The 144179-nt window shown below is 46.2% G+C and overlaps 5 protein-coding genes and 1 long non-coding RNA gene across 12 annotated transcripts in view; 3 read left to right on the top strand and 3 right to left on the bottom strand.

Moving 5' to 3' along the window:
- adcyap1r1b (adenylate cyclase activating polypeptide 1b (pituitary) receptor type I) overlaps nt 1-13875 on the top strand; it is a 19333-nt gene extending 5458 nt beyond the window's left edge. The window contains exons 2-14 of one of the 2 annotated variants that reach the window (XM_086144379.1): nt 14-147; nt 4706-4808; nt 5627-5740; nt 6298-6401; nt 6480-6577; nt 7416-7548; nt 7786-7939; nt 8779-8839; nt 8949-9018; nt 9111-9202; nt 10965-11094; nt 11317-11358; nt 12282-13875. In XM_086144379.1, the coding sequence (XP_086000505.1) occupies nt 82-147; nt 4706-4808; nt 5627-5740; nt 6298-6401; nt 6480-6577; nt 7416-7548; nt 7786-7939; nt 8779-8839; nt 8949-9018; nt 9111-9202; nt 10965-11094; nt 11317-11358; nt 12282-12470 (1356 nt within the window). In that variant the 5' untranslated portion in view covers nt 14-81 and the 3' untranslated portion in view covers nt 12471-13875. Of the gene's footprint in view, nt 1-13; nt 148-4705; nt 4809-5626; nt 5741-6297; nt 6402-6479; nt 6578-7415; nt 7549-7785; nt 7940-8778; nt 8840-8948; nt 9019-9110; nt 9203-10964; nt 11095-11316; nt 11359-12268 lie in introns of both variants that reach the window. The other variant, XM_086144372.1, reaches the window with a different exon arrangement.
- A 7319-nt stretch (nt 13876-21194) lies between these two features.
- Nucleotides 21195-50170, bottom strand: ghrhrb (growth hormone releasing hormone receptor b). Its single transcript, XM_086165759.1, has 13 exons — nt 50042-50170; nt 44123-44246; nt 33188-33292; nt 30482-30582; nt 27983-28080; nt 27778-27910; nt 26729-26882; nt 26593-26653; nt 25925-25994; nt 25089-25180; nt 23227-23356; nt 23096-23137; nt 21195-22657 (listed from the first exon to the last, which is right to left on the bottom strand). The coding sequence occupies exons 1-13, from the start codon at nt 50168-50170 to the stop codon at nt 22451-22453; spliced, it is 1446 nt and encodes a 481-aa protein (XP_086021885.1). The 3' UTR covers nt 21195-22450.
- Nucleotides 50171-58940: 8770 nt separating this feature from the next.
- Nucleotides 58941-68006, bottom strand: cyldl (cylindromatosis (turban tumor syndrome), like). 4 transcript variants are annotated; one of them, XM_086144298.1, is made up of 15 exons: nt 67889-68006; nt 65973-66401; nt 64635-64922; nt 64357-64435; nt 64070-64245; nt 63669-63825; nt 63421-63589; nt 62752-62862; nt 61989-62080; nt 61818-61881; nt 61553-61685; nt 61192-61300; nt 60016-60134; nt 59628-59856; nt 58941-59529 (listed from the first exon to the last, which is right to left on the bottom strand). In XM_086144298.1, the coding sequence occupies exons 1-15, from the start codon at nt 68003-68005 to the stop codon at nt 59345-59347; spliced, it is 2457 nt and encodes an 818-aa protein (XP_086000424.1). In that variant the 5' UTR covers nt 68006; the 3' UTR covers nt 58941-59344. The 4 variants fall into 4 exon arrangements, with proteins under 4 accessions (XP_086000424.1, XP_086000433.1, XP_086000448.1 ...); XM_086144307.1 differs by having other exon boundaries at nt 63421-63562; XM_086144322.1 differs by lacking the exon at nt 67889-68006 and adding an exon at nt 67695-67808.
- A 1125-nt stretch (nt 68007-69131) lies between these two features.
- On the top strand, nt 69132-116636 carry zc3h3 (zinc finger CCCH-type containing 3). Its single transcript, XM_086144349.1, has 13 exons — nt 69132-69207; nt 70125-71325; nt 71417-71515; nt 71666-71820; nt 94528-94672; nt 102422-102573; nt 103210-103285; nt 103583-103738; nt 104982-105051; nt 108089-108220; nt 113165-113301; nt 113376-113518; nt 116322-116636. The coding sequence occupies exons 1-13, from the start codon at nt 69162-69164 to the stop codon at nt 116351-116353; spliced, it is 2544 nt and encodes an 847-aa protein (XP_086000475.1). The 5' UTR covers nt 69132-69161; the 3' UTR covers nt 116354-116636.
- Nucleotides 74766-89226, bottom strand: LOC147237122 (uncharacterized). 3 transcript variants are annotated; one of them, XR_015105964.1, is made up of 4 exons: nt 88978-89226; nt 83561-83771; nt 82033-82150; nt 81557-81870 (listed from the first exon to the last, which is right to left on the bottom strand). It is a non-coding gene; the product is annotated as an uncharacterized LOC147237122 (long non-coding RNA). The 3 variants fall into 3 exon arrangements; XR_015105965.1 differs by lacking the exons at nt 81557-81870; nt 82033-82150 and adding an exon at nt 74766-74942; XR_015105962.1 differs by lacking the exon at nt 81557-81870 and having other exon boundaries at nt 81920-82150.
- Nucleotides 116637-123823: 7187 nt separating the features above from the next.
- Nucleotides 123824-127726, top strand: mafaa (MAF bZIP transcription factor Aa). The gene has a single exon (XM_086144335.1). It carries the CDS (start codon nt 124802-124804, stop codon nt 125831-125833), a length of 1032 nt encoding a protein of 343 aa, XP_086000461.1. The 5' UTR covers nt 123824-124801; the 3' UTR covers nt 125834-127726.
- The last annotated feature ends 16453 nt before the right edge of the window (nt 127727-144179 follow it).

Raw genomic sequence — 144179 nt, 5'->3', positions numbered from 1 at the left:
TTGTGTTGTTCAGATGTCCTGAGGAGAGACGTCTCAGACCAGACGCCGCCGCTCAGGAAGTTCCCGACCCGAGGAGCCAAAATGGCCGCCCTTCACGCTCGCCCGCCGAACGCCGCCGTCATCCTCCTCCTCCTCCTCCTGCCCTCGGTAAGGTTGCCCGGGGCAACCGGCGTGACAAATTAATCATTTAGGTTGTAATTAATTAATCAATCAATTCATTCATTAAACACAAATTAATAGAATTAATGGGATGTAGAAAATGATTTAAATTAACTGATCGAGTTGATAAATGTAGTAATTTAATTTACTTATTTAATTAAAATTGCCATAAATTTCTCTAATAAATGGACTAATTTATCGATTAGGGAATTTTACAGGAATCTTTTGAAATTCTATAAATGGATGAAATGAGTCAAATCCAGGGTCCTCGTTTGAGGACGTAAGCTGGAACAAGCAATATCTTCCTTGTGTGTGTGTGTCTGTGTGTGTGTGCACGTGCAGGTTTGTGTGAGTGTGTGTGTGTGTGTGTGAGTGTGTGAGTGTGTGTGTGTAAACAGACTCAACAGGTGCACCTTGGCCTGAATAAATGCAGCGGGGATCGAAGGCCACTTGTCGTCCATTAATAATTCACCCACTCGCAGGAGGTCGTCTCATCTTTTGTTGACTTATTAATCGTCAACATTATTGGTAAATCTTTGAGGACTGAAACGCTTTGGGGATTAGATTAGATTAGATTAGATTAGATTAGATGAGATGATGTTAGATTAGACAGATGATTGAGTTGTTGGAGCCAGAATAATTTATTACATTTATATTTTAATTATAAATGAAAAATAATAAAATGATAATAATAATAATAATAATAATAATAATGTATTATTATTTTGCATTAAATAGTATTTATTGGCCTTATTTGTTTATTAGATATGTTAAATGTATATTCAATTATAAATTAATAATAAAATCATGATAATAAGCTTATGAATTATTTATTGCATATATCTATTCAAGTAATATTTTAATGTAATTTACTAATAAGATGATGATAATAGATGTTTTTTAATTGTGTTTATTACATTTATTTCTTAAATGTATTATTTTTTATTTTAATTATAAATGAATAATAATAATAATGTGTAATGAATTATTATATTATATTATGTTTTATCATGTTCATTGTTTTATATTATGATTAATAAATATATTTTTTGAAAAGGAAATTTATAGAATATATGAGATATTCAATATGATATAATATACAAGAATTCCCCATGACCTGCAGGACTGAGAAGCTCTACAGACGTCTAGAATATACTATTTATTTACTATGTTGACTGCGTCCAAACAGATGATTTGTAACAGATGGGATTAAAAACCTCACCAAAGAGGCACAGAAAAGTCGAGCAATGTGATCCAGATAAGGCCAATGGATTTGTTCCGGGAGCCGATGCTGAAAAAAAAAGAACAAAAAAAAAACAAAACAATTTGGGCATCGACAACTCAGCCGATGTTGTTTGTGTATTGATTACAACTGTGTAATTAAGTACGGGGGCGTGAAACATCAAAACGGGTAATTAGTCATTTATGCTGCAATACAAGACGGCACCAGAATAAAGATGGTCCACATTTATTCTGAGTTTAAAGCCCTTATTATTCAAATCAATGTCGGCAAGGTGTTGAATCTAATGAACAGACGGGCGTTTTGTTAGCATTAGCATGCTAGATTGACAGTAGCGGGACTCATTAGTGGAAATGAAAGGCTCACCGTTAATTTGCAGTGATTGTTCTGTTTGTTTTAGATGGATTCGGGGTCATGTGATCATGAAGTCATCATCACACACACACACACACGCACGGAGTCTGACCCATTTTATACACGGCTAGACGATGTAGGACAGGTGTGATATAATTAGTCACAGGAGGTTCCTCGGCAGAGAATTAATTGCCGGATCCTCGTGCGTAAACTGGCGTGGCGTCTGGCACCGGCGCCCTGGCGGCCCAGCAAAACCCCACACATCATAACCGCTTCACGTCTGACCGGGTGGAGTTTTTTTTTTAATTCAGCCGGAAACGACATCACCCTCCTCGGACCTGGAGCCAGGTTCACTTTCACTTTCACTTTCACTTTCTACTCAATAACAAATAACTGTTATAACTAGCAAGCAATCAGTGAGGACGCAAAAAAAAACACAACAGATAATAAGGTTTCATCCCTTCATCTTCAAGCAGACCAATCAGGAAAAGCCCTCTTTTAAAAATCAGCACCTTTGCGAATTAGCTTAGCATAAAGAAGAGGAGTCTGTTGGCATATGTAGCTTCCCAACGTCAAAGGTCATGTTCCATTAAACCGATCAGGAAAAGGTTGAAAAAAGTGACCCTGTAACTCACCAGGAAGGGAGGATCCCTGAAACAAGATAAGAAGATAGATGCTTTTCTCTTTCAAAAATTAGCACCCTTGCTAATTAGCTTAGCATAACGAATAGTTGTCATTGGAATTGTAGCTTCCTTCCATCAAGGGTCATGTTCAATCAGACCCATCAGGAAAAGGTTTGAAAAAAACAAATGTTCCCACCGGGAAAGGAGGCTCCGGACGATGAGGGATGAGAAGATAGATGCTCCTCTGCTAGTTAGCTTAGCATAGGAAGCGATAGTCTACAGATGATATCCTCCTTCCATCAAAAGTCATCAAATGCAAAAACTCCAGGACTTCAGCCATGATGCTGGAACCCAAACAGAATAATTATCTAAAATTATAATATAATATTAATTATAGTATCAGATAATCAGATATTATCTGATAATAATTTGAACTTTTTCCACTGAATACTGTGACTGTGTCTAATGTATGTCACGCTTGCACTTACTGTGTAAATATTAATTCATTCGTTCATAATATATACTAGTAATCCTGGTTATCGGGTCCCCGCGGGAGGCGGGGCTTAACCTCGACCTGTCAATCACAGGGCCGCACACCTTATTTTTAATTTAGAATTTATCTCGTAGCGGGAGAAGAAGGAAATCCTCCCGGATTGTTTCTCCTCATTGGCGCAGAAGGAAATATGAGAAGAAAATAAGGCAGATGTACTAAAATGGAGAGACGGGTGGATGGGGTGTGGCTTCGATCCCGCCTTGAATATTTCACGTGTTTACGCGAACCTCCTCCCGCCGGCCTCGACGACACGCCGCTAAATTATTGAACCCGGACTTGAACTTAATCCGCATCCGTTATTTACGTTCTCCCGTGGCGTCGGAGGCAGCGGGAAGATAAATATGGTGGAAGGCGGGCGGTGGGCTGGAGGGAGGGTGAACACGCCAGACGTTTGCTTCGGAGATGTTCCCTCGACGCCCAAAATCGGCGCCGGTTTGGCAGAAATCGGTAGAGACGAGCGCCCCCTAGTGGCCATACCTCCGAACAGCATGAATGCTTTTGCTCGTTCGTTTTGATCGATTTCTTCCGTCCGATAAAGTTCTGTGATTCCAGAGGAGATTAACCCCAACAATGGAGGAAGGTTTTAGTGCTGTCCTGCACAGAAGCCCCGCCTCTGACGCCACGTCCTGGTTATATGAGATGCATCACTGGCCCGTTTTGCTTTTTTTTTTTTCCGGCCCGCTAATCTATTTTCTTTGAATATTCTAATAAGTATTTTCAATCAATATTGAATTTAGAAACTCCTTTTTTTTTTTTTTTCCTTTTGTTTCATTTTATATGGATGATTAATTGAAATAATGTTGGTACATTTATGTGATCATTAATGATTTTCAAGTTAAATAAATGCCAATATTGAAATTGCGATTTTCATTTTGTTCTATGTACATGATATAGTGTTGGCCCACACATAAAAATAATATGAGAAATGCCAGCCAAAATAATTGCCCACTCTTGCACTGGGGTTTCATTAGCCGTTAGCTAATGACTTCAGTTTTTTTTTAATCCCAATTCTATTTTAGTCCGTTTCCTCATCCTATCTGAAAAAAAAAAAAAAAAAAAATCGATCAACTTTAGATCAACTCGCGATCTATTTCTGTTGCAGTCCCAGTTATGACCACTAGAGGGCGCTGGATCCCCCTAAACCCAGGAAAACAAAAATAATTTCTATCTATTTCACCCTCTCTTTCTCTGTCTCGGTAAATCAATGAATGTGTCACCGTTCTCCCGCTGCTTCATTCCTCACGAAATACTTCCTGCCAGGTCGTCGCAAATCACCCCGGGGGGGGAAATAAGGGCCCCCGAGCCCCGTCTCCATCCCGCCGCTAAATCTTCGTCGCTGACGTCGGACACTGAAAGTCCCTCCATAAAGCCGTGACGTGGCGTCTCGCCAGCGCGGGGTCCTTATTATTTTTTATTTTTTCTTCCCCCTGTCAGGCGCCTGCCTCCGTCACCGGTGGCCTGGGGCGCATCCCTCGGGTGGGGGGGACGGTTGGCGGGGGGGGGGGGGGGTGACCTCAGTGTCTCCATTGAAATAACAGGAGAGTCTGAGGGACTCATGGTCAGAAAGAGCCTTGTTTTCTTTCATATATTCCCCTTACACACACACACACACACACACACACACATACACACACACACCAGCAGGGGTACCGGTGGCTCGGTGTGTTTAATTGGCAGGGAGTGGAAATGAACCACTTTTCATTTCATCGTTGATTCTTTTCAGCTGCTTGACTCTCTCTTCTATGTGTGTGTGTGTGTGTGTGTGTGTGTGTGTAGCTCTCTAGCCAGCAGGCCCTGTCCAACTGCGTGATCAAGAGGGAGGAGGAGAAATGCATGGAAATGATGGAAACTCACAACGCCGAGGAGGATCTGGAGCTCGGTAGCTTTTTCTTTATTTAGCAAGTTTCTTCTTCTTTGGTGTTTTCTTTTTTTCCTCCAGCAGCCGGCTAATTAAAAAATAATAAGACTCAAACCAAGAGATTAACGCCGGCATCTTCGGCGCTCCAGACTAATGAGCGTGTTCTCCAGATGGCGGAGAAACAAAACAAAAGCCCACGTTTCTCACTCGCTCGCTATTTCTGGAGCCGGCGAGCGCCGCGGCCCCCGCGGACGGCGGGCCCCGGCGACAGCCGTGACCCCGGAGGACAAAATTAAAACAAAACACAGCGTTGATTAGCGAGGTGTTGAGTAACAGGCGGGTAAAAATAGAATCTGAGGCGGCGGCGGCGGCGGCGGCGGCGGCGGCGGCGGCGGGTGAGGACGGGCGTTCTCTCTCCCACAGGAACCCTCGTTCTCGCCCCATGTGGAGAGAGGCTGGTTGGTTGTCTCCGTGTGATTGACAGCCGACACAGAGTTAAACCCCGCCCCCTGGTCTCTAGCGCCAACCGTGATTGGCCGCGGCCCCTCCGAGTGGGCAGAATGAGTGAACGGAAATAAAAATCGCACTTAAAAAAAATACTTCGAAAAAGCTCGGCGTCTGCGGCCCCACCTGCTGGCCGATCCCTGTATTTTGGGAAATCAGACATTAAAAAAAAGCTAAAAAAAAACATGGCTCCCGGCGGGGGCTCCTCTCCAGCACCGTTCCTATATTGGACAGATGGACTGTTTTTTTTTTTTCCTTAATCCAAAAACACACACCGACATATGGCTCTGTGGAGTGAAACACTGACACTCTGTGTGTGTGTGTGTGTGTTGCAGTTTGTCCGTGGATGTGGGACAACCTGACGTGTTGGCATCCGGCCAGGCTGGGCGAGGTCGTCGAGGTCAACTGCCCCGAGCTCTTCTCGCAGTTCATCAGCGAGGAGGATTACGGTATAATTAGCATTTGTGCTAGCACACGGCTAGCTGGCGTCACATAAACAAAAGCGCTAACGCCACCGCCCATTTTATTTCAAGTATGTCTGCACGTACATCCCACTGCTGCCATGAACTCGCTAATTTAGCCGCTATAGCCTCGCTATCAGTTGAGAAACTGGGCTAATGCGCTAGTGTTAGCGTCACCTCATCTGGTCAGATAATCTAACATAACAGATGGTAAACACAAACTGTAAAGAAACTTTAAATTTCTAGTTAGTTAAGATACACAGAAAATGGCTAGCTGCTAACTACTACTGCTAGTGTCAACATTTTGGTCGGATCTACGACAAGTCAGTATTAGCTTTGCAAAGAGTCGTGATCCTGATATCGTCTCTAACATTCAGAGGAGAGGGCTAGCGGTTAGCAGTTGTTGGGAAACCTAAGAATCCATAACAAAAACAATGTCAGGATGCTATAAGCTACTTGTTAGCTGCAAAGATAAGCCTTAATGGGAGGAACGCTTGTTTTTTTTTAAAAAACTCAGCACGATCTGTTGTGTCTCGGCCCTCCAGAGGTGGGGAAGGTGAGTCGCAACTGCACGGAGCTGGGCTGGTCGGAAACCTTCCCCCATTACGTGGACGCTTGTCTGTACGAGGAGGGGAACAGCAGCCACCCGGTGGGTGCGGCGCTCTCTGCTCGGGACTTCAACCCGACCCCTCCAACATCCTTAATTCTGATTGGTTGCGTTCCCCAGGGGATGTACTACGTGTCGGTCAAGGCGCTCTACACCGTGGGCTACAGCACGTCTCTGGTGTCGCTCACCACCGCCATGGTCATCCTGTGCAGGTTCAGGTAAATACGAGGTGGAGCTTTCCGGTCCAGTCAAAATACAGACGTATATATGGACATGTAAGAATGTAAAAGAAAGAATAAAAATAAAAGTAACAAAAAATGTAATCAAATTATAAATATATATAATAATAATAATAATAATACATACGATTTGTATAGCGCTTTTCACGGTACACAAAGACGCTTATATATATTTATATATATATATAATATATATAAATTATAAATATATATATATTTATTATATAAATTAAATTAATTAATTATAATTATATATTTACTTATTTATTTAATTAATTAAATAAATTATAATTAAATTATAAATATATATATATATATATAAAATATATAAAAAATATGATATATATATATATGTATATAATATAAAATATATAATATAAAAAAATATATAAAAAATATACATATATTATCATATATTATTATATTATATATATATATATATATATATATATATTTATTATAACTAGTTAATTAAATTTCCATTAATACCATCGTTGCTCATTTAGAGCAATTAATTTAAAAAAAAAAAAAAAATGCTGAATATTTTCCAATATTTTTTTGGAAATATTTCCAGATGAAATTGTGCTTTATTAGATAATAATTTTGGTCTTGACATTTTTCGACACGGACCTCACACGTGCGCGCACACACACACTCACACAAAATAACATACATATAAATATCAATTATTTTGTGCATCGGCGTGAATGCTTGGATGACTGATTGACCCCGCCTCTCGCCCGTTGTGATTGGCTATCGATGACACTCCGTTTCCCGTGCCGGGCCGTGATTGGCTGGCTCGCCCTTCGTGTCCCAGGAAGCTTCACTGCACCAGGAACTTCATCCACATGAACCTGTTCGTGTCCTTCATCCTGAGGGCCATCTCCGTCTTCATCAAGGACGGCGTTCTGTACGCCAAGGAGGACAGCGAGCACTGCTTCATCCACACTGTGAGACACACACACACACACACACACACACACACACACACACACACACACATACACACACACACACTGGCTCATCCACACTGCCAGACAGACACAAACACACACACTCATAAACTCAGTGAATATGGGTTGTTGTAACACCCTCACACCTCCCGTCGGTGTGTGTGTGTGTGTGTGTGTGTGTGTGTGTGTGTGTGTGTGTGTGTGTGTGTGTGTGTGTGTGTGTGTGTCCTGCAGCTGGAATGCCGGGCCGTCATGATCTTCTTCCACTACTGCGTCCTCTCCAATTACTTCTGGCTCTTCATTGAGGGCCTGTATCTCTTCACCCTGCTGGTGGAGACCTTCTTTCCCGAGAAGAGGTACTTCTACTGGTACATCATCATCGGCTGGGGTGAGGCCACACACACACACACACACACACACACACACACACACACACACACACACACTCACACGGGAAGTTACGCAGTCTATTTCTTGAGAGATCTGATAACGACCGATCAGATTCGGACACTCTGGTTTCAGAAGTGACACATTTTAGTTTCCTGGGTATTTTTTTTAATCTTTTTTTTAATAATTTCTTTCTATCTGCTGCCTTTCCACTGAATTACCGCGTAATGTCTGATAAAATGTCCAATCAATGTGTGATAAACACGCAATAACTGTATGATTAATATGTAATAGGTGTGTAATAACATACTACTTGTAATATGTTTTATTTAAGGCGGCTTATGGTACAGACACACATATGTACACAACATAAAAGATTTAAAAGAAGCAATAAAAATGAAAAAAAATTAAAGTGGCAAAGTGGTAAAAGTAATAAATAAAAAAGTAAAATAAAAAAAATCAATTCATTCCACAGTTGAAATCATTAGTAAGTAAATTAAATCTAAAAATTGCTGAATATTTTCTATCTATGTTTTTTTTTTTTTTTTGGGGGGGGGGTATTTTCAGATACTTGGACAATACTGAATAATTTATCAGTAATATTCCAAATTACTTTGTTCATTTGTTTACTAAACAATAAAAATAAAAACAGGAAACTGACGAAATAAATAAAAATGACTGAGCAGCTGCCTTCAAATGGCATAGACGTGTAATAGACGTGTAATAGACGTGTAATAGACGTGTAATAATGTGTAATTAAGGATTAAAGATTTTGTACACTTTGAACATTGTAAAATATTTGTAAATGTGAATTATGTGTGTGTGTGTGTGTGTGTCCAGGGACCCCCACGGTGTGTGTGACCATCTGGGCGGTGCTGAGGTTTCACTTCGATGACGTCGGGTAGGAGATGGAGAGCAGAGGTTTGGAGGAGAGACGGAGGAGACGTTCATCTTCAACCATCTCTCTCTCTCTTTCTCTCTTTCTCTCCCTCCTCCCTCTCTCCATCCAGCTGCTGGGACATGAACGACAGCACCGCCATCTGGTGGGTGATCAAGGGACCCGTCCTGGCCTCCATCATGGTGGGTTTCCTGTGCAATGTAATTAGAGTAGCGTTACATTACAAAGTAATCCGATTACCCCGACCCTTCACACCCTCTGCGTGTCCCTGCAGGTCAACTTTGTGCTCTTCATCGGCATCATCGTCATCCTCGTCCAGAAGCTCCAGTCTCCTGACATCGGCGGGAACGAGTCGAGTATTTACCTGTGAGTCAAGGTTGTTTCCATGGCAACCACCCCTATTTTATTTCATTATTTTTCTTTGAAATTGCCACTTAGGAAGTGATACTTAAACACTTAATAGCGGATATATTATATTATGTTATATGATATGATATTTTATGATATATTATATTATATCATATTATATTATATCATATTATATTATATTATATTATATTATATTATATTATATTATATTATATTATATTGTCTTGTCTTGTCAAAATCTTTTCTTGGCAACTAGACTTGAGTTTCTTCCCTTGATATTTATATTGTATTATATGATATTATATTATATTGCTTTGCATTACATTATACATTATGCATAATTTATATTATATAATATTGTATTATTATATTATATTATTTCATATTATATCGTCAAAATCTTCTTGTGGCAACTAGACTTGAGTTTCTTCCCCTTGAAATATATATTGTATTCTATTATATTATTATAATATTGTATTACATGACATTACAATACATTATGTTATTATATTATTATATTATAATTTATTATATTACTATAATATTGTATTGCATTACATGACAATACATTATGTTATATCATGTTATACTGTTTTTATGTTATTTTATGTTTTCTTCCCTGACCGTTCAAACTAATTTCATAGATCTAAGCAGCCACTTGTTGATTTTTTTACATATTTATATAATGGCAATTTTGATTTTTTTTTTGTATATATAATTTGGTGATTTCCTACTTTGTTGTTTTTTAATTTTGTATTTTTTTGTATGTGTGATTTTCGTTTTTTTTTTTCTTGTCCGGCATTTTTTCCCCACTGCAGGACTGACGCCCTGGCAATTAAAAAAGCCTGTGAATTAATTAGCTTAACAAATCATCTTTATCGCAGCGGGAGTGAAAGAATAAAAAAAACAAACAAATTAAAAGCCGTGAAAGCGTGAAATGAGAATCGAGCGTCGGAAGAAGGAATGAAATGAAACGGCGTCTTTTATTAGTTGTGGAAAAAAAAGTGATTAAATGACAAAGTTTAATAAGGCGGCAGGAAAATATCAATGATTCGCTCAATAAAATAAAACCATATTTGATTTTATTAGGTTTTTATTTCACTAATGAAATGTTATTTTATTTTTAATGCTCTTTATCCCCTTCACTCCCTTCATAGGGACGACATGTGTTTATTTGACCAATCAGGAATCTCTAATGATCTGTGTGTGTGTGTGTGTGTGTGTGTGTGAGTGTGTGTGCCCATATATGTGGAAATATGTGTCTGTGTTTGTGTGTGTATTTTGCTGTTTGTGTGTGTCTATATCTCTGTTTGTGCATGTATTCAACTGTGTGTGTGTGTTCCTGTGTTTTCGTGTGTTTTTTATGTGTTTGTGTGTGTTTGTGTGTTTATTTGGCTGTGTCTGTGTTTTCCTGTGTGTGTATTTGGCTGTGTGTGTTCCTGGTTGTGTGTTATTCTGTGTTTGTGTGTCTTAATGCGCTGTATATATGTGTTTGTGTATCCCTGTGTGTGTTTGTTTTTGTGCACGTCTCTAAATGTGTGTGTGTGTGTTTGTGTATATATCTACGTATATGTTTGATTTAATGTGTCTATTTGTGTGTGTATTGCTGTGTGCGTGTTTGTGTGAATGATCATTTAAATGTGTGTGTGATGTTCATGTGTATCTGTGTGATTGTGGGTGTGTGTCTGTATTTGTGTGGATGCATTTTTTTCTGTATTACTCACTTTGCGTGTGTGTGTGTGTGTGTGTGTGTGTTCAGGAGGCTGGCCCGCTCCACCCTGCTCCTGATCCCTCTTTTCGGGATCCACTACACCGTCTTCGCCTTTTCCCCGGAGAACGTCAGCAAGCGTGAGCGGCTGGTGTTCGAGCTCGGCCTGGGATCCTTCCAGGTGACGCATCGCCATGGAAACCAGACTAGCGTGCAGACGTTGTGTCAAAGAACCGATAAAAATTATCTTGATAACAGTCAAAAAGCAAAACAAAACAAAGTTGTTTGGTTAAGTTAACTTGCAAAAACAACTCTGAAGAAGTGATGTTGTCGTGTGTGTGTGTGTGTGTGTGTGTGTGTGTGTGTGTGTGTGTGTGTGTGTCTGTGCATGTTTGTCTACCAGGGTTTCGTGGTGGCCGTCCTCTACTGCTTCCTGAATGGAGAGGTAAACCCTCCTCCACGTTGCATCACACACACTTACACACACACACACACACACACACTCACACACACACACACGCACACACTCACACACACACACCTGATGTACAACGATGCAGAACAGTGACAGCCGAGGCTCGTTGTTTTCTGATTTCTTTGACTTAAAATTGTAACAATCGAATCAAACGTAACCACGGCAACGGTTTTTGTGGAACCGAACCAGGAAAGGTCTTGCTGTGAAAGTGGAAGCTCCAACAACTCAGCTACTGCGCCACCAGTCTTTCACATTTTAAATCCTGTCAAGTTGTTCTGGTCTTTCGTTTCCCCCTGCTGGGGTGGGCTACAGATACCTTAGGCAACTGTCATTATGCTAAGCTAACTAGCGGAGGGAGGGCTAATAGCAGTGAGAAGAGACCATTGGGATTCTAACCAACGGGTCTGCTTTCAAGAACATTTGGTGGCAGTCTTGGTGGAAGTCAGGGGATGGGCGAGGCCAAAAGCCCGTCAGAGCAGCATACAACTCCAGTCCCAATTTTTTTGGGGGGGGGACCCAACCCTTCACAACCCATGGTGACTTTGGGGAAATAAGGGAAATATTGTTTTTAATTGTCCCAAATGATTCGGCATCTTTTGGGGACGACCAAAATAATGAATTCATTTTATTCTCGTGTTGTCCAAGTCCTTGCTAGGACTCCAAATTGGAATTTAGCATCTGGAACCTCTCGGCAAAGGCGCAGAGGTACCAAGCTGCGTCAGGGTGAGGGTCTTGTCTTGCATTATTGCGCGAATCGGACATTTTGGAAGCGACCATTGGAAACGGCGAGCCTCGGGCGCGGGGAGACAGACAGACGTAGACTGACGGACAGCCAGCTGGTGTCCTTTCAGCGAGGTCCATTAATAATGACCTTGTGAAGTATATCCCTCAAGGTGCAATCGGAGATCAAGAGGAAATGGCGCAGCTGGACGGTGAACCGGTACTTTGCTGTGGACCTGAAGCACCGGCATCCTTCGCTGGCGAGCAGTGGCGTGAACGGGGGGACGCAACTGTCCATCCTCAGCAAGAGCAGCTCGCAGATCCGCATGTCCAGCCTACAGGCCGAGAACCCGGCCACCTGAGCGCCGCCGCCGCCGCCGCCGCCAACGCCGCTGGGAACGCCTCGTCCGCCGGACCTGACGCTGCCAACCCCCCCTCGCCCACCCTCCTCCCGATGACCAGCCTCACCAACCCCTTCTTCAACCCGTACCCAAACCCCTACCCGGACGAGACTACGATGGAGACCCAGCTTCACTGCAGTGACCCGGAGCAGCCTCTTGTCTGACCGGCCCCTCTCTGGACCAGCCCTTCTCAGATTCCAATGGACCCGCCTTCTCCTGGACCCTGACCCGCCCCACCTAGGATGCCAACAAACCAGTCTCCTCCTGGACCCCAACTTGCCCCTCCCTGCACCTTGGTCCAACACTCCTTGGACACTGACCTCCCTTCTCCTGGGCCTCTTCCTGCACCCAGACTGACCTCCTCTCTGAACCCTACCTGTGCCAAAGTGCCTCTCCCTGCACTTTGAGCCCTCCCTTCTTGGAGTCAGATTTGCCTCCTTTTGAACCCCAACTCTCTTCATCCTGGACCCCCAAAACCCGGTTGGTTTCTCCTGGTTCTCCCAGGAATCAACTATGTAATCTAATCCCCTGTAAATAATGAATCTGCCCCCCTTTTAGGACACATTTCCCGTGACAGTCTTTCTAAGCCCCCTGAAGCTTACATCGCCGGCTTTGTATCTCAATGATTCATCCATTTGCAAAACCGGCGTGGAATTTAGCTCCTCCCCCCTTTCCCCATTCGAACATGGCATTTGCCGGCATTTGAAAATCTGGAAAACAAACAACAGAACCGTGGAACCGACCGACCAGAGAGCCTGGCGAACGTCAGAGTCACATTTCCGTGGCAACGAAGGCCAGCGAGTGTTGGAATAACAAAAATGTGAAGTCGCCACTTTCTCTCAATTTTGGTTTCGGGTTGTCACGGGTGGAGAAGGTTCTCCAACCTATCTCGGCGGATGTTCTCAAAGGAACCGCTGGCAGCAGACCTTCTGGATTAAACTGTAAATACTGTAAAAGCTGATTTTACCGATGGGCCGAAACAATGGAACTACAAATATGGGGTCACGTCATCAGGCCCGCAGGAAGTTTGGGAGTCCAGACACTAAAAGTCCAGAAGAGACCAGAGATTGGACGATAGCGTCTTGCCCGTTAGCTAAACAGGAAGTTAGCGGAGGAAGGCTCTAGATCCACGAACCAGAAGGCTGGTTCAGGATCATGTGACTCTGCGGCGTCCCTCATGGGAATGATCGTAGGACCCGACTGTATATTTCACTCAGAAACCAATGTGAAGACAAACGGTCAAAGAAGTAGAACCTACCGGAACAGAGAAGTAGTTTCCTCCTTGGTACCGTCCAAACATTTTCTAGAGAACGTCAAATATAATTGGACTTCAAACTCCAAGTAGAGATTTAAAAAAAAAGAAAAACGTTCACGTTCTTACAGATGGTTCTCCGACGGCTCTGGAGAACTTGGACAAAAAATGTCAGAGAACCCGAGAACGGCCTCGGACTACGTGAAAGAGCCTTTCCGATCCACGTGGTTCTGTTTACAGTTCTACTTTATTTATTTCTTCTTCTTCTCATGTTATTCTTCTGTGGAAAATCAGAGTTAAGCATCTTCATCGGTGTGGAGCAACGGAGGCTACCACGATAACATTAATCATTTTTTTTGAGGCAACAGTGTCCCCTGTCGGCCTGTGACAGATTACGACAGATCTTTGTTTTTTTAATTTTTTTTTTTTTTTTTAATTTAATTTTTAATCACATTTTTTTTTTTTTTTTAACATTTAAATAATTTTCTTGGCGAGATGAGGACAGAGGCCGTTTTAAAATTGGGAAGGTGAGAATAGGAAGGTATCAGAATGTGAACAAAAATAAAACACATTTAAAATTGAAAGTTAAAATTTAAAAAAACAAGTTTTTATTTGATTTCTTTAATATGTTTAATGAAGAAAGTTTGATCCATCGGCATGCAAAGCAAAGAAAAAAAATTATAAATAAAATTTAAATTTAAGACACACTTCCTGCTAACTAATCAATTAATTCTTATCAAAGATGAAAATCAAGTCATTATGAATCATAGTCATCTGACTTGAATCAGATTAATCAGAAATAGTAAAACTTGAAAAAACACAATGTTAAATGGAATTACATTGTAATTATTTGTGAAATATTTAAAATATAGTTTCTGCTCCCGCTTCATTATATTTTTATTATGTTTTGAAGTCGTCTTTTCCTTTTTAAATCCAGGTTTCTTTCGTCAAGGCCAATGACTCGCTTCTCACTTCCTGTTTCTGAATTCCTGGATATTCCCTCGAGCCCTTCTTTGACCTTTGACCCTTGACCCCTTTCTCTCTGCGCCTTCTGAAGTGCCTTCAAGCACAAAACAGCTGGTCCACTTTTTATTTTATTTTATTTAAGAATAAGACATATGGATGGACCTGCAGAGGATAGAAAAGTTTTTTTTAAGTCTTGCACAACAAACACAAACACACATAAACAACACAAACCAATCAATATGTAAAAAAAAAAAAAAGATAGTAAATGAAAAGGTCACAACATGGTGTGACTTCTCAACTGCACAATATTAAATTTAATCTCTTTAAATGTAGATTTTTTTTTTTTTCATTGATTTTATTTAATTACAAAAACAAGTAAAGAATCTGACAGCACTGCAAACTGGTCTAAAAACTGGAAAACATCCAGGCGGGTAAAATGCTTTTATATATAAATATAAATATAAATATATATATACATATACATATATTTGTAAATATATGTGTATAAAATAGAAAGGATTTTTCTCTGGAATATTTCCTGGATTATTAATCTGGATATTTATAAGTGTTGTTGTTTAAAATGCTGAAATTATGATTTAATTTGCTTTTTTTTTCCTGCTTGTTGGAAGTTTGAAGCTCGACTGATGGGTCTGGGAAACGCCGGACCTGGATTCTAGATGCTTCCGGGTCTTAATTTATTTATCTATTTATTTGTTAATCGATTCCATAACATCAGTTCTTTTTTTTTTTTTTTTTTTGTTTAAACAGTGCTGTGACTTTCTTTTTTAATATCTACCGGGAAAATAAGGGAAAAGGGAAATAAACAATTTCATTTTCTGATATTCTTTTTGTTAGAGGCAAGCTCATTTTGTAAATCAAGCTAATTTATTGCATGTATTTTCTATGTATATTACATCAAATCTTCAAGGTTCTGACCTTTTTAATGATATATTTGTTTTTAAGTAAAGTCAACATATTTTCCAGGATAAGTGAAAGTATCAAAATGTGATCACTGGATATTAAAATATATTTATTGATTTTATTTTATTGTCATGAGTTTATTATGCATTGGAATTTGGACATTTTTTTATTATATTAGACACAATTTTATCTTAAAAATGAATCTGTATGAAAGTATGAAATTGAAATAAAAAATAGATGACATTTACCAGACCAATTAAGAGATGAAAATTAAGAAAATACACAACTGAAACAAAAATTCTAAATCATTTTTACTTCAATAAGATTGTTACATTTATTTCATAAATAACCCCAAAAAATTGTAAGCTAAAATAAATCCAAGATTACATAATTAAATGAATGAATTATTTACAACATAAAAATTCGATTAGATGTATAAAATAATTACATTAAAATTTCAATTTTAATTTGAAAGATGAATAGAAATCATATGTAACGTCATCATTTCATGTATTTTCTTTGACTTACATTTAAGTTTAATTCAATAGGTTCAAAATATGGCTTATAATTATATGTTGTTGTTTTTTTTATTTTTTATTTTATCTTTAAACAAGATGAATCAAATAAATGAATAAGTAAATAAATCGTGCATATATCGGCCGAGTCGGAATCCCGGCCCGGGCGTCCGGTCCCTGCAGTACCAGCAGCAACCACAGGATGGCGCTATCTCACATCTCAAAGTCCGGAAGTGGCCGCGCTCCGACCGGAAATGCGTCCTCTCCCGTCTAACACCGGACGTGACGTACCACGCGAAAGGGAACGAAAATAAGACTTTCTTTCTGTGACTTTTATTGTTGAAACAACACAAACTGTAATTTCCGGTGTGATTTGAAAAACAAGTGAATTGTGTCAAAAAAAACTTGCGCTGTGATGAGTTTTATATCTGACTTTTCTGACGGTGTCTGTGTTTTCCGGAGACCCTGAACGCCTCTCCCGTGTTCCGATGCATGAGTGTTGTTACTGTTTACATCCAGCAGGTGAGGATAAAACCCTGGATACTGGGCCGAGCCTCCACCCGAGGTGGGACAAAGTTAAAATGGAATTTTATTTTATTTTATATTTTATTGTCAGTTGTATGTTTTTATTTTATTTTTATTTTTTTTGTTATTTGCATTGTGTTATATTTTATTATGATCGAATTTGTTTTATCTTATTAATTTCATTTTATTTTTAATGTTTTTTGAATTCATCTCATTTTGTTTTTAATTTTGTATTTTCATTTTACTTTATTTTGCTTTGCATTCATTTTGCGTTTATTTATTTTGATCATTTTTTCTAATTTGTTTTATTTTCATTTGTTTTTTTTTATTAATTTTATTTTATTTTCAGTTTCTTGAGTTATTATTATTTTTATTTAATTTAGTTTAATTTTTTATTTTATGTTTTTAATTCTGTATTTTGCTTTGCATTTATTTTATTTTGATCGTAAATTTATTGTTTTATTTTCATTTCGTTTTATTTTCTTTAATTTCATTTGATACTTTAGTTACATTTTAATTTTTTTTCTTTTTTAATTGTATTTTAATTAATTTAATTTTAAGGTATTTTTCAATTTACCTTCATGGCAGGTGTCGCTTTCCAATTTAAAATAATACAATTCATTAAATACAAGGCATACTTGAACAATTTCAATCATATTCTTATTGATTTCATTAGCTTATGACATATTTCAAAGTATGACACGTTTTGAATATTTACTTTTAATGAAATGTTATTTTAATTATATCCATTTTAACTTGTTCTTCTCCCTCTGTGGGTACGAAGCCCGAAAACTGCTCATTTATATTTTTTTAATGTTTTTTTCTGCTTTGCATGAAAAAGATAGAGAAGAAAAGAAAAGAAAAAAAAAAAAGATGGATGTTAGGTTTCCTGACCTGCTCCGTTGCTTCAACATCCGGCTGAAAAAACAAACAAACAACGATAAACAAACATGGCTGACGGCTGAATGTAACCCTCCCCCAGCTTCTTCCCTCCGTCTCCTCCATCGCTTCGTCTCCCAAGAGACTTATTTTCTCTCTCTCCTTTTTTTTGTACGTCACTGAAGTGGAAATAAATGTATGGGACTTTGTGGCTCGATGGTGTTTTTAAGCTTGCCGCCCTCTCTAGGCCTGGAGAGGCAGCGGTCAAATTAGCTAGCGCTTCCTTGTGATAGCTAGAAATAAATATTTATGTTTTATATTTATGGTCACATTTATTTACAGTTTTACATTTTCAAAGCAGCTGTAAAAAAACTTATTTAAAAATGTGAAAATAATTATTTTAATTTGCAAAATACTGTAAAATGCTATTACTAGCATTACTAGCATTTTTTTTCCAATTAAAATAAAATCCCAAATTAGATTGATAGCAGAGAGATAATAATTTCCAACCTTTTATTCCCCTGTCATTTATTACCACTATTTCTACGTGATACCCCGACTCGGAGAACCGAGTAGCCCGTCGACGGAAACGTTTCACTGCATGACACTTCAACTCAGCTTAGCCTTTTTAATGTGACAGGAAACAGGAAACGCCCCTTTTAAAAACACGAGAGCGCACAAAGGAAAACAGAACAGGGTCTTTGCCTTGGTTTGCGAGAGGGGAACCACTTAAGCCGAGATCGATATCTTGTAAAGAAGCAAAATCTGCGGTCAGAAACAGCGGATGGCGCAAAATGCGCAATAGTTCGCTAGTTTCAAGAACTGCGGAGCGGTTAAAGGCACTGCGACGGTCGAGGGTAAAGTCCAGTTGTCCACTTCCACGGACAAAACTCTGGAATACGAGTACACGTATAGCGCAGAAGCTACCAGGCAAGTCGTACGGGGATACGAAAACATAGAAAAATAGCTCCTCTGCTCTAGAAAATTGATCCTGAATTAGCAATAGCAATAGCAATAGCGTTAGCGCGGCTTCCTGTTTTTTCCGCCAGAATATTTCAACCCGAGCGTCTTGGAGAAAAAAAATGACATCCCAATGCCAGGTGTAGCCTGTTAGCGTTAGCCACTTGGCTAACATTGCAGAGAGAAAGCTAATGTTGTCGCTCTTTGAACGGCTTCTTCAAAAGATGTTTCTTTTTTTTTTTGATTTTGTTGAAATTGGATGAGATTTTTGTAAATTTTCAAGACAATATTATTTGCGATTTAAAGGTACTGTTAGGATTTCACCACATTGAGGAAAGGAGCGGTACTTGAGCTAGCATGACGTTTGTTGTGGGGCTTTGCAGGTTTAAAAAAATGGTGATAAAAAAAAAAGATTTACAAAAATAGGTAAATCTAACTAGCAAAAACTGTTAGCATAAAAAAAAATATATAATGAGCTCAATGGGCTCGGCAGTTAGTTGTGAGGATTACTATAAACTAAGCTTTAAGATGGAAAACAAAAACTACTGGCTGCCCCAGGTCATGTGACCCCACCTACTCCTCTTGGCCCCGCCCCCTCACATAAAGGGGCGGGGCCAGGAGTCACATAGTCACTTACCACTCTGAGCTGGAAGTGATGAAGCTCTTCAGGAATGAAGGTTAATGAAAGGTTACTTGTTGAAAAATGAAATATCAAAATATAAAATACAATGATTACAAATTCAATCATTACAAATTCAATAAACAGTTATGGCAAAATGCATCAAACAATGATAAAGCATTTGATATATTGTTCTGAATAATTGTGCAATTTAATGACTAATTCTTATTCAGATTATTATCATTACTGTTATTATTAATAGTACTGTTGTTATTGTTACTACAAAAAATATCATTTGCTGACAATCTGCACATAATGCTCAAGTGAAAAAAGAAAAAAAAGCAAAGGTACAACTCTTACTTCTACTTCTACCACTCCTGATACTAATATAATAAAATAAAAGAAGTGAGAAAATTGGGTTTAGAAAAATCACTCCAAAAATTTCAAAGAAATAATTAACAAAAAATGTAATTGCATGCTAATGATGAGGATTATATGATGAGGATAATAATAATAATAATAATAATAATAATGATAATAATAATAACAAAGTGACTCTTTATGATAATAATAATAACAAAGTGACTCTTATGGATGGGATATTTATGGTGAGTTCCTCAAAGACTCCCCCTGATTGGTCACCTGACTGGTCACCTGACCCCCTGCAGTCTTTTCTCTTTCAAAAACTTCCCAATAAAAAAAGTCCGACACAAGAGCAACCGACACATTTCAGCGGATTTTTACAGCATGTCAGGATTACAAAAGAAAACAACAACAACAAAACAATATAAACGACGGCTAACTTAAAACACCGTCGTCGGGTTTTTCGTTTACGGGTTCTGGAATCGTAGCACTGCTTCTATCTACATTCACACAAACAAACCAAAATCGGACAAATAAATAGCGTTTACAGTCGAGTGCTCCAGTTGTGTGCTAGCGCACTGTGCAACATGTCGCAAAGCAGAACCTCCGCTGATGTGGGCACGTTCGCAGGACGAGGGCAAAGTCGAACCCTCTCCGAAGTAGAAAGAAAAAAAAAAAAAAAAAGCAAAATGGCAGAAGAGGAAAGTCCGCATTTGGAACCGAGCGGCTCGGAGAACGGCCACGGAACCGAGCGAAGGGGCAAATGGAGCAAGTTGATAATTGTCTGCGGACGTTCCAAATCCGATTAGCCCCGAGCGCTTCCACCCAATGGCCTCCCTCCGCTCCCTCATCATGGGTTCCTGTCTCTGGTGTAATCAGTTTACTTCCATCTGCTCGTTCCGTCTTTGTCAGGTCCACTCGCCTGTTCTCCACTTCTATGATTCTCATCTGGGTAAAATTGCAATGTTTCGGAATCACCGCCTCCCTTTCCAGGGCAGGGGGGCACCGCCAGCGGAGTCTCGTTTCTCACTTGTTCATTCATTAATGGCTTTTCTGGTCCTCGCGGGTTTCCCTGGATGACGTGTTCCCCGAAGCCCATGTTCCCTCAAAGAACTTTGACCCGAAACGTTGGGATAAAGGCCCGACGGAACAGCTAGGACAGGGGTGAAGGAACATACCTTTCGGGGAACATAGAATTTGGAACCTGGGCATGAGGGAACCAAGGGATCAAGTCCTGAGGGGAACTCGGGGTTTGAGAAAAACTAGTCCTGAGGGAACATAGGTTTAGGAAACTTGAGTCCTGGGGTTACGTGGCCAATGGGGAACTTCGATCTAATGGAACTTTAGATTTAGGGAGCCTAGCCTAAAGGAAACATTGGGTTCCAACATTGCTCCTAAAAGAATGTAGGTTAAGGGAACTGAGTCCTTAAGGGAACGGAGTCCTGAAGGGAACGTAGCCTCTAGGGTACATAGTTCTAAGGGAGCCTAGGGTTTTGGGGAACCTAGCCTGAGGGAACACAGGATTGAGAAAACTAAATCCTGAGGGAACACAGGCTTTTGGTAACTGAGACCTGGGAGAACATTGCCTCAGAAAACATAGTTCTAAGGGAACTTAGGGTTTAGGGAACCTAACCCTGAGGGAATACAGGGTTGAGGAAAAGTACCCCTGAAGATACATAGGTTTAGGGAACTTCAGTCCTGGGGAAATATGTCCAACAGCGAACATTGGTCTGGTGGAACTTTGGGTTCGGGAAGCCTAACCTTGAGGGAAGATTGGGTTGAGGAACTGTTCCAAAGATAACTTAGGTTTAGGGAACTGAGTCCTGAAGCGGGAACATTGCCTCAGAGAACATAGCTCTGAGGGAACCTCGGATTTAGGGAACCCAACCTCAAGGGGAGCATAGGGTCCAGGAAAACTAGTCATGAGGGGACAACAGATTAAGGGTCCTGAAGGGAACATGGCCTTGAGAAAACAGAGTTAATGAAAAGTAGTCCTGAGGGGACAGATTTAGGGAACTTGAGTCATGGGGAGCATTGCTTTGAGAGAACATAGGTCTGGTGGAACCTGGGGGAACCTAGACTTGGGGGGACCACAGTGTTTAGGGAACCGAACCCTGAGGGGATAATAGGGTTGAAGAAAACCACTCCTGAGGGACCATATGTTTAGGGAACTGAGTGCCATGGTCTACAAGGAACATAAGTCTAATGGAAATTTGGGTTTAGGGCACCTAACATTGAGGGAACATGGGGTTGAGAAAACTGGTTCCAAGGGAACATTCGTTTTGGGAACCTAGCCCCCAGGGGACATAAGGTTTAGGGAAACTAGTCTCGAGGGGACATCGAGTTTGGGGAACTGAGTCCTGAAAGGAACACAGCCTCGGGCAATCATTGGGAACCCAGGGTTTATCGCACATAGCTGGAGGGGAACATAAGGTTGAGGAAAACTAGTCCAGAGGGGACATCAGGTTTAGGAAAGAGAGTCCTTGGGGGAACTTTGCCTCAAGAGAACATTGGTTGGAGACAACCTATGGTTGAGGGAACCTGGTCATGGATGAACATCAGTTCAAAGAAACACAGGGCTGAGAACGAAAGGTTGGGGGATCAGTCAGGCTCATTAATATGATTTCAGAACAGTTCTGTAAACGTGCCACGGAAGATGGAGAACATTTTCACCAAAATGAAAACAATGAAGTGAAGTCCCCTCAGCCAGGCGTGAACTAGGCTGGGTTTACTGGATTCCAAAATCAGCCCCCCCCGGGCCAAAATATGATAAACAAAATGACAGTAAGATGAAGACACCAACGACAACTGGACATCGAACCCAAGATGAAACATTCTGAGAGGTACCTTGAGACATTCAGTGGTAATCTGGCTCTACACGTCAGTCACCCGCTTAGGAAACTACATCCAAGGAGCAAGCGGTGAAGAGCCCGGGCGGCTTTCAGACGGCGGACATGGTGTTGGGCTTAAGGGCGTGCGCCGGTGCAAGCGTCTCCAGACCCTGCTGGTCTTTGGGACTGGATTTGTCCAAGACGGATATCTGGGTGACGGTGCTGCTCTCGGTGAACAGTGGGCGGCGCCGCTTGGTGTAGGTCAGGTAGCTCTGCATCTGCCACTTCCAGAACCTCTTCTTCAGCTCCGCCTGCACCTGAACACAGAACCTTAATAATCACGTTGCCTACCAGCAAGTAGGCTCTGAGTTCCTTGCATGGGTTCTCTTCAGGTTCCCCTACTTTCTACTGCAGTCCCAAAAAAATTAAGCAGTTTCTTTGAAGGGTCCAAATTGTCCGTAAGTGTAAGATGGGGACGGTTGCATGTCTCTATTTGTGATTGACAGTTGACCCTTCCATGTTAAACCCCGCCTCTCGCCCAATGACAGCTGATTGGCTCCAATAGATGGATGACTTTGCATGAATGTGTCATAAACAGACCAGTGGCATCTGACCAAAAGGCCACTGACTTCCTGCCTTGGGCACCGAGATACATCTTCAAAGAAACAAGAAGAAATAAACGATGCCCCCAACCTGGTAAGAACATTACATTCCCATATTTGCTTGACGTACGGGAGCGTCCGGCGTTCACTCACCTCCCCGTTGAGGAAGCAGTAGAGCAGCGCCACCACGAAGCCCTTCGAAGAACCAAACACAACCAGACGGTTTGAGTCCCGAAAATTCGGCGGCTCATATTCTCGCCGGTTCTGGGTGATGCCACCGTTACCTGGAAGGACCCCAAGCCCAGCTCAATGAAAATCCGGGCCTTCGCCCCAGTGTTCTCCGGCAGGAAGGCGAAGACCATGTAGTGCATCCCAAAGAGGGGGATGAGGAGCAATGTGGATTTGGCCAGTCTCCTGCAAGTGCACGTGCACACACACATATGTCAGGGAATCCTTACATTTGAAGGCTGGCTACCAAGAACCATCTAGATCAGGGGTCGGGAACCTATGGCTCTTTTGATGACTGCCTCTGGCTTAGAAAAATTAATCAATAATTTTACTAATAATGTTACTTTAGTGAAAAAAAATGACAGGAAAAGCCATCACAATAAAAAAAAAAAAAAATCCACACACATTTTAATCTTAAGATATTTTCACCCGCAACTTTTGGCGCCGGCACGCAACAAAGAGCCAATCCTTTCTGTACTCCGATACCCTAAAAGTCTAATTTTATTGGATAATTTACAACAGCCCGCGCACGTCACTTTGAGGCCAAGAAGTAATATTCCCTCGTTTTTGGTTAGCTTGTTTATGCAGAGTGAACCCTTCTAACCGAGAAGATGACGAAAAGAAAAAATAATGAGGATTACCGTACGTTTCAGCGGGAACGGACAGAAGAATTCGCCTTCGTGGAGAGAGCGGGTCGTGCAGTGTGTCTTTTATGCAATGATAAAATTTCATCGATGAAACGTTCAAATATAAAGCGACACTTTGACACACGCCGTGCCACATTTGCAGAGAAATATCCAGCGGGAGACGACAGAAAGAAGGCCTGTCGAGAACTAGTGTCCAGAGTGCAGCTAGTCAGCGGCAGCTCCGTGTCTGGGCCAAACAGCTTTGCTGGTTCTTTAACAATTGTGAGATTGTCGTTTACAGATGGCGAATACGCCGAATCATTCATGCTTGATGTGGCCGACGAGCTTTTTGACGACTTTAAGGATAAAGACAAGATAATCAAATTCTTCTCGGCAAGAACTGTACACCATCGTACCGTTGTGATGTCAAATCGAGTGGAGAAACAACAGGTGAATGACAGAAATGCAGCCAAGTATTTCAGTAGTTTTCGGACATGTGGGTAAATAAGCAGAGCTGGCAAGTAAACAAAAATGGACAGAAAAAAACTTCAGCCTGCAGACCAGCTGCTTGTTATAATGTTGACAATGGACAGTCGTTCTCGCACCTAGAAAACATTAAGACGAACCTGCGGTCACGTTTAGTAGCGTTATAATTAAGAAGCACTTTTCTTGTTATTGAGTTACTTTGTTATAGCAAAGTATGTTGTTCAAAATAAATTCAGTCTTATTGTACTCTAAAATTGTTGGTCTTTCTCTTCCATTTAGCTGTTTTTGGTATTAAAAATATACATATGGCTCTCTTAGGATCAGATTTTAAAATATGTGTTTTTTTTGGCTCTCTCTCTCAGTCAAAAAGGTTCCCGACCCCTGATCTAGATAGACATAGATAGAACCTTGACTTAAGAGTGCATCAACATACAAGTTCGTCGAGATCCAAGCTGTCGCCCATTTTTTTTTTTGGCTTTGTGATTGGAGCGCAGATCTGTGTCGGCGAGCGAGCGGGATGATCTTTTGACACCGAGGTGGCCGCACTTGTCCGTGAACTGGGGTTCAGATAACAGTCGGACAATCCGCCCGCCGCTAGCGAGCCCAGAGTAAAATCACAGGAAAGCATGCCTCCGAGGAGTCATTTTGACGGAAATTGAATTTGACATACGAGCATACTGAGTTACGAGCTCGGTCGCGGCACCAACTGAACTTGTATGTCAAGGTATTTCGGTATTTAATGAAGGGCAGAGTGCCGAATGAACCGCCGAAGTCTTAACTGAACGTAGCCAGGAAGTAGCCCTCACTTGAAGTGGCTGGTGTCGTTGCCCCCGACGCCAGGCGATCGCAGCTTCTGCACCAGGATGCGGATCACGTTGATGAAGATAATGAAGTTCACCTGAACGGAGGGGAAGCAAGGCTGATATCTTTGCCGGCTTATTTTATCTTATCTTAGCCTGGGTTGCTGTTTTCAGCAAAGGTTGCCATGCCGATGGGCCACGCTCGCACGTCCCCCTCTTATTTTGATTCAAACTGATTAAAAGTTTTGGTTCAGCGGAAAAAACACGGGTACGGAAATTGATCTTTAACAGTAGATTTGTGTCCTGCCATAGGTGGTTACCGTGGCAACACGTCCTGATGAAACTAGAAACGAGTTTTCGAATCTTCTCTGAATTTTCTCCTTTACGAGCAACATCAGATCTTAATCTGCTCCTGGTTACCATGGCGACGTGCACCGGCGAAGAAAGCGCCCAAACGTTACGATAATCTAATCTGACTTTTTCGCTGACATAACTTCTGTTCCAAAGTACCCGGTATCTTTTTTGAACCCCTTCAGCTCCATTTTAAAACCTGTTCTGTTGCAACGCTAATCCTCAATTTCCGTCAGCTGGGAAAAAAAAAAGAAGGAGTCCGGTTCCTTTTCCTCAGTCGGGTTGAAAATATTTCACATCATCAAAATAAATAAAACCGGGACTCCAAAATGGAGCCGAAAAAGAGACTAAACCACAGATTTTACCGGGTTGCAACGAGCAGATCCAAAAGCTGCTTCACAACAGGTCGCCATGGTGACATGTCTGTTCTTGACACCCCCCCTCCGGGCCCCCAGAAGGATTCCCGGTGCAGAACCGCCCCGTGTTCTCACCAGAAGCGACGCCGTTATGGGCGCCTTTATGATCCACCAGATGAAGGCCACATCTGTGTCGTCCCAGCAGCTGCGACCCGCCGACATGCAGTAACGAGATAAACAAGACCGTTAGCGTCCGCGGCGGGAGAACGGCGGCGGCGGCGGTGGGAGAGCCTTACGAGACGCTCCGAGCGCCTCCAGCGCCGACCGACCCCCCCCCCCCCCCCCCCGCCGGCGTTTCTCCTGAAATGGACGCATCAATCAAGCCCTTCACCGCACAGCACATTACATGATGTATTACGTATGCTAATCAAATGCTACGCTAATGGCCAAAATGAGTCCATTTGTGGGTTGCATAGATTACTCCCCCGTCCTCCTCCGTAGGAGGCGTAATCATGAATTAAAAGAAACGCAGTTTAACCGGCGATGTTTCAAACCGCCTAATTCCGTCCCCTGAACGTCGATAAACACACAATCGGCTTATTTCCCGGCCCGCCTTCCTTGGGATGACCTCGTTTTCTTCTCAAATTCCGCTTCCTCTCAGGAGCATTAATTCGGGGAAATTTGAATAACAGATAAAGGACTCGGGCGCGTCCGGTGGTTCGGCTACGCATATTTATACGGCGGAATAATTTAAAATAATGGAGGTCAGTTTTCAGAAACAGAGAGTGAGCGGCGGGTCTCACCCGCGGTCGTCGTAGAAGCTTCGCGTCAGGATCCACGCCGTGATGATGGTCGTCGGGAGACCTGGAGCAGGGAGATGGCGGCGATTATAGGGGGCCGAAGGAGGGACGGCGAGCGGCGGCGGCGTAGGTCACCCACCCCAGCCGATCAGGATGTACCACCAGAAGAACTTCTTCTGGAAGACGAAGGTGAGGGCCAGCAGCGTCTGCAGGTACATCCCCTCCACCAGCAGCCAGAAGTAGTTGGCCAGGATGCTGAACTGGAAAAAGGCCACGGCCGACTTGCAGGACGTCTGCCGACACAACCGTCCGCAAACCGACGTCAAAGAGGGTCGTCGTCCCGGCAACCGTGACGCTCAGGTAGATAGGTTTGTTATCGGACACGTGCTCGTCTGGCGGCGGCGAAAACAAAGTACGAGCCAACTCCCGGCTTCCGTGGTAATCATAATAATTAGCAATTAGCATCTATCAAAATATGCTGTTTAAAAAATATATATAAGGTTGCAATATATCAACTCAAAGCCGGTGAGAACGTCTGAAAAGGTCAGATTGTCTGGAAATAAATAAATCAAACGCGTGCATTGAACATAAACTACATCTCCCATAATTCATGCCGATCATGATCGCGGTGTTTCCACATCGATGCCATTTTCAACACATGGAGTTGAGAATTACAAATTATCCCAAAAAGATGGGAAGGCCGATACATGTTTGTGCTTCAAGGAGGAAAAAAAGCGGTATGTCTTTTGAGTTATGAGGCAGCGTCGGTTGTCAAAGAGGACAACCTACGTCAGCATTTAGACACCAAAGCTAAGTATGCCAAAGTTAGCCTTCCAGAAAAACAACAAATTGTCCAAGAATTAAAAAGCTGCAGCTGTGAAAGCTAGCTTTCAGAGCAACTGGTAAAAATAATTCCTTTTACATCTATGCAATGCATATGTACCATTTTGGAGTTGAATGAGTGATAAATTCTGAGTTATTTAACATTAAGGAGCAGCTGCATTTATTTTACATTACATTTATACTGTTACTGTTACATGTGGCCCCTTTATTTTTTTAATTTTCCTGCAGCTAGCAACCTTTGTAGCAGTTAGCTATTGGCTATGCAAGTTCAAGTGTATTAGCATCTGAGCGTTTGCGGTCTCAGGCGTCTCGACTCGGCGATAACGGCCGCCGCCACCGACTCACCGAGGACATGACGCAGTGGTCCAGGTCTTCGTCGGAGAAGAGGATCCCGTCCTTGATGAAGACGGCGCTCGCCCGCAGGATGAAGGAGAAGAACAGGTTGATGTGGATGTAGTTCCTGGTGCAGTGGAACTTCCTGTCGGGGGGACAAAGTAGCCTGTTGCCAAAGCTCTGGACGGAGGAGGCGTTCAAATGTGAGAGGCGTCACCTGAAGGCGGTGAAGACGAAGATGGCGGATATGAGGAGGATGAGCGAGGTGGCGTAACCTGCGGTGTAAACCTGCTTGAAGTTGGAGAAGTAGGTCGTCTGAGTGGCCGGAAAGGGGGAGGGAAAAAAAATAAAAACAAATCAGTGTTAGCGTTGCTGCTCGCCGCTAACTCGGCTAATATTAGCTACAAACATCAACCACAGTGCCTTGTGTCTTCTTATTAATCATGTTTAGTGGTCTATTTGACATGCTAACATGTTGTCGTCATGCTAATGTGTTGATTTTGACACAGTTGACGGCAATTCGGCAAAATGTCCTTCCTGTTTCAACGACCCCTTCGAGGTCTCGCTTAGCTTTCAGCACAAATGCTGCATTAGCATAACGGTTAGCACCGTTGCTTCACAGCAAGTTCTCTCTGGAGGCCCCTTCCTCATGTTCTCCTGCCTGGGTTCTCTCCAGGTTCAAAAAAAGTCAGGAGCTTCTTCGAAGAGTCAACGGTTGGACGTCTGTGATTGACAGCCGTCGCTTCAGGCTAAGCCCCGCCCCTCAAGCCTGAAAGACGCGTATTCCTAACATGAATTTGTTTTTCAGTAAATGTCAAACGCCGCAGGTCAATCAGGTGAATCTCTGCCAGCTTGGACATGGCTAATGTGGGTGTAGCTAACATAGACATGATGACATTTAAAAGAATGTCTCATTGGGGGCAAAGAGACTGGGATTTTCTTGTAAAAAAATCATCCAAATGCCCTAAAACGGTAACAAATAAACATAATAAAAACTAGTCGGGTATTTTTTTAAGCATCGGATTTGTCATGCTCTCCAGCCTTTTGACCCCTGGGAATCCATTTTAAGTTTGCGGTTGTCCTTTTTTGTTTTTTTTTCTTCTTTCCATTCGTGTCAGAGCCGTCGGGTCAAACCATTTGCGTACGATCAGGGGACATTCTCTGCCGTTTAGCAAGCAAGGGGAGAAGTAAGCCACCCCCACCCCACTCCAATAAAATACCCCTTTTCTTAAAACACATGTTTGTTGTGTTTCAAGAAAACAGTTTCTATCTTTGGGCCTCAGGGCCGCATCCCATCCATCTCCGGGACGACTCCAACTGCACATAAATGGAAAGTTATGTGGCTGATGGCTTCATCTGGCTCCTCTGGACGCTTAAGGAGCAGCGGGTCCACTCCAAGTACCTCCTTGATGACCAAGGGAGTCAGCGCCCTCGCCCAATCGTATCCTTGATCTGGTTCTTTGGGTCACTGCCCTCAGCTGGTGACCAGAGGTGAGGGTGGGAACGTAGCACTGCAGCTAAATCGAGAACTTTGCCTTTCAGCTCAGCTCCCTCTTCCCCACAACAGAGGTCTTCCTCAGTGCTGACGCCGGTCAACCTCCAACCCCATTCCCCCCTCACCCACGAAAAAGACCGCGAGATACTTGAACGAGATACTCCCCGACCCCGAAGAGGGGACTCACTACCTTCTCCCCAAGGTAAGGACCTTTGGAGGTGCTGGATGTCGTCCCAACCCCGGCTATGAAACCGTGATTGCAGCCGTGACGAAGCAGCAGAACAGCAGCGCATCATCTGCAAAAAGGCAGAGCCCCGAACCGGATCCCCTAAACGTCTCGGCTGAGTCTAGAATTTCTCACCAAGGAAAAGTACCAACGGGAAGTGTCCTAGAATACCCAAAGCACAATTAAACCTTGCCTTGACATACAAGTCTAATTGGTTCCGTGACCGAGCTTGTAACTCAATTTGCTCGTTTATCTAATTAAATTCCCCATTAATCTGCTTATGACAGTATGTTTGTTTTTATTTATTTATCAATATTTATCTGGACGCGCTGCGGACGGCACAGTGAGAATTTAATTGTATTGTCCGCGTGACAAAAAAGGCTTTAAATCTTGAACTTTGAAGATGAATTGAAACGCTGTTCATCCGCTCCGGCTACCCGGTTCTGTTACGTGTTTTCAAATAAGAAAAAATGTCTAAATACATAATAAATGAGGATGTACGGAAATATAACGGTTTTATTAAGCCGTTATATTTAAGCTGGGGGGCGTTTTTTGTTTGCTGCTTTATCGCTTAACTTAGCTTACGTAATGCTACAATGTGTTGCTAAATGTAACTAGCACACGCTGCTACACTTGATGGCTAAACTTCATTTATGAACAGAGTAAAGTCGCTCCTCTTTTTAAAACCATCGAATCGTCCCCGACCGGCTTCGAATGCCTCTTCCGACGCTTCGCCCGTCGACATTCCCGCCGTCCGCTGCACCAAATCTCCGTGAAAACGAGTCCACAACCTCGCTCATGTTGTTATATTGACTGATTTTAAACTCCGCTTCACGGACAGCGGCGCCTCTCTCTCTCCTAATTCGGATCCGGGCTCGTGTTACAAACGGCTCGGATCTCGGAAAAATCTTAGGTCGATGCGCTTGTAAGTTAAGGTTCGAGTGTAAATGATATCACAATAAAATAAAAAAAAACATTTCCCCGCCGCCCCGTACCTCCGGCTCCTCCTCCTTGTCTTCTAGAAACTGGCAGGCGTTGATGTAGAAGGGATAAGGCTCCGACCAGCCGGCCTCCGTGCAGTTCCTGTAGATGAAATCTTGGGGAAAAAAAAATATATCATTAAAAAAAACACCTCTGGTATTCTTTACGGGGGTAAACTTTCATAAATCCCAGTATATTCGAGAGCAGGGGTGTCAAACTCATTTTGGTGACATATGCTACATAACACTAAGTCCAAATGTTTCCTTTATTTTAGTGTAAAGGAGGTAAACAGGTAAATTATAAAAATCTTTATATGTAATGAACTGCTCCTCTAAAAAATTGATATTAAAAATTAATATTATAAAAGAATTGATGAATGACACCCTAAAAATATTGTTGGGTTAAGAGAAAAGCTTGTCACTGTGGGGAAAAAATGCTACATTAGCCTTGTAGTGTTTACAAGGCTAATGGTGGCTATTCGGGTTATTAAATCAATCTCTTTAATTTTGCCCGTTTTTTTTTTTTTGCTATGATTTTGTGTTTTTTAAGAAATAAGAAAAGATTGTTTTAACAATGTCACTAGACGTTTTTTCATCAAAAAATCATTTTGTTTTCGAATTTTGAAGCAAAAAATGCATTGCAAAGTTACTTTTTCATTTTTTTTCTTGCCTGTTTTTTTTTTTTTAAACCCACTGTAAACCCCAAAATGCATGTGAAAAAAAAATGAACGGGCCGCACTAACACAAAGATTTGATTTCAGGACGGCAGTCACGAAATATAAGTCTGAGACCCCTGTTCTAGAGAAATGAGGCACCTGAATATTTTTCAGTAAAGTGAAAAGTGAGTAAAGTTTTATCTAATATATATATATATATTTTAAGTCTTTTTAAGTTTCAATAATAAAAAAAAAAAAAAAAAAAAAGATAAAAACCTTTTTTTATGGAGCACGACATGAGCGGAAAAAGTCGAGTGGTGAGTCAAGAAGGAAAATGGTGATTTTTAAAAAAAAAAAAAAAAAAAAAATTAAAAAATAACTAAAAGAAGCTCGTGTCTGCGGGAGCCGCTTCGACGGAGACGTGGAGTTCGCCGCTGACGCCTCCCGACTGGAAAATGCAAATCCCTGCAGCAGAAGGAGCCGAGGAGGAGGCGCGTCTTTAGTTTTCCTTCCTGCCAGTTTATTAGCTCACTTAACTTCCCCCGCAATCCATTCCCACCTTCCACCAGATTGCGGCGTTCATTTATTTTATGGATCGGCTGGAGGGCCGCCGTGCAGGGGGGCGGTTTACAAACCACGAATAAACACAAGCGCGGCTATATTCTTCGTTCGGATTCAAGAGGCCGCGGCGAAAACTCCATTTGGCCTTCGACGATTCGAGCGGCTGGAGGCGCCTCCACGCCGCGGCCCGTTGATCGCGAGCCGAATTAAAGCGCGGCGGGAAGGATCGGCGCCGGCTTCCCGCCGTTTGAACCCGGCGGGGTGGGGGAAGAAAAAGCAGCGTCACGCCGTCGGTTTCTTTTTATTTTTCCCCTCCCGATCACGACTTCCTGTTTCTGGAGTTTGTCTTAAAACGGGTGCAGTTCCTCCGACCGCCACTAGGGGCAGACTTTTCAGCAATAACCTGCAGCTACAGGGGCGGAATTTTAACATTAAAAGACGAGACGACGGAATTTAAACGAAAACAGGAAGTCGATCGTCTTGATGCGACAAGCCTTCGAAATGGGGATCTGAACGTAGAACCCTGCAGATCCTACACGAGGCCACCGTGAGGCGTTTGAAGCCATTGGGGATGTTTTCTGAGAATGAGAAGGCGGGAAGATAATAATAACTGCGTAGCTTTTCGAGTGAGAACATGGCTGGTGGTCAGAGGAGCGGGAGGAGACGTGGGTGGAAATCCTGGCTCGGTTCTCGGCGGCGGCGGCGGGCGGTAGGCCGACGGCGCTCCCTCCTCGGTGCTCCGTCGAGTGAACTCTTTGATTTTCCAATACAGTACAAGCACCTCGGAGCAGCTCTTGACGGAGGAGGAACTCCGGTGGGAGCGAAGGGGAGTCCGGGAAACCGTTAACTGCAACCTCTGCCTCCCGTTCGCCGCCTCCGCGCAGAAAAAGACGTAAAATAAACGCTCATTTTGGCGAATTTTGATGGGAAAAGGCTCTGAATTGGGATTAATGAAGCGCAGATTGCTTAAATCCAGATGATCAAAACCAAAACATCCCCATATTCTGGATTGTTAAAAGGACTACCAATCAATCAGTAAAAAATACCATATTTTTCGCCGCTTAAAATCCTTTCTCAAAAACTGGCCATGCGTCCAACCAATTTTAATTTTTGATTTTATAATTATGCAGATCTGGAATACATCGCTGTTCCAACACAAGCGTCAGGTGTGCGCGACGAAAAACCAATCAGAACAGTACTTAGTACGCTTATATTTGTCGCTTTTTGTAATAGTGGTGCTTTATGCTCCGACAAGTAGAAAATCATAGCATATAATGAGAAATAAAAATGTCGTTGAGGCTCTCATTGTTTGAAACAAACATTTAAAGTCACATTAAATTTACATATTTTATCTATTCTGTTCAAGCCAGAGTAATGATGTTAAAAAAAAAACAAAAAAAAAAACTGGAAAAATACAGCTTTTTTTTTTTTTTTTTTTTTTTTTTTACAGGATAATTCAGAGTCAGTGACGTTCAAGGACGCGTCGGAGGTCAGAGTGCAATACCTTTGTTATTGAACAGCTGTGAGATGTTGGCGCAGGAGACGCTGACCACCTGGCCCACCTGGGCCCGGGTCCAGCACAGGATCTCGTCCCACACCGTCGGACAGCCTGCCGCACACACACACACACACACACACACAAATGCTGTCACAACACTTACCACATACTCTAACAGCTGAGAGGCGACCTGACGTGCTTTACGACTGGTTTATTACACCGTACTACTGATACAATATGGCGTATGAGGAATAAAATGTACTATAAAAAAAACCATATACAGCTGGGCGACTTTAAATGTATATATATTGTGCAAGTAGTTTACTCTGTTGTACTGTCGATATAATACAATGTCAGTCTTTTAGGGCTTATATTCTGCAGGACAGATATACAGTACTACTACAACGCAGTTTGCTATTAATATAATTATGAATACCTCGAATGTTACATATTAATACATAGTGCTACATATGTAATACATATATAGTACTTATAAATATATATGAAAAGACAGAAAAAATTGAGACGAAAAATATAAAATAACATCTATAAGAATAAATATGCAGAAAAAAAGGAAAAAAGTGAGTGTGAAAAAAAGTGTGAATAAAAAACAAAAAAAAAACAGTTGGCTTAGGGTTTATTGCACTGTACTGATGTGCAACTGATATGCAGAATTTTTAATATGATATAATGTACTACTAATTTATACACTCTACTACAATATACTTGTGATATTATGTTTTGATTTCTATCATTTTGGGGTTTAATCGCGTGGGTTTTTGTTTTGGCACATATCATATTACATAGAATCATTACAATAAAATAAAAAATAAAATAAAAAGAAAAAAAATAAATAAAATAAATATATTTAATAATTGAGTTAATTGATATATTCATGAAAAATTATTAAGAATTATTATTATGTAGAGAGAGAGAAGAGAGCAGGAGAAATAATTTCTTCTAATATTTGATTCAACGTTGTGTATTTTGACTACCTCCTCATGTTTTCATGGTTTAATTCAAACTCCTGGAAACCAAAAACCAAAACAAAAATGTCATTTTGGATTGTATGTGGGTAATAAAAAGTAAACCCTCTTTGGAGGGGGGGCTCGGGATATATATTCGGACCGACGCCCAGTTGTCGGCGGGCAGGTGGGAGTCGCCGAGTACGGCTACCAACGATCCCGATGATATTATCGATAAGACCTGCGATGTCGATAAGGCCAAAGAGGCCACCAATCTAACAACGCCAATGATACCGATGATTCCAACGATGCAAATAATACTAGTGATACTAACAGTACTGCCATAATAACAAGTCCAACGAAACCAGTAAAATAATTATACCAATGGGAAAAATGGGACCAGCAGACAAACAATATTGGCAATATCAATGGTAATAAGCATACTATTGATACCAATAATAAATACTGCTATACCGATGAGACTGATACCAACAATACGGCTTTAACCTGACCAATGACATCAATGATGGCAATAATATTAATGATACCAATGATGCGACGATAGCAACAGCACTGTCACCAACATTATCAAGAATCCCAATGATACCGATAATAAAAATACCAACAATACCAAAAATTTCTGCGATCTTTGTATTTGTTTACAGCTAAAACAAAAATTCTGCACGAGGACCGTCCAACCATGAGGTTCAATCAGGATCCAGGACACTTCGTTTTGTCTAAATTCCAATTATGCATCTGTTGTCTGCGTCCTCTAGAGCAGGGGTGTCAAACTCAAATACAAAGTGGGCTGCAATTCAAGACTGGGACAAAATCGCGTGGATATTTATTGAAAATAAATCTTCCTCCAGATCAACAATGAACCTTTTCATGTGGACCCAAACAAGTTTTGCTGAGAACCTGAATATAGCGTTGGTTTCATAGTGCCGTCTCCTTGGTTACAGCCACATCAGCTCCACATACAAGACAAACAGGTCCGTCTTTTACATACGGAAACAGATATTCTGCCTCCCACCTGTCAAGACAGCTCCTGTTTTCTGCCTTTCTTTTCGCCATTTTTCAGACGGGTGGCACGATGTTAGCATTAGCATAAGGTCGCTATGACTACAATCGACCAAATTTAGCCCACGGGCCGGAGTTTGACTCCTAAGTTCTAGAAAACGTGTCAAACTCAAGGCCCGCGGGCCAAAAGTAGCCCGCCTTGTCATTTTAAGTGGACCGTAAGAACGTCTTAAAAGGTCTTAAATTGACTGAAAATAAATAAGTCAATCACGTGCATTGATTATAAACTGCATTTCCCACGATTCATGTCGATCATGTTCCGCGTGAAGTGACACATCAATGCCATTCTCAACATATGGATTAAAGAAATAAAAATAATCCCTAAATGGCCAGGAACAGAAACGTCAATGCAGATGGAAGGCTGTTTTAAGAAAGATAGAAATGCACGTGTACTATTTTGGATGTGAATAAGTAATAAATTCAAAGTTTTGCTTTTTTATCCGGCGTGCCAAACAATTTTCTTTGAATTTTGAATTAAGAAAATCATTATTTTCCCTCCTTTGTTTAATATTGTACGGATTATTACATATAAAATAATGTCGGTACATTTATATGATCATTCATAATTTTAAAGTTGAAATAAAAATGCATAAAAAAATGAAATATAAAAAATGGAAATTTTCAGTTTGTTCGATTTACATAAAAATGCGCGTAAAAATGAAATAAGAAATGTGGCCCGCCAGCCAAAATAATCTCCCCCCCCCTGCATTAAGGAGTAGTTACATTTATTTTACATTATATTTATACCGCTACATGTGGCTCTTTGAGGGCAACCATTATGCTGACGTGGAGTCTTCAACGACCCTGCCGTGTTTGGATTATTTGGAGGAACGGCGAGAACGTGGAAAAAAAACCCCAAGCTGGAAGGGGGAGAAAACAGCTGGAATGGAACCAGGAACCTTCATTCCCCGAATTCCCTCCTCCTCTTCCCCCCTGCCCTTTTTCAAGCCCCATTTGCCATTTTCAGTCCAAATTAATATTAACCCGGGGTGTTTCCCTGACCTTTTTCAGGGCAATTATGGCTTTTGACAGGGTTCTGGACGGCACGCACGATCGCGTGCTGCGGCCGAGCGCCACCGACGACAGGAAACAGACGCGCGACCAACACGGGGGGGGGAAGTTACGCGCCGTCAAATCGGAAGTCGTCCGATTTCTTCATCGGCGCATTTGCAAATGAGGATTATTGGATCTTCACCAAACCGGGCCGTCGCCTCCGATCTTCTTCACCCGTTACTCACCAGCCGCTAATCCACGGACCGGTGACCTCGTTGCGTCTCGCCCGGAGCCTCTCGCCCCGGATTGTTCATCATTTGAATCGAGCCGACGCTCGTCAGAGGCGCTCGTCCTCCGCCGAAAAAAAAAAAAAATCACCCTAACAAGGGATTGAGATTCAGCGTCCGTCGACTCGCCCACGCGCGGGGAGGTCGGCTAAAGTTTCTCGGCCGGCGAAGGGAGGAAAAAAAAAAAAAATAAAGAAAAAACGCCCCCGGGGGGCTTTTCACCGGAGAAGAGAAGGTTCTCGACCTTGAAAACCAAAGAGAATGGCGTCTCCTCCGCCCAGACGTTATAAAACGAACCTAAAGAAAGGCCGAACGCCCCGCCGTGGCAACCGAGCCCCGAAAGCATCACGGCTCCCCGTCGTCGCCGGCGACGAAAATGTCGGGGACGTCAAACTCCGATCTCGGTTTGAGCGTTTGACGGGTTTGCATTTGCGGTGGGATTTCAGGGGAAGGCTTCCTATCCGATCCTATCCGTCCTCTAGACGTCACCATAGCAACGGATATGTCGCAGCGTCTGCCGTTTGTTAGCTTTAGCCTAGCTCAGGGGTCCCCAAACTTTTTCCTACGAGGGCCAAATAACTTTTCCCTTCTCAGTTTGTGACAAAAAATGTGAGATTTATTGTTTTCCAGCTCAAAAATGAGCCCATTCTGGGATCTTGAGAGGAAAAAAAAATCTGAAAACAAATAAGAACATTATTAATGAATAATGTCGTGGTCTCATCTCTTGACAGACGAGACAAACAGACATTTCTTTGAATTTAACAAAAATTAATCGTTTGTCCACTGCTGGTTAAATACCCTGCATTCTGTATTTATTTTCTTATACCTAATCTTTTCGCCAGTGTTATTTGACAGGGGCGTATCCAGGATTTTTTATTTTGAGGGAGGGCTTTCAGATAAGGCACAGACTGTAGGAGGGTGGATTAGAATGTCACCTTCTATGCATGTACAAGTCACGATTACGTGAATTAATAAAAAAATCATAATGCATCTCTGGTGTTGTTCAGGGGCCGGGAAAAATATGGAGGCGTGCCGAATTCGGCCCTCGGGCCGTAGTTTGGGGATCACCGGCCTAGCTTGTCAAAGAGCTGAAGAGAATGGGACTAACCAGGAAGGGACGCCCTCAGGGGACGGAGGCTGCAGATGGAGACGGGTTGTTCCACTTTGGCGAACGATCTCCACGTTCGAGCGGCTTTCGGACTTTTCCGCAACTTCCCCCTCCCTCGGTTCTCAGCGGATACACCAGACTTTGAACCCTCCTGCGGAACCGCCGCGAACCGACCCGTGAGAACCGTAAACATCACGTTTTACGGCGTTAGCTTGGAAAACAAAGAAACCAAAAGGGGAACCGAAGCTACCCGGGTTCTCCGTCTTCCTCCCAGCGTTTGGAAACAGCCTTGCGGTGATTGACAGGTGACCCTGTGATTGACAGGTGACCCTGTGATTGACAGGTGACCCTGTGATTGACAGGTGACCCTGTGATTGACAGGTGACCCCCGCAGGTCAAAACCAGCTGGCGAAATGGCCTCGTTTCTCGGACTTCAAAACAAAACCCTCCTGAAGGACGCTGTGAAAGCCGCGGATCCTCCAGCGGAACAAAGAACCAGCAGGTCCATTCATTCTGCGAGGAGAATGAACACAAGCCAGATGCTAAATATCAGAGTCTTCTACTCGCTTTCAAGGAGGAGGACGTTCACAAAAGAATCAGCCGGACGCCGCTAAAAGAAGACGGTTCGATTACCCTTCTTCCACCCTTCTTCATGTTTGTGAAAAACATCCTATCTGACGTTTTTACGCGTCTGCAAATTCCAGCGAACCTCCTGCATGTTCTCCAGAAACCAGAGGAACCAGAGGAACCCCACATACAGGGACCAACAAGGGACGGAAGGCGGAAGTTGATAATAGATATTGAGTTCCATGAAACTCTCAATGACGACAAAGCTCGGCTGAGTCGTAAGCGACCGAGAATAGATTTCTGTTTTCCCGTCCTCGTCCGCTCCGGGTTTGAAAGCGCCTCTTCGGGCCTTTTTGTCAACAATGCGAGCGGAAAATCAGAACATTAGCACAAAGCGGGCGGAGTGAGGTCATCGTTTGTGCGTCCGCCCCGCCGACGTCCGCTAGCTCCTTCCGCTACACATCAACCGCCGTCCTCTCGGCCCCCATTTCATTTTTTTTTTCCTGATGATTCACAACAGCGGGAGTAGCGGATTAGCATAAGGGGCTAAGAAAGGCGCGAAGCCTCCGGGGTCACGGTGGCTACAGGGCTAATTTGATAAGACCGACTCCGTCGGGAGCTTGTTTGAATAAACGAGGCGGCGTTGGGAGGAGGCGGGGTGACCAGGTAACGGGTAATTGAAAAGCGCCGCGACTCCAATGACATTTTTCCTTGTGCGGCATTGATTGGATCGGTGCATTATTAGGCCGGTGAATACCCTAATGGCTCTCCAGCTAATGGAAAGCCACTCCGTCACGCGGGCAACAGTTGGTTAAAAGGCCACCGGGACTCTAATTGGAATTGTAGCATGTGAAAGGCGGGGGTTTGAAGCTTTGTGGCCGGATGATGTAGCAGATGAGAGGACCCCGCTGTCCCTTCGCTCCCCCACCAACGTATCAGATCTTTTCCTTTCTGTTTTTTCCTGCGTCGGATGAAGCGGCGCTCTGGGGGCGTCACGCCACGCGGCTCCGATGGCGATAGGGGGGGGGTTTCGGCGGCGTCATTATGCTCACACATGAATGAGCGCCGCCTTCGCGTGCCTCCGACGCCGCCATCCCCAGGCAACGGCCGAACAATGAGGCAGAAAGCTTTTAGCCCGCCTTTTGTTTATTCTCTTCACGGCTAACGTCTCGGCCTTGACGCGTACGCCGCGGCGGCTAACCGACGCGGATTTTGCACAAACTCAAAATAAAATCCCGTTCAAAGGTGACGGATGTTTGGAAAACCTCCATCGGCTGTTTATTTACTCTCCCAGGAAGACGGTTTTCCTGGGAGTGTGTTTTTCCTGCCGGTGGGAGTCAAAGGGAGCTTCGGATTATCAGCCCGGTTCCGACGTCTTGAAGCCATGTTTGGTATCACGGACCCTTCTGGAGTTACAATCTAATCTCGGTGAGATAAAGTTTAAAAGCTAAATACTTTTGTTTTAGCTCGCAGAAGCTCTAGTTCTATCCTTTTAGCCTGCGGTTTAGCTTCACATTAGCTTACATTCCATTTTCTAGCCTGACGGATTTAGCTCCAATTTTAGCACCTTTTTGCCTGTAGCTAGTTAGCTTTAGGTGTCAAGCTGAAGTTAAAATGGCCGCTAAAAACGAATAAGATAGATATTTGAATATTAACCAGATAGATTGTTTTTAGCAGGCATTTGAGTTTTAGCTTGTTGTTATTTTAGTGAACATACTAGTTCAGACCCGGGCATTTTATGGCCTGTTTTGCTTTTTTATCCGGAATATTTTAATAACTATTTTCAATCAATATTGAATTTAGAAACTCCTGATTTTTGTCCCGTTGTTTAATTTTGGATGGATGATTACATACAAAATAATGGTGGGACATTTATATGATCATTAATGATGTAAAAAAAAAAAATAGAATTAAATTGCAATTTTCATGTTGTTCGATTTACACGATACTTAGTTGGCCCGCGTACAAAAATTAATAAGAAATATGACCCGCCAGCTGAAATAATTGCCCACCCCTATACTAGCTTCCGTAAATTATTTATATGTTAAAATTGCAAACACATATGAAAAACCTCCAACATCAGGGTTTCTTGTCGGGTCAACGGGGTCAACCGGAGGTCCAGAACCTCCGTCTTAGAAGACGGAGCGGCAGTTCGAGGAGAAACATCACGTAGATCCCTCTCTCCTGCGCGACAGCAAAGCTTTATTTCCCGCGTGTAAACAAACCCGTCGCTTAATCTGACTCATTGGATGATCTTAATTCATTAGATTATCTCACCCTAGAGGGGATTAACCTGTAACAACCATCGCAGGAGATGATACGTGCCGCCTCCCGGGGGAGCGTTGACTAACTGAACGCCAGGTTTTAACTTGATGTTCCATGAATTCTTCACACCAGAGCGGCCATATCTTCTTCTTCACCCCCACCCTCGGCTGCTCGCCGGTGCAATAAAACACTCGGCTGGCATTTGGCCTGTGCGCGGCTGCTTCTGTAATATTGTTAGAAGTATTACAGGGGAAAAAGCTCCGCGGGGACTCGGGCCGCAATATCCTCGCTTTAATAAACAACTGAATGATAAGGGGGTGGGCGGGTTAGTCGGGGGCTGACGTGACACGGGGAGACATTCAGAAGCAGATTGCTCAGGAATTCTGGCGTGGCGTTCGGCAGACGGCTCGTAAAAACATTAACTTTTATGTTCTGTTTAGACTTAGCGGGTCTCGATGCTAACCGGGGTTTTCGATAATCTCACCCCGAAACCCCGCACTCCCGCCCATGTTCGGTAAACTACGGCCCCCCCGCCGCCGAGCCGCAAGCCGAGCACTTCAGAAACAAGACGGGAATGAGGTTTTAATGCAGGAGCACGAAGCATACCGAGGCGGAGGTGCGAGCCCCGAACTCATTTACATGGAAATGAGCCGCGATTCGAGCCGGTGCGGATGAGTTCGGTCGCGTCGTGCAACCCGACGGTGGACGTACCCTCCTACGTACACTTAAAAAACAGCAATCGGACCCTAAAGGGTCGGTAATACATACAGAAAAGTCAAAAAAGGATGAATTTAGAGGGAAAAAAAAGGGCTGTTTCGCATTTGCAACTGTTTTTTGTTTTGGAGTTCATATCTTAGCTTCAACCTCTGGTTGTGGTAGTTTCTTCAAGCTTGAGGTTTAGTCTCAAGTTCCCAAACAACTCGTTTTTCTTAATTTCCGTTTTAGCCTCAGTTTGCCTCTAGCTAACATGCTCTGCCCTTATGTGGAAATGAAGACAAAAAGTGACATGAAAACAAGCTAAAACTAGCATAAAACTCACATGTTACCAACTTTTTTGTTGTTTTGAGTTAAAATGTTAGATTTAACTTGTAAAAATTGAGGATGATAATATTTTTTCTAGCTTGTGGTTTAGCTTCAAGTTTGTCTAAGGCTACAATTCAGTAGTTTTAGCCTATATAATATGTTCTAAATTCATTTCTATGTCTCTTGTGGCCCCTTGCTAACATGTTCTACCTATGAGACAAAAAAGCTACATGACATGAAGAGCTAAAATAGAAGCTAAAAACAAATGATATTGAAACATACATGTTGGCTAAAACCGTGCTAGCCTCCTTGTTTTTAGCTGCCATCTGAGCCTCTGGCCTGGTAGCTTTTAGCTTTAGCTATCACTCCTCCCGTGATGCCTTCAAATATCCGACTTTGAAAAAGAAAATACAGTTCCGACCCTGCAAACTTGGAACGCGGTGACATTTTCACTTCATGAATCGGGTCGCAACTGTCACTCAGCCGCTGTCGATCGACCAATCATTCCGGCTCCGGAGCCGGGTGAACGGTCGGCGGGAAGTGACCGCGCCGACCCTGCCGGCCGAGGCCCCCCGAGACGACTACCAATCAAAACCATCGCCGCAAATGCCAACAGCGGAGCGAGCGGCGCCGTTCTGAAAGGGGCAAAGACAATCATTTTACCCACATGCTTGCGAGCACACACACCGAGTCAGTAACCGAAAGTCTAATTACAGGTAACCTTTGAAAAACGACAAGCCCGTTGACCTCCTGTCTCTCTCTACTCCGGCGCTGCCTCCGCATTTCCTGCCTGTCGCCCCCCTCCCGTACCCCCTTCCCCGTCTGACGGCGTGTCCTGCGGGGGGTAGAGGTGTGTGAAGCTAATTAACACTGGCCGGAGACAGAGGAAGGCGCAACATCCATCGGAGGTCCTAGCATCGCACATCAGGTACGAAAGAATAGCATAGCGGCATCGGAGGATCCGCGATTATCGGACCTCCAAACTCCTCGGGACCTTGAAAGTTCCCAGCTGCTTCCCTCTCATCGAGAGTCTCCGGGCCCCCAAGGGGCTGGTGCCATACTTGTAGTTCCAGAATTTTGACCACTTTTTTCGACTTTTATCAAAATAAAGATGGAAACTAACCTAAGCTAGCAAGTTAGGCGTGTGGTACCACCTGTTTGTAAATCCAAGCCGCAGCATAGCGTTAGCGGAGGCGAGGCGATGTAAGCTGTCAGGACCTCCGGCCGAACTCCACTAGTAGCTGTGTACTGTCATACTTGTAGTTCCAGAATTTTGACCACTTTTTTCGACTTTTATCAAAATAAAGATGGAAATTAACCTAAGCTAGCAAGTTAGGTGTGTGGTACTACCTATCCAGGAATCCAAACAACAGGATAGTGTTAGCAGAGGCGAGGTGATGTAAGCTGTCAGGACCTCCAGCCAAACTCCACTAGTAGCTGTGATCTGTCATACTTGTAGTTCCATAATTTTGACCACTTGTTTTGAACTCTATCAAAATAAAGATGAAAACTAATCTAAGCTAGCAAGTTAGGCGTGTGGTACCATCTGTTTGTAAATCCAAGCAGCAGCATAGCGTTAGCTGAGGCGAGGCGATGTAAGCTGTCAGGACCTCCAGCCGAACTCCACTAATAGCTATGATCTGCATATCTATTACCCACTAGCTAGTTGGTATCAAACGGAGCTAGCATCTTGTCATGTTTGTCTGAGGTATTACCCTCCATGAGGACGCGGGAGATTAGCCTGGGTTAGCCCGGGCTAATCTTGCTAGCAGCGTCCTAGGAATCAGAGCGCGTGTAATTAGAAACAGCTTTGCCCGAACTTTGGGGACAAACAAACAAACAAACAAACAAAAAAGGTAGGTGAGGGTTCTCCTGTCCGATCACCTCCTCCCGACGACGCGACCCCGGCGACAGGTGGAAGAGGCCGGGAATATTCATAAGCTCGTTAGCATCCCCGGCTAGTCGCTGTTGCGAAGGCGCTGCCGAAGCTGCCGGCGTTCCGCTCCAGCCGCCGAGCGGGAAGAGAATATTAATGAGGTTTCTCCTCTCCTTTTAACGTCCCGGGGGGTTTTTAATTCTCCTTCCTGTCAGTTTTTTGACAGACGACACTGGGGTTTTCCTCCCGTGAGCCAAAACATCTGTCATCCTTTCTTTTCCTGATTATCTCATCAATGTGTCGTGACTTTTTGAGCATCACCGTGGCAACCGCCTCCCCAAAATAAACAAAAAAATAATAATACGGAGGCAGCCCATAGGGATGAATGGGGTTACCTGAACCCCCGTCTGAAATGAGCTATATGACCGGTGGGTGGGGTTTCCGGTAACCATGGCAACAAACATCTCCAAAAAAAAAAAAAAAAAAACAACTTAGAAACATCCCGTGTAAACCCAGACCGCACGCACATACATGAAAGTGTGTGTGTCTCGATGGAGGAGCCCAAAGAGCGGCGTTATCGTGGGATATTTAGGTAACCATGGCAACACAAACTGAGACAACTCGCTAAGAAATCTTGCCGTAGGAACGAACGAGGAGACGGCTTAAGGTCCGTGTCATTGTGTCCCGGTAATGAGCATCTCTGTTGCGATGGCACTTCACAATGCATGTGTATACACACACACACACACACACACACACACACACACACAAACACACCTGTCCTAGTGGAGGGGTTGCTCTGCTCCAGCTTGAGGATGTTGTCACACTCCTCTTGAGCCTTCATGTGTTGAACCACGAGGGCGCAGTCTGGATGCATCGCCTCAGCCTGCGGACACACACACACACACACACACACACACACACACACACACACACACACACACACACATGCACACACACACACACAGGGAGACAGGCAAGTCAATGTATCAACACCAGGCACTTCCACTGACAGGCTTGTTCATTAAATGGGGTTCTGATCAATAATAACTATTAGCATTTATGAATATCAAAGATTTTTGTTTTAAGTATAAAAATAAACATTGTAAGTTTCATCAGAATATATACATGTATCAGTTATATACATGTATATATTTACATGTAAATGTATACAATGTATACATATATTACTCCAAAAATGAAAATATAAAAATAAATCTAAGAATTAAAATTAAATCATATATATATATATATTTTTTCTTTTTGATGATTTTTTTTTTGATTATATATATATATAATCCAAAAATAAACAAATAAATAAGATGAAAACAGATCTAAATACGTTTAGATTTAAATTTCAATAAATCTAACAAGAGATAAATGTAAATGTTTTAGGGAGGAAAAGCTTTAAAAGATAATAACTGGGGATGCATTTTAATACAAATTTAATTTTTGTTTTTAACCCCCTGCGAGCTGCAGTCCCGCCCGTTTGAGGACGTGGCAGCAGAGGCTGCGTGCAGCAGCTCAGTCCCAGCCGTCGGGAAGCCAAAACACACGGACGCTTTTCCTTTCATGCACATTCGAGGACCCCCGGGGCTGCCAATCAAAAGACAGCTGTATGATATGAAAAAAAAAATAATACTAAAAAAAAAAAAAAAAAAAACGGCAAGCGCCAAATACAGAGTATATCTTCGCTTTTCAATCATGCTAATCCGAAGCGCTCAATCAGAGTCTCCAGAATGAAATAATCCCATTACCGCCTCAGAGGAGAGGGTAATTGATTTCTGTGCGTGTGTGTGTGTTGTGTGTGTGCGGTAAAAACAAATCCAGAATCACGTGTGGAACACCTGCCTGTCAGGCAGATGGAGACTCGGCAGGTCGGCGCGGCCTTTGACCCCGCCCTCGCACAGCAGTGGAGGGCGCCGCCGCCGCCGCTAACCTTGTAGCATGTTAGCAACTCGCGTATCCTCGCCACGCTGGTTTTTCTCCTGAGTGAATTATCGGGGAACTCGGGGTAACAGTGGGTGATTCTCTCCCCAGGGATTATATAATCTTAATTTCACAACCAATTCCACACGTTGCTTCTTCGAGAAGCTTTTCCTCCGAATTGTATGCTTTTTTTTTTTTTTTTTGAAAGATAGGTATTGAATTCGTTCCAGAAGTGGGTTCGTATGTTGATTTTTTTTTTTAATCTAAAATGAATTTTCCCCATTTAAAACAACAGAAAACAAATGATTTCATTCTAAATCCCCACCAAAACTCACAAAATGTTACATATCATGGGTGCATTGCGAATATATCCTTGATGATTATTAAAAATATACACCAAATAAGTGTAGATTTTTAATAAGAGATTTTCTCTCCTTTTCGTATCATGACGTTTTTTTCACATTTCAAGGATAAAATGTGCTGGAATTGCGCTTTGTATCTTAAAAAAATTCATATATAAAGTAATCGTATCTTAAGTTTCCCTCTTCCCACTCACATTAATGTTATCATTGTATTATAAACAATGTTTTCATGAGAGATTACATTTATTAACAGTAACCCAGACGTTATTCCGGCTACACTGTCAATTTATCTTGAAATTTTACTCCTTGTTTTTGAAATATTCCAGTGTTTTTGGAGTAATAACAACAATCCCCTCACTTCTTTATTCCTCACCTTATAACAGTGCTATTACCGTGACATTATTATTATTTAATAATATCAGAACTTTATTCTCACACCATTGCAACATTATTCTCGTGTTATTACAGTGATTCACGTGATATGAAATTATACGTAAAGTATCTTGTTATTTTATTTTAGGGGAATAAGTTTGTCACCGCATTACCATTTTATTCTCGCAGTATGTCACGATATAATATTTTCCTTGCATGTTACGTCTCAATATTTTTTAGTTTATTCTCGCAAATTCTGGTCCTATTGATTCTCTTAATATCATATATGATTTTTTTAATACGAAGGGTTAACTCTTGCTTTATTACACCTTTATTAACATGTAGTAACACACAGCTCGACCCGTCCTGTGCTCTTAACGTTCCTAAAAGCTTTGAATTGAGTTTAAAGTAAACCGTGCCGTGAACTTTTAACGGGCCCTCTCCAGCGCGAGGGCCGTGTTTTTGTCCGACGTCCATAAAACCCACGGGACACGGAAAAATAATAAAGTGCGCTAAAGGTCGGGGCGGAAAGTGTTTCCCGTCAGTTAAATATCAAAAGGGAGGAAAATAAACCGTCACCGGGGATTTGGATAATATTTCAAGACGCTTTGGACGTAATTGAGAAACATTTTAAGGAGGATAAAAATCCATCTAGTGGCGGGGGAGCCCCCGTTTGTGTGTGTGTGTGTGTGTGTGTGTGTAGGTTGAAAGACGACGCTTTATTCGGTAAAGGTGTCATTTAATCCCGATCGCTCTTCATTGTTATCGCAGGATGTCGATCGCCCGCGGAAAAAACCTCCGCCTTCATCATTTACATTTAACATCATTACTATGTGTGTGTGTGTGAGTGTGTGTGTGTGTCCTATACTCCCTGAATATAAAGGGACTTTTATTTTGAAGGGGAAAATCCCTCCGGTTTTGGCTTTTTGGTTTGAAAAAGCGTGCCTTTTTTTTTGTTTTGTTTTGTTTTGTTTATTATTGATGGCAGGAAAAGCACCGCTCATTCAAAGGAAAAGGAAAAAAAAATCGTCCAATCAGGCGCAGACACCCTAATCTCCGCTTCCGTTTCTCGCGAAACCTGATTCGATCTTGACCCGTCGTTTCCGCCGCCGGCAGGAAACCCGATTCGAGATCACCGTTCTCCGAGATGCCGCTTCATCTGTTGCCGTGACGATATCGGACAGAAGTGGGTGGAAGTATGCGCGACCTGGGTGTATTTACCGTCCCCAGGGTCGACGGCTAGTCGTCGATGTCATTGATGGACAAGCCGAATGAGCCCCGGCGTATCCATGACAACGACCGGGGGCGAGGAGATGGCCGTTCCACCGGTCGATGCGGCGGAAGAGCAGTTTCTCCAAAACACGGCGGATTCTACTTTTTACGGGGAATCAATCGATCCCGCTTCTTATTCGTTCTTCGTCGTCAATTGATCCGGACGTCTTCGGCCAATCACAGAGCGGTCGGCGGGAAAGAGGCGGAGCTTAAGTCCGGCGAGAACCCGGCGGGGATCGAACCAAAAGCCTCCGGAGATGCCGGGGAGCCGATTCCTGCGCCACCGGAGGAAGTATCACAGTAGTATCGGTCAAATACCTGAGCAGTATCGGACGAGTATCACGTCACAGTACTTGAGTTGTATCTGACCGGCACTAGAACAGAATCGGACTGGTATTCGAGCCGTACCGGAGAGGCATCAAACCAGTATTCTTCCAAAACGGGTCAAAAACTGGATCAGTAGGACTCCTATTGGTCCTCAGTGAGATCACTCATGTTGCAGTAATACTCCAGTATTGAAATAGTACTGGTTTGCTATCAGCCTTGTATTCAAGCAGTATTCCTTCAGTGTTGGAGCACCAGACCAGTATATAGACCAGTATTGCTCTACAACTGGACCAGTGTTGTTCCAGTATCTGATTAGTACTGAGTCAACAAGGGAACAGACTGGTATTGTTCCAGCACTGAAACAGTATTACTCCAGTATTGTATCAGTACTGTACTAACATTGGATTACTAATGTTCCAGTATTGGATTAGATTGTTCTAGTGTTGTATGGGCATTGTTCTAGTACTGGATCAATTTGTTCCAGCATGGGGGGCATTGGTCTAGCATTGGATGACTCTTGTTCCAGGATTGGATAAAGACTGTTCCAGTATCGGACAAGTATTGTTCCTGTATTGGATGAGTATTGTTCTCACATTGGATGAGTATTTTTCTGGTATTGAATGAGTATTTTTCTAGTATTAAATGACTATTGTTCTAGCCTTGGATGAATATTGTTCTAGTAATGGATGAGTATTTTTATAGTATAGAATGAGTATTTTTATAGTGTTAAATGCGTATTGTTCTAACCTTGGATGAGTATTGTACTAGTATTGGTTGAGTATTTTTGTAGGTTTAAATGAGTATTGTTCTAGCATGTGATGAGTATTGTTCTAGTACTGGGTGAGTATTGTTCAACTATTAGATGAGTATTGAATGAGTGTTTTTCTAGTATTGTGTGAGTATTGTTCCTACATTGGACGAGTTTTGTTCCATTACTGAACGAGTTTTGTTCTGGTATTGGACCAGTATTGTTCCAGTATTGGATGAGGACATTTCTAGTATTGGACCACGACTGTTCCCGTAACGAAACCGGTGCTGTTGCTTCGTCCCGGAGGACGAGGACCCAATGAAACCAATCATCTGATGAAGAAATGGATCTGAGCATTGGCCGATGCACGGTTCTCCGCCTGGGGGAGGCGTCGCTCACGCTTACAACCCGACAAAACAGGACAAAACTGGACAAAACCGGACAGAACCCGACTTCACACACACTATGCGCTCAGTAAACAGAAAAAACAATCGCCAATGTTTGTTTGTTTGTTTGTTTGTTGCTGCACCCTGAACTCAGACCTCTGTGTTATTATTGATCCTTTCAACTTGTTTGATTTTTTTCTAATTCATTTGTTTTTTGAATAAATAAAGGATTTTTTTTTTTTTTTACATAATTTGTTTCCGGTTGAAAAATAGGGGAAAAAAAAAATAGACAAACGTAACAGGAGATAATGCGGCTATTATTGATCGGCAGGAAAAAGCAACAACAAATAAATAACGGAAGATCAAAGGGAAAAATGTCTTCTGTTGAGAAACACGAATTAAAAGTCAATTTAGAGCGCAACAAATCCAGACCCAGTGTAATTACATTGTAATAGCTCGTTACTGAACGAGCAGGATCTATAATCATTTACATTTTTTTTTTGTAAGAAGAGCCTCTGGGATTTTAAGAACAAAAATTCTTCACATTATATATTAGAAATAACTTTACATTTGCAAATAATATCATTTTAATTCTGTAATAAATCTCCTGCACATATTCAAAACATTTTTTTTCTTTTAAGGACAATCATGAATTTTCACATTATATACAGTATTTATATAATAGTTTACATTGTGATGTCATTTTAAGTCTACAATAAATCTCCTGCACGTATTTAAAACTTTTTTTAAGGAAAATTATGAATTTTCACATTATTTATTGTATTTATATAATAGTTTACACTGTAATGTCATTTAAAATCTACTATAAATCTCCTGCACGCATACACACAACAATATTTTCAGGATGATTATGAATATTTACATTATACATTTAAACTATAGTTTACATTCACAAGTAATGTGGTTTTAAATCTACTATACTACTATCCTCCATGCATCCAAAACATTTTTTTTCTTTTAGGGGGATTATGAATTTTCACAATATATTTATAATATGCATACAAAATACATGTATATATATTTATATTTTTTTATTTTATCTTTTTTTTTAAGTGTGTGAATCAACGCCCCCCCCCCCTCCCGGCTGCCTCCCCCATTTATGTAGTTCTGGATTATTATTTTTTTTAATAAGGAATTTAAATTGCCACATTTCCTCGCCGCGTTTTAATCAGTTGACGATCAAGTTAAATTTCGATTCGAAAAAAAAAAGAAAATAGAAAACAAAAACAATTAAAAAAATAAAAAACAAAACAAAAAAAGCGTCGACCGGAGGACTCACCGTGTCCGCCGGCGGCCGCAGCAGCAGCAGCAGCACCAGGTGGAGGAGGGCGGCCGCCCGGCCCCCTCCACGCCGTCCTCCGGAGCCGGAGCCCGGGTCGGATCCGGAGCCGATCCCGCCGACACACATCCCGGATCTCTGGACACTTTGTGAAGTCCGTCAGGAACCGGAAACCATATGAGAGGGCGGGAAAAAAAATAAAAAAAATAAAATAAAAAACACTCACACACTCACACACACACACACACACAAGTATTAAAATCACTCCGCGCGTCTGGCCCCGCCTCCTCCTCCTCCTCCCACTCCCCCCCCCCGCCCCTCGGGGGAAACCCACGACCGCTGCGGGTGCAGCGTGGGGCACGCGTGACGGATTGTGCGCGTGTGTGCGGGTCCGCTCGTTGCGGGAGGGGAGGTCCGCGTCCACTCCCAACAGGAAGTGAGGAGGATGCAGAGACGTGACGGGGAGAACCTGCCGTGAGGAGCTGTTTCCTGGACCTTCTGGACCATACCATGTGGAGTGGGGAGGGGGGTTGTCCTCATATGAGGACAGGAAGTCCGCGCCGCCGTACAAAAGTTTTTAGCGTCACTCGGGGTCCGGGGAGGTTCTCTAATGCCAATGTCCTCAAATGGGGACCTATTTGTAGTTTGTCATGAGCCAACAAACTAGCTTTGCGTTAGCAATGGTCTCTGTTCGAGGACATCAGGTCAGAGTTTGATAAAGAGTAAGATAAAGGTCCATGTCCTCATATGAGGACTGACTTGCTGTTTTGGGACCATTTTAAAACAATTATCCCGAAAATGTGTATCTCTTAGCACCATTCGTAGCTTGTCATGAGCTAACTAGCTAGCACACACCAAATGATGGTCTCCGTCCGAGGACATCAGCTCAGAGTTTCCTAGAATGAAGGTCCACGTCCTCATACGATGACTGATTTGGTGTTTTGGGAGGATCATTTTAAAACAATTATCCCTAAAATGGGTATCTCTGTACCATCATCTGTAGCTCATCATTAGCTTACTAACTAGCTTGCACAAACAATGGTCTCTTTGAAAGTCCATGTCCTCATATAAGGACTAATTTGGTGTATTGGGGGGTAATTTCAAAATAATGATCCCAATAATGGGTACATATTATTGTCATTCGTAGCTTGTCATTAGCTTACTAGCCTGCTTGTGTCAGTCTGCATCATCAATGCTACCTGTATTAAAACGCAAATGCATTTGTCAGTCACGAAACTACAGATATTAGCATATATATATATATATATATATATATAAGGAATCAAATCTTGTCCCTATATGAGGACTGTATTTAGTGAAACTACTTCCTAATGAATTTCCTCATTTATGCTAATGATACTTAAAGAAAAGAACTTTAAGAAGCACGGACCAACTTTGGAGTGCAGCGCCCCCTATTGGTAGCAGAAGGTAAGCACCGTGGTGTCCATCTGCGGCAGATTTTATCGTCGAAAACGGTTGTAGTTTTTAGTTTTGCCCAAAAAACTATCCAAAAAGCAAAACAAGGAAGTATCTAGTTGTAAGCTAATGCTACATGTGATGCTACAGGGCTCTTGAAGCAAATACATTAAAAATTGTAATTTTTTCTTTTTTGGTACAGCAGTCGTCCCCATTTGAGGACAACCTCCGAAATACTTCCTGTTTGAAAAATTCTCTCTTTCGGGTCGTACCAGGTGGCGAGGATACATCAAAGTTTAGACGCTAATATCCCATTGGATGTAGTTAGCGCATTAGCACAACAACTCCTTTTTTTTTTTTTTTTTATGGGTGGAACAACGAAAACAATCCCGAAGCGACAGTGATTTTTTTTTTTGTTTGTTTTTGTGCCGCAATCGCCGTAGCTACACGGCGGTGTCATTATTAAATTGAACTTTTCAGCGACGTGGAGGTTTTACGATGCTAATAAAAGCCAATCGCTCGGTAAACACGTCAAAGGTGTTCATTCCTCATGCAAGCGTTGAAGTGCGCGGAGGCAACGGGGAAAAAAGAAGTACGCTGCGTCATCGTCTTGAAGTATAACAACGGCTCAATACTCGGTCCGAATCGCGCCGCGTGATTCAGACGTTTCGAAGGCCGGCCTCGGGTCGTCCGTTCTCTGTGCAGGTTTTATTCCTCTGCTGTGGCTTGCCGCCATAATGAAGCGGGAACAAATATGGTCGGCGTCCGGTTGCTACGTCAACCACCCCTCACGGCCTCGGTTCACAATATGGCGGAAACTCAAGGACTCCCCGTCATCTCTTCTTCTGCTAAGTTTCTCGTCTGTAATACTTTTTTCTAACAATTTCAGCATTTTAAGACCAAAAATATTTGCAAATAATTCAGAAAAATATTCAAAATATTCAAATTCCCTTTTTTTCATACATTTGTTCTATCAACGACAGAAGTGTTTTTTTTTCCACAATAAAAGTATGGCTTTTTTAAAAATTCAGGGAAAACACGAAAAAAAAAACAACAAAGTAATAATAATAGGGACTAACTGTTGAAAAAATATAAATGAATGGAAAACAAATGCATATGCATATGCAATTTTAACCCTTTAAAAGGAAAAGAAGAGATTTTTTCTTGTTCTTATTACCATTTTACCTAATTATCCAAAAAAATAAGGAAGAAATGAAAAATATGAAATGATAACAATCGGGAATAGTTGTTGAAAAAATAAAAATGAAAAATGAAGAATAAATATAAAAAGAAAATGATAGGGAATCAATGTAAAAAAAAAAATCAAACAAAGAAATGATAATAATAATAACCGTAGGGAATAAATGTATTTTTAAAAAAAATTATAATGATGAATAAATGTTAAAAAAATGGTCAAAATGAAAATAATAATAACAGGGAATATATATGGAAAAATAAAAATAAAAGCCAAATAAGCATTAAAAAAGATGATAATAATCCTAACAGAATAAATGACAAAAAAAGGAAATATATGTAAAAACACAATAATAATAATAATAATAGGGAATAAACGTTGAAAAATTATGAATGAATGGAAAAAAAATCTGCAAATTTAACACTTTCAAATGAAAAGAAGAGATTTTGCCTCGTTCTCTTTACCTCCTTGGTTCATCTCTGGTGCCTCCTTGGGCCCGAAGGCCCTGCAACTCGGGACGTGGCTGACGAACTTTGTGAAAAACATAATTAAAATATAATAAAGAACACAAGGATTCATGAAAAAAATGTAATAAAATTATTTAAAAAATGAGAATAAAAAAAATTAAATGATAACAATAGAGATTAGTTGTTGATAAAAAAAGAGGAATAAATATAAAAAGAAAATAACAGGGAATCAATGTAAACAAAATGAAAATAAAGAAATTATAAAGAATAAATGTAAAAAAAAAAAAAAAACACTGTAATGATAATAATAATCGTAGGGAATAAAAGTATCTTTTTAAAGAACAATAATGATGAATAAATGTAAAAAAAATCAAAATAATGATAATAACCAGGAATAAACCTTCTGCTCCTGCCATGCGGTTCTGCTGCGAGACATGTGTGACCTTTGACCTCCGCCCGGGACGTCCTGCGCAGATCCGTCCCCGCGTGGAGCCCAGCCGACTCTCACGCCGCATTCCTGTGGGATCTGGTGTATGTGTGTGTGTGTGTGTGTGTGTGTGTGTGTGTGTGTGTTTCGCTCGGACGCCTGCTGTCTGCAGCTGCACGGCATGACCAGGACGGCGGCCCGGAACAGTCACGTATCCAGTCCGGACCTTTGGGCAAGAATACGGACCCCTGCAGAGACACACAGTGATTTTTCTTTAGTCTAACAGCTAAATAAATATTTGTATATAATACTACTACTACTAATAATAATAGCAATAATAAGATAAGCTATACTTATTGATCCCCATGGAAGACTTACAGTATCAATAAATATGGGTATAAATATAAATAGAGACATTTAAAAGATAGCAAAAGAGTATAACAATAGCATTATAATAATAATTGTAATACAGAATAACAATAATGAATCATGTTGTTTTCACTAAAATAGGATACATAAAAATAATGGGTGTGGGTTGGAGCTCCTTCTCATTGCTGAAATAAAATAAAATTAAATTAACATGTAATAGAGGAATTCCAAGGTTTTTCATGTTTTTGGCCTTCCTTCCAACACGCCCAAACACACACATAGATGCACACTCATCCACTGCCCATGTTTGTTTGTGTGTGTGTGTGTGTGTGTGTGCGCGCTGAACAGATCACACACACTACTTTTTGCCCCCCGGTCACTCTCAGGTGACGTTTGTTTGAAACGCAAGAGACAATAACCTTCAGGCGACCCCGACTTTTCTCTCACACACACACACACACACACACACACACATATACATGCACACACTGCCGTCAGACCTGAGTAATACGGCAGAGTCAGGACATTTGATATTTGAGGGCGTGACGTTTGAACTCCTGCTGATCAAATTACGGCGAGGCGTAATCGTCCTCCTCTGGCAGCTCCATCCGTTTCCATCAGCACCTCTTCCTCGAAACGTTGTCCTCCGACCCTCCTCCACCTCCGCAGCTCTCCGATCTCCGCAGAGGCATTTCCGACATTTCCTCCTCAACCCGAAACCCGACCGTCGGAAACCGGTCTGATTCCCGGATTTTCACCTCAGGGGTGCAGTTGCGCGACGTGGCCACTAGGGGGCCACAGATGGTTTGGGGGATGAAGCTTTTTCCCTGCTATGTTTTTTAAAAGAGGACCCAGATTCAAGCGAACCGCGTTACCGTAGAAACCCTCGCCATCATCATCCTCCGAGTTCCCCGAACGCCTCCGCACCGACGTCGTGACCGCTTGGAACCGAAATGTCAGGAAAATGTCTTTTTTTTCCGCGTGATGAAGAGGAGGACGAGCGTGATGGGAAACGGCGGGAAGAGATGGCGGCGGCGCTGGAAAACCAGCTCGGGGCTTTTCAGCGAAATCACCCTTGCGGGGAAATTGAAAGCTTAAACTTCGCTGAATGCTGACTTTATGCACCTTTGTGTATAAGATCATATTTTATCTGGAAAATCCAAAAGGTCACGAAGCGTCGACCTACAATATTTATTTATTCTTTTTTTAAATCGCGTTCCACCTGCTGCACTCAGATAATTTTTCTTCTTATATACACACACACACACACACACACACATATATATATATATGTATATATAAAGTCCACTTATTACCTGTGGTGTGCAGGGCGGCCAATCACAGCTGAGACTGGGGCAGGAGGCGGGGCTTAACCTGGATTGCTCAGCTGTCAATCATTGACAGTTTGTGGACGTGGGGAGGACGACGGAGAACCTGCAGAGAAGAATAAACACACACTCGTGATGCGGGTTTTCGAAATAACAATTGCATCGAACACAAATAAATCTTGCGTTGACTAATTTATTGCAGTATTTAAAGAAAAATTCTGATAGTAAATAAATGGTAATAATGATAATAACAATAAATAATGCAAAGAAAATGATAATAAATAACGTTAATGATAACAATAACAATGATAATTAATCAGCAAGAAATATGGTATTAAGATAAATTTCCGCTTCTCCTCCTCCTGCTATTTTTCTCGCTCTTTCCAATTTTCCCGCAAGAGATATAAATTCAATTTAAAGCTCATATTAGTAATTAAATCACGGCGCGACGGCGTTATCTCTACGCCGAATGGCGGGAGACTTCCGGAGCGAGACGCCTCTCGTTAGCGGCGAGGATGAAAAACCTACCCCCTCCTCCTCCTCATCATTTTCATCCTCATCCTCAGGTGCTGAGAGCAGCCGACGCCGCACTTCCTCTCCAGGTTTACTTTGACTTCCTGTTGTCACGGCGGGCCGCCTTTACTTCCAACATGAAGCGGTTTTCTGATTACTTTGAATTTCTGCGAATTTCCCTCCTTCCCTCAGTCCAACTTACTTCCTGTTTTACTTGGCCGGACTCGGATTTCTGTTGTCCTGGTTTTTGCCCATATGATTGACAGCTGCCCTTGTGATTGACAGTTGCCTGTGATTGACAGCTGAGCCTTGATTGACAGCTGATCCGGTGATTGACAGCTGACCTTGTGATTGACAGCTGAGCCTGGGATGGACAGCTGACCTTGTGATTGACAGTGGCTGGTGTATGACAGCTGAGCCTTGATTGACAGCTGATCCTGTGATTGACAGCTGATCCTGTGATTGACAGCTGCCCTTTTGTGATTGACAGCTGAGCCAATGATTGACAGCTGATCCTGTGATTGACAGCTGCCCTTTTGTGATTGACAGCTGAGCCAATGATTGACAGCTGATCCTGTGATTGACAGCTGACACTTATGATTGACAGTTGCCTGTGAAAGTCCCCCCAGTGATTGACAGCTGCCCTTGTGATTGACAGCAGACCTAATGATTGACAGCTGATCTAGTGATTGACAGCTACCCTTGCTATTGATGGATGGAGATCCTCCCTCGATTTTGAGGACCTGAGGATGGATCCGAGGCCGGACCAGGTCCTGCTCCTGGTCCTGGATCTGCTCCGTCAGAGAACCAAGCCTTTCTGTTGCTGCAGAGACTAATTGGATGAAGGAGGAGAATCACGCTCTTCCTCTCCTCCTCCTCCTCCTCCTCACCCCGTCAGGTAATTGAAGGCTCGACGCCTCGCATTCATCATCATTAACACACACACACACACACACACGTAGATTTGTTGTTAGACATGCTCCGTCACACCTGAAGCCACGACGAGAATCCAAATGACACCTTCAGTGTTTTTTCCCTTTTCAGGGATTTTAACTTGATATGAGGAAGGAAGGAAGGAAGGAAGGAAGGAAAGAAGGAAGGAAGGAAGGAAACTTCTATTGGTGGCTTCCTGACAGACGGAGAGACATTTTTTTCTAATTTTCTGGAGAATCCTTTCTCTCATTTTCATTTCACTTCTGGTCGAGATTCCTTCCGATTTCAAACCACAAAAAAACCCAAAACGCTTCTTTTCTTCAACGCCTTTCATTTGACAAAGAGAGGAGCAGTTTAACTGCAGTGTGCGCACACACACACACACACACACACACACACAGACGCGGGGTGTTTTAAGCTGATGAATATTCTGGGAAATGCTGAGCAGGTCACACGGACGTAAATTAAATTGGGACTTCGGGCGACAGCGAGCGGAGATCGTCCAATCACGGCCCGGCGAAGGGGAACACCCCCCCCTTAGAATCTGTCAATCGATGATCTGATTGGTCAGTTCGGGTCGGACTCCACGCCCCACGTCGGTGTCGCCTTTGGGCCGATGAAGAACCAAAACACGACTTTGGGTTCCGATGACGGTGAATCGCGTCGGAATTATTTTGCGTCGGTCAACAATTAAAACGCCCGTCGTCCCCGTCGTTTTTTTAAATCTCTGAAATTGACGACTTCAGCGTCTGAAATATTAATTCAAGGTCTCGATATTAATTACATATTCTTCTCGTCGTTAATCTTCCTCCTTTCTACTATTATCTATTACTGTTATGTTTTTTACTTGAAACTCTGGCACAATTTCCTTTGGGATGAATAAAGTTGTTCTCATCTCATCTCAATTGAACATCCCTCCAAATGATTTACTCCATGCTTCTGACGTTAATCCCACATTTAAAATTAATTATTTTTATTAATTCAACCTCCCTCTGATGTTAATTTTAACATCTAATATCAATTTGACGTTTAATACTAACAGCTGTTGTTGATTGGACGTTATTTGAAGTCTCTTTGATGTTAATTAGGTGTGTCCCAGTCGTTAACTGAATGTGTCTTTGATGATAATTAGAGGTCTCAGCCGAAAATGTGACGTCTGATGTTAATTAGAAGTCTCCCAGTCGTTAACTTAATGTCTCTTTGATGTCAATTAGAAGTGTCAATCATTAATGCAGTGTTTCTTTGATGTTAATTAGAAGTCTCACTGTCTCTTTGATGTTAATTAGAACTCTGTCAATTGTTAACTAAATGTGTTTGATGTTAATTAGAAGTCTGTCAGTCATTCATTCAATGTCTCTTTGATGATAATTAGAGGTCTCCATTGTAAATGCGACGTCTGATGTTAATTAAAAGTCTCCCAATTGTTAACTCAATGTCTCTTTGATGTTAATTAGAAGTCTCAATCACCAACTCGACGTCTCAGATGTTATTTGAAGTCTGTCGTTGACTCAACATCTCTTTGATGCTAAGTCCACGTCTCAGATCGACGTCTCTTTGATGTCTTTTAGGAGTCTCTCCATCGATGACGCGACGTCTCTTTGATGTGAACTTGAAGTCCAAGTCGTGAATGCCGCACCCATGATATTAATTCTCTAAGTCTCTCAATCATTATCCTGGTAATTAGCGGGAGCTACTTCCTGTCTGAGACGTCCTGAGCCTCCATCCATTCCATTGGACGTCCATTCACGGTGAATGGACAACAAACATGGAGGGAAAACTACAAATATGGAGGGAAAAACAAAGACATCCCAACCTAGCATTGGTGCTATTACAGCTGTAAGTGGACATCTTCATCACCTACACATGTTCTGTCAGGAACACCAAATGGAAAAAAAAGCTCAGATTAGGCGGGTTTGAGCAGATTTATTCTCCAGGTTAAAGTAGTTTTTTTAAACTGGAACCTTTTCACGCTTAGATTTTTCTTTCTATGTACAAAAAGGCCTCTAAATAAAAACCATGATCCGTATAAATAATTCTAGCCTTAAAAAAATATTTCCCCCGAAGAGTGTGTGTGTGTGTGTGTGTGAGTGCATTTTTTTTTTCTCCAAACATTCAAGAACAATCAAGGGTTTCCAATGACCCAACCAATATTAGGTCTACAACCATTATTTTCAGTTACAAGCAAAAAAATAAGTAAAATGTAAATGTGCTTTAGAAGAAAAAAATATGATTTTCTAAATCTCATACTTAACAAAATATCTGTTTTATTTTATAAAACATTTCGGACATTTTCCTTAAATAACACTCTTTTATTATCTTATGGCTTCAATTTATTTAATTATAAAAAAAAAAAAAAGGAACTAATCAGAGGAAACCGTCTTGGAATTCTGAAAAAGCCTGGAAATGATCGGACGAAAAGCCGAGGAGACTGAAAATGACAAGGTTGTTCCCAGCGACCTTTGCGCTCGGTGACATAATTCCGGTACGACGGGATTATAATCCCCTCTGGGATGAGCCGATCCCGCGAAACTAATCGACGTTTTTTAACTTCACGTCGCCGCTTCCTGTACCTCTGGGTGACATCATCGACCGCGTCACTGGCTCCGCCCACTTCGGCGGGGGTCACCTGACCGGGGTCGAGGCGGCGTTCTCCTGTCAGCGGTAGAGGCTCAGGCTGGTGTTCTGGTACAGGTACATGTAGGCGTCGCAAAACAGGCGTTTGGAAACGCCCGCCATGTCCCGTGGCGCCTGATTGGCCAGCTCGGCCGGGGGCATGGCGAGGTAGCGGTCCACCTCCGGGCACTCCCGGACCTCGGGGATGTTGTAGCCGTCCGACTCCCCTGGAAGCACGCGGCGGCTCAGAATTTTTTTTATTTTTATTTTTTTTATTTTATTTTTCAAGCGGCGAGGGACGGCGGTAACCGCGGGCGACACTCACCCTCCCTGTCCGCCATGCTGTCGAAGAAGATCCAGTCGCTGGCGTCGGGCCCGTGTCTGATGAAGGACACGTAGTGGCTGGTCTCGATGCAGAGCACGGCGAACAGCTCCAGCTTGTCCCGCGTGAGGGACAGCCCGCCGCCGCCGCCGCCGGCTTGCCGCTGCCCGAAACCCTCGGGGATGTCCAGGGCGACCGGGGAGTGGAGGCGGCGCTGGGGGTGGGCGTGGACCTGGACGGAAGGGGGCGGAGCTTAGCTTGCCCGTTAGCGGCGAAAATTAGCATCGGGGCATTCACGGGGATTTCGGAGCCGCGAAATCGGGGGTTCGGCGGATCGACGGCCCCCCGCCGAGGCCCCGACACACACACACACACACACACACACACACACCTGGGAGGAGCAGGTGGAGCAGAACACCTTGAAACCCGTCGGGCTGAAAACGGAGTCTTTGAAACAGTCGGGGCATTCCAGCTGGGCCAGGCCGCCGCAGAGCACACACTGCTGAGGGCCTGAAACACACACACACACACACACACCACCTTCTGCTCACTGGGCTGTTATTTTCTGCAATGTGTGTGTGTGTGTTTATATTGTCACGTGTATCTGTGTGTGTGGGCGCAACTTCCCATTTGTGTAAGTGTGTATGTCCTCCATGACAGGTCTGTCAGTTTTGAATGTGTGTGTGTGTGTGTATGAGTACAGCTGTTCTGCCTCTTATGTGAGTACATGTCTATTATGTGTGTGTGTATACTGTCACGTGTATCTGTGTGTGTGTTTCTATCCTGTTAGTGTAAGTGCGTCTGTCTGCCAGCTCTGTGTGCGTGTGTGTGTGTGTGTGTACGAATACAGCTGTTCTTTCTCTTCTGTGTGTGTCCCTTTGTGTGTATACATCTGTCTATTATGTATGAGTGTGTGTATGCATATATCTGCTCCGTGTGTGTGTGTCAGTATACATGCCTTCTGTGTATGTGTGTGTGGATGTAAATACCTATTCTGTGTGTGTTTATATGTGTGTGTTCTCCATGACGTGTCTGAGAGTATGTATTAGTGTGTGTATGTATGAATACAGCTGCTCAGTCTCATCTGTGTGTGTGTGTCTTTGTGTGTATACATATATCTGCTGTGTGTGTCTGTATGCATGTCTTCAATGTGTGTGATATATACCTGTTCTGTAATTATGTGTGTGTGTATTCTGCATGCTGTGTGTCTATGTGTGTGTATGAATATGTATGTGTGCATACATCTGCTATTACATGTATGGGTGTGTGTGTGTGTGTGTGTATGTATGCATGTGTGTTTGTTCTCAAAGGTTTGTCAGCATGGATGTCTTCCGTTTGTGCGCGTGTGTGTGTGTGTATGCATGTCTTTTCTGTGTGTGTGTGCTCTCCATGTTATATCTGAGAGTATGCACAAGCATGTGTGTATGTTCTCCATGCTGTGTATGAATATACACTGTATGAATATGCTTGTCCGGTGTGTGTGTGTTCTCCATGGCATGTCTTTCCGTTTGTGTGCGAGTGTCGTGTGTGTGTGTGAGTGTGTGTGTGTGTGTGTGCGCGCGCATACCCTCACACAGCAGGTCGGTGACGTCCAGCTCCAAGGATGGAATGATCTTGTCGAACATCTTGAACTTCTTGCCGAAGCGAGGCATCTGGAGGATGAGGCAGGACGGGACCTGATGCAGGGGAGATAAGGTCAATGAAGACACACACTGCCACCTAAAGGACATAGCTGGTACCACACACACACACACAAACACACTAACACACACCAGGGGAGTTTCATCACTCAACTTCCTGAGGAACATATCGGACTTTCACTTCCTCCTCACATCGGATTTATTCTACTGCTATCTAAACTCTTTTTCTGACCCGACCTGGTGTGTGTGTGTGTGTCTGTGTGTGTGTGTGTTGCCTCTGATTCTGACCTCGGCCAGCTTCAGCCCCGAGCTATGGAAGGAATGCTCCAGCAGCTGCTGCACCGTCGGCAGCACCAGGCTGTGGTTCTGGTCCAGGAAGATCTGGTAGCAGTAGCTCTCCTGCACTTTCCCGCCAGCTGAACTGCGGCGGCGGCATTTTTGAAAGAACTTTATTTAAAAGGATGAGGACGGACATCAAAAAGTGACAGGAGACTACTGACTTATTCCAAAATAAAAGCTCCTTAAAGAAAAGACGGTAGTGGTGGCGGCTCACAGTTTGAGGAGGGGGTCCAGGGCCAGGATATGGTGCATGATGATGGACAGGAACTCCTCGGGGTCTGGAAGACAACACGTCTATTTTGTTTCGCCACGCAAATCGGGTGGTTTGGGGGGGCGGAATAGAAACCCCGTCGGACCCCCGGGGACCTCCAGGTGCCGGACTGACCCTTCTCATCCGTGGTGAAGGAGTGGCTGTAGCCGTGGTTCTGCAGCTGCTGGCGGAGCTTCATGATGTGGTGGCCCTCCACGAAGCCCTGACTGAACACACAGCGCGCCGTCGTCTCAAAATACAACCAAAAACAAATATAATGATCTTGGTCTTTTCCTTTTGGCTTTTCCCTTCAGGGGTCGCCACAGCGAATCAACCTCCACTTTGAGCTATACCTACAGCACATCGCACCACTGTTTCACTGCAAGCATACATGTCTTGCACCAGTCTAACATACTTATATGTTATACTGACACATGTAATCACTATATCTATATATAGCCGTTGCTCCCAATACAGGAGTACTTTTTTCACTATTATTACATGATTAATAAGAAACTGCGATCAACACATCACTTCTTCATGCATGCCTTTATTTTGAAATCCCAGTTTATTGATAGTAATACGTCACTGCCGTTGAGTGTCTAGAGATTTAAAAAATTAATAAATAAAACACTTTTGTGACTTCAAACAAGGATTTTTGAAAACGATGTTGGGGCTTTGTCCAAATAATTTAATATATTGATTTTTTTTTTTTTCCCCTGAGAACACAACTTGTGAATAAACAAAGAACTATTTTCTCTAACAAATCTACTTCCGCCAGAGCTGCCCTTCACACAATAAGACTCTCCATCTATTTTTTTTTTTTTAAATAGCACCAGAGTAATCCCCCCCCCTTGATTGACAGGTCACACATAAACACACACACACACACACACACCTGCGGAGCGGGTTGACGATGTCATGTAGCAGGGTCCTCTGGATGGGGGCGTCCTGCGGCTCGGTGGATTTGAACAGCATGGAGTCGAGGACCGAGGAGCAGGAGAACAGGCTGGCGGAGCCAAGGGGAGGAAAACAAGGGTAAAACAAAAAAAAAAAAACAACAACCTGGGATTAAATGTAGGGAATCGAATTTATCTGACTGGATTCCCGGACACTTTTCTACTCTTTCTTTTCTAACTAGCAAATTCAACTACCTGCCAAATCTGTGATCACTTCTTGACCATCGATAATGCGATTGAGGAGCGCTAAGAGAAACCCAACGGAATTGTAAATTTTAATAATAATAATTTTGGCTTTATTAGGGGTTCAGCGTCTTGCTCAACACCACGTTGACACACGTCTAAAGATGACTGCTCTACCTCCCCGCCACCGCAGACTTTGAGGGTCATTTTAATTTAATCTGGGCTGAAATGTAACAAACAGCAGCTTCATAAAGACTTCAAAAGCAATGAAAGGGTGAAAATTATGCCGATGGGACCACATTAGGATGCCGACTCTTACGGATCAGTATTTTTCTGCCTTGGGGAAAGGACGGGCTAACTACTTTAAAAACAACAGTTTTTTGAATGGAGTTTGGTTGGGGCGGAGTGGCGCTTGTTCCTCCTACCTGAAGAGGGCGGCGTCCATGTAGCAGGAGTTGCAGTGGCCCTGGATGCCCTTCATCCGCCCCACCAGGACCTGTCTGACCTGCTCCGAGCCGACGGGGGGCGTGGGGTCCGTTCTCCCGGACGAGAACTCCCCCGCTTCCTCTGGGGCAACGCCACGTGACAAGTTCACTGGATTAAACTTTCATGGTCAGCATAAAAAAACAAAAAAAACAAAACATAAATTCGACATTTGGCATTTTGGACCCACCTGGACCTGCAGCTTGGGTTGCCTCGCTTTCGCAAGCCGGAGTGAAGCGGGAATCTGGTCTGCAGGAGCTCATCCTGACAAACAGAGCCTTCTTAGGGGGGCATTGGAAGTAGCGCTCGCTCTTCAGCGTGCCGTCGCTCACGCCTCGCTCCTCCTCCTGCAGCGCAGCACGAAAACACAGCGTTACATTAACTTCACTATGGGGCCTGTTAGCCAGTGACATTGGCGTCGGATGTGTGCGTGCGTGGTTGTTTCCTCCGTTAGCTTAAAAAAAAAAAAAAAAAAAAAAACACTTTTCCAATTGCAAGGACACAGGTGACCAACCCAAACAAACCATTTCATGGACGTCCTGGAACAAGACGAGAGTTGCGTTTATTTCAGTTTATTTCAGAATTCCTCACCAGCTCAAGTCCCGCCATCAACTCCTGGCGGTCGGGCAGCTTCCCGATCCAGCGGATGATCCCGTACGAGTTCCCGGCTGCCAGCGTCACCTCCACCAACGAGTTCAGGTCCAGGTAGAGGGTGTCGCCGTGCGGATCCATCGCCGACGGGGGTCGGGCGTCCATTTTTCCCGGCCCTGACGGGCGAGGAGGATATTATTTTACTTCTTCCTGACCTTTCAATGATTGAAAACATCAGTACATCTTGTATATCTGTGTGGATTTCTACAGAAACAAAATTCTGCCACCTGCAGGAACCTCTCCCTTGAACACCATGTGCAGGGGAAGCTCCACCTCCCCGCCCCGCTTCCCGTTCTCGTCGGTGTCCTGGAATTAAAAGCGATAAAATTATGAGTGGCTGGAGTATCACAAAAGTATCAACTTAAAAACTTAGGTAGAATTATTTCATTAATCTGGAAAAGAGAGGGGGTAAAACAAGATATTTGCATACGTATTTTTAGTGATGCATTCAGACGGTCATTCTACAGGTTATTGCTTTTATTTTGAGAAGGTGTTTCTTCCCCACCGTGGAGATGCGGACGAAGTGGCCGCCGTCCCTTTCCAGCACTTCCACCACCATCCCGTGCCGGCAGTAGCTGTTGGCAAGGTAGGTGACTCTGTCGCCGGGCGCCAGTTCGTCCATCTCTGCCGCCGTCGCCACAGCTGATTCGGGTGCCGCGGACGATGAGCAGTGGCGGCGTTTCCGCTGCCGCACCATGGGGAACGGTACAAAGACGCCGCAGCCCCTCTCGCAGCGGAAGTAGAAGACCTCTTGGTAGGAGCCGTCTGTGTTGCCCTTCCCCCGGTCTTCCCCCTGCAAGCACATGTCAAACAATAAACATGCTGGGTCTGATTTCTGGTTTACTGCCGAACTCCGCACTTCACTCAAATCCCTGGGTGTAATACACGCTACGACCACTAGGGGGACTGCACTGGAAACCGTTCGATCCACATATTTTTGATCTCAACCTCAGCTAGCCTACATGTGTTAGCCATGGCGTGATAGCAAAACAGCTCCGAGCGCTACCAAGACCCAGCGGATGACTGCTCCCCCCGTCTGCGGAGGCACGATGGCCAGCGAAGACGGGTGGACATTCTTCCCGACTTGATGAAAGGATGTTGGAGGAAACCACAGAATGACATTAGCCTTCTTCCCTCCAAGTACCTGATCAAGGTTACCAAGGGTCTTCAAACACTTTTGTTACGATCATGAGAATAAGTATCTTCTGTAGTGCTGCATACAGTTATGAATTGGCATTCTGTAAGAACACAAGCCACATTGGGAAAATATGACAGGAAACATACCGAAGACTTTCCTGGACAGATATGGAAATGCTAGATAGTTACTTCTGCACATGCAGCCTCGGGTTAGCTTAGCACAACGAACGGTAGCCAATGAAGGCGGTAGCCTTTCTGTGTCAAAGGTCGACAAACGCACGCTAAAACTGAACCCCAAGGTTTTTGTTCTCGACGTTGATTTGACGTTTACAGGACCCACGTTCATTTTGAAATCAGTTAGCTTGCCAACAAGCTGGGGTTCACATGTGGTCACGATGGACACCGAGCGACTCTGTGACCTGCAGCCACTGACTGAGGTATGAGTGACGTCACAATGATGTCACTGAGGGAACTCTGTCCAGAGAGGCTGGAATTTTTTGTCAAAAAAGTGGCATCTCACAATTTCACAACCGTACCGGACGCTGTTGACGGGTCAGAAGGTGAAATGGGCTAGCTTTTTTCACTCCCTGTGCTAAGCTAACAGGCAGGACTGAAAGTATCCACCTTTCCATCGTCAACGGACCGCACGGCCAAACTGCGGAGTTAATTAAAACAAGAAAAATCACTTCAAACTCCAAGGTCGCACCTGCAGCTCGATTCCAAAGAAAACCCCAGAAATGGGATCCTTGACAGAAGGAGTGATACTTCCGATGTAACGGACCACTCCGTTCAGCCTCCTGCCCTCCCTGTCCACCGTCACCTCTGCGCCACGGTGGAGCTTGAGCGCCGCCGGAAGAGCCTCCCCGTCTCGGAGCTGCAGCCTCTCGGAGGCGTCCAACGGCAGCAGCAGCCCCGCTTCATCGGCCGTGATGGCGCTCAAGGTGTGCGGGTCGACGCTGTAGCTGCTCCCCAAATTTTGGCCCAGCGGGATGACGGCCCGGAGGGACTTGGAGGCTCCCGGCTCGCAGGTGTAGCACAGGCTGCCTGCCTTAAGAGGCCCACTGTACCGTGACGTCCTGGTGATGATGAAGTACTGTTTTTCTGACATGGTCAGGCTGGGAAGTGGAGCAGGACACTGTGTACACACACACACACACACACACATAGTCATCCAAACGTGATTTATCCAGATGTGTCAGAGGAAGCAACGTGAGATCTGATTAGAACACAAATTTTTAAAACATTTTCTCAAGACTGAAAACATGATTGATGGGCGCATCCCTCCAATCAGGTGCAACCAGGAAGTTATGGGCAGGGTCATAGTAAATAAAATTATATAAATCAAATCAAAACCTCAACGGACGAATTGTTATTTTTTAGTTTTTAATGGAGACTACTGTAAATTTTCATACTGCTATTACTTTTCATTTTTTGCAACTGTACCTAAGCACTCCTGTCACTTTAAAAATCAAACCATACAATATCTACCTCAGCATTACGTGTCACTGTTTCCATAAATTATTTTAATTTTTGTACTTTAGCACCATGGGTCTTAAAGTAACCCTATTTAAATGTTCTGTATGTGTGAACATGTGGCAGTATTGACAAAGTTGATTTTGACAAAAAAAAAGGCAAATAAAAATGATAAATTTGTTATAAACAATTAATCAATGTCCAGTTTTATGTTTTTAAACACTGACAGCGTGAGCAGGGAGCAGGTTGAGAACATTCTGGAAGGATGGAGGTATGCTGGAGCGATACCAAGGTGAAACGGTGAGGTTACGAGGAACGTAAATAAAGAAGGTGGAGGATTTCAAATACTTAGGGTCCAGAGCAACGGAGACGGTGGAAAGACGTGAAGAAATGTGTGCAAACAGGTTGGAAAGTTTCACGTGTTGGATGATCAGGAGGTAAAAGTTTGCAGACTAGGGACGGTGAAGATCTGGATAGAAGGATGCTAAGGTTGGAGCTGCCGGGCAGGAGGCCTACAGGAAGACCAAAGAGGAAATGGATGGATGGATGGATGGATGGATGGATGGAAAGAGGACAGGAGGTTAGTTGGTGTGAGAGAAGAGGCTGCAGAGGAGAGGGTTAGATGGAGGCAGGTGATTGGCTGCCGACCCCGGAAGAGAGCGGTGTAATAACAGGAAATTCCCTGACACCGATTTTGTTATTTACTTACTATTTTAAATGTAATCATTCATTACTATCTCAGCCGATTGTATTTATTGTTGATATTTATTTCTAAATAATATCAAGGGTATCTTGAAGTAACCACGAGCTTGTTGTTGTTAGCCGGCTAGCAGGACTAAGCTAGCAGGAAGAAAAACCGCGACGTGTTTTACGAGGTATTTAAACACAACTCAAAAAGACATAAAATGTCTTTTTCCGTCCCCGATAAACCGTTTTCCGCGAGGTCGCCGTTTACCCCTCAGCCCGCGGAGTCACTTCGACGGTACGGATCCGTGTTAGCCTTCCCTGCGCCTCCGACTGACGGCCTCGCTAACTTTCACTTCCCCTTTTAATTTCACTCCGCTCGGCGGTTCCCCCGCAAGCGGCCCCAACGCGCAGACGCACGGCTAATTCCCGACTTTTAAATAATTATTTTTTACAGCGACCTACCGGCAGAGATTGGTCCCTCCGAACGGGCTTGTCGTCGACATGAAACTCTTCGGTAATTCGGAGATTCGCCGATTTCAAAACGGGATGACAGTCAGCTGGATGTTGATTTGCACACATGGGGAAAGTTACCCCTTCGGTCGGTCTTAAAGGGAGCAAGACGCACCAGAGGGAAAACTGAATAAACTCTTAAATAATGTATTTCTCTCGTGTTTCCTTTCGTCTGGAATTGTTTTCAAATTAATCCTCATTCTCTTTGATATTTCTAAATTAGTTTGATTTCAACTGATATACAAAAACACCAACAACTGATTGTCAATAAACACTTTGATTGACAATTATATTTTTCAAACATCTAATTCCATTTCTAGATGCAATATTTCACGATCATACTTGCAATAATACAAAACTACTTCTTTGCTTCACAGGTAAATTTAGTGCCAACAGGGCTAAATTCAGCCCGACTAAATTGTCGCTCTTCTTGCTTACATGTTCACATTTTGCTCCCATTTTTTTTTTTTTTTGCTCTTCTATTTATTTATTTTTTTATGGCTTGAACTGGACCTGGGTACAAATTTTGACAGTAAAAGTTCCTCTAATCCTTCAATGGAGGATGGTTGTGCAGTGGGATCGCCACATAGTTTGATGGGGTGTTAGGAGCAGAGAAACGGGTGAGTAAAGACAAGACAATAAATATATTATGCATATTATGTTATTATCTTTTCTGTGACCATTCTATTTTTGTGATTTCCCTGTACTTTTCCCTCTTCTCTCCAATGTAACACACTCCCTGTAACACACTTGATGTTCTTAAGGTTCTGCAACAGCTTTGAAGATAGTTACTGATGCACATTCCATTTTTATCTGTTCCGCCACTTGTTTTGTGTGCAACATGTACTTCCTAATCCCTGTATTGTTTATTTCTTTGTATAAAAGGGACTCACTATAACCAATACATGGGAGTCCTGCTGTAAGACAAGTAGACGCACCGATACAACGGGCCAGGATATCGGGACCCTTGCCTTGCAATGAGAAGAAGAGGAGTTGGACAGGGGGCCACAAGTGCCCCAGTGTGTATCCTGAATATTTTTCCCCTTTTCAATTCGCTCTTTATTATTTATTCCAGTAAAGCAGCCTTTTAACCTGACAGATAGCGATGTGATTCTAAATCCCAGCCTGTAAGACTGCAATGAGGGAAATCTTGGTTTGTGACGCAGACCCTTCACTTCCGCCTCCCTCCGTCGCGGCTCGATGACGTCAGAAGCCAGTTGTAAACATGGAGGAGAGAGAAGCCCTGCAAAGGCAAATCGCCCTTCTTCAAAGTGAGTTTTCTCTCTATTTCAAGTCGGCGGTTTGGATTGCGGCGACCGGGTGGTGAAACTCGACTAGGCTATGTCGCGCCGTGAGTCCCGAGGCGTCGCAAAGAGCGTTTTTCCGTGATATTTTGACCTCAGGGTTGCGAAGGTTAGCAGTGGCATTAGCATCCGGCTAAAACGCCTCCTCACATGGCTCACTGGGACGCTGCCAAAGGAGTTGAACTCTACCACTAATACCAATAAATTCCTTTCTACGTTGACATATCCTTTTATTTTTGAAGCACAGGTGATTGTTAACTACGCGCCGGCCTTGTGGAAGATGTGTTTATCACCATGCTCCTCTGTTATTCGGTCTCCCAAGCCGACAGTTAACGACGTTGCTTCCCCATCCAAACATTTTATTGCTTAAACCCAAACGGTCAAACAAAACGAAATTGTGATCAACAATACAACGTTACTGAAATTGCAAATGTACAGACAGTATTTAACATCTGCCGCATGTATTTTTGCCTCCTTTGTATTATGACTGTATTGTTTGGCTTGTGTAGTGTTTTGCTGTCATTTTACTCGTATTAGCATTGCTAGCTTATAACCCATCATTTTCTTTGTGTTTCGTGTTGTTCTTTATTTTTCGATGGTCTCCTCTGACATGACGTCTGCAAATTCCCTTCCCCGTAGAGACAAAGCTACAGGTGTCAGTGCGAGAGAATATCTTAACTTGAAGATGAATAAGAGAAGAAAAAATATAGCACTGGTATATGAGAATTCAATCAGGCTGCCATATCTGTCCTCCCGCTGCCGTCTGTTAGTTCCTCGCTACAAAATAAGGATTTTCATAATAAAACAGCGTGAAAGTGTGAAATTGTTTAAACTGGATTTTGCCGAAAGCTTATTCTCATCCTTTTTTTTTAACGATTTTGTAGATCTAATCGACAAGCATAAGAGTGTCCATGGAGACGCGCCTCAAAGAGCGAGACCGAGACCTCCGGTCGCGTCCGTGTCAGCCGGGGTTGCGCCCGTCGCTCCCCCTCCCGGCTTCAGAGGGAAGCGTTTCTCGCCACAAGGCCACGGCAGCTGGAGGAAGACCTACTCCCTGAAAAATAAAACCTCACAGGTTTCCGCGCCCCAGGCCGCTCCTCCTGGATTATCTGCCAGCCAAAGCAGAGGAGGAGGAAGCAGCCATGCGACAGGAGCAGGGGTCGCTCAGCAGGAGAAAGCGGGGCTCGTTCGTACGGCGGGGAGCGCTGGAAAGACAGTGGCAGAAGATCGCGCGCTTGAAAAGGAACTGAAAAGCTCAGCCAGCGTTCTGAGTCAAACCCAGCAGCCGGATGGAGTTGGGCGGGACTTCTTGGGAGCTTCTTCCCTCAAAGCCAGTTCACAGCTGGCACCGGTCAAGCCTTCGCTGGCCAGCGGAACCAGCAGCGAGACACACCAGACTCCTCCTCTCTCGAGCTCGTCGCGTGTTACAGCGGCGCTTTACGCCGAGCCAAAAAAGCCCCCTATGAACCCCCATCCTCCTGGTCCCCCTTTGAAAGCGTCCAAATTCACCTGGGTGAAGAGTCAGAGCGTGGCGGGGGGAGGACCCCCTCCCCCGGGTCGAGACTCCGCCCAGACCCCGGCTTCCACGTCGGCCCCGGCCGGTAGGAAACCCGCCACCAAGAAGACTCCCCGCAAGCCGAGCCCCGGCCTCCCCGGCCCCCGGGCCTCCAAGTACAGGTGGGTGTCGTCTTCCGCCGGCGCGACGGCCAAGACGCCCAGGAAGCTGGCCTCTCCCCGGGCCGTGTCCCAGAAGGCTGATGCGGCGAGGAAGCTCAAAGTGGCGTCGTCTCCCTCCGCTAAAGTGAAAAGGGGTGTTTCCCCCAGCGGCGGGGCGGCGGGGAGCCGTTACCGCTGGAAGGCTGGGGGGCAGAGGGCGGCGGCGATGGGAGGGGTCGCCACAGGGGCGGCCCGACGCAGGTCCGCCTTCCACTGGACATCAGAGAGGAGCGTCAGGGGAGGGAAAGCCGGACCGGCGGCTTCTCTGACGTCCGCCGCGTGGCCGCCACGCGCCTCCATCCCCTCGCAGTCCCCTGCCGGATTCAAGCTGCGCAGCAGGATGAAGATCATCAGGAGGTCGACCAGCGGGTGAGGAGAAACCGACGGATTATTATCAGTCTTCTTTTCTTTTATGCAAATCTATTCATGGCTTTTTGCTCTGATTCCCGAACGAATGAAGCGAGAGCACTGAGGTCAGACGCTTCTCCGCCCCTTCTACTCCCCCTGCTGGATTCAAGCTGCGCAGCAGGATGAAGATCATCAGGAGGTCGGCCAGCGGGTAAATTACCACCGGTTATCCCAAATTATCCACCACTTCCTGTTGAAGGGTTTTCTTTTATTCTATTAATGTGATATACCACCTCCCTGTGGCCATACCTGATACTGACCGGGGTCTCCACCGTGACCTTGTCTGTCCCGCCGTCCTCAGCAGTGCAGGGTCGGAGAGGGGGAGCGGCCCGGCCACGGCCAAGCCCTCCCCGAGGGCCCGGAGCCCGGCCTGGACCAGGAGGGCCCCCGCTCGGGAGCTGGTGTCCTTCGGGAGACACAAGCTGAGGCGCCTCCCGCCGTCCACGCCCAGGACAGGTAGGGACCCTCTCCTTTCTTCAAGGGAAGTCCACGTCCTCCAAAGCAGGTCTGGAGGGGGTCTCAAAACGCTCAAACATGGCGGTTCTAGTATTTTCATGGGTCTCGGAGCCAACCAGCGACGGGGTCAGAGGTCAGAGAGGGTGAGCCCGGGCGGTGTTAGTTTATTTCTTTATGCGTGTTTTATTTTCTTCTTCTTCACATTCTGAACCTTAAAGCTTTTTCCATATTCTGAAATCCAGTGAAATCATTTTCACCTGAAATACAACACCAGGCGTTAAAGACACCCCGCCGCAACCGTGTTTTCCCACCCGTCCGCCGCGCCGTCCGCCTCCACTAGAGGGCAGCATCCGACACGCCACCGCCTCCTCCGCCACCGGTGACCCCACCTCCCACCTTCGCCACCCAGCGGAGGAGGGGGGGGGGGGGCGCGAGGGTTAATTGATTGCCCAATTCAGCCGTGATGGCGAACAAGCGCAGATAGCGGGTAATTTGCGGCGGTGGCGGCGGGCGGAGGCGCCGCTATCAAGCCGCGGCACCGCTCTCCCTCCAGTAGATAAAAAGGAGCTAATGCATAATTATCCTTTTGCAAATTGGATTGTTTTAACGAACTGTAGAATATAGGCCCCGACCTGATGGAAAGCAATCATTGTTTTTACAGCGCCCACCCCCTCAAAGCCCGCCGCCGCCGCCACGTGGCCCCTCCAGCCCCCCCGCGGTCATTCGGCGCGTCGCCCCGCGCGCGCGCCTGCCATAATCTGCCGCAGTCAGTCGAGGCAGAAGACATTAGCGGCGGCCATCACTATTAACATTAGGCTTTATTTGTCCCTGTGGCCGCGCTTCTTATCGGCCCCAACTTTACCGCCGCCCCCCTCCCGTCCTGTTTGCAGCCTAAATGGCCCACGGTGGGGAACACATGCCCCTCTAATTAACGAGCCCGCTGGAGGTGGAGGGTCCGGGGGATGGAAGATGGAGCGCGGGGAGCCGGCCGCCGCCGCCGCCTGCGCCGCCGATAAGAGACGCTAATAAAGAGCAAATTGAATTACTAATGACGGGAAGCAGAGCCCCTATAGATGAGCCCCTTAGACGACCCCCCCCCCCCCCCACACACACACACACACACACACACACACACACAACCACACACACAAACCGTGTCCGTTAATTTCTTCCTTGACCGCTAACTTTAGCTCCAGCGTTAGCGCCGCGTTCCCCGCAGCCACGGCTTATCTGCGGTTTAATTTAAGGCGGTATAAACAAAGTGGGCAGTTAAGGCAGTAATGAATGGAGAAGTGCGTGTGTGTGTGTGTGTGCGCGTGTGTGTACATGTGTGTATAGATAATCTCATAAAGCCCATAAATGTCAGCGCCGGGGGATGCTGAGCGCAGCAGCTCCCGGAGTTTCAGGCCCCTCGTCGGCTCGCGGACGCCGGGAAAAAACAACCAGGAACCAAAACCTGCCAGAAATCATCCTCGCAGGTGGAGGCGGGGCTTTGAGTCGTGAAGCCTGGGGGTCGGAGGTCAACTGCGTGAGGGGTGGAGGCCAGCGGCGAAGCGGATGTCAAGGTTTTCATCGATGGCGGGCGCAGATTGGGCGGGATTACCGCATGACGTTAGCATTAGGATTAGACTCCCAGCAATTGGTTTCCATAGAAACCTGTAATAAGTCTGTCCGGCGTTGTCGACTTGTTTGCTTGTAGGACTTGTTGTTGGAGGTCTTGCAGGATCTACTACAGCGACTTGTTGTAGTAGGACTGCGCATCAGTTTACCGGCACCCTCGCCTCGCCACCCCCCACCCAGCCCAGGGGATCGGTTTTCCATGCCGACACTGATCCCATTTATTTCCCCCATAAATCAGGGCTCCTGCTCCCCCTGGAGGCCGTGACCTTTCACTGAGCCTCCATTTGCGTTCCCTCCCCTCGTGGGAACACGCAGGGAACACGCAGGGAACACGCAGGGAACACGCAGGGAACGCCGAGGGGGTCAAGAGGGAACACGCGAGGAACACGGAAAGCAGGGAAACTGGAAAACTGCAAAATGAACTCTCAGATAATTAGTTCACTGACTTGGAAAGTCTCTAGAAATGTGTGTTTGTGCGTGTGTGCGGTGCATGCGCCTGTGTGCGTGCATGTCCATTGACGATGTGTGTGTGTTTGTTTGTGTGTGTGTGTGTCTGAAACGACTAGCTTTGGACTCTATCACTTTTCCTTTACACTGCTGCCACTGGAGATGAACTCACCTTTTCTACACAGACACACACACAGACTGCCTCGTGGACCTCGCACCACACACACACACGCACCCCCCCCCCCACACACACACACACACACACACATAAAACATGAACTCGCTGGTTGTTTGTTTGGACCTCTTGGGGTCACAGATTTCATGCAAACTGCGTCACTCTCTTGTGTGTGTGTGTGTGTTTGCATATGTGTTAACTGCCGAGCTTTTTTTAGGTCAAATTATTGCGTGTGTGTTTGTGTGTGTGTGTGTGAGAGAGAGAGAGAGGAAGCGCGCCATTCCTCCCATCAGCTGCTTTTTTTTTTTTTTTTGAACATTGCGCTGTCTAAATGCCATTCCCCAGCATTCTCCCATCGCATTATCATTTGGACAACACACACTCACACACACACACACACACACACACACACATTCTACTCATTCCCGTCCACTTTCTCAGGCTCTCTGTGTCAAACAGGTGGGCGTCCGCCTTCCCTTTCTGTCCCCAACTTCTGCAGCTTTATGTTTCATCCTTTCTCTTTATATCCCCTCACCATTTGTCTCCGTCGCACACATGCGGCCACACACACACACACACACGCAAACAAATGCCATAATGATTTAAAGATAACGCACACTCACACAGGAGAGGCCTCAGTTGCTTTTTGTAGATTCTTTATGCATCAACCATAAGAAATGTTCCGGTTTAAATGGCAGCAAATTCCTCGGTCCTTGAACGTTTGGCGGTTTCTGGACGACGGTTTTGCGGTTTCTGGAGGACTCGTGTTTTGCTCGGGCTCCTCTTCGCTGGCGTGGAGGTGAACTGTCGGCCGGGGGGGCCGGGGGGGCCGGGGGGCCCCGGTCAGCCACCGCAGTCACCTCATCAAACTGTCAGCTGGCTGTAATTAAAACCATGAACATAAACATGGTGTTTTCTATGTTTGTTTTTTTTTCTGCTACAAACGTATACAAATGTAATATAGTCCAATATATTACGATGGTTTGAAATGCTATTTGGCCATTGAATGGAGATATCAAAGGGGTTTTGAGAAAGGTGTGTGTGTGTGTGTGTGTGTGTGTGTGTGTGTTTAAATACGTGTACTTTAACATGCTTGTATGTATGTGTCTGTCAGTGTGTGTGCGAGTGCTTGTAGTTCTTTCGTGTGTAGGTGTGTGTTTTGTGTGCCTGAGTGTGTATGTGTGTGTGTGTTTGCATGCACACGTGCACATTTGCATCTTTTTAACTTTTTTTTTAATTGTGGGTGTGTATGTGTGGTGCTTGTGTGTGTGTGTTGATGTACAAACTATACATGTTTGTGCATACGGCGTATTGTGCGCCTGTGCATGGTATTCTCGCATGTATACGTGCGCACGCTTGTGTGTGTGTGTGTGTTTTTTTTTTTTTGTTCCTGTGTGTGTTAAGACCCGCGTCCTGTACTTTTGTATGTATGCATCTGTTGGTGTTTGTGTGCATGTGTTTGTGCGCAGATACGTGTGTTGGTGTTCCTGTGCTCGTTATTCTTGCATGTATACGTATGTATATGTGTATGTATGTGTATGTATGTGTGTGTGTGTGTGTGCGTGTGTGTTGGGGGGTAATATTCCACCCCAAATTTTCTTTCCACTCTAAGTGTAAAATGTAGTTGCGTGAGCTGAGCGCTCTGTGTGGCGTCACACAGGGGTGTTTTTTTCCTGCGGGGGAGGTGGAAGCGCCATGTGTGTGTGTGTGTGTGTGTGTGTGTGTGTGTGTGTGTGTTGGGGGGGTTGAGGTGGGGGTGTTGAAATGTGTAATCAATACTATTGAGTCAGGATTACAGCCACTTCTTCCCAGTTAAGGAGGTAAATGTTTTCTCGGGGTCGGCGGCGTGCGGCTGTCTGAATAAATCAGAAACCCTAACAGGGCGGCAGCGGTCGCGCGCCGACCGACGGAGGCGTCGCCACGGGCAACGGCGGTATCGTGTTCGGGTAAAGGTCTCAGGGCCCGTTACCATCTTTAGTGGGGGGCGAGGATGGCTTCTGACGTCTGTGTCACTTTCCAGTAACTGAAAAGACGTGGGCCTTCTTTCACCTGCCGACTTGGGTTTCCCCAAAAAAAAGTCCTGGAAAACCATCGTGTGTGTGTGTGTGTGTGTGTGTAGTTGTGTGTGTTTTGGGGGGCTAAGGAACCTGACCTGTCCAAGCCTGTGGCCCTTTGACTCTTTTAGTGTGTATTAGCTGTTTTTGTGAACTGCTCAACCTGGTTCTGTTTGCCGCTTCTGTATTCTCTGGTCAACCATGCCGACTGTCATGTGACCGGCGCCAAAGTACCGAAGGGTTTTCTCCCCACAAGAAGGGCACTTGGTTTGAACCAGCTGGCCAATTGGGCTCTCTTCTTGGAGTCTCCACGTTCTCCCCTTGGTTCTCTCCTTGTGTTGTTTCACACGTTCTCCAGGTTGATGCCTGAGTCCTCTTCAGGTTCCCAGTCTTCGTCCCACTGCAGTGTAGTTTACCGAAAGGGTCTTCTCCCAGCAAGAAGGGCACTTTGTTTGAATCAGCTGGCCAACTGGGCTCTCTTCTTGGAGTCTCCATGTTCTCCTTGTTCTTCCCTTGGTTCTCTCCTTGTGTTGTTTCACACGTTCTCCAGGTTCATGCCTGAGTCCTCTTCAGGTTCTCTGTCTTCATCCCACTGCAGTGTAGTCTACCGAAAGGGTCTCCTCCCAGCAGGAAGGGACTTGGTTCCAATCAGGTGGCTGGCTTGGTTGTTTCTCCGTTTAGAGTTTCCACGTTCTCCTGGTTCCTCCATCGGTTCCCTCCTTGTGTTTTTTTGCACGCTCTCCCAAGTTCTCCATCTTTTTCCCATTGCAGCGGAGTGTACCGATGGGTCTTCCTCTCGCAAGAAGGGCACTTTGTTTGAATCAGGGGGCCAATTGAGTTCTCTTTTTGGAGACGCCATGTTCTCCTGGTTCCTTCTTTGGTTCTCTCCTTATGTTATTTCACACGTTCTCCAGGTTCGTGCCTGAGTCCTCTTCAGGTTCTCTGTCTTCGTCCCACTGCAGTGGAGTGTACCGAAAGGGTCTTCTCCCAGCAGGAAGGGACTTGGTTCTAATCAGGTGGCTGGCTTGGTTCTCTCTCCGTGCAGAGTTCTCCCGGTTCCTCCGTCGGTTCTCTCCACGCTCTCTAGGCTCTCCGTGTTCGACCCACAGCCCAAAATCAGATTAATCGAAGACTCCAAACTTGTCCATAGGCATTAATGATGTATGCGTATGATTGACAGGTGACCTGGTCGGTGGTTGGTTCAACCGTTGCCGATCAGGTGGAGCGCATGTGTCGGTTCTGGACTCGTCGTATTGCATAAGTTCCGTCCCCTCCGCTCGAAGCCCAGGGAGTGTCAGGGGTCGTTATGCGACCCTCCATCAATCTTCATCTTTTGTCAGTAGTCGAGCGTGCCGGTATGGCCGCCCAGCCCTTCACCCCGCTGTGCCCCCCGACCCCCTGACGGTAACCCTACCCCCCACCCCAGCCCCCCTCCATAGCTCCCCTCCATATGTCTGCGCACACACTGGTGTGTCACCATAATAATCATCAGGGGTTTGGCGTTTACGTGGGAAGGCGAGCGCAGAGCGCAAGGAGTGCCAGGCATGTTAATTATGTCCAACACACACGGGCCTGGACACATGGCAGTGCAGGGATTGTATGACTTGGGGAGGGGGGGCTTCGGGCAGGGGGGAGGGATCACCGGTTGGTCATTACCGCCGGGGCAGGGTTATATGGGCGCTTGGCATGGCTGTCGACATGTGGGATGGTTTACGACCGCGGGGCTTGTTGGGGATTCCGAGTAGGATTATTCACCGCGTCGTACACTTTAATTGTCTGACGCAACCTTTTATTCCCAGGGGTGGCCACGGGGATGGAGAGGAGGGGGGGCCAGATCACCTTTCTGGAAACCGGATTAGCTCTTAGCCCCCGAGATAATCTAGCTGTCAGGTGTCCAGTTTGTCGGGTAAATTGTGTGGCGAGAACGCCGGTTCCGACCGACGGGTTCGGTCCGAGTCTGTCTTGCGATGTAGCTTTTGCTTTCAAGGAGCTGGAAATGGTTTGCAGGACCCTCCCGGAGTGGGCGTGCACCAGCAGACCAGGCGTGGATCGGCTCGCAGGCGGACCCTCTATCCATTCGCCGAGCTGTCTTCGCTCACCGCGCCGGGTTACAAAAACACCTCCCGTCAAGGGTGCTGCAGATGAAACATCTGCTCAGGCCTTTTTTTTAAGGAGCAAGAAAACCCCACCTCCAGTAAACGTCTATGGATAAAACCCATCCTGGATCTTAGATATGAAACTTGAGCGCAATGCCTGAGTGACCCTCAAGTGAACCACCACTGGAAAGTGAACAGTGCTTGTTTACGTCTCCTCACGGTTCCTCGGTGTGGAACCACCAGAACTTATATATCTGGCTCTGCTCTCGGTACCCGACCCTCAACCCCATCCACCACCTAGGTCTTCTTGACATTTTTTGCCAAGTCTGTCCAACTTTCCTTGTCGGTCGTAAAGGGCCGGGACACTCGAACCCTTAGAGTCTATTCTGGTCTTGGTGTTATTCCCTTTCCTTGTCCACCCACTCCACGCTTTGTAACCGTAGCCTTTACCACGCTCATAATATAAACAACAACAAATTTTAAAGTCATTGACCAAAATAATAACAGTCAGTCCTTGGTTTACAATGTCCTCCACCAACGTTTTGTCTTGATTATGTCATCATACCCCATACATTTATTAGTAAAGTCTTGTTTCATCATTACGGCATACAGTATTTGAGAAATTTTGCGGAAAAAAAACAACAAATTTCGCAGGGGAACTAGCTGGTGAGGGTAGCGGACGAATACGTGGCTGCGCGAGGACCGTGGTTTTGTTTACATTTGCCGGCTGTATGCCATATTGGATTGTGTCTCATACACTTCTTTGTTGGTGTTATTTTTTTGGAAAGCTTTTTCCCTTCATTATAACTCTCAAACATGTCTTTTTTTTTTTTTTTTTTGAACATTTATTAGAACAGGTTCCTTAACAGAGTCATACACATTCTTACAAAACCTCATAACAAGATATACATTATACAATATTCTTTATAGGTCACTTATTTCCTCAATAGCAAGCGGAAAATAAAATAAAACTAAAAAAAAAAAAAAAACATCTAACTCAGTCAAATAGAGATAATATCTTCAACTCTCCAAATATTTTTTAATGGGTGCCACTGGTCCAGGGTAGGTGGGTGGGGTTTGAGCCAGTTTACTGTGATCATTTTATGTGCAATTAATAGAAGAACTCTAAGCGAAAACACCTGTTTTTTCCTTCGGTCGCTTGTTGATGCTGCACCCATAATAAATTGCTGTGGATCAATTGGTCTGTTTAATTTTAAAATCTCCCTTATTTGTTTTTTTTTTACCTCTTCCCAGAATTTCATCAGTTTAGGGCAGTCCCAAAAGATGTGGGAGAAGTCCCCCGTTATGCCACAGCCCCTCCAACACAGGGGAGAACAGTTATTATCATAAGAAGCTATTATCAAGGGAGTTTTAAAATACCTTATTCTTAACTTCCAGCTGAACTCCCTCCATGTTGGGCTGCTTAAACATTGTTGCCAGGGCAACCAAGAACTCTCCCGTTCTCCATCAGCAATCACGGCATTAGATTCCAGTTCCCACTTAGCTTTCACATCCAGTGTGTCCACTAAAGTGTCCATACGTATCCTGCCATATATATCTGATATTGTATTTTTAATGTTCATTTTGTTCTCAACTATCTCAACCCAATATTGTTCAAAATTAGTCGAAGCTTCTTTAATATTGTCCCATTCTTTGCGTGTCATCAAATAATGTCGAATTTGAAAATATCGAAATAAATCCTTAGAGTCAATGTCGTATTTTGCCTGAAGTTGTGAAAAAGCCCTCAGAGTTCTTCCTTCAAATAACTGATTTATTGTGATTAAACCTTTCCCTGCCCATCGAATGAAACCACCGTCCATCTTTGCTGGCAGAAAGTCACCTGCTGCTGTTATTTTTGCTGCCCTTGATAGGGATAGAGGTAGATTCAGGAATCGTCTTGTCTTTTCCCAAACCTTAAGTGTATGGTTGACATATTCATTTTGTATCTTAAGTAAACATGTCTTTTTTATTTGTTTTCTGTCCTAGATTATAATTTTACCACCGTGTTTCACATAGGTGAGGGACATTGGCACTTGGGAAGGTACCGTATGAGAGTTCTCACTTATGGTGAATATTGCGTTACACACAGCTTAGCAACAGAATTCAAACGTAAGTTCAGGACTCCCTGTAGTGATGATCTATAGATTAGTCATTGACAAAATATTGTAGGTATAAAAGTTTGTAATGAAGAACCGAACAGCAGCTGCTTTAAAGATAAGTGAGTCAGCCAAGCAAATGGTTTTGTCCAGTTTTGGGGTGGTTGGGGTTCTCCGGTCATGCCGAAGAATGGACGTCCCTAAACCTAACCTGCCCCCTTCCCTCCCCTTCTCACCCCACTGGGATTTAACCCACGGCAAATTATTTTGTCAACGTGTTGAGCAAATACGGCAGAGTCGTAAAAGCCTGTGACGGATCGCTCCTGTCGCTCGGCGTCTCCACGCCGTGACCTCTCGGTCCAGAAGCCGTAAACAACGCGCGGAGTAACGAGAATACGACGGGTCGGGACTGTGTACTTTGACTATGGAGCCAGTGGTACATGGAGCCTTGGTGTCGGAAGTACAAGTACTTCAAGAGCAAGTCGGTGTTTTGATATATAGTAAAGACATACCTTTACTAGTGTGTGTTGATAGCGTGCATACAAATATATAGAGTACGTGTACAGTGTTCATGCAGGTACAAAGTACAAACCATTAAGGGGTAAGTTTCTGGAAACTCGATAGTATTTTGGCAGCAATGCTAGTGGTCTTCTCACCACATTTCCTGTGCTGTGATTGGCTGTGGTTCCGCTAGCCGTGCTAGCATTTGGTCCATTGTCAAATCTGGAATTGCCCCAAACAAACCAAGAGTGTCTCCAGTTGGGCTGGAGTCCAGAATATCACCCAAAAAGTGAATGGGTGGGAACGGTCCTCCAGAAAAGAGAGTTTGGAACACTTTAGAACAATGTTACCAGGCAGTATCAAGGCATCAGGGGCAAAAGAGGGACCGACGGCAGGTGAAAATGGAAGTATGGGATCCAGGAGTACCAGGACCGCTCCTTGGATGGTCCTTCCTTAATTCCACCCGTCTTCCTCTGTCTTCGCTTAGCTTCTGGCACCCCTCCATCATCCGGCAGCACATTCCCACAGCTCCATATCCCAACCCCGCCCCAGCCGGCTGTTTAATAATGGATGATTGTTTGTGTTTGTCAGTCAGCGAGCTCTTGTTAAAGGCCTGAAAGATAACCGCTAATTCCAGAGGGGTGTATTGATTAGCCGCGCCGGCCGCGGATTGTTTTATTGCCCCGAGAAAAACCGCTACATCCCCCTGCCGCCGCCGCCGCCGCCACCACGCTCCCTCAGCCCCGTTTGCCTCGCCCCCCTCATCAAGGGTCTCTTTCCTCTCCCGGGTTGAATAATTAATGCCTCACCTATTTAATTAGTGAGATTTGCCAGGAACAGAAGCGGAGTAGTTGAGTCTGGACAGCTGTGCGGTCCAGGAGTGCGTTCGCATCGGTCCCTCTGTATCGGCTGTACGCATCGCCACCGCGGAACTAAATGGCCCTCATCGTCCTCAACGCTCATTTGAAAAGGCCGCCTCCTCCTCCTCCTTCGCCGCCAGGGATCGGCCATGGAGGTGGTCGTACGACCGGGAGGCTGGAACATCACGTATGGCTCAGGCCCTGTTGGCATGACAACCTCTTCAGGTGTGCGTTTACACAATAGTGGCGCCTGACAATGAAACGATAGGGAACCAGGCTGGTACCGGATGGATTGACCACAACAACAATGGCCGACTCCAGAGCGCTGCCATGACTCCCAGTCTACCTTCTCTTGGAATTTACCGTTATAGTTTTGGGTCGCTCATCTTTCGGTCCATTCAAATACTTGCTCGCTCGCCATTGTTGATGTTGACACCCGCTGAAGTTGCCTGGCACGATGTTGTTTCTAGGTCGTCGCCATCTTCACATGGAACAGTCCGAAAACAACAAATGTAATGGAACATCGTCATGGAAACGGGTCCTGAGTCAGTCAAAATAGCATCATTAATGTACTTAGCGTGAAGACGGTGACACCCTTCAGACCATCAGAGTCCTGATGCTAATACCCTGATGCTAATACCCGGGATATTCTGGTCCAGGCAGCCATGTTTGGCCGATACCAGACCTGCTGAGGCGATAACCTCGATCTCGGTTGCGCCGAATTCTGATCTAAACTCTCGCGGCTAATTTTCTTTAAAATCCAGACTCTCTGGAAAGCCATTACACAAAATCATGATGTTTCATCTGTAATTTATAACCGGGTCGATGTAAAAATTCCAACAAGAGGTGATGTCTACCTATGTGGGTGTGTGTTGTGCTGTTGGTTGGTTATCAGCCTTAAACCTTCCAATTTCGGTGTCAACTGATCGTCACGATCTAAATCGGACGCTGTGACTACGACGGATTGTTCGAAAATGGATTGATTGAATTTGATAGAAGTGTCTAAAAACGCAAAGGCATGTGCAGGGTGTCCTCGCAGCGCCCCCCGCTGGCTCTCACCAGCAGTTCCGAAAATAAATGGCGATGACGTGATGCAAGGGGGTAGCGGTGACAGGCGTCTTTGTAACCTGGCGCTGGAGAAGCTGCTGGAACCCGAACGTCATGAATTGACGTCATCGGCCGTCGGCCCATCCCAAAATAAAGCCTGGCTGCCGGCGGGCGGGCTCAGTTACCGTGCCAACGGTATGACTGGCGGCACGCCGATCCACCGCAGAGGAACCCTGGCAGGAAAACCCAGAAATCCGTTCGGTCGGGACTATTTATATCCAGGTGTGAGTGGGCTAGCGTGACCGGGACACCTTTTGCGCGAAACACACACACACACACACACACACAGACATACACCAGCCACAGATTTAAGCCACATTAGGCCATGGCATGGCGCATCCCCGGAACCCCTGGCACTCTGCTAGGTGGATGAACACCATTCCTGCTCCAACGCGCTCGGCCGCAGTACCGGCCAAGACCTGCAGAGGGCGCTGTTCACATGCTGCTGGGTCAGCAACCTGGAATGTGTGTGTGTGAGAGTGTGAGTGTGAGGGGGTATGAAGCACCTGCTGCACCAGGTTCTGGTTCTAGCGGGATGTTTTGGGAGAACTTGCAGATGTTCTCATGGCTCCCCAGGAACGAGTAATAAGTGTGTGTGTGTGCGTGTGTGTGCGTGTGTGTGCGCACCAATATTATGTGGGCTGAAGAGGCAGCAATTGATTATTTGCCGTTTACTGTCTTCAGCTCACTTGTGAATCGCTCACTGGGAAGTGGTTAATTTGTCTCCTGTCCAGGGGGCTCGTGTGTGTGTGTGTGTGTGTGTGTGTGTGTGTGTATTAAATACCTCGCTCTCTACGGGGGGGAAGACACACACACACTGATAGCATCGATCGGCCCGTTCGGTGACAGTAATGCCGGGGTGATGGCCGAGCGTCCGTCGCTCCCGATCCCAATGCCGGAAACCCGGGGCCTTTTTCCCTCCTGATCTTCTCCACGTCTCCACGTCGGGTTCCAGAAGCTTCTCCGCGGTCAGTGGAGACCTCAACTTTCCAAACCTGCGAATGACGCAAGAAGAGTTAAAGTCACGAGTTCCTTGCGACTTTAATTTACTGACAAAAAAATGTCATTTTAAATTGAATAATACAAGTATTAATTGGTCTCTCGCTCTGAAACGATGCCGACGGCGGCGGGGCGACGGGTGGAGGCTTAACTGGGGCCGGTCACTTGTCAGTCACGGTGTCTCTTACTTTTAATAAGCTCCACAAAGCTAATTCCATTGTCTAATTTTAACCACGGAGGGCGAAATCAACAGGCCGAATCGAAAAGCGCCCTCGTTCTTCTATTCAAAGGGAACCTTTAAGAGCGAAGGGGAACGTTCCGGATTTGGAAGGAGACGTCTGTCCCTTAAGCCCCCGAGAGGAAGACGCGCTCCTCGCCATCGGCGCCGAGCACAAAGGCGGGATGAAACCCAACCCCCGACACCTCCGGCGTCCAACGTGCCAGTTGGCCGAACCCGTCGCAGGATGTTCAAACCTGCTGCTCGGTCAATCTACTGTTCCTGGGTGAAGGACGCGGTAGTCTTCTCGCGTAGGACTTCTGCTGTATGGTTTTCTCCAAGGTCTCGCTGTGAACGGTTGGGTGATTGACAGGTTAAGCCCCGCCCCCCCGCTTCAACCTTCCTAAAATCGTATGTTTTCTCTGGACGTCCACTTGCAGTTCGCCCCCCATATGACCACATCGTGGTTAAGTCTCATGACGGCGTTTGGCCCGAACTCAAGGCGAGGTCATCCTCTGGTAGAATCCCGAGAGTCCCGGACGCGCCGCCTGCCCTTGCCGCGACTTTGACAGAGGTCGTCCGGCGTCACCGGCGGCCCAACGGCAGTGGGGATCGGACTCCGAGCAGATGCCGGGCCCCTCCCGCCCCGCCATCAGCACTTCCGGGGCGCCGCCGAGGCCCGGCGGGACCAATTAGAGCCCCCGGCAGCTGCTGAAGTGCGCAGGGCGGGCGGACGCTAAGGGCGGAGCCCTGGGAGAAGGGGCTTCTGAGCGCGCTCGCCGGCGAGAAAGTTGTCGTTGTGTTTATTTGGAGCCTCCCTTGGTCAGAACACCTGCTGGGCTTGTATAGTATCTCTGGGGCGGCGGCGGGCCGGGGGGTACCAGCCGTCCCTTGGCCCTCTGCCCTCACCAAATTAGCACCTAGCCTTCAAGAGACTCCCTCCCCCCATCGAAACCTTTCTCTCGGCTAACCTTTACCCCCTGAACCCTCACTTTTCACCCCGCTAAAAGCAGCCCCCCGCTCCCCGGAACCCTGGAAGCCCCCATCCCCGACGGGCTCCGGAGTCATCCCAGCCATCCCTCTTGGTTACACCCGAGTTCAGGTATCGGTGTCGCCGTGCGGGGTCGTCTGTAAATCTACACGCCGGTCTTTACAGTAACACAAGGAGGCGCCGTTTTCATCTCGACGTGTCACACCTCCCTCCCGCCCTCCACCAGATATTCTTAGTCAAAAGGCTGTCATTACGCACCGAGTAACGCACGACTTTAAAAAAAAAACAAGGTGGCGGGGTTTGGGGTGGCGAAACGGCGGTTTTATTTAAAGAGCGGTTGAAGCGTGCGTCTCATAATAGACGGAAAAAACTGCCCTTTTCCAAAACGGGGACACGGAAACGAGTTAAAGTTGCTGTTATTATTATACGTTACCCAACGTTACTTTAAATCCATCCCCGAAATACTGTGTGCAGATATTCTGCACGAATCAGACGGAGCTCGTACTCCCAGTGTCAGATGTACTCCTGACTCCTCTATTTTTACGTTATCAAGTGTTGGAGTGTGTTAGCCTCAGACGTCGGCGCGTTTGTGTTTTTCATTAAAAAAAAAAACAGGCTCGGCGAGACAGACCCCCAATAAAAGACCCATCTTCCAGATTCGGAGGTAGAAAGACACCGATTTAGCGTCAGCCGCCGACACAGATGGAGTGCAAACATCCCGTCGGATTCCCGGCCGTTCTGCTTTTTCACTCCGACGTGGTTCCGACATCGATCCCCCTCCAGACCCTCCGCGGCCCGAAACCAGCCCGACAACTCCAGGCCCTCGGGGTATTTGACCGGAGAAGTTAATATCTGTCCGTCCGAACACGCTCCCTCCGGATTTAGGGATTTGCTCTCGCTCAGCCAAATAGCCTCGGGGGCCAGGTCCGGTTCCGACACCGGCCCGCGGCGGGCATTCCACCCCCCCCACCCTACATACAACCCCCCCCAAAGAAGCTCCCCCTTTTGGCCGGGCTCAAGGTCGAGGCTTCTCTTTATGGACCTGGCTGATTTCTCCTCAGTGTCAGGTTTAGAACCAGATGGGACTCGCCTGAAATACACTTTTATCTACAGCCCTTTTTTTTTTTTTTTCTTCGGATAAGTAGCATCTGTACCCCCCCCCCCCCCCCCCACACACACACACACCTCCCTCTCGACCTTGAAGGACCGAAGCCCCGTCTGATCCTGACCTGGAAGACGTTCCTTATGGCCAAGTGTAAAGAAGACTGGAGCGGTACCCTCGACACCCCCGCCCCTCCTCTCTTAACACTTTGACACTTTCATGACGCTTATGTATCGCACACACACACACACACACACACACACACACACACACACACACACGCCCGTCCCTCACTGAGGAGCTGAAACACAAGTTGGGGGCCGGCGTCCGGCCGGCTGCCCGCCCACCATCACTCACCGGCCCCGAAGAATTAGCGGCGTGATGGATGCGCCACCGTGGAGGCGTCTGCAACCAGAACCTCGCGGACCGTTTAAATCTACCCTCCGCGTCTGTGTGTGTGTGTGTGTGTGTGTGTGTGTCTCCTTGTCGGGCAGCAAAGTCAAAGTGACCTCCACGCAAGTTGGACGCCATAAAAAAAAAAAATGGACGTGGCTCCACGAAAGCTGCATTTGCAAAAAAAAAAAAAAAAAATCCCGGTCGTTTCCGGCCAATCAGGAAAGGGTGTGGACTTTTAGTCCCACCCACTTTCCATCCACAGGTCCAATTAGCGAATCTGCTAACATATTGCTAAAACACCCATGATCGAATAAACTGTAAACATCGGAATTCATGAATCTAAGCCCCTCCCCTTATACATCTTCTGGCCCCGCGTCACGCTCAATGACCCGGCGGCTGCTAACAACCAACGATTCTGTCCCCGCGTGTCGTCTTCTGCCCTTTCCATCACTCCGTCGCACTCCGCTGCCCCCCACCACCGCTCCACACACACACACACACACCCCCGGGGTCTGGATATATATTGTTTGGAGGTGGTGGGGGGTCACATCCCCTTCCATCGTGAGTTGCCCTTTAAGAATCGTCTCACTTAACCTTGACACGCCTGAGCGTCGCTCAGGGAAAAAAGGTTTTTCTGACATAAACTGGCCCGGACGCCGCCACTTCACTCCGCCTCACGCACGCGTGTGCACAACCATGCACAGATGCACACAGGCTAGCGTATGCAGCGGCGGTCCTTGAGTGGACGAAGCCGCGGGCTCTTGCTCTGGATGCTTCTAATGGGATGTCCTGATTGACAGCTGCAGTCATGCCTTTGACCTTACAGCTACATGTGTGCACCCCCCCCCCCCCCCCCCCCCATCACACACACACACACACTCATCAAATCCCAACGTCGCTGGGTCTCAATCGGTGATAAAGATTTTGTCAGCTCCCGGGGTCCGGGTCAGGGTGGAGGTCGTCGTCGGTCATGTCTTATTCACGTCCCTGATGTGTTGTTTACTGCAGAGGCGGCGTATGGCGCCTGCCGTGGCGGGAAAGACGATCAGGGCCCCATCGCCCGTGAATTATTCATCAAGGATGTTGTCAGGACGCCGGCCTCTTTCACGCGGAATTCGGAAAAGTACTTAAGACCTGCTTTGTGCTCTTAGCGCGTGGAAACGATGACGTGGATCCCGAGTTCATCCCGTCAGCAACGCCATTTTTTTTCGCTGGTGGGGGGTGGGGGGGCGTTGGTGTTTGCGTGTACCCCAAAACCCAACGACCACAAGGAGTCTCGGCAAATAAGAAGCAAACATAGCATTGCCATTTAGAGCCATCAGGAAGAGGAGTCGGGAGGGACGGACACACACGATAATTCCGCTAACAGCTACATGCTAATAGCTGATGTGCTACATTTATAGCTTTAATATCCTTAAATGAATTAATGGTGGACATTAGGAAGGAAGGAGAGGTGCATCATGAGATATTCAGAACTGTGCAATATTTCATTTCATAACAGCGACACTACAATTTTTCCTTTTATCATACTATTGTGCACTCCTTACCTCACTTGTTACTAAGACCCTTATAGTTTTATCACTTGTTTACTAAGACACTTTATAGTTTCACTGAAACACTTTATAGTTTATTTTTATTTCTAATTCTGCCTTTTTCTTTTTATTATATATTACTGTTATATTTTCTGTAACTCTGGCACAACAATTTCCTTCGGGATTAATAAAGTTGTTCTTATCTTATCTTATCTATCTTATCTTATTCCTCCGCAGCCTATAGTAGCATAACCGTGTGCTAGCCTGGTGCTAGCGGTTTCTCAAAGAGAGCGCGCTAAATAATGTCCGTGCGGGGGGGTGTTTGTGTGCGTCTCTCTGCACCACCTCCATATTTATTTTTTTATGTTTATAAAAAAAAAAAAAAGTCCAAATGTGCTTCTCGTGCCGTTTCATGTCGGTCGACCTTTCAGAGGCCGGTGGGCGGGGCTTATTCAGCCAGGGCGCGGTTGTATGTCCCCCATATGTGGCCTCATGATTGACAGCTGACCCGCGCAGGTTTCATCCCCACCCCTCAAGTAACGACAGCTGTGATTGGTTCCAGACCCCCCACTCTTCCCCAATGAGCGGTACGGAGAATGAATGAGTGAACAAATGCATGAACGGATGAACCAGCAAGGTGCAGGGGTTGTAAAAAGTGCAAGCGACAACGGGTCCGGTGTAATTACTGCACAGTAAAAACAGATGGACAACGTTATCGCCGCGGCAACAAGCTCCCATTTGTTTTTGTGGGTGAGCGACCCACGCCGACCCCCCCCCCCCGACCTGGCCTGGGGTGTCCCGGGTCAGCTGGTGTACATTACACTTGATGGCTACCCTGTGATGATGGACGAGGCCACAAGCCCGCGCCCCCCTCCCCTGACCACCACACACACACACACACACACACACACACACACACACACACACACATACACACACCCCTCCCTCCCTCCCCTCAACTCACTGCGATGACATCACCGAAAAGGGCTGAAAGACACGCGCAGGGCCTCCCCGTGTCGCCGACAGCCGCCATTAACCTGTCAGATCACGTTGACCTCCGTCAGGTGACCCCGCCTCCACTCCACCAACGCGGCGCTCCTCCTCCTCCTCCTTCCCTGAATGTGAACCCGCGGGTTCGGTGCCACGAGGTCGCCGCTTTATGGCGCCGTATAACACAGCTGAGCTCCCGCCCGCAGTATTCACAGCAACCCCGGTACTTTCGCCAGAACTCGAGGTTCCGCGTCGTGGCTCCTCCCCGTCAGCTTATTAAGCGACGGTTTCATCGTCCGACCAAGCGGAGGGGCGGAGGCCATGTTCTCGGCCTCTCATTGGTCGGTTGTGGGTCACGCGTCATCCGGACGCGCAACCTCCAGCTGGACCCAAGCCACGTTCTTGTTCCGTCAGAGATGTGAATTTAATCCCCGTGTTGGTTTTACGGGATCAAAAGATGCACAACTCTTCGGATTCCTCGGCTAGAGACAAGTGAGAGGGTGATGTCATGGGGGAGTTCGACCAATGACTGACCCCCAGGTGTAAAGGAGGACGCGGTCTGTTTTGGCTTTCTCACTGTAGGAAGTTTTTGCAGTTCCAAGAACCTTTCCCGGAAATAGTCCTCTTCTTTGTGCACTGGGACAATTGGGGCCGTGCACCTTCAGTTCCAAGAACCATTTTAGCTCCGTTCTTTAGTCCCTTCGCGCTTCATAGGAACTCATGTGACTTAGTGATCGGTGGAACTCATAAGCCACGGCCATTTTCTGATACATCTTGGATGGAACGCCGAAGCGGTCCAAGCTCTTCTGGCCTACTCTGCCACAAACGGGTTTTCCAGGGCTCATCTTGGAACGTCTTGGCCGAAATAAGACCAGTTAGCTAATGGTTGGGTTCTTTAACAGTGCAAGGAGAAGATAAAAAAATTGCAACCCATCTTGTAGTCCATGGTTATTCTTCCTGCCACACAGAACACGATCGCACCGGCAGGTCTCCATGTTGTCCATGTCCTCTTCTTCTTCAGTTTGTTTTTGAGTGCAACACTCAAGGTGTATGTCACACTGGCCCCTACAAAAGTTACCCCAGAGGTGGCCGGTTCATGGAACCAAATTCGAGCCGGCCAGCTAGCTCAGAACTGCGTTAGCTCCACTCGCGCTGCTTCAGTGTTGAAGTAATCCCAGATCCTCTCGGAGTTTCCCGCAGGTACAACTAATTCAGAGCTTCCCAGAAATAGACTTATTAAGTCCCGCCGGCCTCGGACCCAGCGGGGAGACGGGCCCCGCCAGACACCGAAGAGCCGCCGCAACATCTTTAGCGGCGTGTTGCTACCTACCGCTGGTTCGTCTGCCGGGGGCTCAGCCTGTGCATGTCAGCGCCTCGAGGGGGAAACTGGCGGTGACCTCGCGAAAGCGGGACGTGAAGATCCACCGCCCGCTTCGGGGGATGACAAGAGGAGTGACGGGACGCGGCGGGCGCGACTCCAAGCGGCGTGTCAGGGGATGGCATTATCATAACCGCCGCGGCTCTCCGGCGGCGGCCTGTTAAACCGCGGTAACTCCCTTGTTAAGCCTGATGTCGGCACGGCGGCGGCTGTCGTCCGACCGACGAGCGGAGCGGCGGGAGTCAGAAGACAAGCCCCGGGGGACGGACAGGCGGGATGGCAGGAGGAGAAGCGGGGGCTGTCAATAACAAGTTTTAATATACGTCAGCTCGTCCCTGGGAGGAGGGGGGGGGGGGGGGGCTACTGAGCGCTGTTCCCAGGATTTAGCTGAGGGTTGCGGGGATGGAGGTGGGGGTCCCACTTGTCAGTCGTCCCCAGTCAGAGGGCTGAGAAGCTGCAACTCAGCCCACAGTGGTGGCCTAGGCGAGGCACTACCGTATGAGGATTGGCTCTCCAGCGTGACGTTCCATCCGCCTCCTGGGGTCGTAATCAACGTCCCTGATTTTTTTTTTTTTTGGGGGGGGGGGGGTGAGAGGATCCCAGCTGCTTACATACCATAATACTGATACTTTGCATGTTGAGTACTTGTACACTTGGTCTGAGTATTCGGCAGTAGCAGTACATGTATGTCCCCAATCCTGGCTTCATGTTGATCTTGAAGAAACCTCTGATCAGCTTGATGGATAAACATCTATGGAGGGAGCGGGGAGGGTTGAGAGGATCCCTGCTGGATCAGGCTGCTCGCAGACCATAATACGTCACTGATGCTTTGTATATTGAGCACTTGTACCGAGTAGAATTCGTCCGAGTACTTGGCAGTAGCAATACTTGTATGTCCCAAATGCCAGCTTCATGTTGATCTTGAAGAAACTTCTGATCGGCTTGATGGATAATCGTCTATGGGGGTTGGGGGAAGGCGGCTCGATGGGATACGGCGGCGGGAGCGCGGCGCCTCCTGCAGGTGGAGTGATGAGGGCGGCGAGCGGAGTAGATTATCTGTGGATTCACCGCAATAAGTCAGCCAGAGATGGATGGGGCGACCGGCGAGACGCCTGCCGTCTGCAAAGGCTGAATTCGCCGCGGCGCCACCCCCCCCCCGCCCCTCGCATGGCGAGGCAGGCCACTGTCAAAGGTCTATTAGGGGAAGATTGAGACCCCAGGTGTGAACGCGCGAGCGTATGTTTGTGTGCCTGCGCACGTGCTCATTGGTCACGGTCCCGCGGCGGGGAGATTGAGACCCCCCATCGCTCCCGGGGCCACTCAACCAACACAGCCTGCTGTGGTTTACAATCGCGGCGGCGCCGTCCATCCATCCCCACGCTGACACACACACACACACACTCAAGCTACCACACACACTCAGATAGCAGGACTCACTACGGATACCATTAACCAGCAGCCAAGGTGGAACAGAGATACGACGGCGTAGCGGACACGCTGGGTATCAGGATGTTTTTCGGGGGGGTCGAGGGAGATTGTGGTACAGTTTAGCTCCGCCGGAGGGGGCGGGGTGGCTTTACGGGGGGGTTGTATAGCGAGCTGTAGAGGCGGTTGTCGTGGCAGCACCTTTGACAGGACCTATTTGTCATCTGCCAAGACGCCCAAATAGCTCTGACTGCAATACGGATGAACTGTGGAAGAAAAAGCGACGGCGAGCCAGGCGACTAATCCTGAACAACCGCCGCCATCCACCACCCCCCCTTCGCTGCCGCCGCCAGCACACTGCATGTGGGTGTCCGGGTCGCCCCTTCATAACTCAACACACCTGCTTCCAATTGGTTTGAGGCCAAACCAGGTGGTTGAACCTACGATGGAAGCGCAACGCCTGAAAGCCTTCGCTTCACTTCCTGTTTCGGTGAGCGAGCATTCGGGCGACGAGTCCCAAGTCGCCGCCATTTTGCCTCTGTCGGTCTTTTTGCCGCTGAACTCAACGTCTTTGAGCCACTCAAGCTTCTGTCTATGAACGGAATTACCGCCGCCGTCCAATCAAACTCCTTCGAGCATCTCTCGCCATTCCACGATCTTGCGTTTCGGAATTTTTTTTTCCGTCAATCTGTAGCTAAAGCCGACCCTCTTTACGCCACTCGGAGGTCTCTGACCCGCCGATGGCCTCGGAGAAAAAGAGGAGGGGGCGGGGCTGGACCTCCAGCACGCCGTAGTGACCATGTGCGGGAAACGGCGTTTAAAAAAAAAAAAAAAAAGTGGTAAATCAATAGGAGGTGATCAATAGATATTGCAGCTACAAATCAATCAATCGGACATATGTCCGCCCGTCTCCGGGGGGTTGGGGGCTGAATCAGTCCCTCATGTTCGGCTCTTCGTCACCATCATCATCCTCAAGGAGGACGCGCGCTCATTTAATGGTGTCCGGACGCCAGCGGCGCCGCCATCAAACTAGCGCTCGCTAGTTAGCATGCTGCGAAACCTCCAGATGAATTCTCCGTCGGATCCAGCTGACAAATGAAACCTGCTGCCTCTGTATGTGTGTGTGTGTGTGTGTGTGCGTGTGTGTGTGTGTGTGTGTGTGTGTCGGGAGGAGGGGGGGGGGGCTATTTGAGTGGAGGGGCTGCAGAAGTGGAAATGGAATCGCTTTATTGTTTGTCGCCGCCGCCCTGGTGGTCACGGTTTCTTATTGGCGGCTAATTAAAAACGTAACCCTACCAACAATTGGCAATTAAAGACCGGAGGAGGAATGAGATCATCCACCCCCTCCTCCCGTCGCCGTCCCTCTTCTTCACTCGAGATGAAGACCGGGAACATTTCCGAGATTTAGCTGGGAAACCGTCTCCCTTCGCTTCGCCCTCACACACTTCCTGTTTCATCCTGAAGGAGCCCAGTTTGGGTTTTTGTTTGTTTTCACGGTAAATGACATTGAGGGGTAAAAAAACGAATCCGAGTGCAGGGTACGAAGCAGTTGTCATGGAGACAGGAGTTCAAGACAGGGTTCTCGCCCGCAGGAGCGAATGGTTGGATGTCTGTGATTGACAGCCGTTCAGGTTAAACCCCGCCTCTCGACCTCAACGCCAGCCGGGATTGGCTCCGCATCCCCTATTTGGACTACAAATGTAGTCCAGAACACTTCCTGTCCGGCTACAACGTGTTACACATCCCAGTAATCGCCATGGAGTCTATCAGGTCGTGGCGGTCGGTGACACCCCGACGGCGGCGGCTGCGATCCACGGCGTCGATGAATTTCCCCGCTCGAACCCGTGCCGTAAAACAACTTGACTGATTCGCGGCCCAATAAATAAATGTATATAAACACTTAGCTGCACCCTCCGCCCCTCCCATCGCTCTGCTCCTGCGCCTCCCCGCTGATGGATCAGTAAAATGATATAATGAATGAGACTTTAGGGGAAGCGAGGGAGGTGCGGCGGGCGTCGGGGGGGTGACGGAGGAGGCGAGGACTCAGACGGAGGGGCTGTGATTTATTGGCCTCATAAAAATTCTGCCTTTGTTATTCCCGCTCATTTTTATATGTGAGGCTTATTAAAGAGCACACCTGCCAGGGCCGCACACGCACCTCCCGCGTCCGCCGCCGTGCTCAGACACATGCACGTGTGTGTGTGTGTGTGTGTGTGTGTGTGTGTGTGTGTGTAAGCGAGCGAGCGTGTGTGTGTCAAGAGTGGATGTTTGATTTCCCGGCTTCTCGCATTCATCCGTCAACCATTTCTGCACTGCAGTGTGTGTGCATACATGTGCATGTATGTGTGTGTCCGTGCATTTGTGTGTGTGTGTGTGTGTGTGTGTTCAAAATTAATAAATAAGGAAGCCCCCCCAAGTTACCTGGGTGATTGTCTGCTCCAAGTTTGTGCAATGTTTACGCACAAACTAATTGTCAGCAAATTTCAATTTTTTGTTTTTTACAGGTTTAATGTGCTTATTCTGTAATTTTCTACAATCGTAATTAATTTCTTGTCATTTTTATTGCATCACATTTCGCGTTGATTTTTTTGGGCAATTCTTTTGAATCAGTGGCATTTTACCGTTATTGTCATTATTATTACTGTTATTATTAGTTTAGCATTAGCATGAGTTAGCTCATTTCTGAAGTTTTCCTCCTGATGTCACTCAAACCCCTCCCAGGTCCCGCCTCCACGCCGCCCAGAGGCTCCGCCCCCCAGCCAGTGTTCCGCAGCCGCTTCAAGATGGTGACCCGGCCGGGCGCCGGCGCCGCGCCCCACTTCAACCCCGCCCTCTCCTGGCGAGCTCGCAGGGTCCAATCTGCCAGGTGACGTCAAACACACACACACACACACACTTTTTAATGTCACCGTCAAACGTAGCATGAGTGGAGGAGCCGGGGGGATTTATGGTGCTCATTTTTACACAGTAGATAACCAGAGGAATAAACCATTTACACCACCGGAGGGGGAGGGTTTCCTCTTAATGCCATTACAGCCGCCATTTCTCCTTTTCTTCCCCTCCTTCATTTAGTCAGTCTTTGCTCCCCATCTTCCACCTCCACATCCTTCCTCCTCCGTCTCCTGACATGGTCCAAGTTGTTTACGTCCTGCTGCATGTGATCACGGCGGTTCTGAACGGGTTCCCTCATGTTCTCCATCCTCCTCCTCCTCCTGTTCAAACGCGGTGTCTGAAACGCTTGAGTAAGACTCAGAAGGTTCAAGGTTCTGCTTAGGTGTTCTGCTGGGTTCTTCCCATGTTCTGCTGCCTGGGTTCCTTCAATGTTCTCCCCCTCGGGTTCTCTCCAGGTTCTACATCTTCCACGAAGGTCCGACAATCAGCTGAAAACTAAAATTAAGTCAGTTCCAGGAACTTTTCGCCGTCGGTGTTCTCCTGGGTTCTCTCTAGATGTTCTCCAGATGGTCCCAAACCCGTCAGCAGGTTCACTGATGATCTCAAACAGTCTGTGGGTTTGAATGAGAGCTTGGACGTCTGTATGATTGACAGCCGGTCTGTCCGGGTTAAGCCCCGCCTCTCACCCAGCGTGATTGGCTCCTGCGAATCTCACAGCAAAATTCACACACACACTCAGACTGAGAACCCTCGTGCCAGTCGGGTGCCCCCTTCCTTGGTCTGTAACGTCACACACACACACACACACACACACACACATTGAGAACCCCGGTTCCAGTCGGGTGCCCCCTTCCTTGGACTTTAAAGTCTCTCTCACACACACACACACACACACACACATTGAGAGCCCTGGTTCCAGTCGGGTGCCCCCTTCCTTGGACTTTAAAGTCTCTCTCACACACACACACACACACACACACACACACACACACTGAGAACCCTGGTTCCAGTCGGGTGTCCCCTTCCTTGGACTTTAACCTCACACACACATGCAAATATAAAACATTGGGAGTCTAAACAACAAACTAAATGGAGTGTGAAGTTTAAGGCTGGTATGTGTGTTTTTGTGTGTGTGTGTTTGTGTGTGTGTTCGTGTTCGTGTTCGTGCGCTGAAAAGTCAATTCGTATAATCCAGATTGGGACGAGAAAGCGGGGTCCGGAACCGGGGCGGGGGGGGGGATGGGGGCCCCAGGGGGGTCCGGGGGGGTCTGGGGGGGTCCCGGACCCCCAGTGACTTATTACTATTCATTTAGCCGCGGCAGTAAATATTGATTCATCAAGGGATTTTCAATTTGAGCCCCCCTGACACGGCGTGAAATATCACCGCGGCTGTGGAGCAGAGGCGGGAGATAGTGAGGCGGAGGGACAGGTCAGGTCCCCGGGGGGACGGGGGGGTCCTGCATCCTGCACCCCCACCTCCACACCGGTCCTTCTCGTGTGGAGGGAAGCAACTCCTCCTACTTCTTCTACCTCCACGGGAGGGGGGGGGTATTTAAATAAAATAAAAAAAAAACACGCCATCCCGGGTGGCGTTCAAACGGCGGCGCTGATTTGTGATCTCCAAGGGAATCCTCAGATCATCTTTAGCTCGTAATTCTTATTTCTGCTGGAGAATTACAGCAGCGTGATTCCCCTGTGTGTGTGTGTGTGTGTGTGTGTGTGTGAGTGTGATAACGATTGTCGAACTACAGCTTCATCCGTGGAAGGTTTTCTCTTCAGATTGAATCCGACCGGAAAACCTCCAACCCCTCGCAAGGTTTTTTTTTTTTTTGAGGAAGTTATTGATCGACCGGGCGATCGATCAGCTCATGATCAGAAAAGATGATTTATTGATTTTTTTTTTTTTTTTTTGAGTGGGTTCTCCTCATATTCTAACCCAAAAATCAGTCTGTAGCTTTGCTAAACTGTCCGCAGGTGTGGACGAGAGGATGAATGACTGGACACCTGTGATTGACAGGTGACCCATCCGGGTTAAACCCCGCCTCTCCGCTCTGATTGGCTCCCTCCCATGTGGAATGAGATAATGGATGAACGAATTAACGTGTTGCAGCATTGTGCCGTTCACGAAGCCAAACCAGGACAGGCAGGTTCTGTCCATGCGGGGAAGATGAAGCGGAACCGCAGACAGGAAGCGCTTCGAACTAAACGCTAGCGTTAGCGCGCGGGCGTCCAGGCAGGAGACAGGAAGTAGGAGAGGGAAGGCGGCGAGTTGATCCGCTCACGCCGGGGGCTTGATTTAGTGGCCGTTTGAGGGTTGGCGTGTGTGTGTGCGCGCGCGCGCGCGTGTGTGTGTGTGTGTGCGTGCATGTGTGTGTGTGTGTGTGGCTGCAGTATATCACCCCCGCCCCCACCCCGACACCCCCCCCTCCTTCTCACCCCCAGAAAATAGATATAATCCCAACATTAACTCCATTAATAGTAGCAGGAGTTGAATTAAGAAAGCCGTAAAGCATGCAGGATAAATTACAGCCCCCTGCACCCCCCAACCCTGCACCCCCACCCCACCCCAGCCCCGACCCCGCCTTCGTCTTCCCTCCTCCGCCCTCCTCTTCTTCATCTTCCTCTTGTTTTCTCCTCAGGGGATTTAATTAGAATGACTTTCTTACGCCGTCCCGCCGTGGTGGGGTATTTCCTCCCGTTGTAACACCGGATTTCAATAACCCCCCCCACCTAGGGGTCTCCACCCCAGAAGCCCCCCAACTCTAAACAAGAAGTATATATAAATATATATATATTTGTCTTTTTTCCGGGCGCGGGGGGTTAAATCGGGCTGCAGTGGCGCTCATCTCCTTTAGTGCTCCGCTATCGATCAGCACAGGATGGAAGAGACGGGGCAATAAAGTGAAGCGGCTCCCTCTTCTTCACTCCCCTCCTCTTCCTCCTCTTCGTCTTCTTCTTCTTCTTCTCCCCACATTCACACACACACACACACACACCGCAATTCATCCATTTACTCATTAATTATCATATAAGTCACTTTGCAGGGGCGTGTTATGATCCTCCTCCTCTTCATCCTGCTGCCGGAGCCTCCTGGAAAAGTCTTGGAAGGCATGGCATTATTTAACCCCCTCCCCAATTCAGAAAAAAAGTAAGACTTAATAGGAAGGAGGAGGTGGATGTATTTTATAAATTATTATTATTTATTTAATTTTAGAAAATATTTCTATAACAATTTTTTTTTTTTTTTTTCGCTATTTAAAAATTGTTCATTGAATTATTATGTTAGATTTATTCATTTGTAAAGTCGCCCCCTCCCCCCTCCCTCCCCCCCCCACGCTCAGCCACGGATGGTTTGATCCACCATGGTTTCACTATGTTTTGATTTTTGGTCAAAAGTCCAGAACCAGAACTGGAAAAAAAAAAAAAAAAAAAACATCGTCCCGTCTAGAGAAAGTATTCTGCTGGAAAAACTTGGTTTCAACCCAAAAAAAAAAATAAAAATCCCACTTGGTGTCTCCATGGTGACGTCTCCAAACCGAAACCCAACCCCACCCCCCTTTTTTTTTCTTTTTTTTTTTTCTCCCTTTACGTGAACCGCCCCTTAAAGCAGACCGTTAGTTAGCGCCGCGCCCGTTGCCGTGGCGACCGTTTCCTCCCCTTGCGGGTCTCCCGGTAAGTGCTTGGGTTGCAGACAAACAGGACGAGGGCAGCATTATCCGGCGCGCTGGTGCGACCCGAACGCACCACCGACCCCCCGCCACTGAACCGGGACTCGCACCATTCATCAGCGGCGGCGGTTAGTGCTGAGTCGCGTCCTCCTTCGTCTGCACTTTAGGTTGATCGGTGCGCGTGGTGCACGTGCGCATACATACACACACACACGACGGCTAGACGCCGGGGTGCCTGTGTGTGTCCTTCAACCCCCCCGTCCAGTCAATATGGCTCATTTATTTTTATTTTTTCGCACGGTTTGTGTGTTTTTGGAGTTTTCGGATCGAGTCCAAGACGGGTCCCGAAACGCCCGGGTCAGGTTTTTGGGTCTGGTGACGTTTAAAAAGATAAATTTAAGGGAGACTTTTTAATTGAATGTGACACCTGTCAGCCAGTAAATGAATAACATCATAATAATGATGATTGGGAAACAACGGCAAAATAAAATTTTGAAATTTTGCAGAAAACAACTGAATTTTTAAAAAAAAAATCATAAATTTACAAAAAAAAAAAAAATTAAAAAGAGTGTTTTTTTTTTTCTTTTTTGTGCGCCGAGCTTGCTCTCAGACGCTGAGGTGCGAGTGTTTTTTTTACGGAAAGTATAACCGGCGGCGGTGGAATGGCCTCCGTCTAAAAACACTAGCAGTCGGCCCGGGAGGATTTGTGCCCCGGACGGAGCCTGGAGGGGGTTCGATAACAGCCCCCCCCCCCCCCCCGCCGCCGCCTCGCCACGACCCCGAGGTCAAGGTCGTGGCGAGGAGCGGATCAAGGAGAGTCTTCGGCGTCTCCTCCTCTTCATCACTCGCAGGCAGGTCAGCATGCTGCACGAGGAAGTTCCCCCCTAGAGGCCGACAGTTGTAATTACACCCATTCTGTTAAAACCCCTCAGGTCAGACAGGTGACCCCGACACACACACACACATACACACACACACAGCTACTTCTAAACCTGTTACTTCAATATTTCCAAAAATAACATGAGTGCATGGGTTTTTTTTCCCCCTTTTTTTCTTTCATGCTATTTTTTCCCTGATGTTTTTTTTTTTTTTTTTTTTTTTTTTTAGCATTCACCTTTTTATTTTTTAGATTTATTTTTTAATTCCATTTCTGAAATATGGTCTTTATTTAAACACTGACAATTTCTTTGTTATATATTCATTTTCCGCTAGCCGCCGTTATTCGTGTGGGCATCAGTAACGCCAGTGCCGATAGCGAGGAAAATTATAATAGCTAAAATGGAGAAGGAATACTTTTGTTATTTTTGTTTTGCAGGCGCAGTTTTCAAAAAAAAAATGGGAAAAAAAATGCAAAAAAATTGCTTTATTACATTGTTGTTACATGGCTTTAACATTATTACATTGTAAAAACCCCTGGTGTAAACACAGACAGGGTTAGAATTGTGTGTAGATACAGTCCTGGTACAAGACACACACACACACACACACACACATGAGCTTATCTGATGACCTCTCACTGCCATCAGACACAGGAAGTGGCGATTAAAGCAGCCGTGAACGAGTGTATGACCAGACCTCCGTGAGCCCCACTCCCGAGTGTGTGCGCGCGACAGCAACGCAGGGGCGACGTCTACCCTCCGCCGATCTCACACACACACACACACACACACACACGTGTCAGGGTTAACTGCCATCTGTGTTAACTGTACATGTCATATCCCCATTAACCTCCATTGTGGCTCCCGGGGCCGCCCGCTGCTCGCCGACGCCTCCCCGGGCGCCCGTCAGCGCTCCGACATTAGCCTCCATTACGGCTCCCCTGGCTGCAGTTGCCCCGTGTTAGGGCAGCCGGCCGTCTCGCGGCGGCGAAAGTGGGCGTGCGGTTGAGTTATGGCGGCGAGGGGGCGGGCGGCGCCTGATGTTTTTTTTTTTTTTTTTTTTTTACCCTTTTTCTTCAGCTGTTTTTTTTTTTTTTAGGGGGGGAGGGGGGGGGGGGGTCGCCGCTCTCTCCGTGGGCCGACGTGTCAGGTGTTCGGCGTGCGACGTGCGTCCCGACGAGGAAGCCACCCCCCACCCCCCCACCCCTCCCCTCCTCCGTAATGGGAGGCATGAACCCTCGCTCCAAACCCATTTCCAGCCCATCTGAAATACGGGCAGCAAATTACCTCCAGCGGCGCCCGGCGCTCCGGCCCCCGGCCCGCCCCAAATAGAAGTGACAGGACAGTGCAATTTATCGCCATAACCCCTTGCACCCCCACACACCCCCACTCTAAAACACCCGGCATCCCTGTACACACACTCCAGTCCAGCCCAGTGACTCCTGCATGTGTGTGAGGAGCACCCCCCCCCCCCCCCCCCCCCCATGATTGTGTGTACTCCTGTGATGCGCTATGTCTGTGTGTGTGTGTGTGTGTGTGTGTGTGTGTGTGTGTGTGTGTGTGTGTGTGTGCACGTGCACAGGGGGCCAACCCCGCCGCTCTGGCCCCCTGCCCTGCCTATTATCTCATTGATTTCCTCCTCTCCTCTTTTCAATTCTCTCCATTTCCACACCGCCGTCCTTTCCATTAGAGGGGCAATTTAACAGAGTGCTGTGACACGGGAGCGGGGGGGCGGCGGCGGCGGCGGCGGCGGGGGGGGCATAAAGTAAGGAGGGGAGATGTAGTGGAAGATCTGGTGGGAAGAAGAAGAAGAAGAAGAAAAGGGCGGGGGGGAGGCTTAAAAGAAGCATCCAGGAAAACACTCCTCATTTTTGAAATAAAACCAATAAATAAGCGTCATTAGTTGACGCCGCCTCTTTGGGCCGGAAATTCATATTTTTTTGTTTGTTTTCAATTTTATTGGATTTATTGTAGTTTTACCTTTATTTTTTTTCCCTGGATTTGCGATTAAATTCAATATATGTATTTATTTATTGGTTTTTCCAGGTTCCTCCGGTGTGCAGCAAAATTTGAATTTATTTATATGTTTATTAATTTTTCTCACATTTCCAGCAGGATGTATTGACATCTTTTCCTTCTGTTTTCAGCATTGACATTAGCTGATGTGGATCTCTTCATTTTCTTTCAATTTCCGGCAAAATTGAATTTGCTTATTTTCTTTCAGTTTCCAGCAAAATGTATTGTTTCACACATTTAGTAATTTACTATTTTAAAATGTATTTATTGATTCATTTTCTGTCAGTTTCTTGCAAAACTATTTTTTATCATTTATTCAGATCTTGGTTTTCCTTCAATTTATGGCAAAAATTAGATTAATTAATGTATGTATTCATCTGTTTCCCTCCATTTCCACCTGCATTTAAGCAATTTATTTACTTTCAATTTCTAGCTAAATGTATTGTTTCATTCATTTACTAATTTTACAATGTTTTTTGTATTTTTTTTCTGCTGGTTTTTATTTTCCCTAAATTCCCAGCAAAAAATAGGTGATGTGCTCATTTATTTTCAATTATAATACATTTAATATACTTATTTTGTCTCCTTAAATTTTCAGCAAAATTGAATACATTTTTTTTCTTTCAGTTTCCAGCACTAGGATTTTATATGTCATTTAATTCTTTTACTTGTTTATTTTCTTGCAAAATTGACTTCTTATTTATTAATGTTCAGACATTCCTCCCAATTGTAATCCTCATAATTCTTATCCACTAAATTGTTGGCAAAAGATATTTAAAGGTGATCAGAACGATTATATTCATATTTGTAAGAAAACAAATTTGACGTGTTCAGTCGTCAAGGAAACCTATATAAATATGAAATACATATTTCAAAAAAAATGCCAAGCAGATGAAAATGAAAGCTGAAATAAAGCAAAGCAGGCGTCCTACAGCGCCCCCTTCAGGCCTGGAGGCCTCCGTGTTGCTCACCTGACTCTTCACATGGAAGTTTTTTATTTTTAAGCAGTATATCCAGTGACACCGACGGTCACAGAACAATTATAACATAATTATCATAGCAATAAAAGGGCGATTAGCAGACTTTGTCGCTTCACTTGCTGAAATGTATCCGTAAGGAGATCTAACCTGGTGGTCCCTCCGGGGCCTCGTCTTCCTGCAGGAGTTTCCTGCAGAGCCGCCGCAGAGCGTCCCACCCGTCGGGCGCCGGGCCGTGGAGAGCGCCGGACGTTTGCTGGATCCGCGGCTCTCTGTACCGGGTGTCGGCCAACAAGCTGTCCCGCACCACCTCCGGCCCGGCCGTCCACCGAGCAGGTGAGGAACGCGTCGGTTCGATTGACGGCCGGCCCGCCAGGTTAAGCCCCGCCCCCGAGACAAGCCTCGAGGGGGGTCCGCAGAATAGCGGGTCCGGATCGCCGTGCCAGGGGGGGTGAAGGAGTGTGTGTTCGTGTTTGGGGCTGCAGCTGTGGCTCTGGACGGATTTGCCATCTGAAATAATAAAGTTGTCATCTGTCAGACCGGCGAGGTGGGGGATTGGGTTGGGGGGGCAGATTAAAACCCGGAGCTCCGTGTTCACAACCTGAAAGAAACCTGCTTGGGGGGGGGCGACACACACACACACACACACACACACACACACACACACGTGACTGGCATCTGGACGACGCCTCCTCGGATGTCCTCCCAGCAGGAGTCTTGTTCTGACCCCCGGCCTCACACTTGTTCCTGGTCGGCGTCCATCACCGACCCACATCCCAGATTTTAAACGTCCCGAAGACCGGCATGGCGGGATGAATATGAGCCCCGCCTTCTCCTCCGATCGCCATGGGAACGAGTCAGTGTGGAATAGAAGTGGGCGGGTCCGAGTGGAGCCTGCTGATTGGATGGCGAGGATTTAAGATGTTTTTTTTTTTTTGTTTTTTTTTAATTTTTTTCTCTCCTCCGTTTCAGGGAGGGGTCCCGGCTGCATCTCCCCGGCCAGCCCCGCCGCCGCCGCCCGGCCGTCCAGCACCCGCCACCTGGCCAGGTAGCGCCGCCCGCTCCCGCAGAGAAACAAGAGACGGGCCACCTTTTCCCGGGAGGTCATTCGCCGGCGGCCTCCTCATCCTCACGTAGCAATGCCGTCATAAAATCAGATCCGCCACACTTGATCCCTCCCCCCTCCCCGGCAGCAATTCGAAAATTAAATTTAGCACGTCGGGTTTGTTGACCCGGGGATCCTCGCGTGAACCCGGAGCTCCTCGCCGACCCGCTTTCACTCGGGGTTTCGATTGCGTTCCGTGTATTTCTAACTCGTCTTTGTCGTCTCCTTTCGGGTTCCCAGCCGCGCCGTGCAGCGCAGCCTGGCCATCATCCGCCTGGCCCGCCAGCGCCGCCAGCCGCGCCAGTACTGCATGTACTACAACCGCTTCGGCAGGTGCAACCGCGGCGCCGGCTGCCCGTACATCCACGACCCCGACAAGGTAGCGGTGTGCACCAGGTGAGCGACACCCCCCCCCCCCCCCCCCCCCGCCACCTCAAAGTGGAACGGTCCAATATGTGACATCACGGGATTTAAAAGGAAAAATTATTTATACTCACTAAATCACTGTGTGGTTAGTATGTTATTGTATTATTTTTTATTATTTATTACTTTTATTATTATTATTAGCATAATTGTATGCTAAAATAATATACATATAGCGTATGTAAATATGAATATTTGTATGTATAATGTGTTCGTATGTATGGGTGTGTACACAGTGTGCGCGTATGTATCCATGTTAATGTATATATACACGTGAGAATATGTATGTTTGTATACATGTGTGTATGTATGTGCACAGTTTGTTCATAGTATGCATTGTATGTACACTGTGCAGATAACCATGTATGTTTATGTGTATATGTGCATACAGTATATGTTTATGTCTTGATATGGATGCACAGTATGTATGTGTCTATGTAAATGTGTGTGTGTGTATGTGTACAGTGTTTATGTATTTTATGTGTTGATGTATGTGTGTGTACAGTATGTATTTTTACGTGTGTTGGTGTATGTATACAATACGTATGTATGTGTGTGTGTGTGTGTGTGTGTGCGTATGTAAGTGAGTGTGTTTATTTGTACAGTGTGTACGTATTTTATGTGTTGATGTATGTGTGTGTACAGTATGTATTTTTACGTGTGTGTGTGTTCATGTGTGCAGTGTGTATGAGTGTGTGCACAGTATGTACTGTATGTATGTATGTGTTTGTGTATGTATGTGTGTGTGTATTTGTGTATGTACGTGTAGTCCACTGACAACTTTGGCACACTGGTATTATTTTATACCCTGGTATAAAATTGTAAAGTATGGTTTTCCCACACTGCCCTTATTTGTACTATCACGTATTTACTGTGTACTCATGTTGCTACCATGGCAACAGGTCGAATCAACGAGATTGTTTCCTTTTTGATTTAAAGTCCCAATACGATGCGTGCCCAGGTGCTTTTATTCATCCTCACACATTTAGCGCTTCGTTGTCATGGCAACAAAAATACAAAATTATACTAATTATAAAAAAAGTAAATAAATAAAATCAGCCCCCCCCCCCTCCCCTATTAAGAGCAGAATTCTAAAACATGTATTTCTCATGTAAAAGAAAAACAAATCCTGTGTTTGTTTGTTTTTATTGGTTTGATTGATTATTGATTACCAGCAGCAGCAGCAGAATCCTCTCATGCTGTTTTTCTTCCTCAGGTTCCTGCGCGGGACGTGCAAACGGGCCGACGGCACCTGTCCCTTCTCCCATAAGGTCGCAAAGGAGAAGGTAACGTGGACACACACAAACACACACTCACACACGGGCACACACACACACATGCACACCTCACTGCAGTACATTGATATAAGATGACTCCTGATGGGTCACATTCATGTTGTTGGAGCCGTTCCTGTTAAGGGGTAAATAAGGCCCGGCGGGGGCCAGAGGGGGGTTGATGGGTGAATTTAAAGGTTGCAACAGCGCCGTCTCATCACTTCCTTCTTTGTCGTCGTGTTTTTCGAGCGTTTTTCGTCTTTGCTTCTGTAAAGATGATCACGATTTACTTTGCGACTTGCCGTTTTTTTCTCTGGGTTGCTTCTGTCGCCGTTCTCCAGCCAGGTTCCTCGTCTTCCGCCAACAAAAAAAAAAAAAAAAAAACGGCAGCGGCAAGTGAAGAGTCTCGCAATCGCAGGATAATCGATATTTAATAAAAGAATCAAACTCCAGGTAGCCAGTCGTTGGAGACGTAGCCAGTAAACAGCCTGTTGTATTGCAGTATTTACACTGTATCCGTAATTCTTCGCTTTTCACTTGATTGTGTCTCGTGTCGATACGGTGATTGGAGATGTGTGGGAGGGGAGTCGAGCCCCCGGTCCACCTGTGTCACACACACACACACACACACACACACACACACACACACGTCTGTCCAGCGGACGGTGAAGCAACCGCGGAGGGGGAACCCAAAAAAAAAAAAAAAAAAAAAAGTGAAAGCTGTTCTTGTGTTTCTCCCAATTCTCTTTTTGACAAACCGGCTTCAACAACAGGTGTCCACTGGGACACACACACACACACACACACTATTCCATGCACCTGTGTGGGTCGTCACACTCTGGCCTGGAGGTGCTGAGAGCCCAGCTGTCTGTTTGCAATGTGCCACCTCACTGACCCCCCCACCCCTGCGTGGCCCCTCCCCCCCGGGACACTCCCGCTCTCATTTCAGAATCCGTATGAACCTGATCTGGGTAGTTGCCCCCCCCACCCCCCCACTACAAGGAATACCTTCAACCGGACCCCCCTCCCCTCAACTAAAGCCTGGCATGACCCCCCCCCCCAGCACCGCACACATCCCGAGCACATAAACACGTCATGAGCTGCAGCCCGGATAAATATTTCCGTAGCAGTTAATTAGGTAGAACCCATCTTCAACATGGTGGGCGCCCCTCCCAACCCACCAGCCCAAAACCCCTTCCTCAGTCCTGCAGGGCACTCGGCTGCCGTTCCCGTGGTCCTGCTGCCCGGCGTCACGGCGACGGTCTACGAAAACGCACAATCGTCGCCCACGTCATGTGATCAGTCCCTGCTCCACGCATATGTGTTAGAGTAGACAGGTAGCGGACGCGAAACTAGCAGAGTAACAGACGCGAAACTAGCAGAGCAAAGTACACAAAACTAGCAGAGCAACAGACGCGAAACTAGCAGAGCAACGGACGCGAAACTAGCATTGCAACAGGTGCGAAACTAGCAGAGCAAAGTACGCAAAACTAGCAGAGCAACGGACGTGGACCTAGCAGAGCAACAGGCGCGAAACTAGCAGAGCAACGGACGTGGACCTAGCAGAGCAACAGGCGCGAAACTAGCAAAGCAGACAACTTACACAGCAAACACACAACTGGTGCACAACAGATGCACAATTGACACAGCAAGCACACAACTAGCAAAGCAAAAGATGCAAAACTAGCCAACAACTGACAAAGCTGGAGCCCAACTGACACACAACTAGCAAAGCAGCGGGGATATAACTAGCAAAGCAATGGACACAAAACTAGCTGAGAGCTAACACATCAGGAGTGCAGCTAACAAACCCCTAGCAAAGTAATGGACACAAAACTAGCAATGGACACAGCTAGCAGACATCTGACACAGCGGACACACAACTGGTGCACAACAGATGCGCAACTGACACTGCAAGCACACAACTAGCAAAGCAATAGATGCAAAACTAGCCAACAACTGACAAAGCTGGAGCCCAACTGACACACGACTAGCAAAGCAATGGACACAAAACTACCATAGCAATGGACACAACTAGCCAACAACTCACACTGCGAACACACAACTGGAGCACAGCAGATACAAAACTGACAAAGTAGACATACAACTAGCAAAGCAATGGACACAATTTAGCAGTTAACCGACCCAGCAGACACTCAACTGGCAACGCTGACACACAATTGATAAACAATTGGTAGACAACTGATACAATGGACACACAACTGACACAGCAGTCAAATAATGGACACACAAAGCAGACGTACAACTAGCAAAGCAACGGACACACAACGAGCAGACACCTGCCAAAGCAATGGACGAAGAACAGACTGGTAACTGACCGACAACACACACACACACACACACACATATATATACGCACCTTCCTCTACGCTGGTCTGATTGATTGAAAATCAATTCAATCTGTTTTTAGGCATTTAGCCAATAAAGTTGGATTTTCCCACCCTCCCCGGGGGCTCATGAACACACCATCCATCCTCACACGGCACACAAGAGGGGAAAGAGAGAAAATATAGCTTCTTTTTTTTTTTTTTCTTTAGTTCTTAGCTACACAAATATCTGCTGATGGGATCAGAATAAAGGAAATGCATTACACCTGAGGAACCCAAGAAGGAGAACATCTGTGGAACCTCAGGTTGTCACTTTTTTTTTTTGACTATGTGGGAAAAGAGGTGAAAGGATGTTCCTGGTTCTAATCCAGTGTTTCCTCCCGTCGCCGGTCCATGTTTTTTTTTCCCTTTTTGTGATCTCCGCGTTCTCCGACCTGGGTTCTCCGGGTTCTCCGTCTCTAAATTGTCCGTCGGCGTGAGCGAGAGGGTGACCGGTCGGACGATTGACAGCTGTCTGGTTTGATTTAAGCCCCGCCCCCTCCCGTCTCGCCCTGAGCTGGGCTCGTCTGCAGCGCCCCCTGCTGGCCGGGAGGTCCCGGTGACGGACAGGAAGCCGAGACGGACGTGCGGCGTGTTTCTCAGAACGCAGGAAAGTTGATGTTTCTGTTTCCGCCTTTTCTCCGTCTTTGCTTCCCCTGCAGATGCCGGTTTGTTCCTACTTCCTGAAAGGGATTTGCAGCAACAGCGACTGTCCCTACAGCCACGTCTACGTGTCCCGCAAGGCCGGCGTGTGCGACGACTTCGTCAGGGGTTACTGTCCCGCAGGGGAGAAGGTGAGCGTGCACGTCCACACACACACACACACACACACACACACACACACACACACACACACACACACACGTTACGCCTTATTTCAGGAAGCGTCAACGTTAACTTTTAGTTCGATATGAGGTTATCAAACCCAGCAATTCTGGCAATTTCACACACATGTGTGTGTGTGTGTGTGCATATATGTGCACATTCGCGCGTGTGTGTTTGTGTGTGTGTGTGTGTGTGTGTGTGTGTGTGTGTGTGTCCCAAACAATGTGAAACTTCATTTGAGTGACAGGGACGGATTAGGAGGGCAGAAACCGATTATGTTCCTCCCCAAAAGACATGTTTGAAATGGTGTTGCGACATCGGAGATGTCCGTTGCCCGGGTAACGACTGCCACGGTTGGTCGGGGGGGGGGGGGGGGCACCGACCGCCGCCGCCGCCTCGTTCGTCATCGCACGGATAATTATATTGTACGACATGTACACGGTCCCACTCGCGTTAAACGGGGGCTTAGGTAAACAAGTAGTTTGGTAACCCATACCAACCCCACCACTCACACACACATACACACACACACATTTTCATGCACACACACACACACAGGCAGGGACAGCTGCAGGGGGTGCTGCTCCATAATGGCATATCTGCAGTGTCTGAGTGACATATTGAGGGCCCGATGGGTAACAGAGAGCCTCCGCCGCCGCCGCCATCTTGCTCCGAGCCCACCCCACACACACACACACACACACACACACACACACACACACACACACCTGTGTTTTTGTCTTGCCCCCCTAACTGTGAAACAGATGCTTTTTCACACTGTCAGAGCTCATTCCAATAGACGGCGGGGAAACGGGGTTGGGGGGGGGGGTCCAGAAAACAAAAGGGATATTAATATTTATTCTATTAGCCGAAGTGCTTAGGTCTGTGATTTTCCCCACGTGCGGCTGACTGACTGCGTGTGTGTGTGTGTGTGTGTGTGTGTGTGTGTGTGTGTGTGTGTTTGCGGAGCACTGCGAGGCTCCGGCGGCTCTATGATGGATAGCAGGCAGTAATTATAGATGGGAAAAGTGCTGAGGACGGCAGTCCGCGGCGGGCAGGCAGACGCTCCAGCAGCCCGGGGGTTAAACCCCCCCCGCCGCCGCCGCCATCCTCCGGCCCGAAAAACGTCCGCGGAGCCTCCTGGAGATCCGGACGAGATGAGGACCGGGCTTCCGGATCCTGCAGGGGGAAGATCTCAGCAGGACCCGGAAGCCACATCCAAAGTATTTGTGGTTTGGCGGGACCTTCGTATCAGACAGGAAGTGGCGGGGGGGTTCGTTTCCCCCCCGCCTGGATCCACTTGGACCGGTCCGACGTTCAGCACTGCATGGAGATGTTTCTCCTGCAGCTCCATCAGGCTCATCCTGGAAAACTGCCTCCTCTTCCTCCTCCTCTTCTGGCTCTTCTTCCTCTTCCTGTTCTTCTACTTCCTCCTTCTCTTCTCTCCTTTCCTCTTATTCATCCCTCTCTTCCTCCTCCTCTTCTTCTTCCTTTTCCTCCTCTTTCTCCTCTTCTTCCTCTTCCTTCTCTCATTCATCCTTTCTCTTCTTCTTCATCCTCTTATTTGTCCTCCTCTCCTTCTCCTCCTCTTTTCATTCTTCTTTTTCCTCCTCCTCCTTTCCTTTTTTCTCTTCATCCTCTCCTTCTCTTATCCATCCCTCTCTTCCTCCTCCTCCTCTTCTTCCTCTTCTACCCCCTTCTCTTCTTCTTCGTCCACTTTATTTGTCGTCCTCTGCCTCTTTCACCTCTTCCTTCTCCTTAGTCGTCCTTCTCTTCTTCCTTTTCCTCTTTCTCCCCCTTCCTCCTCTCCTTCTTCTCCTCTTATTCATCCTTCTCTTTTTCCATTTCCTCCTTCCCCTTCCACCTCTCCTCTTATTCATCTTTCTCTACCTCCTCCTCTTCTTCTCTTCTACCTCCTTCTCCTCTTCTTATTTGTCCTCCTCTTCTTCTTCCTCCTCACCTGTCAGATACTTGGGGTTCCTCCTCTAGCGTCAGTAGAACATCTCCACCCAGCATGGACCTCCTCCTCCTCCTCCTCCTCCTCCTCCTCCTCCTCTCTCTCTCTCCGCTGCTCTTCTTCTCTCCTCCTCGGGCTGCCGGGCCGAATATGCTGACTCGTCCTGGTTTCCGGCCCAGCGGAGTTCGCCGGCGCTAAGAGGCCCCAGAGACGCCCCGCCGTTCCTTAAATCAAGTGGAAAATTGTTAACTTGGTGTGAGATAAAGATGTTCTTTCCACTTTGCCCCCCCGCCGCCGCCGCCGCCGCCGCCGCCGCCGCCGCCGCCTCCCGCTTCTCTTATGAAGATGAGGATCTATGGCGCCGCGGCCAGCGGCTTTTACACTCAATTTCCGCCGCGCTGCTGTGTTTCGCTTCGCGCCCGGTGAGGGAGAGTGTGTGTGTGTGTGTGTGTGTGTGTGTGTCCAGGATTTAACCCCAGATGTCCCGACGCCGCGCTGAGCGGAGAACCTGCAGGACCATGACAGGAGAACCACTGGGGTCTGAAGCCCAACACGATTAGGACCATTCCAGGTTCCTGGTTGGATGGAGCTTCTCCATCCTGGGTTCTCTCCATGTTCTCCATCCTGGGTTCTCTCCATGTTCTCCATCCTTGGTTCTCTCCATGTTCTCCATCCTGGGTTCTCTCCATGTTCTCCATCCTTGGTTCTCTCCATGTTCTCCATCCTGGGTTCTCTTCATGTTCTCCATCCTTGGTTCTCTCCATGTTCTCCATCCTTGGTTCTCTCCATGTTCTCCATCCTTGGTTCTCTCCATGTTCTCCATCCTGGGTTCTCTTCATGTTCTCCATCCTTGGTTCTCTCCATGTTCTCCATCCTTGGTTCTCTCCATGTTCTCCATCCTTGGTTCTCTCCATGTTCTCCATCCTTGGTTCTCTTCATGTTCTCTATCCTTGGTTCTCTCCATGTTCTCCATCCTGGGTTCTCTTCATGTTCTCTATCCTTGGTTCTCTCCATGTTCTCCATCCTGGGTTCTCTTCATGTTCCTCCCTGGGTTCTCCTCATGTTCTCCATCCTGGGTTCTCTTCATGTTCTCCATCCTTGGTTCTCTCCATGTTCTCCATCCTGGGTTCTCTTCATGTTCTCCATCCTTGGTTCTCTTCATGTTCTCTATCCTTGGTTCTCTCCATGTTCTCCATCCTGGGTTCTCTTCATGTTCCTCCCTGGGTTCTCCCCATGTTCTCCATCCTGGGTTCTCGTCATGTTCCTCCCTGGGTTCTCCCCATGTTCTTCATCCTGGGTTCTCTCCATGTTCTCCATCCTTGGTTCTCTAAAACGTCTCCATCCTTGGTTCTCTTCATGTTCTCCATCCTTGGTTCTCTAAAACGTCTCCATCCTTGGTTCTCCTCATGTTCTCCATCCTTGGTTCTCTTCATGTTCTCCATCCTTGGTTCTCTTCATCCCCTGTCTGGATTCTCCCCCATGTTCTCTCCATGTTCTCCTGACTAAGTTCTCTTGAAGTTTTCCACAACTTGTTCTCTTCATACTCCCTGGCTTGGGTTCACTGCATGTTCTCCAACCAGAGTCCCCCCCCCCCAGGTTCTCCATCCAGAAGCACTTCATGATAGACTCTGAACGGTCGAGCTTCTCCGCTTGATTGACGCTCGAACCCCCTGCTGTCGGGGTTCAAACTTGGGGTTCGTCTTCCAGCAAAACCCAGCCCTCTTCCCTTCGCTCCCCCAAATCCACGATCCGACCCGAACCCCACTTTCAGTTTCACTTCAGCGGCGGGCGCCGGTCCTGAAGCTGCCCGGATAATTGTGGACGACGGGCGCGACAAGTCTCGACCAACGCGGCGTGTTGTGACTGCGGCGCTGAAAGCGAAGGAACTGTTAGCGGGTTTGGGGTTCGGTAATAATAACCGCGGCGGAGTGGTGGTGGGGAGGAGGAGGAGGAGGAAGAGGAGGAGGAGGAGGAGGAGGAAGAGGAGGAGGGACACCAGACACGCTCCAAATATAAGCCGGCGTCTCTGGAGGCTAAAATCCTGGTGTAACATGTCGTGTCAGAACCGCAGCCCTATAAGACGATACTGGAAGGAGGGGGTGCAGGGGGTCTCTCATGGAAGGGGGTTTGACCAAGACTCATCGATCTCTCTTTCACACACACACACACACACGCGCACGCACGCCGATACACTATTTCTGGACCAATCTGCACCACCCCGCCCCCGACCCCGCCGGTCGAAGCCTGCGCCCCCACCGCGGGTATAATTAGCCCCCCTCTGACAGGTGGGAGGGATCGGATCTCGTGGAGAATGAAGCCGCCAATTTACACCCGTATTACACCGTCACACACACACACACACACACACACATACACGGCAGGGCCGCGAGCAGGAACGGCGCTCAACCGGACCCAGATCAGCTTTGAAGGACGGGGGGAGGGAGGTGGAGGAACCCGTGTCTGCTTTCTCTTCTGAAACTCTTTCGCTTCAGGGTTTCGGGACGGAACCGACCGACCGACCGAACCTTCCCTTGAATTTCGATCACAACAAAAATAGAGTCGGTTTGATTCCGGGATGTCGGGGAGGAGTTCAGCTAACTGGAACGGGATCCCCCCCCCCCCCTCGAGGAGGAGGCCTCCTCAGAACCTCCGGGTCAGTTCCAAGGATGTCCTCAGATCGGTTGTTCTGAACCGATCCTCGCCCGGTTCCTCTGCTCATCTGGCCGTCCTTCAGAGGACCCAGACAACCTCTTGGTCCACAACCTTCTACAGGTCCAAGCACCCACCCCTAGTTTGTTTGTGTGTGTTGCAAGAGACTCCAAACAAAACCTCAACACAAACGCCCGATGAGCCCAACCGGAGATACCAAACTCCGGTTCTTTCTCCACAGCATGAGGAACCCCAGAACTGGAAACATCGCCCGATTTCCTGTCTGAACTTCCTGTTCCTCTTCCAGTGCAAGAAGAAGCATACCCTGGTGTGTCCGGACTTCTCGCAGAGCGGCTCCTGCCCGCGGGGAACCCGCTGCAGGCTCCAGCACCGCCAGCGGGCCAAACGCACCGCCGCCGCCGCCGCCAAGGAGACGCCAAAGAGGTACGACATGTGACGCCATCTCAGGGCGGCAGGTTGGAGACGCTGGTTGACGATGTGGTCCTGTCGCCCCCCAGGCCCCGCCTCTCCGTCGTCCTGCCGCAGGAAGCCACGCCCGGCAGGAGCTCCCTGGCGCTGCCTTCGTTCATCTCCCTCTCCAGCTCGCCAGAGGAGTCGGACGCCCCCGCCGCCGCCCCGGCCCGCACCTCCCAGGTCAAAGGTGAGCGTGATACCAATCACCCCAACATCGGGGGGACTCTCGGCCCCTTGTTGGGGATCATCCAGTTCACCGGCGGAGTTCCAGGAAGCACGTCGTAGAACGTAGAAGTAGCCGACAGGTCCGCGTTTTCCGCTGATTGGCTAATACGCGCTAGCTATATCGTGGCGCCGAAGCAGAATCGTTATCACCGCGTTTAGCTTGGTAAGAGCTTCTCAAAGGTTACGGGTTAAAAAAAGAAATATCCTGAAAAATGACCAATCCGGTGCGTAGAGGAAATGAGCCCGCTGGGAAATAAAGGCAATCAGGTTCATTAACCCGCCAGGCTAGCGCGCTAATACATGCTAATCTATAAATCAGCGGCGAAGGAATCGTTCTCTCAAAAGGATTTCTGTTTTTTTTGACTGATAGCTGAGTCGGTTAGGGGGACGGTGGGGTCTGGGGGGGGGTTTCAGGGGGGTCCGGACCGGAGGGGCCTCCGGCAGCGACAGAGTTAAGGCCGTCCGTCCGTTTGACGACCCCCCCGCCCCCCCTTTCTGCTGCGTCCGGCTCTTGAACTTGGTCGAATGCGCTAATTGAAGGGAACCAAAGCCAAAGCTCATAAAGAAACGGCGGAAACTCAAAAGTGCTGAATTCTTCTCCCGCTGGAACGAGCGCCGGCCTGCTGACGCTCCGAAAGGAACGGAGAGAAGGTCCGGAGGTGTGTCGGGCGTGGAACCCCCCCCCCCCCCCCCCTCCTTCCACCCCCATAAATCACACCCACTCCGGTTTGTGCTACTCAGATTGTTTGTTTTTCTGAGAAGATACCGGCGGTCAACGTTCTGGAAGCCCGTCCCGTCGAGGTCTCGGGTCACCCAGGCGGGTTCTCCCACCCCCCACGTTATGTCGGGCGGGCTTTCCAACAGCTCCGCTCCCAAGCTTGTTCGAGTTAGCCCTAGCATTAGCATTAGCATTAGCATTAAGGCTTGAGCGAGGGTTAGGGCGCTAGTTAAGTTGGGCTTTCCATCGGGTCCATTGGTACCAAGTTGGTGCTCCAGTCAGGAGATGATTGACATTGGTTTCAAATAATTTGACGAAACAAGAAAAGCCGTGTTTTTTTTCCAGCTCAAGCTCGGGTTTCTCACCACCACCGCCAACAAAGTGTCGATCCTCAAAATCATTTACCTGAATAACCGTACAAGATAGATCCTACATTTTCCGAGTTGGGCTTTCCAACGACACCCACTTCCACGCTCGTCCAGCTTTCGGTTGGAGAGTTAGGTTTACCGCCCGGGTTCGGGGCTGGAGCGAGGGTCGGGGCTCTGGTGGACGTGAGCTTTCCTTTGGTACCGGGATTTAACAGAAAAATAAAAATCATGGTCATCAGGATGAGGTTAGATGAGGTGGTATAACCACCATCACCGACATAATGATGCTCAGAAAGATGAAAAAGAAAGACGTCCCCAAAAAGTCAGAGATTTGTCCATAAATATCGTAATATCCGGACTATTTAGCACACCTGAATATAAGCCACACCTGCTAAAAATGAAGCAATCTATACAGGACTGTCTCAGAAAATTTGAATATTGTGATAAAGTTCTTTATCTTCTGTAATGCAATTAAAAAACAAAAATTATTCTAATATTGTGAGAAAGGATTTTTGAGTTTTCTTAAGATGTAAGCCATAATCAGCGATATTAAAATGATAAAAAGCTTGCAATATTTCACTTGATTTGTAATGAATCCAGAATGAATGACATTTTTGTTTTTTTTAATTGCATTACAGAAGATAAAGAACTTCATCACAATATTCTAATTTTCAGAGACAGTCCTGTATATGTGTACATGCTGCAGGTATCCATGTTGTAATAGACATATTTACACAGAAACATTTTTTTTATTTTTAATCGAATACACACCAGTAACATCCACAAATGGGAATGTTTTTTTTATCCCGAACAGTGTCTTCATATGGCCGATGAACAACATTAATAATAAATAACACAGGGAAAATCCTTGCTTTGTCCGACTCCAGCTGATCTAAAACGCACTAAAACCGTTAAAGTCGTCTTCTTCGGTGTCGTTTGAACGGCCTCAGAATTTCACGGTAATTTCATCGGTCCGATGTGACGAGGCTAAATGTTTTGGCGGGGTAAATTAGCCGTATTTTTCAAAGCGTGAGGGGAAAAAGTAGCGTCTTATAGTCTGGAAATTACGGTAATATTTGTATTTACAAATATATACAGGGAGTTTTCCAACTGGGAGCCTTTTGTTGTTGAAGTGAACTCGATGGGGTTCTGGGGTCAAAGGTCACCAGTGTTGCCATTCAGAGGTCATCGGCTCACCCGGTCCCCGCGATCCTCCACGTTCTTCTACGGGACGGAACCCGCGGCGCCGGCCAGTGATTGGTCGATCCTGCCCCGGACCGTCCAGACCGCCATCCTTGTAACCTCCGACCCCCCAAACCCGCTCATTTAAGGTGGAACTCTGCTGCAAAAAAATCCCCTCCCCTTCGTTTTGCATAAATTAGCCTGGAAGCCATGTATCACTGCCACACACACACACACACACACACACACACACACACACACACACACACACCTCCATTCATCGCCGTCACACTCGCTTTCTCATTTCCTCGTCAGCTGGGACGCCATCACTCAGCGTTTCAGCAGGATTCAGATGTTTTAACACATGGAGGATCGGTTACATGCCGGCGCCCGCACACACACACACACACCGTCACGCATGATCACCATGACACACACACACACACATGCTGTCACTCCAATACTTCTCAATCTTCTCTGCTTCTCTTCCTCCGCAGAGAGAAAACTACAGATCAAACCTCGGCTGTGAGGAGGTGAGGAAGAGGTGGAAGGTGGATATTCATTTAAAAAAAAAAAGAAAAAAAAAATTTTTTAAATAAAAACGAAATCCCGTTTCGTCACGCGAGATCTGCGGCCGGCAGGTTTGCCTCCGAATGTCCCTCAATCCGAGAAGTTTCACCTTTTCGACCTGCTTTCTTTCAATATAACGTCACGTGGTGTTTCCTCTCCTGCTCTTCAGGGTTTTATTCTTTTGTAAAGTTTTAAAAAAAATAAAATTAAATTAAAGAATCAATAAAGCATATCGACTCCAGGGACGCACGGCTTCGGGGATTCTTTGTGTGTGTGTGTGTGTGTGTGTGTGTGTGTGTGTGTGTGTTAATGTGCGTCACTCGATCCCAGTGGGTCTCTCCTCGTCGAGGTGGTGACAGACGCAGCAGCGCCGCTCCTGTGCGTGTGTGTGTGTGTGTGTGTATGTATGTGTGTGTGTGTGTGTGTGTGTGTGTGTGTGTGTGTGTGTGTGTGTGTGTTTGTGTGATTTCCCTTCTTCCATCTTCCTAAAAACACTCTAACACACACACACACACACAGGTTATCTTCAGGAAGTAAAAGAATCTTCCCCCACAAAATTAACTGAAAAAATATTGAATTATATTTGCAATTCATGAAATGTAACTACAATTATATATCAAAAAATAATATTAAAAATGTATATATATTTTTTTATCATTTCACATATAAATTAATAAAATAATCTTATATAATAAAATTAAATTTAAATACCATTTCAATGGGTTAAACGCTTGAATATCTAATATTCTCAGTATTTATTTTCCTGATTTTTTTTTCGGTCCAGGTTCTGCACGCGTTCCCCCGTCCGGGTTCTCCGTCTTCCAGATCCTAAACGTTCGGCGGCTCGAAATCGTCCGTAGGTTCGAAGAAGAGGGTCAATAATCGGATGATTGACAGCCCACCTGTCCGGGTTAAGCCCCGCCCCCTCGCCCCTTCGCCGCCGCCGACATCTTAGAACAAACCCTCAGGTCCCGACCGACTCGAACCCATATGGGACGTGCGCACGCACGCACGCACGCACGCACGCGCGTGCACGCCCGCCCCCTCCCTGAGATGTATTGACAGACGCGAGGAAGATGGAGAGGTGGACATGATTCTGAGAAAAGGTAGGAGACGGCGAGCCATCGCTCTTCATCGCCCTCCTCCTCCTCCTGGTGCTGCTGGAGACAGAAGTGCCTGAGACAGATGTTTCGCCGCCTCCCGCCTCGAACCCTCGCCGGCGGCTGCTGAGCTCGGCAAACTCTAATTAAGATCAATATTTCAATTTTTTAGTAAAAGCGCACGAGACATGGAGAGGAATCATCTGTAAGTGGAGACTGGAGGGGGGGGGGGGTCACGAGTGTGTGTGTGTGTGTGTGGTGGTTATGTGTGTTTTGAAGAACTGCTCAAAGTGTTTTTGATAGGAGTGTGTGTGCGTGTGTGTTTGGTAGAACTGTGTGACATGCATGTCATTGGTGGAGTGTGTATATTTGTGTGTTTGTGGGTGTGTGTGTGTGTCTTTGTGAGTCTGTAGGTGTGTGTGTTTTTGATAGAATTGCATGAACTGAATGTCATTGGTGGAGTGTGTGTGTGTGTGTTAGTTTGGTGGTTAAGACTTAGTTTGGTCATGTGTGTGTGTGTGTGTGTCCGAGGTAGGACTGATCAAAGTAATTAATGGTGTTTTTGTGTGTGTATTTTTGTTTAGTGGTTAAGATGTGTATTTACGCATACGTGTGTGTGTTTAATAGGACTGATCAAATTGTGTATTTGATTGGAATTGTGTGTGTGTGTATGTGTGTGTGTGTTTAGTAGGACTGATCAAAGTGTATTTGATTGGAATTGTTTGTGTGTGTGTGTGTGTGTGTGTGTTTGGTGGTTAAGATGTATGTATGTTTGTGTGTGTGCGTGTGTTAAGAACTGATCAAAGTGTATATTTGATAGTGATTACATGTTTGTTTGTGTGTGTGTGTGTGTGTGTGTGTGTGTGAGCTGAAGGTATGTGAACACACACACACTCCCATGTTCCCCTCTCCTGGCGTGGGGAACGCTGTAATAACTCTTCCGGGTGAGAATCTGAGCACCGACCAATCAGAGCAGAGGGCTCCTGTGCTGGGGGTCGGCCCTGGAGGTCGTCACGGCAACGCCACTCTCCATCCGAGCGAGGCGGAAGGACGGAACGCCAGAAGAAGGCAAGGTGAGGAGCTCCAGCAGCTCCAGCAGCTCCAGCAGCTCATCTGTCGCTCCATCACTCCGTTCTATGGCTGCATCTGGACGGCAACCCTTCATTTGTTCTTCTACCCAACGGTCCATCACTCCGTTTATCTGCTCTACTTGACACTCTATCACTCTTTTTCTATCACTCTGTCGCCACTGAATCCATTTATCTCTTCTTCTTCCCAGTGACGTGCGGTGAGGCACTGACTTCATCACAAACATGTGAACTCAATTCACCGTATCCTCCTCTCTAACACCAACTTACTTCAAATCCTCTCTCACTACGTCCATAAATCTTCTCTTTGGTCTTCCTCCAGACCTTCTGCCTGGCAGCTCCACCTTCAGCAACTTTCCACCCAGATCTTCACCATGGTTTGGACATGAACAGAGGATTGTTCATGTCCAAACCATCTCAGTCATCACTTTTTCTCGGTCATACATGTCCTGCACCCCTGTGACAAATTCTTCTTGTCCTTCGGGCTTTTCCCTTCAGGGAAAAAAACACTTTTGATATATGAACTAAATTTCCATAGTTGAGCTGATGTGTGTAATCTCTTTCGTCAACAACTGTAACGTGTTTCTTGTGCTGAGCGATCGTGAAACGACCGCGAAGAGATATCAAGTGAGGCACGCAGTGACGGTGCCTCATGGTAGGGGGCGCCGCTGATCCCAGGGATCCTTCTTACTACTCGGCTACAGAATAATAGAATTAGCAATAGCAAGCTACAGTAAACAGTTAGCAAGTCAAGTGCAGCCATCCAGTTATTTTTGGCCGATCTCTTCGGGCTGTATAGCTCACAAACGGTGAGGGATGAATGTAAATCTCCAGGGCAGCTTCTCAACTTTTGGGACCAGAAGGATCTCATTCAAACTGTTCCTGAGGCGACAAAGTTCCTCCGGCTGGTGGTCGCCGTTCCAGCTGGGACGCCATCGGCGGAGCGCTCATTCTTGACACTGAAAAGACTCGAAACATACAGTCGGAACAAGAAAAAAGAAACGGAAGAATTCTAGAAGCAAGTTATCCGTGCTTTTCCTCAGAAGGAGCAGCGCATGGACTTCATTTATATGGAAAGGTAAGAGATAATAATGTCTTTTTTTTATTAAATGTGCTTTTTTTTCTATGCTAGTTTGTATACAGGACTGTCTCAGAAAATTAGAATATTGTGATAAAGTTCTTTATCTTCTGTAATGCAATTAAAAAAACAAAAATGACTTTTTCATGATATTTTAATATTTCGAGATAGGATTTTTGAGTAAGATGTAAGCCATAATCAGCAATATTAGAATAATAAAAGGCTTGCAATATTTCATTTGATTTGTAGTGAATCCAGAACGTATGACATTTTTGTTTTTTTAATTGCATTACAGAAGATAAAGAACTTTATCACAATTTTCTGACACAGTCCTGTACATAAAGAATGCTGATATGACATTTTAAACAAATCACGCTAACTGCTAGCATCAACCCACCAATCTGTCCGTCCGCCTTTTTACCGCTCTATCGCCGCCCGACGCTCTTTCGTCCCATCGATTCATCCGAAGGTCTCATCGCTCTGCTTCTCCGTCGCTCCATCTTCCACTCACCTCCTTTTGTTTCTCCCTCATCCATCGGTGACCCCGACTTTCAACCGCTCTCTCGGTAAATGTGTGTGTTTGTGCGTGACCCATTGTGTCGCACCCGATGTGTAAACATGGCGTCAGTGCTTCTTAATCTCGGGACGCCGTCCGTCCGTTGATCCCCTCATCCGGAGGCGAACAATGACGAGCGAGGCCTGGTCCGCGCGGCGGATTTGACTCCCCCCGCTCTCCTCCGTCGCCCGCCAAAGCTGATTCCCGCCGAGCGACGTTAGCGCTTTAGCGGCGGTGACAAAAAAAAAAAAAAAAAAAAAAAAAATGGACGCCCCCCCCCCCCCCCCCCCCCCCCCCAGAGATAACCCGGATCCACCCGTCCGTCCTCGGCCTGCTGATGTCCGTCTGGCTTAAGTCGCCAGAAGTGCACCTGCAGCGAAGTCGGCGGGAGCAAAAAACGGCACAAAGGAAAAATCCTGACTTCCCCCGGCTTCCCCCCTCCGCCATCAGATCCCCCCCCCCGCCGCCATGAATGAAACGCCACGGATCTTCTTAGACGCGCCGCTTCAATGGCGACTGCTTAGCTGGCCGGTCCGGGGGGGGGGGGGCGGAGGGGCAGGTACTGCTTATTAAAGGGGGAGAATAAAAAAAAACTGGACTAATGACTTAAAAATATCCTTGATATGATTTATTTCCGTCCTCGCCAGCAGATTCGGGGTGGGGGGGCTGCGGAGCTCAGCAGCTGTGCTCCACCAGCGCCCGTTCCCTCGCAGAAGCTCCAGAAAAACCCTCCGACTGTGGCCTCATTCTGTCCCGTCATTTTCCTTCCCCTCTTTTGCTTCGATTGTTATTTTTAACTAAAATGGGGATTCGACTGGGATTTTGATCACAAATATTGATTACATCGATTAAAATCTTTCGGCGGGACTGATTTTGAGATCGTGATCGTATTTATATCATTGAATTTAAAGATGTTTTATGTTGTTTTTTTTGTTTTTTTTACTAATTTTTCATCCGATTCTCCGATTTTTCCTCTTTTATTTGTGTTTAAAATCATCCAGAGAATAATATCAAATTTAAAGTACAAATTTAAAAAAAGGGAAATAAAACATTGAATTTCCATAATAGAGTAGAATATTCCTTTAAACGTCCAAATCGCATCAGGAGGCGGACAGTGCAAGAAAAGTTATTAAAAATAGAATAACTCAGAATAAACTAAATTAGATTAAAAAAACAATGAAACAAAAACAAGGAGTTACATGAATGATGATTGCAGTCCTTCACACAAAGGTCAGAAGTCAGGTGACCTGGAGGAGCTCAGGTCACGTATGATGCTTACTAATCTTTTTTTTTTTTTTTTTTCTATTTTATAGCGATAAAATAAAAAGCTATAAAAGCTGAAGAGAAGACGAGGAGACTAGGAAGACGAAGAGTCGCCGCGCCTCCGAGGATCTCCAGGTGAGTCCAAACCTCACCTCCTTCACCGGGTCTCCTGCGTTCTCATGTGCATCTTCTCCATAGCACGAGTTAGGAATCAGTTATTGATCAGTTATTAATGTGTTATCACAGTGGGGACGGGTAATCCTGGATCTGTGTGTGTGTGTGTGTGTGTGTGTGTTGGCGCTATAGATGAGGGGTGGGGGTCATAATGGCCATCATTCATACCTGCTTCTGGTTCCTGTGGGACTTGTGTGTGAGTGTGTGAGTGTGTGTGTGTGTGTGTGGGGGGGGGGGTTATCAGGTGCAGCCGGTTCCGGTTTAAGACCCTGCGATACCGATCACTACTATCGACATCCTGCCCCCCCATCATCCCCCTCTTCCTCCTCATTGTCCCGGATGGAGTCGTGCGTACGCGCGCAGCGGGTCTTCTCCACACATCGATGGCGCGCTTGTGTCCAAATGCCGAATCCACCCCCCCTTCACACACACACACACACACACACACACACACACACACATACACACGACCCATCATTTCCGGTTGCTCATCCAATCGGTGTGGACAAGCTGATTGATTTTTCGGGAGACGGGTTCGCGCGCTCGGCCCGGGATCGATCGATCTGTGATTGATAGATCGGGCGGTGTGTCACCGGGGCTTCCGGAGGAGGAGGAGGCTCGTCCTGATGAAGGTTAATAACCCCTCTCTTTGATCCTCTCACCTCTAATAAATTTATTTTATTTTTCGGGGGACTTCCGTCTTCTGGCGCGCGTCCACGTGCCCAGATCGGATCTCGATCGATAAACATGAACGGAATATTCGTTTTCGTCTTCACCCAACACCAGACACACAAACAAATAGAAGAAAAAGACTTCTAGTTGACTTTTGATTTTTATTTGAAATGTTTCTATGTATATTTTGCAATATTTTGATGTTTTAGAAAAGAGAAAATATGAACAAATGAAAGTTGAAGTGGTTTGCTGATTCTGGAGTAATATGTGTGTGTTTCGCGTGTTTGTGCGCTGTGTGCGTGCGTGTGTGTGTGTGTGTGTGTATGATGTCATAGATAAGTTGCGTGGTATTTTAAAAAACTTTCCAAAATACTCACTGTACCACCTAGTGGCTGCAGACGAGTGTGCAGGACAGCACGATTCCTAATAGTCCAATGACACACACACACACACACACACATACGTAAATAAATTGAAAACAACACGCACGATTGGATCCAAGACAGTGCACACATACATAAACACACCAACACATTAATGACAGCATGCGCACGCACACAAAAAACAGACGCAACCGCACGCGTGCACACACAAACATGTCAACAATGACACAAACACACACACACACACAAGCACACACACACACACACACACACACACACACACATATATATATATATGAACATTCATACAAACATATTGACAAACGTATTGACAACAACACACACCAATGAACACATCAATGACAAAAAAAAAAAAATCAGGGCCTGATTTCTAACAAGATTTAAAAAATATGTTAAGATTTTGTTTATGTTTTGTTTATCTTTCATTTTCTTGCTAATGTTCTCAAAGTCCAGAAAAGAAGAATCAGAAATACTTCCCGGCTGAGACTGGGTCAAGTATCGATCATATTGATTTCTTTTCATTCATATTTGTCCTCTTTATTTGATGTATTCATATCTTATCTGGGCGTTTTTTTCTGAATTTTTTTAATCGATATTATAAAGCGTTTATTTTACTCTACTACGAACACAATATATTGATTCGTAGTATTTTTCTATGAACTGTCTTTTATATCGTCGACGTCACTGCCAGACACCGGAAGCAGCGTAGTATTTATGTTGAACTTTAAGATAACCCGGAAGTGATATTCACAGATTCCAATCTACATCCGGGTCCTCGCACGTTCCTCGAAACCTTACGTTACGTAACCCACGCGCGGGTCTACCCCTCCCTCCAAGAAACCGCCTTCCCTCCGTCGCAGTAACACCTTTCGGCCGCTAGAGGGCGCTGTGCCGCGCCCGCTCTCCTCCCACGGCCCCGCCCCCGCAGCCGGAGCGCTGCGATTGGCCCATGCAAATGCGGGCCGCGGCTCCCATTGGCCCGTCGCTGCGCGGCGTGGGAGGGCCGTGGGAGTGTCCGTGGGAGGGCCGCGGCGTCTTTATAAATCCGCGGCGCCCTCCGGCGCGCTAGTGACACCGCGAGGCTGCACCGGCGGGGCAGGAGGAGCCCACCCGCGCACACACACACACACACATACACGCACACACATACATACATACACACTCATACACACGCATTTAACCCACACTACACACACGCCGGGAGGAAACCGAGAAACGCCGACAAGTGGAATTTACCGCCTCCCGCATCTTCACGCGAAGAGCGCGCCAGGACGTCACGGGACCTGCGGGGGCCCACGGACGACCGGAGACACCGGGACCCCCCGCACCCACGCCAGGACCACCACCCAACCCCTCGACCAGAACTTGTGACCCCAACCCCCCCCACCCACCCACTTCCACTTCATCTCTGGACTTTTACCACCACTTCCGGTGTTGTGTTTTGTTTTTGTTTTTTACTACTATTATGTTTTTATTGTTCACGCATCCCCACGCGTGAAAAACTTTTTGCATGCTGGCGCATCCGCCGCAACGATGACTGGAAACTAACCCCCCCCTCGCCTACTCAAGAACCCCCCCCCACAACCCTACCGGAGCCTCCCCACGCACGGCCGTAAATCTCCCTTAGCGTGGGGAGGGTGGGGGTGCGGGTGGGGGGGGTTGACGCGAGGACAACCCCGCAAGCTCGGGTTTCCGTGGGTGGGGGGGAAGGGTAGCAGAGCGTGCACGGCCCCCCCCTTGACCCCCCCACCCACCCACCCACCCTTTTTCCGGCCGGGATAAGTTGTCAACAAGCGTGTGGACGCGGACGTGAACGCGGACGGCAGGTGCACAAGTCCACGCAGACGTCTATTCACGCCGCTATATATAGCCAAGCGTGCGGCCTTAATAAGCGCCCCCCTTTCCACTTTCTCTCTCTCCCTCTCTCTCTCTCTCACACACACACACACACACACACGCGTATAGAAACATATTTATATATATATACCGGCGCTCACGCAACTCCCGCAGCGGTCACTCCGCGTCCCGCCGTCGCTTTGGCTGCGGGGCCGGGAGCCGTCGCATGGACAGACATGGCCGCCGACCTCGCCATGAGCGCGGAGCTGCCGAGCAGCCCGCTCGCCATCGAGTACGTTAACGACTTCGACCTGATGAAGTTCGAGGTGAAGAAGGAGCCGCCGGAAGCGGAGCGTTACTGCCACCGCCTGCCGTCCGGTTCGCTGTCCTCCACGCCGATCAGCACGCCGTGCTCCTCGGTGCCGTCGTCGCCGAGTTTCTGCGCGCCGAGCCCGGGCGCTCAGCCCAACCCCGGCCTGGGTGGCGGTGGAGGCGGAGGAGGGGCGGCGGCGGGCGCCGGAGCTCCGGGCGCCGGCGGAGCCCCCGTCGTGGGCGGCCACGGCGCGGCGGGGAAGCCGCAGCTGGAGGACCTCTACTGGATCCCCAGCTACCAGCACCACATCAACCCGGAGGCGCTCAACCTGACCCCGGAGGACGCGGTGGAGGCCCTGATCGGGAACGCGCACCACCACCACCACCACCACCACCAGGCCTACGACGGCTTCCGCGGGCAGCCGTACGCTGGGGAGGACCTGTCCGCGGCCTCGGCCGGAGGGGGAGCCGGAGCGGGAGCCGGAGCCGGAGCCGGCGGGGGGAACGGCGTCGGACACGGACACCACCACCATCACCACCACCAGCCGCACCACCATCACCACCACCACCACCACCACGCCCGCCTGGAGGACCGCTTCTCCGACGAGCAGCTGGTCAGCATGACGGTGCGGGAGCTGAACCGGCAGCTGCGGGGCTTCAGCAAGGAGGAGGTGATCCGCCTGAAGCAGAAGCGCCGCACGCTCAAGAACCGCGGCTACGCGCAGTCGTGCCGCTTCAAGCGCGTCCAGCAGCGGCACATGCTGGAGACCGAGAAGTGCAGCCTGCAGAACCAGGTGGAGCAGCTGAAGCAGGACGTGGCGCGGCTCGCCAAGGAGCGGGACCTCTACAAGGAGAAGTACGAGAAGCTCGCCGGCCGGAGCTTCGGCCCCGGCGGGCCCGCCGGTGCCCGGGAGCCGCCCGGGAAGGCGCCGCCCGGCGCCGACTTCTTCATGTGACGCGCCGCGGACCTCCGGTTCCAGAAAAAAAAAAAACAACCAACCAACCAACCAACAAATCACCCGCGGGAAAAAAAAAAATTAACTTATATTTTTCAGACTTTATATATATATATATTTATCTATTTTTCAGTTTGTTTGTTTACTCCTCATCCCGACACGACAACAACAATCCCGGGATAGGAAGCCTTTGAAAACCTCGCGATAGTTCCTTCATTTTATTTCATTTTCTTCTTTTTTTTTTTTTTTTTTTTTAATTGTTCTTAATTTTTATTTCTTTTGTTTTGTTTTCCGAGTCTTAACCGCCAGGACTTCCAGTCGCCGCCGCTGCGACAACTTGGGGATCACATGACCTGACCCGAACCGGAAGCTGGTCCAGATCATCGCGGCTGTCTTAAAAAAAACAACAACAATAATAATAACAATAATAACAATGACTCCCAGAACGCTTGTCTTAAGGACGGGGGTGGGTTGGGTGGGTGAATGAACACATGAATGAATGATTGAGTGAATTTAACCTGCAGAGGGAAGGAGTGATTTTATATTTCACGGTGGAGGAAGAAGGGGTGAGAAACCGGAAGGAGCAATATTCGGAGGCGCTCTGTGATGCAAAGACATTTCAATACTGCAACCCCCCTCCTTCTCCTCCTCCTCCTTTTCACCCCCCTCTCCATTGCAACCCTGCATGCAGGACATGTATGGTACCCCCCCTTCCATTTACACCCCCCTCTGCTCCCCCCATCTGACTCCCAAATGGACAAAAAAAGCATGGCCCCACAGCGCTCCTGCCATCAGGCCTGGGTTGACTTGACCTCTTCCCCTTTTCCTTTAAAAAGAAAAAAAAAAAAAAGTCTTCACTCATCTTCCTCTTCCTCATCTGGGCACCCCCATCCACCCATCCACACACACACCAATCCGACCGGAAGCGTCTTGAACTGCTATTTTCAATCAATCTTTTCTATCGTTTTAAAAAAAGAAAAAGGACAAAAAGAAAGAGAGAAAGGGAGAGAGAGAAAGAGAGAGAGAGAATAACTGAGCCAGATTTTAGACTTGTATTTATTTCCACCTGTATATAAAACGTGTAGAGACCGACCCCCCCCCCCCCCCCCCCTCCCTCCTCCTCCCATCCTTTCCCTTCCCGTGGTGTTTTACTCTTTCGGAGAGACGCTCGGATTCTGCGACGAAAATGTCTTCAAGAAAAAGAAAAAGAAAAAAAAAAAAAAAGAAATGTTTGTATGTTCCAGCATGCAAATCTCTGCTCTGTGCCCCCCACCAGCCTGTGCCCCCCCCCCCCCCCCCCCATCCCGTCATATCCTGCACTAAAAGACGCGATCAAACCGACTTTTCTCTGTTTTCTACTTCAGAACCGAAAATGACAAAAAAAAAAGGATATTTTGCTTCCCCCCCTCCTTCTTGTTATTTTCAATGTGAAAATACCCGGATGTATATTTCAAACGAGGTCTCATTTTCTTTCTTTATATATATTTTTTTCTTTCTTCGAACTGGCAAAGGAACCGCTGCTAAAACTCTATGCACCAACCTGATGATTAAATAAATAACACATTTTTAATTCGTACTTCCGGTGTCTGCAGACGGACCGGAAGTTTCTCCGGTGTCCTAATAAAACCAACGGCAGAAGTTACCGGTTTGTCTGACGGGGAGATAAAAACGCAATGAATGCATCTTAATGTCGGAGAGGGAGAAATCCAGAGTTCGTGTGTTTTGTTTTTTGTTCTTTTTTTGTTATTTATCCCTTTTTTTTAACCCTTTAAACTCCCAACCCCCGCCTAGATATACTGTATGTGCAATATTGTGCAGAAGTGTTTGACCTGTTGCATGGCGGGAAAGTGCAGGAGGAACCGGCCGTTCAAAATAAAAATAAAATGAAATATATAGAGATTGAATCACACGTTTCTCGTGTTATAACCGTTTAATAATCGGACCTGCGCGTTAATCACACCGTTTCTATCAATGAACGGGTTTCTAATTGTCAAATTTCAATCACGGGGGGAAAAAAATAATTTAAAAAAACTGCGGGTGATTCAGGAAACCAAAAATAAATAGAGGAATGAACGAATGAATTAGGATAAATTGCGGAAATGGGAGCGGACTTCTGCACAGTGCTGTCGATGTATATCTGTACATATGATTTCTATAGTTATTCAATAAACGTGTCAACAAGTGGAGATTTAAAAAAACAAAAAACAAAAACAAAAACAACCTACAACTAAAGTGCAACGTTGTCGAGAATCTTGTTTTCATAATGTTTAATAAAAAGTTTGTGTCCCACCCGACGCCGCCATCTTTGTTTGCAATTTATTTTCTAATCGGAGACAAAAAACAAACAATTACATTCCAGAGTGTTTTTATTTTTATTTTTAATTCCTCCAGAACAGGCCGGTTTTCCGACTTCAGGCCGCAAAGGAAAAACAAACGAACAAATCGCCCCGTTAATCTATTTCTTGACATGTTTTTATTCAACTTAATCAAAATTAAATATTTGTTTACATTCGGCGTCTCCGCGGAACCGGAAGTCACCGGTTCACGCGCTAATCGGTGTCACATCCGGGGCCTTCCATCGATAATAATTACAGTAATAATCATCTTATCAATGACAAACAGCGAATGGATGGAAAAATGTAACGAATCGAAGGCGGGAGTTTATTTGGTTGAAGGAAGAAGAAATTAGGCTTTGGATTTATCGATTTATCGATTTTAAATCGGGGCCTTCGCAAAGTCCCGTGTATAATATTCAGGAAGCCGCACGATTCCCCGGATGTTCCTCACATAGCGGGTTCCTGCGAGTGTGTGTGTGTGTGTGTGTCCGCCCCTGACGAGCTTCCTCCCGCCACCGGACACCCGCGGGCGGCTTTCACTTTCCAACTTTGCGTGACTGTGCGCGGGTGCGTGTGTGCGTGAGCAACGGGCATGCAAGACTCTCTTAGTCTGTCAAACACACGAACGCAAACAGAGTGGGAAACTGGAAGCTCTATCTGGGTACACTTACACACACACACACACACGCACACACATGCACGCACGCACACACGCACATGCACGCCCCGGATTGACGATGGAGTTGATGTGACGCGCATCTGGCCGCTCACTCCGAGCGCTATCATAACTCACCCAGAAGGAGCGTGTGTGTCCGTCCGTCCGTCCGTGTGTGTGTGTGTGTGCGTGCGTGCGTGTGCGTGCGCGCTGGGCAGAAGCAGGGGGAGGAGGAGGGATGAAGGCCAAGAGGTCAATAATAGAAAGTCAGTGATCTGCAGCCTCTGCAGGCTCATGTTTACATGCAGTTAAACTCCTGCCCGTGCGTGCACGCGCGTGGGCATGCGTGTAACCCCCCCACCCCCCCCACCCCAGCCCTCGAATCGGAACTGCGGACAAACAAAAACACCTGTTTGTGTGTCTCCACAGTGTACACGTGTGTATTCATATCATATACTGTAAATACCGATGTGAATGCTTTGCATGTGTGCGTGTGCATGTGCACGTGCATGTGCGTGATGCCAGTGCACAGGGAGGTTTGTGTGCCTTCGGCCGCTTCGCTATTTTATTTTCTGTTTCCTCACGTGCACGCCGAGCGTCCGCCCAGACTATTTCTATGCCAGTACATCTATTTATAGGTGTCATGTTCTCAGGCGTGGGGGGGGGGGAGGACATCCCATTTCCAGTTTTAATTCTAAATTTCACTGCTTCTGAAATTCTGAAATTCCCCCCCAGAAATGCATTAAAAAAAGATCTGGAGGGCTGTTTTTTTAAAAAAAACAAAATCAAAATGTTTATTTTGAAAGAAAGTAAGCAGGAGCTCGCCTTTCACTTCCTGCCGACCCTGTGTTTAATTTCACAGCATTTTCTCGCCTCCTGAGATTTTTGGTTAAATAAATTTTTTTAATCTAAATTTAAAACTATATATGCATTGTGATAATAGATAATGAAATAATAATACAAAAGAATAAACAGAAATTGAACCAAAAAAAGCTCTGAAAATTAAAAAAAAAAAAAAAATCACATGACCAGGCCCAGGGTCATGTGACCAGGAAAAGGGTCGTCACATCCTGAAGAAAAACAAAAACATGTTTCGTATTCAGATATTCTGCATTTCTATGGGCTAACGTGTTCACGCCGTGCGTCCCATGGACAACGCATATTATGGGATGTTTGCAGGCCGGATCATGTTGGTCACATGACCAAGGCCGCCGGTCCGTGTGGGATATTGAAGAGTTTGCGTTTTTTTTTTCTTTTTCTTTTACAAATGATTCGGGTAGAACATCGGGGTTCTTTAAACCGTTGAAAGTCCACGAAAACGCCCCCTAGAGGCCATTGGAAGCATTGCAGGACATCAGTCCTGGGTTTTTACCCGAAATTGTCGAGACCAAATCGACTGTTTTGGAGAAAGGCTTAAAAAAAGCTTTAAAATTAATATATATATAGCCTTGTGTGTGTGTGTGTGTGTGTTCTCCCCGTGAGAAATGAAATAATTAAAGTGCTGACCCTAGACAGTTTTTTTTTTTTTTTTTTTTTTTTCTGTCAGGGTCGAAAAAAACATTTCATCTGGGGTCAGATTTTAATTTCAGCCTCATGTCGTTCTCCGGGCGCCATCAGTCTCCGCTCGCCGCTTCCTGCTGAGTCAGGAGCGCCTGGCGTGACAGCCGTCACCTCACACTGCATGTGTGTGGCATGCACAGTGTGTGTGTGTGTGTGTGTGAGGCAGAGAGAGGGGGGGGAGGAAACAGAGAGATCACCATGACAACGCTTTGGGATTCACCCCCCTTCCATAAATCAGAGCAAAGTACATGTGAGAATCAAAATGAGTGAAGCGGAAAGAGCGAGGAAGAGGGAGAGCGAGGGATGAGGGAGATGGAAAGAGAGTGAGAAAGAGAGTGAGAAAGAGAGTGAGAAAGAGAGGGAGGCGAAGGAGTGAAAGTGAGGTGGAGAGAGTGAGCGAGGAAGAGAGGGAGGGGGAGGTAAAGAAGGGGAGACAATGATTCTCTGGCGTCTGAGATTCACCCCAGTCAGCGTCTCTGAGGATCAGCTTGCCTGCACACACACACACACACTCACACACACACACACACACCTGTTGTGGTGGAGGCTGGACGTCCAGCTGAGCCCCCAGGTCCTCCATTATCAGGTCACCTGACTTCTTTATTGGCTTTTTGTGTTTGTTTCAGTGGAACGGAAGGAACCTCTGACCTCTGACCTCTGCAGGACCCGGCCACGGCCATCGTTGGTACGGTCCGTCCATTTGCACTGATATGGTTCGGTCCACTCGGGCTTTTGGTCCTCACCTGGTCTCACCCCATCCACGTCTCAACTTGGTATCACCCTCTCCGTGTCCGTACTCTTTCTCACCCCCCGCATGTCCTGACTTGGTTTCACCCAATGTCCATGCTATGACTCCTGTCTCACCCCCACCTTGTCTCAACTTGGTTTGATCCATATTGGTCCGAAGTTTGTCTCACCCCTTCTTGTCTCAACTTTGTCTAAATGTCTGAACTTGGTCTCAACCATTTCATGTCCTGACTCTGTCTGACCCCTACATGTCCTGACTTGGTCTCTCCCCTTTTGTATTTGAACTTCATCTCACCCCCCTACATGTCTCAACTTGGTCTGACCCAAACATGTCCTTAGTTTATCTCCCCCCCTCCATGTCCTGACTTGGTCTTACCCTCCGCTTCCGGGGGGAAGTGAAATCACCGATCAGTGTAGTTTTCTAATGATCCGAACGCGACTATTATTAAAAACTTCATTTATTTATTTTTCCGCGGCGGTAGCCGTCAATCCCTCATCCAACGACGGCGTGCAGCCCCTCCCCTCGCCCTCGTCCCCCGGGGCGACGGCTCGCCCCTTTAAAAAGTTGTCACCCGGCGCCAAACGTAATCGACATTTTTGATAAATCACCGGCGCGCCGTTAGCGCTCGCAGGGAATTAATAATTATTACTCCTGATCTGGTGATTGAGTTAGTGACCCGGGCGGCCGCCAATTCGCAGAGACTTCCAGCAGCTGCCGCCGCCGCCGCCACCGCCGCCGCCGCCGCCGCCCTGGAAAGCAATTTGGCACAGGTGGCGCTCTGCTGCGACCTCGCACACACACATGCAGACTTCCTGTGACACGCTGCGTGCTGAGTGGACACATTTAGACGTGCTATCACAGGACGAAAGGGGGGGAAAAAAAATATCTGCCGGAACAGCAAATCCGCGGCCCTGAACGCACCGCAATCAACAAACAAACAAACAAACAAATGAACGGATGAATGAAGAGATACAGGATGCAGGATGTGCTGAAACCAGGAGGAAACTAGGAGGTTTAACACCCCGCAGAGATGCGTTAACCCTTCGCTGGACTTAAAATCCAAACCCTTTATTTTTATTATTGCCATTTAGACACTTTGAAATATGACGCCAGTAAGAAATACATACATTTATCAATAGATAATTATAATACTACAATCTGGGGAACATTTATTGAGCTAAATATTGTATTGTACTATTACATGATACTTTTTCCAATTTACGTCACTTGTGTTGTATTTAGTAAATGAATATTCCGCTACAAATCAGAAAAATAAATGGAAAACATGTACTTATTGCAAATTTTGTGACATTTTCTGATTACTTTTTTTTTTTTTCTATTTTTGAGCATATGAAACATCATCAATATTTCTTTTTTTTTTTCCAGACATTTATGGCTGAACACGCGGCTCTGGATGATTGACAGGAAGCTGAAGGGGTTAAAGTCAGACGCCGCCCTTTTGATTTTCCACTCTGCTGCAATTTCACCTCCTCATTTCTGCCCTCAGAGAGAGTTCCCTTCCTGTTGGACACTGATCACATGGTGAGTCACCGGGTTGACCTCTTAAACACTGGGGGCACACCCACCCCACACACACACACACACACACACACACACACACACACATCTCACTTCCACCTCTCAGGGTGACTCTGCAGTTTTATTCCATTGTCATTGTTTCTTAATGTGTCAGAGGTGAGAAGTGGCTTCATTAGGGTTTTTTGATGATAGTGACACACACACACACAAACACACACACACACTCTTACACGTGCAGGGATGAAGAGAGAGTGTGTCCTCGGTGGCAGGTGGAGGGTCAATCGACAATCCATTATTCTGCTGCAGCCACACCGCAGGCTCACTGCCTGCGGCGCACACACACACACACACACACACACACACACACACACACACACACACACACACACACAGGTCAGGGATTCCCTAATTCTACCCCAATTCTTTTCTACATCTATGTAGATACACGTATATATCTATATATATATATATATAGATATATACGTATACATTTACATACATATACATATGTATATAAACATATGTATATGTATATGTATATATTAATTGTACAACTATCACAATTCAGAAATATGAGATGGCATAAAATAAAGTGGGCAATCGTCAAAAAATAGTGATGAAAAAATTCTGTGTGTGTGGGGGGGGTGGCTTCTGATTATTGGTATGTATAGTCACGCACACACACAAACACACACACACACACACACACACACACCACACACCAACTTTGCTCCACTGTGGGAGACGTCCAGTATTTATATTTTTTCAGACGTGACACCGGGCCTGAGCCTCCTCCTCCTCCTCCGGGGGCGACGGACGCGAATGATGACGGCGGTTAGCCTGTCAGCGGGCGGGAGGTGGGCGGGGGGGCTCCGTCATGGCGGCGCCACCCCCTCGGGGCGTGCAGCCGCGGCCGGTGTGTCAGGATCGGTGACGCCGCCGTCACTCGGCTGTCCGCGTGGCACTTTGCGGGCGTCGGGGAGGGCGGGGGGGACGATGAAGGCCTGGTTTTCATACCGAAAAAAGAGCAACTTGATTTTTTTTTTTTGCTTTAACAAAAAAAAAAAAACACCTTCACTTTATCGACAAAATGCTTCCTGGTTTATAAAGCGCAAGGACGTGATTGGCCGATGGGCGTCATGTGGTCGCCCTCAGATCCGGTATTCAATTAGTAACGAACGTCTGTTTTCTTTTTTCTTTTTTTTTTTGTTTTTATGTTGTTTTTAAACTGTCACTCTCCCGCCGCCGCATTTCCAGGAACTTCCGAGCGCTTCCTTTCCAAAACTTTCCGCCTCGCGTCGCATTTAAAGGCATCACAGGGACGACAAAGCGCCTAAATCCACCCGCCGAGTTCCAGGAGCCGCCGCTGGAACGCGGCCCGGTTGCAAAGCGGGCGGCCTTGTCCTCATTTAGCCCGTTTAATAGCGAGGCGGGGAGAAACAAACAGCATGAACAAGTGCGTTAGCGGGCGGTGGCGGCGGCTGCCGACTCAGCGCCGCCGCAGCGAGCTGAAGCCGTCACGGAGCCGTCAGAGGGAGGCGGCGGCGGCGGCGACGGCGAGGGAGGGGATGAAGAGGAAGAAGGGGGGAGTCGAGGGAGAGCGAGGAAAAGAGGAGCCGCTTGTCTGACATGTTGCAGTTTCATTTAGAGGGTTGTTTTTTGTGGTGACAGACGGCTGGCAGTTTGGGGACAGGCGTTCTGTTCGCCGCCATCTTGTTTCTCCGACGCCTCGACCCCCCTCCCACGCCGCCGCTGCGGTTGTTTTGTTTTGTTTTGTTTTATTATTTTTGTTTTAGAGTTCAATTTTGGTTCCCGGTTGATTTCCTGTTTATCAGCGGGTTCGAGTCTAGGTTCCCTAGAGGGACTCAATCAATAATAATAATTACAAAAACTTTTTTATTTTTTCCTTTAAATACTAGTATTATTATATTATTATATTATTTCCCCTTACGATTCCTACTTGCAGTTCCAGTTTTGGCCACAGGGGGTCAACCCGATGTGCGTCATAAGCGACGCTGCCTCGATGCTAACGCTAGCAGAAGCTCTTCGCCACCCGCTCGTGAATCTCGATATCACCCAAATTAGCGTCCTCAAGAATGTCCACACAACCAAAAACTGAAAAAGTAATTTATACAAGCGGGAGGATACGGCATTAATTACACAGTACTAATCAGATTACTCACAGTGTTAACGTTAGCTGCTAGCTCTGCTCTGCAGATGTCAGGAGGAAAAACTGAACAACTCTGTTTTTACAGTCCAGATTTTATACCTCAGATCATTTCCACGTACACACACACACACACACACGCACACACAAAGGCAAGCACACACTGAATATCTTCAAAGCTAATGTGAAGACGCTAACCAGAAAAGACATAACGTGTATATTTGCATTAGCATTTTGCTAAAGTCTATACGATGATCCTAATATCGTTTCTATCCACACACACACACACACACACACACACACACACATACACACACACACACACACACACAAGCAAACACACTAAATTTCCACAAGGTTAATGTGAACTACACAACACTAATCACAAAACAAAAGATTTACATTGGCACATTAGCATTAACATTAACATTTTTGTTAAAGTCGAAGTGATGTTCTGATGTTGATGGGTGTGTGTGTCCATCCATACAAACACACACACACACACACACACACACACACACACACACACACACACACACACACACAGGGGCGCTAATGACCAAGACCGTGGATGTCATTTTATTTTAGTTGAATTTCATTCATTCAATCCTCTGTTAACTATTCACTTTTCTAGCCAATCCCTGCCGTCCCTGGGGCCGGAGGCGGGGTTTAACCTGCAGAGGTCACCTGTCAATCACAGGGTCAGCTGTCAATGACAGACATTCAGGTTCAGACCCTGAGTTTCAGACCTGGAACCCAGCAGAAGATCCTCATCTCATCCCTGACAGGTAAACCTGTACCACTATTACATTGTAATAACAACGCCATAATCATGTAATTACACTAATTCTATTTATTTTGTCTCTGTTCCACCTGGACGCACTTGGCCACCTCAACACCGCGAAGTCAGACGATGGTCGACAAACCAGCCGGCGTCATGGTCAGAGAAGGGCCGTGGAAGGGCCGCATCATCGTTGCCATGGGCAACGACGATGCAGCGGAGTGTGACAGATTTGTTGTTTCCCATCTGACCCAGAGGGTCGGCCGGCGTTGCGACGAGAGTAAAAATACACACACACAGGAAGGAGTGGAATCTGCTGGTCGGAGGTAAGTGTGTGTATCATTTGCGTTGGTGTGTTTTTGGGTGGATGTGTGTGTGTGTGTGTGTGTGTTTGTTGATGATGAGTCTCAGTGGGACCTAGACGGGACGCCTCTGCACCGGGCCGATACTGCATGTCAAAAGACCGTCCAGAATTAAATATTCATGATGCATGCAGCGGGCTGAGTGTGTGTGAGTGTGTGTGTGTGTGTGTGTGTGTGTGTGTGTGTGTGTGAGTGTGTGATGGGATGTGACAGGGGTGTCAGTGCTCGCAGTGGGAGGTCAACTTCTCGAGAGAGAGAGAGAGAGAGAGGGGAAAGGTGCTGAGTTACCAGGGAGTTATTTCTCGCTCCAGCCGGGCAGAGTGACACCGCGCACACACACACACAAACACACACACACACACACACACACACACACACACACAGCCAAAAAAATCCTCATAGTTTTGACACCACAAAGTTATATGGTATCATGTTTTGTCATAAACACACAAACCAACTAACGAGTTGCTCTAAAAGCTATTTATGATTGAAATTATTAATATTATGAGTGTGCAACATATATATGTTATATAGCATATAATATTACATTTTAAACTCTTTGGGAATGTCCAACACATTTTCAGGAATTTTATCGTCATTTCTTTTTAAAGAATTTATTCGTTTCATTTTTTATTTTAGTTCTTTTAATTTAATTTATCCATCTTCTGCCACTTATCCTGCACTCAGTGTCGAAGGGGAGCTGGAACCAATCCGAGGTGTCTTCGAGTGAGACCCTTTTATTTTATTTTATTTTATTTCATTTTATTTTATTTTATTTTCCATCCATCCATCCATCTTCTCCTGCTTATCCTGCACTCAGGGTTGTGAGGGATGCTGGAACCTATCCCAGCTGCCATGGGTTAAAATAATTTTATTTTATTTTATTTTATTTTATTTTATTTTATTTTATTTTATTTTATTGTTTTTTATTTTTTTTTATTTTATTTCATCTTATTTTATTTTATTCCTGTAAATTTTATTTCATAATAATATTCACAGACTCGCAGCCATTAACTGTTAACATGAGGCAGGAAGGGGCCCCGGGTCATGTGACCCGCCGGCCCCGGCGTGATCTCCAGATGGAGAAGAAGAAAAAGACAGTTTTGCGTCATTTTGTATCACAAAGAGAACGTGGGATGTAAACAACGAGGTGTGTGTCATCCATCCGCTCCGTCTCATGGCGGGCCAGCGGGTCAAGATGGCCGACCCGCATCCTCAGCTGGAGCAGATTTGTAACGTGGAACCCGTCGCCAGGGAGACGAAAACAAACAAAACGGAATAAAATCCGAACTCTCAGATGTTAGGCTTCGCTGCGCCCGTGTGTGAAAAACATGTAGTTGTAAGCGTGAGGTCGCCTTCCCGTTCCATCTGCTTAAAAACATTTTAAAACTTATTAAAAAAGAAAAAATGGGCCGGAGAGAGAAAGAATAAGATAATACAAACTTTATGTATGCCTGTATAAGACGTGAATGACAGCAGGTTTGTGGGAGGGAGAGGGTGAATATTTGCACATCCCTGTATGATCTGCAAATAAGAGTGAATATTTGCATGTTTATATCATGCGTGAATGACTTATTGCATGTTCTAGATGTCATGTGAATGAGAGGGTGAATTGTTTTATGTCTCTAAATGAAGTGCATATGAGAGCGACTTTTTCGTCATTACATGTGAATATTTGTATGTCTCGGATGTGCAAATGAGAGGGTGAATGGTCGCATTTTCATATCATACGTGATGACAGAGTGAATTGTTGTATGTTGTTCTAGATGGCGTGTGAATGAGTGGGTGAATGGTTGCATGTTTATATGACGTGTGAATGATTGCATGTTTATATCACATGTGAATGATTGCATGTTTATATCACATGTGAATGAGAGAGTGAATGATTGCATGTTTATATCACGTGTGAATGATTGCATGTTTATGTCACGTGTGACTGGTTGCATGTTTATATCATGTGCGAATGACAGAGTGAATGGTTGCTTGAACCCCGAGTGTAGGATTAGCGATATAGCTAATAAATGAATGAATAAAAGAAATGGCTGCCCGGGGAGACGCTGCAGGATATTAAGCTCCGCCCCCTGGGCACAGTGGTAGCATAGCGAGGAGCTAGCATTGCGCTAACTATAAGCTTCCAAGTTTGGGGATTAGCTTTGACCCGGAACAGGAATAAAGTTCACCGGAGGGCGACCACGTCACGGGTTTTGTTTTGTTTGGCCGTGGTGATTCACCACTGGATCTGATTATGCAGATGTGTATATGTGTGTGTATTCGCATGTGTGTGTGTGTGTGTGTGTGGGGGGCAGGCGGGGAAGAAATGGTACGATCCAAACCATCCGCTCCATTTTAACTTTCTTTATTCCATTCAATTTTAACACAATTTTTTTATCATTTTTTCCCAGCTTGGAGGAAACGGATGATGTGGGAATGTTTTTATTTCCCCTCAAAACAAACAAACAAACAAACAAACAAACAAACAAACAAACAAACAAACAAACAAACCTAGGATTCTCCAATTAGGGGCCCAATTCCCATGATACCCAGACTGAACACCTGTGTGTGTGTGTGTGTGTGTGTGTGTGTGTGTGTGTGTGTGTGTGTGTGTGTGTGTGTGTGTGTGTGTGTGACAAAATGTAGAGTCAGCAGGGATTAAGCGGCACATGATGAGAGGAAACAACCGGGAGGAGGAGGAGGAGGAGGAACAACTGGAAAAAAAAAAAAGAAAATGTCAAAACAGAAAAAGGTGTTTTGGTTTATTTGAGGCTCATTTTTTTGCACTTTTTTTCTTTCTTTCTCTTTCTTGGGGTTTTTAAACGCAGCCTCATAAATCATGAGTGAAACAAACCTGGGAGACGTGTCACCTCCTCCTCTTCCTCCTCCTGGAACAACTTTCCTGCTGCTTTCAGCGCCTTTTTTTTTCTTCTTTCCTCCCCTTCGCCTGACGCTCTTCTCCCGCCTGACGACTCTCAGCGGGTATTTTTAGAATAAAAAAAAAACTGTATTTATTGATTTAATTTATTCAGTGCCAAAGTACTGACAGAAAACCTATAAATTAATAAATAAACAACAAACAAATACATAAATAATAGATAGATGGAGGGATGGATGGATGGATGGATGGATGGATGGATGGATGGATAGATAGATAGATAGATAGATAGATAGATAGATAGATAGATAGATAGATAGATAGATAGATTGATTGATTGATTGATTGATTGATTGATTTAACCTTTTTATTGCTGGCCCAAGAGTTGGAAAAACCCTTTTGTCCATTCAAATCAATTTTTTATGCGTGGGCCAATTCTGTATCATGTAAATGAAATGAAAATTATGATTTAAATATTTCAATTTTTGTGCAATTTCATTTCACCTTTAAAATTATTTATGATCATATAAATGTACCAGCATTATTTTGTGTGTAATCATCCATGCAAAATTAAACAAAAGGAAAAAATTTGAGGAAATAAGTGACCTATAAAGATTATTGTATAATGTATATCTTGTTATGAGGTTTTGTAAGAATGTGTATGACTCTGTTAAGGAACCTGTTCTAATAAATGTTCAAAAAAAAAAAAAGGAAAAAATAAGGAGTTTCTAAATTCAATATTGATTGGAAATACTTATTATAATATTCAAAGAAAATAGTTTGGCAGGACGGATAAAAAAGCAAAACGAGACGGATGTGAAAAATTCCCAGGTCTGGTCTATCAACTCCATGCACACACACACACATACACACACACACACACCCACACATACACACACACTGTCCACATGGTGGAAAAAGAAAACGTGGCCCTGAAACATCCACGTCTACCGCCGGCGCTTTCTGCAGGGTTTGGCCGTTTCCATGGAAACGCTGACCGATCTGTAGCAATGGACTGAGTTTTTTTTTTTATTTTTTATTTTTTCTATCACACACACACACACACACAAACACACGTACAAACACTCAGATGTTTGTGTGACTCACCTTACCTGGAGGTGGTCAGTGGCCAGACCTTTAAACCGGCGGCAGATTAGGATTAGGAGAGGATGAGGAGGGGAAGCCGAAGTTCGTCCGAGGCAGGAAGAGGTCGGAGACGCCGACTGACGGAGAGGAAACCTCCGACCGACGATTCGCTGAATTATTCACGGAGGCTTTTTCCTCACCTGTCGCTCCCCCTTTAACTTCCCCCATCACCTCTCCTCACAGACTGGATTTTTGGGGGAGAATTTCAGAAAAAAAAAAAAAAAAAAAAAAAAAAAAAAAACAGAAAAAAATGAATAATTTAATTTAATTTAATTTTGAGTGTTAGTATTTCATTTTTTTTTTTTTTTTCCCCCGACATGATTTTTTTTTTTAAAATGACACCGAGTCAGATCAAAATAAACAACAATAAAAGTTGACATCTTCTCAGGATCAGATATTGGTTTTGTCGTCCTCTGCTCGGCCCTGGTTGCACCCAGAAACCCCCCTCGCCGTCTCCGTCCTGATTAATGGATGGGCTGCGGTGACTTCCTGCAGGGTGACACTTCGCTGACGGACAGGACCCCCTCAACCCCCTCAACCCCCCCAACCGCCATCCATTTCCCTGAATTATTGAAGGCGGGGCTAAATCCAGGTGCCGTGCGTGAGTGGCGTCCGGACGAGAAGCTCCCCTGAAGACTTTCGGCCTTCTTTTTTTTTTCTGATGTTTTTTTGACTGACCGTTAGGGGACCCTAATGTCCTGCGGGACGATTTGATTGGTTCTGGTGGGTTTCCTTGGGACTCCAATGGGTTTGAACTGGTTTCAATGGGTTTTCAGAAGTTTTATTGAGTTTTAAGAGGTTTTGATGTGTTCTATCTGGTGTTTTTTGTGATGGGTTTCAGCAAATTTTGATGCGTTTCCGCGGGGATTAATGGGTTTTGATGGGTTTTATCGGGATTCGTTGTTTTGGGGTCTTTTTTAAGTTTTTTATTCACAGGTTTTGGTTGGATTTAACAGAAATTGTGGGGTTCCAATACGTTTCAAGGGCTTTTAACGTGTTCTGTCTGGTATTATTGTGATAGGTTTAAGCAGGTTTACAACGCGGTTTAATAGGTTTTGATGGGTTTTATCAGGATTTGTCGTTTTGGGTTTTTTTAAGTTTTTTTTTCACAGGTTTAGATTGGATGTAAGAGAAATTGTTGGGTTCCAATGGATTTTAAGGGGTTTTCACAAATCTAATTGTTTTTTAAGAGTGATAACTTCTTTGATTTTGGTGATTTTGGACTTCTTTGGGTTTTAAATTGGGTTTCTAGGTGTTTTGATCGATTCCAGCGGATTTAATTCTGTTCCAACAGGCTTTAGTGGGTTCTGATTTTAATGGGTTATAAAGAAATCATTGGGTTTTAGCAGGTTTAATCAGGCTATGATGAGTTTGGACTGGATTTTTTTTTTTTTAGTTTTTTTTTTTTAATCCCACCGCTTCCTTTATTTATTGATTGATTCCTCTATTTATTTAAGAAAACTATATTTAATATCTTTATTTATTTTTACAGAGTTCTTTTTACTTCAAATATAATTTAAAAAAAAAAAGCCCGAAAATGTAATAGATGAGCAAAAATTTGGGTTTGAAAAAAAAAATTGGATTGTGATATTTTTAAGAAAGGTTTATTGATTACGTTGACGTTCAGATTTAAGTTATTTTCCCCAAACGTAGATAAAATGCTTGCAGAGTCATGGCATCACCGACCTCCAGTCCATCGACTCCCCGGTCAGCAAACCCGGCAGCTCGCCGGTATCGACGCCGCGCCCGTCCGATTAGCGTTCAACGCTAATTATCTCCACGGGACCTCATTCTGGGCGGCGTCCGAGGACATCGGACGCACATGATGGACAAAATCCCCAAATTTCCATCCTCACACGAGGACATTGGCGTTTAATAGTTAGAATTAAGGTTTTAATCAATTTTTTTTCCGCTCGGATTAAAAATTGCACTTTTGCATTCACTTGAAGGTTGTGAACGTCCTTCTCATTCAGAATATCAAGAGGACTTTTAAACCGTTGTTACCTCCGGCCGTCCTCACAAAGGGACGTCCTCGGGTGTTTATTAATGAGTAATAACAAGGAAACATGCAAAATAAGCTCCAAAACACTTCTGCATGTTTTTTTTTTTTCTTTTCACAACCTTGTAAATCTCCAGCGCTCGGCTGTTTTCCTTCGCTGTTTGCAGGAATAAAAGTTCACCCCCGTTGTGAACCGACCCGTCGGCGCCCGGAGCGACCAAGCTCCGCCCCCAACCCCCCCCCCCCTCGGTAAACGTCGAGCAAACTCGGGGGTTTCAAGTTCATCGACGCCCTTCGGTATCCAAAACCGGACCCACCAGGAGTCAGCAGGTTGGTTTAAGAGAACACACACACACACACACACACACACACACACGCGGGCTAAGAGTGGCTGAGCAAACAAGACGGGCAGCACATAAACAGGTGTAATCAAACGCGCAAAGTGCTGAAGACGGCGAAATGGGTGACGTGACTGATAAAAGGAGCCTTTGAGCGAGTGGAGGGTTGAGGACCACAGAAGAAGGAGAAGAAGAAGAAGAAGAGGATGAAGAAGAAGAAGAGGAGGAGGTGGAGGAGGTGGAGGAAGGCGAGGTCCCGCCCTCAGGCTTGTTAGTTTGTGTCTCTAACAGCAGTTTGTTTGAACCTTCAGCGCGGCCTGTTGTCTCTCTTATCGACAGCCGCTTCTTCACACACACACACACACACACACACACACACACACACACACACCAGTCAGGTAGGGTGTGTGTGTCGGACCTCCTCCCCATCATCCCCCCATCAGAGCTGGACGTTGCAGAGAAAGCGCTGATGGTTGGGTGGATGTCTTTGTGCTGAAGTCCTGCTTTCAAAATGCTGCGTCTGCCTCAATCACACACACACACACACACACACAAGCTCATCAGCAAAAACACACACACGCATTCCGACCCGTCGATACACACCCGTCATCACCCCGCGTTTTTTTTTTTTTTTTCCGGGGTGGACGATTTTGGTGTTTTCACGCCCCGTGTGGTCGTTTCTTCATATTTGAATTGATTGTTATTAATTTTTGAGACACTTTCTTGTCAACAAAACCGGGAATCGACAAATAAAAACTATTTTTAGACAAATAGACAAAGCGTATTAATACTTTTTGAGCGATTTGATTGATCGATTGGCAAAGTTAATGCATGCGAATGGGAAGGGTGTGATTTTTCCTGGAGATCCTAATTTAGCACACACACACAGACACACACACTCACAAACACACAAACACAAATACATCAACACATGCAGGTCTAACACTGATTAGAAAAAAACTAATATCTGTAGTTGAAAAAGAAGGGATAACATTGTTGTTACATATTGTTCTCGTGTGTGTGTGTGTGTGTGTGTGTGTGTGTGTGTGTTTGATGCCGCACTCCTTCTACTTTTAGTAACACAGCTACCTTGTTTGTATGAGTATTTGGCTGGATTCAAAGTATCCAGGTTTATATTCCAGTAAATATACGCTTTTTTTGCATAAATACATATCAATATTAATGTGTAAATATTCCCGCTTTTTTTCTTTCAAAATACTCCAAAGGCTTTTTTTTTTAATTCAGGGTTCTCGTCAGCCGCCACATTTTATGCAGAGCAGGCTTTTACCCATTTTGCTAGCTTTTTTTTGTATTCTTTTTATCCTTGTTGTTCATTTTGCTGTCTATTTTTAGTACAATCTTTTAAATATATCTTTTATTTATATGTTTACTCATATGTATTGATATTGATATTGTTGTGCTGCTGTGACAAAAGTATTATCTTATCTTCGTGGTTTAATAGTCGCATTAATGTATCACGTGACCGAAATATTATATCTATAATATTACAAAATTATGGTATCATGATTTTTTTATATATATGTATAATATAATTTATAATAATAATAATATTCCATAATATAATATATTATTAATATATCATTATATAATAATTTATATAGTATAATCATAATAACGTGATATACATATATGATATATAATAATATACACAATATTATTGTATAATATTATACAAATTATATTAATATAATATGATATTTTATAATATTTTATACAATACTTTATTATAATATAATAATGAATATAATATAATAATAAATGAATATAATAAATGAAATATTTATTCTTTCTGTGCGGCCTGGTACCAAACCACCTACGGACAGAG

Source organism: Fistularia commersonii, chromosome 1, assembly GCF_037954325.1.
Source record: "Fistularia commersonii isolate RoL2024-O1a breed Wild chromosome 1, RoL_Fcom_v1.0, whole genome shotgun sequence".
Taxonomy (NCBI): Eukaryota; Metazoa; Chordata; class Actinopteri; order Syngnathiformes; family Fistulariidae; genus Fistularia; species Fistularia commersonii.
This window is presented reverse-complemented; position numbering and strand designations above follow the sequence as displayed.

Bases quoted from the DNA above. Each gene is read 5' to 3' on its own strand.
- ghrhrb (XM_086165759.1), bottom strand. From the start codon at position 50,170: ATGTGTGTCGGCGGGATCGGCTCCGGATCCGACCCGGGCTCCGGCTCC. The intron at 23,357-25,088 runs GTGAGGGCTACT...GTGCACTTGCAG, and splicing joins AACGACACCAGCCACTTCAA to GAGACTGGCCAAATCCACAT. The intron at 22,658-23,095 runs GTGAGTGAACGC...TTCTGTGTTCAG, and splicing joins ACTGCTTCCTCAACGGGGAG to GTGCAGGCGGAGCTGAAGAA.
- cyldl (XM_086144298.1), bottom strand. From the start codon at position 68,005: ATGTGTGCAAATCAACATCCAGCTGACTGTCATCCCGTTTTGAAATCG. The intron at 63,826-64,069 runs GTGAGGAATTCT...GCTGCGCTGCAG, and splicing joins TGATGGCGGGACTTGAGCTG to GAGGAGGAGCGAGGCGTGAG. The intron at 61,686-61,817 runs GTGAGCCGCCAC...CCGCCGCCGCAG, and splicing joins CTGGACCCCCTCCTCAAACT to TTCAGCTGGCGGGAAAGTGC.
- zc3h3 (XM_086144349.1), top strand. From the start codon at position 69,162: ATGGAGGAGAGAGAAGCCCTGCAAAGGCAAATCGCCCTTCTTCAAA. The intron at 94,673-102,421 runs GTGACGTCAAAC...GTCTTCCTGCAG, and splicing joins CGCAGGGTCCAATCTGCCAG to GAGTTTCCTGCAGAGCCGCC. The intron at 113,519-116,321 runs GTGAGCGTGATA...CTTCCTCCGCAG, and splicing joins CCGCACCTCCCAGGTCAAAG to AGAGAAAACTACAGATCAAA.
- mafaa (XM_086144335.1), top strand. From the start codon at position 124,802: ATGGCCGCCGACCTCGCCATGAGCGCGGAGCTGCCGAGCAGCCCGCTC.